Source organism: Ambystoma mexicanum, chromosome 2q (assembly GCF_040938575.1).
Source record: "Ambystoma mexicanum isolate Mex_15411 chromosome 2q, UKY_AmexF1_1, whole genome shotgun sequence".
Classification (NCBI taxonomy): domain Eukaryota; kingdom Metazoa; phylum Chordata; class Amphibia; order Caudata; family Ambystomatidae; genus Ambystoma; species Ambystoma mexicanum.
The window spans coordinates 488,093,730-488,237,908 of record NC_090924.1 but is presented as its reverse complement, the minus strand read 5'-3'; the positions used below and the strand labels follow the sequence as shown (position 1 = coordinate 488,237,908).

Sequence of the window (144,179 nt, the reverse complement as noted above, 5' to 3'; positions counted from 1 at the left end):
AAAGATTTTTTTTTGGGAAAAAATAATATTTTTCTTTTTTTTTTCTCCAAGTGGGCACCCTCCCAGGACATGTGCTGGTGGGGCCCGCCGCACCGCTGGGGCTGCGGGGGCCCCCGTTACGCCAGCGATACAGGCGTGTTATAAATATCCTATCACATCATATCGTAGCATACCCATAATTGCCTTGCTTTGCTTTCATTGCCATGTGCTCATATCAAAAGGCAAGATACATTGTTATTATGGATCCTTATAAAAATCTAATGTACTTCCACCTTTATCAAGTGTTGCTATAACAAGCAAAAAAATCCCAGGCAGTCGCTCCATTTGTAAGTATTGCCCTCCAACAGCCACCTCCTGAAACCATGGCTAGGTATCCATCACACGCCTATATACAGACCATGCATTGCGATAGGTACTCACATGTTATGCTGAGTATGTAAACATATGCCATATCGATAGGAATTTACCAAGCTCCCCATCGTTTATCCAGGTACTTACGCCATGTGCCAGCTACTGCCATCCTGTGAACAGAGAGTACCACCATCTGTCAGGTTACGCCATGAAATGCTCTAGTACTTAGAGCACGCGACATATGTGTCCTCATGAAATGCCAATTCAGTCGCACCACTGGCAGAATAACCTATTAAACACTAAGATGGTAGTATTGCTGTTAGGTAATGCCATCATAACCCCAAATGCTCACACTATTTTAAGGTACCACCATCAAAAGGCCGGTGTCCGGTCAAATGGTCGAAAATAAAAGATCGAATGACCATTTGATCGAAAGTCAAATGGTGGAAAAAAAAGGTCACATTTTTTATTTATTTATTTATATATTTTTTTAGTTTTGTTTGGTAAAAAATAAATAATATAGAAAAAGGGGGCTTGGGGGAGAACCCCCCATAAAAAATAAAAAAAAATGTAAAAAAAAAAATCAACCTTTTTTTCGACTCTCGATCAAATGGCATTCGATCATTTGGTTTTCGACCAAATGACCTACAACCCAAAAGGCCAGGTATCCACACCGCTATCACCTACTGCCATCTAATGCCAAGAGCCCACACCAAGTCAACATGACATAAACGGTAATCCCCCAAAAAAACGAATACGCAAACATCGAGGCCGAAAACACTGACGTTTTTTTCCTACTTTTTTGATTTTTTGTTCATGTTTTAGACACAAATAGATGGGGCGTGGGGGGGCTGGTTTAGGTAATACATGAAGGAGGGGGATTTTAGAGGGGTTGAGGGAGGGTTTCCCACCGCATTAATATGCGAAAAAATATGCAAAACGTGCGGTCTTTCAGCCTCGATTTTTTCCCGTTAGTTCCCGTAGAACCAACATAAACTGACATAATTGGCCACGCTCTGCCATTATTGCCATAATTAACCCAGCTGCTTCCCTCATTGGACACCAGGTGTACACAATGCTGCCAATTGTTGTTATGATGATCTAGTCCCAGACAACGTTTCCATGTGCTGCCATGAGAACACTGAGTATTCGCATGTACATATGGTTCCACCCCAGAGAAGCACAAAGCAGAAATACGTCTTGCTGCTATTAAAGACAGCAAGTGCCCTACATGGACTACAATAGCGGCCCTGATTGCAGAAGCCAATCGACCCCTGAGTGAAACCGAGTCATTGCTACTCAACTGTCAATCACTTATTGGCTTCGGGCCAAAGGGACAGTCGTGCAGAAAATGCCAGTGGATCGACTGAAACATCCGTGGGGGGCGATTGCAGTGGGTGAGGGGAGGGACATCTGTAATGATTCTAATGCTGCAGAACTACAAATGATGCAAACAAAGGGATTAAGCCCACCAAAGAAGCAGAATCCATCCCCGAAGCAGGGAAAATGACCATTTAAAGCAAGGCAGCAAGCAAAGAACTCTATTATTCCTCCATTGGGTAATCACATCAGCGCTATTGCAGAAATTACAAGTAACAAACCCAAAATGCTAGTAAATTACGAGGCACCATGCTCAATGCCCAAAGGACTCAACACGTATGCTGTTGATAACTCGATGCAGATTGAGATAAGTCACTTTCCAGCAAAGGCACCCGTTCCCTTATCAGAAGAGGGAGAGTCCCGCATGTAGACCCCGAAGCAAGAGAACTTATCCATGCGGCTGATGAGCTCTGCAGCCATTGCTACTCCCCATTGTCATCAGCCTTTGATGGAGAAGTGGGCTCGGGGCCGGCCTGATGGGAGTCGGCGGCGAGTAGCAGCTTCCACCTGCCTCTGCGCCCATACACCCAGACATAAAGGGGAAGGGTAAAGAGACCATTTATAGCCCATCATCTTTGCCTTCAAGAAATGGCGCACTTTTACACGAACAACAATGTACGTCAAGTAATGGCGAGCAGGTCCATGCAGATGTGGTTGCTTCATGATTCCCTGAACATGTTGATAAAGGAGGTGAAGGGTCTGAATGCAGCTCTTTTTTTTATTGACAAAGGCGGTGGAAGCCTTTAAGCAGACGAGAGCTGTGATCGTGTCTTCCTTAGCCCCTGACTCTCCCCCAGTTAAAACTACTCCCAGTGTGGCTTCAAGCCAGCATTCTGCTGCTCCAGGAAATGCCCATCCATCTTTGCAGGGGAATGCAGCTAATCATTGTCAAATTAGTGATTTGCCAGCAGCATGCATTCTGATACTTAGAGTAATCGACCAACCACACGATCATCACTCGTTAACAATGTCCTGGCTCGAATCCTTCCTGACAAATAGGGGCCAATCTCTTTCTCTGCCTCCCTTCTCTTCTTCTTCTCACGTGCTTTCCTGTGGTGTCCCTCAAAGCACTGTCAGGTCCCCCATCAGTGGCATAACACAAACTTTGGGTTTGTGTTATGCAAGCCTGCAAGCCTGCAAGCCGTGCTGAGGGGCCCCCATGCTACTCAACAAAGCAGGGGACGTGTGTGATGCTGGAAATGCATTGGAGGGACAGGGCCTTGTTGGACTCCTGGCAATGCAGCTCTTCTTGTTTTTGGTTTGGTGTACAGACACACAGGATACCCTTATGGCATTCATGTGTGGGGGTGCAACACTGTGCCCCTAGTTTATGTTTTTGGGCACCTGTGTGTGGCCCACAGAGCAGGGTATGGGCTGCTGGCAGCTCCATGCTGAATTTGACAGATGCTCTGAATATCCTCCATTTTGGGATACCCAGGCCCTGCCATTGGAATCAGTTGATTCCTGAAAGGAAACAAGATGGCCCCTGTGCCTCTTGCTTTCTATTGCCCGTTGCCTTGTTTTCCCAAAGTCCTGGGAAGCCCTCACTCTGTCCCTTCCGCCTGACTGGCTGTTGGGTGGAAGTTCCATATATGGTGTTGTTGTGAAGTCCAGGCCAGACGGCGTTGAGCCTTCCCAGTGACTGTATGTATGTTGTGGGTACACCCTGTGGGTGGGACCTAGGTGAATGGAGTGTGTGACCAATATGCACTTCATGTTGTGGATGTCTGGTTTCTGATATGAGAGACAAAGACTGAGACAGCCCTGACCAAAACTGGCATGAATGCAGTGTGTAGTGTTGAATGGCTGGGTACTTGTCCCAATCCACATTCCTTGTTGTGAGTGTTTGAGAGAGGAGTATGGCCTGAATACACTGTATGCCTGATTGGCTGACTGACTGCATGAATGCCCTTCTGTATGATGGGTTGCTGAGTGTGACCCAGCAGTGTGGATGAGAGACAGAATAGTATATCTGGGGACCTCTCTCCACTGGAAATTGTTCGGAAGCTGAGTCAACACTTGTAGAGTAACTGGAACTGCTTATCCTCGACGCGCAGCTGGTAGAAGAAGAACTGCTGCTGCATTTGCTTCGACCAGATCCGAAAGCTGTCGAGTTCATCGAGGACTGATCCGAGAGAGGACCTGGTTAGGTGCCCTCTTCCCATGCTCCGAGGGACCATCGAGCACTGCCAATCATCGCTGAAGCTCCCTAGAATTCAGACCCTTGAAAGGCTGCCGACCAGAGACGGGGACCACTGAGGAGAACGAAGTGAAGCACCTGGACATCGACACCGTCGAAGTCCACTGCCGTCAACCAGGGTTCGAAGTATCGCCATAACCGCTGGAGGCCCGTTGAAGCCGTGTTGCCCAGAAGAGGGGACCGCTTGACGCTGTGCCGCCGACGACCATAGCCGCTCGCTCCTTTGCCTAAGACTGTTGAATCGAAGGATTCCCTTGTACTGTCGACCGCTTTATCCCGCCGGAGAAAGTTGAGGACGCCGACGCGCCGAGGAGAATCCACCGGTGGGTTTCCTGCCAACCAAAGACCACAAAGTCTTCGACGACTCGATGCCCTTGTCGGGCCATAGTTCTTCAGAAACTCTTTGCGGTCCTGAACTATCAATCGCCGAGGTGCCCCGCACATCTCATCCTCGCAGGACATCACCGACGAGAACCGACTGGATCGATGCTGTGGTCTCGGCACCCTCGAACTTTTCATTGATGCCGTTGACGCCAAGTTCACCTTCTTCGACGCCATCGATGATCCGTGGCTCCTGCTTTAAAGGGAGTCACTCAAGAAGGATCCATCGACACCTCCTTGAAGAACTCTGCTCTACCAGTTACATTGGGGGGGTAGAAACATTATAGAAGGAAATAAGACTTATAGAACAATATATGGACTGGGCTTGTGTTATATCTTTATTTTACAGGTTGCCCAGGTGGGGAGATCTCCACACAGAACTGTGTCTGGTGATAGGGGCCAGTATTCTGCCAATTGTTCTAACAGACTCCTTTCCTCCTATGCCTATTATTGGTTGCCTTTATTAAGTGGTCTGTGTGACATTTGACCAGAGTATAGTTGATGCACTTTAATGGAATCTGATAATAATTGTGGTACTACTTTAGAACTGTATATATTTACCATTGTTGATTTTCTGAGCACAAAGTGAGTTATTGTCATAGTGTACATAACCTTGAATATTAATTATATAAAGACTGTATTTTAACTAATACAGAGGGCCTCATGACACGGATGGCGGTGAATCATGGCGCTATTAGCGCCATGTTTCATGCCGGTAAAATACCGGCACCGCCTTGGTGGAAATGGGAATTACCGCCCTATTCCAAGGTTGGCGGGGCGGTAATTCCCCCTTCCACCATTGCCCTTCCCCATTCCCATTTTTGCCCCATGTTTGCCCCATTGCGGTACCGTAATTAGCTCCCTGGTCCCTTTGCGGGTTGGTTTTTAACGCCTGCAAAAAGCAGGTGTTAAATTCCCCAACCCGCAAAGGGACCTCGTAGTAAGGCGGTAAGGATTTACCGGTACCGGTAAACCCTTACCGCCATCCGTGTAATGAGGCCCAGTGTGTTAGTTAAAATACAGCTATTAGCGGGCCCGTTATTAGCTCTGAAGTCCCTTAACGGGTCCCTTCTATAACGCCTGGTAAAACCAGGCATTTAGGAAGGGACCCGCTAAGGGACCTCGGAATAGGGTGGTAAGGGATTACCGGCACCGGTGTTCTTACCGGTGCCAGTAATCCCTTATCACCCACCTCGTAATGAGGCCCTATGTCTGCAATCTGCAGCAATATATTGGTATTTATATATGTCTCAGCAGTCTGCGCAAATAAAGCAAAGCAGTCCAGCACTCATGAGTTAGAGCAGTGTTGTGAGGGCACTGGAATGTTACCAGCAAGGACCAAGTTTGAATCCCATGTAGGGGAGCAGAAAAAACCAAGGTGCCTTTCCGTCCTGAAACAAAGGCAATGTCATACACTTTACTTCCTGCCCACTTTGTACTGCATAAACACAAACACATACAAATACTTTTTAAACTTACCTTGGTGGCCGAACTTCATTCAGCACTGCTGCTTCTTCTGGTCTCCAGTCCTGGGCCTGGGTGCCGGGTGCTGCAATGCAGTGAGAAGTGCTGCTTCTTGGGATGGCCAGGCTCTTGTTTGCCTAACAACCCCCTATAGGTGAAAGGGAAAGAAAGGCTTGCTTTCTGCGCTGTCTAAAAAAAGAACAAATGAAAAAGGCTCCCGTAAGAGCTTTGCAGAGCTCGCATCCTTTTCATTTTTTTAAGGCAACATGAGGCTTGTGGCTAAGACTGCTTTCACCACCCCACCTCTGGGTGGGGTTCCACAAGGTCCCCTGCACCACGGAAAATGCGGGGGCCCCAGTTATGCCAATGTCCCCATGTTATTTAACATCTATATACAGCCTCTTGTTTGTCTCATCCACTCTTACAGACTCCAAAGCTACTCCTACGCCACTCCGATTGTGGTTTGTTTAGATCTTAACGAAGCTGAAGTGTCGTTGTGCCGATGTGCCTGTGTGGCGGCCGTGAATGGGTCCAGGAACAGCAATTTGCTCAAGCCCAATGGGGACAAGAGAGAGGTTCTAGTGGTGGGTTACCCTTCTTGCTCCACTCTCTGAACCTCTTCTTTTTGGCCACCCGTGTTGCGTGACTTTCCAACTTTAGCGAAGGTCATCAAGAACCTGGCTGTTATTTTGTCCTCGTCACTCTCCATGGCCTCCCAGGTCAGAGCTGTTTGTAAAGCAGGCCATTTCCAATTAAACATTATACGTAAGGTTCCACCCTTCTTGCCTGAACATACGCAGCCCCTGGTGGTTGCTTCTCTAGTTATGAGCCGCATTGATTATTGTAATGCCCTGTTCCTCACCTAGCCTCTCTACCTTATACACTGGCTGAAACTACTCCGAAACGTGGCTCCCCGGGCTGCCACTAACACTCTGTATGGCTCTCACATCACCCCAGTACTTTGGTCTCTGCACTGGCTGCCTGTTGCCAAGAGGATTGAGTTTAAGTCTCTCTGCTTGGAACACCAGGTTTACCATCACCAGGGGGCTGAGTATCTGCAGGATAAGTTTGCTCTGTATTTCCTGGGGCGTACTCTCCGCTCTGTAGATTCCGACTATCCAGGGTTGGTGGCCGTGCTTTCTCCATTGCTGCTGGCAAATTATGAAACACCCTGTTCCCTGATCTCAGACATACGCGGAACCATTATGATTTCAGGCGGTTATTTATTGAAAACATTCTTATTTAAGGTGATTGAAACATGTCTCTAGCTCTGTCCTGAGTATCCTAGCTCCAAGATGCCATGGGGTGGATGTGCCCTCTACAATTTGCCGTACCATAACAATGAACATCATCTGGTGAGCTTTGTGAACCCCAAAACGCTCTGAGGGCAGTAATGTCATATAATGCAGGCCTATTCAGATGTTCATCATGTGGGCAATGTGGTGTACATGCAGGAGGAGTGTCACTAAACTGCAAAGTGGTACCTTTGGAAGTAACACTTTATTTTGGAATATACTTATGCATTGTGTAAGGCACATTAAGTCCTGCTGTTGAGTTGTTCGAGAAGATGTTACCAGAGGCGAAGGAATCAGCATCATCATTGGTTCTCTAACAGATGTAATTAAAGTAAGTTTGTGTGAGACATCTCTTGCTCAATATATTTCGGCAATTGAATGCAGGTGTTTACCAGCTAAAGACACACCTGTTTATATTAGGGCAAGCCTTAATCAGGATATGCCCTCTACCAATTCAGTCAACTGTTCACTTTTGATACCCAATCCAACTAAACAAGATGCGTAAACTACTGGTGAAGATGATTAAATCTTCTTCACCAGGATTCAGCCGGGCTGCCCTTTCCTCACTACCCATCTCAGAGGAGACTCCATCAATTTACATACATATTGCAGAGACAAGTAATTTTAATAACAGCTAAGAAAAGACAGTGGGATTATTGTAGTGCCGAGCAATAAACAACCCAACTCTGACTAGCAAAAATATGTGAATAGATATGAATATTATATGCTTTCAAGAACCATGGTCTTTAGAACCTATACCAAAAGCAGGATATTTGAATTCTTTTTGCCAGCAATTAAAAGTGGTAGAGGGCCCCGAGGGGTGGTTTTGTAACATGGATTGCCCATCGATTTAGACATAGTCGCCACACCTGTGGGGTGAAATGTAGCCCCGAAATGCTAGAAATCAAGAGGCCAGAGTCCGTAAAAGCCCACAGAAATATAAAGCCAGCACAGAAAGGATGATGTCAGACTTAAGGCTTACTGAACCCAAATTACCAAGGAAAGAAAGTGCCTTTTAAAATCAAAGTGTGAAGATATGTGCAAAGCATTTCAAGAAGGCTAAGACAGACATGTGGCAGACAACACATAAGCAAACAGCAGTGCGTACAGTATCTTCAATGGAATACCAGATTGTGCTCCAAGCAGCTAAATTGAAACAGAGCTCATTGCATGTAAAATGAATAAAAGAATGTCATTTTCATGTTTCCTTCATCCAAATTGACAGCATACAAAGTGAAATGCTTACCAGACCTTCAAAGATTGAGTATGGTGTTCTCATAAAACTGCCTCATACACATGGGCAATCCAGAAGTAATACGCATGTATTTTGAAACTGTGTGAGTTTAAAATGCCATTTTGCTGCTGGGTACATGAATAGTCATTTCTCCCAACATGAAACTAACCTAGACGCCCTTCCCTCTGCTGCCCTGAAGACACATGCCTGGTTGGAATAATCAATCAGAGCCATTACTTAAATAATTAGAAAGAAATACATAGACTTCGATCGAAAACACAGTTAAGAACAGATAGGCCCATGTCTGTTCTTGCAGCAGGAGTGACCTTGGGGTCACATTTCCCATAAAATGTCCATTAAGAGTTGATATCAGGGCCCCACATGCCTTGAAGGAAGAAGCAAACTTAAACACAGACCAGGCTCTGCTTAGTCCCAAGTCCAAGGGGCAATGAGACTGGAGGAGTAAGGGTGGAGGCCGGAGTGAAAGAGGGTGAAACTGGAGTTTGATTAAATGGGAGAAATCCATTTTATCAAATGGAAAGGGCAGCATGCATGTCACAACGGTCATTCCAGACTTTTATTAAAGGTGACAGTCACTCCCTTTTAAACATGCTAAAACAATTTTGGTGTGATAAACATAACTAAAGTTATTAATGAAAATATGATGTGGGCCTAACCTTGATTCTGAGAGATGTGAATGTTGCTATGAGCTTGCAGGTAATAAATAACATGGGGAATGTAAAGAGGCATATTTTTCACTGATATGGCTCCTGAGTAAATGAAGACAAACTGTATCTCTGCATAGGAAGGGCATGCTGACTTCAGACTAGCCTTATCTGATTCCCCTTAAGGTGTAGTTCTCAAAAATATAGGCATGCATGTAAAGATTTGAAAAATTAGGGTACTTGTAAAACATGGCCGAGCCCATCTGTCAAAGTGGGATGATGAAGCGCTCTCCTCCCACAGCTATCCCAAATCACCCCCAATCCCCCTGTCCTATTAGCACCCAGGTAGGAGGTGGGTAGTGAAAACCAGCCAATCCCTTTTGCGAGAATCATGACAAGTTAGTGATGTAATTTGTCCTATAAATAAACCAATTTGCATTCGAACTGGAGTTCTTCCACTAATTCTGAGATCCAACCTGCTGCCAAAATCTGGCAAGAAACATCCCAGCAGAGTCCTAAACCTTGCATTTCGAGACAGGAACAAGGACACTGATTGGGACCACTGGAGGATTCAGAGGAGAGCCTTGAATGACCCCTTGCTGTCCTAGTGGTGCCGTGATGTTCCCTAATGCCCAGTTCAAGGCCTCTCCTGTAAGTAAGACCACCCCAAGGGCCTATATTTTTCCAGCATTGCTTTTGTTATTGCCCCATAGAAAAATATCCTGTTTGTCTGTGTAGATTCCTAGCATATTTAATCAAAGTAAATCAATGAATTCCCCTATAATGATCATGCAATGGGTATTGTTGGCATTCAAAGTCAACAGTCTTTTCCCAGTGGGTTGCTGAACCGGTATAGACATACATATTTGCCAAAAGTATTCATCCCAAAACCCTGTTTCCACTTGAGAGTGCATGGTGCAAAGCAACATTCCCCATTGTTCCCCTTCAGTTTAAATCAGAAGGGGAAGCCTGGTAGTGTGTTTGCATATGCAAGGTGCAAAACAAAATTGCCTCTGTGTACCCATTGTGCTCTGACCCAAACCCCAAAGCCCTGCCTGTTCCTTTTAAGTGTGGGAAACACATTTCCCATTGATTTTCTTTGTTTCACATTGCATCTGTGCTAAAAATCCAAAACACAATTTTTCCACTGTGCTCTGATCAAAACCACAATGCCCTGCATGTTCATTTTAGGTGTGGCAAGCACATTTTCCATTGCTTTTCTTTCTTTCATATTGTCTCTGTGATTAAAACCCCAAATCCAATTTTCCCATTGTGTTCCCGTCGTTGCCACTGGCCTTCCATTCAGAGGAGATAAGTCTAATTGATGTTTGGAGGGTGGGGGTTGCTGAGAGAACAGTATTCTGACCGAAATCTGCAATCATTGTGAGTGTTGAATTATTCTTTTTCTATATTGGTGAGTGGTTTAAAAGGAAATAATTGTGACTGCATATCTCTATGTTGATGCCTGTATGGAAGCCATTTTGTTCTTGTGCTGTAACAGCAATGGTGGCTGATGTTAATCTATTTGTGATATTTGGTTGAAATAAATTAATAAATATATCTATTTTGAATGCACACCGGCCTGGTTCCAAGTCCATTGTGGCTCCGGGTACTTGTTGGTGTTGGGTGCGAGACGGGTTGGAGGTCTTACCACAGTGAACCAAACAAAAACTAAAAGTGCTTTATTGTGAGCCACATTCATTGTGGGGAAAGGAACTCCGTGAGTTGGGTGTGACCACGACGCACCCTCAAATTGTGGTTGTCTCCTTCTATAAAATTGAATTGAGTTTTGATAACAATTGTATTATTTTTTTAATATCATATTTACTTAAAACCTTCCGGGTGGGAAGGGGATGTTTTTCAAATTGACATTTTTGAGAATCCCATCATCGATCATGAGACGAAATGTATCAGCAAAGATGATGTTGTGATCTTGGTCATACTGGGTTCAAATGCACAGAGAGAAAACCTACGATCAATGCAAGGTTTGGTGCATAAAGAGGCTCTACTGTGAAACATCCCAGATGTTGATATCAAAGCCTCCAAATCCCCTTTTCTCTCATCCACCTCACTCTCTACCTGTGAAATCCTTCAAGGCTCTATCCTATCACCATGGCTCTTCAATAGCTACTTTGCCCCTCTGGCCCACCTGTTATGCATCCTCTACACCCTCTGACTTCTCCCTCTTACCTGACTGCCTGACTGCTATTCAGGCATTGTGCTCTGCCAATGATCTCTGCCTTAATGCCAACAAGACAGATATCCTTTTCATGGGGACACCTGCTCCTTATTTATGTCCCACTCTCTGGCCTGACTCCTTGGGTCCCCTCCCCTCACCCACCTGTGAGGCAAAATACCTTGGGATCATCTTTGACTCCTCCCTCTCCACACATAACAGACCTAGCCAAGAAGTCCAACTTTCAGCTGTACCACCTCAGGGGCATTATACCTTCCCTCACCTTCCCCAGAAGCTCAATGTCTCCAGGGCCCTGGTTCTCTCTAGGCTGGACTATTGCAACAACCTCTTCCTCAATCTGCCTCTTTCTTCGCTTGTGTATATGCACCATACACATGTCCAATCAATAAAATAAATAAATAAAAGAAAAATATTCATCACAATCCTTTGAGATTTGCAATGTCCTTTGTGAAATTGGATTTACTTGCCTGTAATGGATGATTCCCAGGTGATAATCTCCCAAAACCAACATATATGTTTAATGATAGGTGTAGTCATTTGGATTTTGTGTTGAATAATCTCAAGGCTTGGTCTTGGGTTAAGGATCTGATGTTTGATACGAGAGTTGGGAGTGATCATAACCCCATGATCCGGTGACCTTCTGCCTTTTATGAGTTGTAATATTGCTCAGCCGGATAGCAGGAGTAGTGAGAACACTGTCTTCAATCACAGAGGGGTCTAATGGGTGAATATTAACTGGAGGCAGATATCTTAGCTATATATAATAACCTACCTCCCTTACTCGGGGCAGTACTTACAGAACAAGTCTTTGAATGCCCATGAATCTGGATGTCCATCATATTTTGACGGCCTCTACAATTCAAGAGGAAAGGTTCATGCTGAAGCTAATGTAATAACAAGGCAGTCAACTCAATTCATTAAACATAGTCTTAGATAGACACCTTGGTGTTTACCAACAAGGACATATAATTAATCATGGTATCTCAAAAAACAGTAAAGCCCCTGCTAGGGGTATGATCCAATATACTTATTTAGGACTGAAGCAAATATTTTGGTTTTCTTTTTATATGCGTTTTCACTGCTATTTTTTTTTTTTTTTTTGATGTCTTAGTTTAGTGATAAACTTTTGCATCATTGTGAATCTTATACAAGAGCGAAGAAAATGTAAGGAGGGCTTTACAATTTTCTTCGCTTGAGATCAAGAATGTTAGTCAGAAAAAGGACAACTGTGAATATGTATTTGTTGTTTGTTCCGCTGAGGATAGTATTCCATCTTTCATCTTTGTCCAATTCTTGTGAAGCCAGATCGAAATGGGAACCAAATTGCATGCGTTGAGCTGCCAGTGCCGGACACTCCATGACTAGGTGGAATATGGTCTCTGGTATGGTTTCAAGTTCGCAAAAACGACAGTAGTTCCTTGCTTTGGGGATCCGGTTTGTTATGGCTAAATAGTAGTTTGTCGGCAGGATATTCAATCTAATTCTCAGAAATATTGATCTAATCACTGGATCGGGAAATAATCGCAGGTATGGTTGTGGTTCATTTAGTTTTCTGTTGTCCTTGTTACAGTATAGCGTCCGCTTATAGGAGTTTTTCTGTTCAATGGTTTTGATCCAGTCATTTTGTAGGAGTTTGACTTTGGCATGTTGGGGACGCTTCGTTAAAAGTTCTTGAGATATTTCTTCTTGTTCCATTTCCTTGGTGATAGATTTTTTCCATTTTGATAGAACTGTGGTATTTAAGGTCGCCGTTTTAGTTTTGAGAATGTTGATTGCCGCTGTCTTATCGTCGGACAGGAGTTTACGATAGATGTCCAGACGTTTCCATCGTACTATGGAGCCGATAGATTGAGTTGCAAGTTCGTACCTTATTCGTGGCATGGGGTACGATTTCGGTAGAGATAGAATCTTACGCCAGAATATGGACTCAAATTTCATCCAGTTTACTTCTTGTGCGTTCAGCATTGTTTCAGCGCCATAAGTTATTATTGGAATGTATTTTTGCCTGTAGTACGCAATTATCGGTTTAAATGAAAACTTTCCAAATTTTCTGTGTAGGATGCAGCCTTGGCGTGCTAATGCTTGCGCCTTCTGTTCAATTTTGTCCAACCATTCTGCTTCTGTATTTGATTGGTTAATCGTGATACCAAGATACTTGAATGTTGTCACGTTTTCCAACTTGTTTCCATTGATATTGAAGGTGGGTTGTTGTTTAGCTTTAGATTGAAATTTCGTCAATTGCATAGATTTTGTTTTAGTGATATTGATTGTTAGATCATTTTGGGTCATGTAGTTGCTCAGAGCTGTGAGTGAAAGTTGCAGGCCAGATGGGGTTTTGTCCATTAAGACAATGTCGTCTGCATATGCCATTATCGATACAGGGGTTGAATTGATTTTTGGGGGGTTTACTTTATTGTTTTCCAGATGTTGTTCAATATCTGATGTATAGAGGTTGTAAAGAGTCGCTGCTAAAGGACATCCTTGCTTTAGTCCGTTAAATGTTGATATTGCTTCAGTGGTCATTCCTTGTTTTGTGAGCCTGACTTTTATTGAAGTGTCTGAGTAAAGTAGTTTGATGGGCTCAAGAATGTTCGAAGGGCAGTTCCATGCCTTAAGCTTCGCCCATAATTTTTGCCGAGGTATCGTGTCAAAGGCCATCTTTAGATCGATGAACACGGCGTATATCATGGTCTTGTTGTTAATCGCTTCATGTTTAATGAGATGGAGAAGAAGGAGATTGATGTTCGTTCCAAGATTAGGACTGAAGCAAATATTTTGGTTTTCTTTTTATATGCATTTTCACTGCTATAAACTTGCAAAGAATATTTCCATAATCATGTCTCAGACCTGTGATTGTCCTGATATATAAAAAGCAATGAGGGAAGACCCAGCAAACTATCATCTATTTTCACTTATAGGTGGGCGGGAAAACAGCTTGCAAAGCTGCTACTCCAGAGGCGGGACACGTGGGTTGAGGACAATTGTGCAGTGTCTGGTTTTCAGGCAGGATTTAGAAGGGAGGTGGGGGGACTATTGATCAGGTCTTTCATTTTAATAGAGTGTGCTTTATGAATGTTATTTGTTGATTGCATTACTGCTTTCAATAGCGTTTCTATATTAGTGGTATGATAAAAATAGGATAAACCTAGATCCATGGGGGCTTGAGGTAATTCGGCAAGATGCTATATGACGTCTGCACTTAGATAAATGTGCAGCAGTGCAATGTAGCCTGGGTGGTGAAACATCCAGTCTTTTCCTGCACTCGAGGGAGTTCTAATGCACTTAACTTGGGGGAAGAACATGTGAGTATTCTGCTATTGCAGACAATTTGATTTTAATTGCTAAACCACTGGATGGCCTCTGTAAGCAATTGTTGACTTTACAGCGTCTTTCTGCCAGACACTCTGTTAAAAATGAGACACACAAGAATCATGGGTGCTTCGTTTCAAAATGGTACTTGGAAAGATCACATTTCAAAGCTCGAGAGAAGACCTCAGAACAGCTCTTTCATTTGCAAGGAAGTACAGGGGCAGATGTGTAAACTCTGCAATTAAAGGTTTTTAGCACCCTCAGAAGGTGCAGCAGACAATCAGATTTCTCCAAATCTGGGCTGAATCTACTGATGCTATCCCGGGTTTGCCGCTAACCAAGTGGTGAGTGGTCGCCGTATGACAGCGCTGCTGTCTTTCTTCCTCTCCTGCCTCCCACCCTAAATTCCAGCCCCTCCACATCCCTCCACCCCTGCATCCTTCCAATCCACCCCCATCCAAATCTTCTTACCTCTTAAGGGCTCCTATGCCTGTACCACATGGCTGAAGCCATGGAAATGGAAAAGGGACTGCAAGTGGGGCACTGCATTCCATTTCCATGGCAACCCTAACTCTCCACGGCCGCTGCTTGCAAACGAAGCAGCGTGGGCAGGTTATTTTTCTATTGCTATTAGTATCTGAAGGGTTTGCCTCAGGTAGCAAATAGCAATAATCCGGCATTATGCAGGCTTCACCTGCCCAGTATCGGCACCATGGTGTGGGTTTAAGGCCCTTGCTTCCTTCAGGCCTGTAACTTGGGCCCTGGGCCATTGCTATATGGTGTAGCCCACAGAACGCAGGACTATTGCTTAATTCCTCTCAGGGTTAATCTGCTGCTACCCATGGGGCTGAGAAATGGGGCACACAAAAGATTGAACACCTAGTTTGCATTGAAAATAAATTCCCACACCAACTTCCTAAACATTAAAACTTCCAATGGGTCCACCAGCAATTGCCCTGCAACTTGAACTTGGCCGGGCTGGCATCAAGTATCTTTCTTGTTTTAAACCTGTTTCACTATGGCTCAAGTTATAGAAATCATAGTAATTCTTAGTTTATTAAAAAGCCTTATTTGTTATTTTCTATATGCCATGTAGTTCTAGTTAGCAGTGGATCTAGCATATTAAGCCTGTATTTTATGGCATTGCTCTGGGGATCTGATATTGTGCCCAGAGAAAACCTTTAACTAGCATATAAACCCATGAAAGAGATTTACCATAATTTGGTAATTGAAGGCATGATCATGAACGACAAACTCTCTCAAGTTCTTATCTGCAATGTACACTTTTGTACCTGCAAGAATAATACATAGAGTTAATAGAACCCGTTAATGACAAGCTGTTGTATTTAACAAATAGGATGAGGGTAAATCCCACTGTGCACTTGAACAGCAAAGTGGTTATCTGGTGCTTCAAGTGGTTGTCCAAGATGGTTTTCTGAAAGAACCAGACACCCTTTATTTATGTTTCCATTATATGCAAATATTATGCCTACATGGCTAAAAGCACTGTTATTTATCAGTGGGATTAGGAATGCCCGGACTTGCTTGATTTGGTATAACAGGAAAGCTATATTTCTAAATCTTGTCTGAAAAGGAAATATTACTGTAAAAGTGGCTGATAGTGCAAATTCACACTTTGTAACTTACAGTTTGATAATCATTATTACATCTAAACTTCTGAAACTGTGTTTATGAGTAATTTTACTTGCTGTTTGATTATCAATCTTTTATGCATTTGGTCCATACATGTTTAATGAATACATGTTTCTGTTCTGCAATACTCATATGTTTATGTAAATAACTTTGTTAGTCTATGTTGCTGAAATAAAGTAATACACGATGACAATGATGATACATTAGTGCTGCTCCTTTAGGCTTTTGTCTTCTTCCCTGATATTCTGTTCCATATATGAATATACATTGCACAATAGAATAATACATGTTTCACATTTTCACTTCTGTTTACATTATTACGGAAACTGCAACTTATCTTTGATCTTTGAATAACATGCCATGTGCCAGTAACTTCAAACGTCCTAAGTCCTATGTCCTAAGCTTATTGCATGAAAAAAACATTCAACATGGCTAGAACAAATTCTCATTTCTGGTTTATCTCCTAAATACTCCTAATAGTTACCTTTCTCAGTGAGTTTACCACCTGCCACATTATAATCCCGAGCTTCACTTGTACTCATTATTTCACACTTCCAAATAGCTACATCTTGTGTCTGTCCCAGTCAATTCCATATTGCTCCAACCATGTCCCACAATTCTTCATGAATTGATATACGTTTGATTCAAGTTTAACTTTGGGTGTGGGAAATAGTTTGTCTCTAATGGATGTAGTTAATATTTACTCTACAGAAGACGGGACTTTGATGGAACACCTGGCAGCTTGCCACTTGGCTAGAGCGCTTAATGACATCGGCACAGAATATATTAAAAAATACACCATATGAGTAGAGTTGGGCAATCCCAGGAGACTCTTCCAACATTTATCCTTAATAATCTTAGGGGTGCAAACGATATTCAGCTTATTACCTCCGCACCATGCATATGTGCAGCTGGCCAGTCAGCTGGCATTCCTCCCTCTTTGCATGCAACATCTGCCTCCCATCCCCAATATATCTGTGGTGCAGAAGAAGTCTTACAGACGCTACAGGCCCCTTGTTTCCCTTTTGTATTTCTCATCTGGTTTGTCTGAGTGTTTGTTTTGTTAGGCCTTACATGACCTGTTCCATTTGCTTCCCTTTTTTCCATTTGAAAAAGCTTCCCCTTTGAGTGGCCGAGAAAAAAGGAAAGGAACAAAGGCACCTTCCTATTTGTTTATGAACTAGATATGTTTTTTGTGTGTGCCTAAGAATCCTTCCCAAGAACTTTCCAAGAACTTTGTGGGTCACCTGCGAATCCATTTGTTTGAGGTGGTCACTTGACTTCATTGTTTTGTCTCATTGTTTTGTCTTATTTGAGTCCTTACAAAAAAGAATTGAAATCATGCATTTAGAGTTGGCATTGAAGTTAGCGGGAGATGTGTCAGGAAGAGGAAGCCCACTTCTTTAAGGAAGAGGATTCTTGCCAAGTCTTGGAAGAGAATGGTGAGTCTGTAGTGCATGTGCTGGTAGATAATGATCTAAGCCACCCTGAGCCACAGCAGGTGTTGCCTGGCATGGGAAAGTCAATGGGAACGTCTCAGGAAGAGGAGAGGAGTCTAGGTGGAACAAGGAGGTTCCTGGTGTCCCACTTCCAAAGGCAGAGGACGAAGGAGTGGCCCAGTACCAGAAAGGGCCATGAGAGTAAGCCAAGCGAGTACAGGAAGGCATTTTGCCAGAGTTGGTGGAAGGGCCTGGAGAGGTCATAGCTAACATGGTAATAACATGCAGAGGTCTAGGATGAGGTGGCACGCCGGAGACGGGTGATAAGAGGTGCAGGTGGTGGTGCTGCTGGAGACTGAAAAGCAACAGGTAGAGGAGATTGATGTTGCCCCACAACAAATGGCTGAGGAGGAGAAGGGACTGAGGCCTCTGCACTTGTGCCTGCACTCGAAGAAGTGGAAAGGATGCACTGGTGTCCCTAGTCAAATTTCAATTGCAACCCATGGCATCCCTACTCAGGACAGTACAGTGCATATGACCTCATCATGTGTTTGGTAGTAGTGTAGCTTTCCAATGGGGAACAATGGGGAACACTCTTAAGAGGTGGAATGCATTCTGAAATGCATCCTATTAAAGGAGGTTGTCCAGTGACGCAGGAAAGTTTGTTCTTTGGGAACCACAGCAATACACATCCACATTTGAGGGTGGCTCGTTATACAGAGCCAACATGTTATCTTTCACTGACCCCTCTTCCATAGCATATTGTAGTGGTGGAGAGAGCAAATAGCAAGTTCCTGCAGGTTCCTCTTGGCAGGGCACACCTGCTGGTCATCCCTGCCAAACAGGTCAAGCGTTGCTGTCCTCTGTACCTACAAAAGCACAGGCTGTGCCAAAGGCACCATCTACAAGCAGAGCCATGCCACCACCACAAATGCAGCAGCATATTGTTGGCTGGAGCATTGTGGGTGCAATGCTAATTAGGTATTGATGGATAGCTGCATCAACGCAGCATGCGGGCACATGCTGTCCACATTGTCAGAAGATCATCAGCATAGGGAGCTGACTCCCGAGCGGTGGTGGATGGTCTGGAGATAGGAAGGGGGCAGACATAGCAGAGTGACTTCCCTTGGCAGGATAGTTCACAGATTTTGTTGGAGAGGCTCTATACTGTGAGATAGATAATTCCACTATGCACTGTCTGAGAGATACTTCCATTGCACGAGAGGGTCACAATGTGAATCCATTGCATACATCTCTTTCCCGGCCAATTGTTTTGTGTAAAGAGATGCACGAGAGGGTCACAATGTGAATCCATTGCATGCATCTCTTTCCCGGCCAATTGTTTTGTGTAAAGAGATCAAATTGCACTTTGCTCCCCTGTCTGCAAATTAGAAAATGAAGAAGACCTAGATTAAATTTATTGGACCAAACTTTGCAGAGTTATTTTTTGGCCTAGCTTAGCAAATGGTTGTGATACTATTATAGTATCCTATCAAGGCACAGATTCAATGAATGACATTCCACCTGTTCTTACATTTTTACACTTTTCATCCACAGCATGCACACCCATGCCAGCTAGGAATGGGTCCTTGGTTTAGTCTTCTGTCATGTATTTAAGCACACACAATGTGCATTTGAAAAGAAGAATACATCAAGCCATTGAATCCATTCTTGACATTAAGTTGGTTGACTGAAGAAAAAAATCAAAAATGTAAGTCTTTGAAGAAGATGCGTGATGATACTCACAACACCATATAAGTGTTGCCCAGGCCAAGTCAGCCACACTGTAGTGTCCAAGAAACTAGCTACCTGGCTAGCAGATTTTCCCTACACACCTCCTCTAGACCACTCAGAAGTGCTCAAACCAACTGCCTCTCCATCCCCCGCTTCACCCTCCAGTGATCAGGTGGGAGCAGTTTCCCAGTGATGGCTGCAAAGCTTTGGAACGCCCTTCCTAACCCACTCAGAGCAGAACCATCCTTCCCGACCTTCAAGGGCGAAACCAAAGCCTGGCTGGTATCCCAAGACCAGCCTCATCACTAGCTCCCACTGCACTGTTGCGCAAACCCACCAGTTGATCTGCTTGATTGTTAATATGTATATTACCTGTATACTTGTATATTTTTCTTCCTGCATCTTTATTGTAAATCTCCTTTATTCCCCTCCCTTGTTCTCTAATTTTATATTCCCTCTAACATGTCTCTAACCTAAATCATGCGCCCGGATGCCCTTGGGCCTGGTGCACTTTACAAATAAATAAACTACAAATACAAAATACAAATAGTAAAGTCTAGGCTTATAGGAAAGGATAGACTAGGAAGCCTATTGGGCATCTTGGTCCAAAGGCTGAGAGGAGTAAAGCCTAAAGAAGAAAAATCAGAGAATAGGTTGTTCCAAGTGGTTGCTGCAAAACAACCAACAGCAACTACAGAAATGTGCATCTCTGGAGAAAAACTTAGCTGGACAGGCTCTGAAACAATTGCTGCAGGGGTATCATAATTGCTACAGCCTGACAAATACCTAGGCAGGGGGGAAGACAATCCTACACAGAAAAACTCCTAGGGAAATAGAAGCTACATGTCTAAAGCACCAAGATCCCATAGGGCAGGAGGGATGATCGACAAGTCTTCCAAAGTCTGAGAATCTTGTAGGAGCACTAGATATTGGGATCATTAGCCAAAGACGAAGACCAAAACAAAGAGAAAGAAGACACTGGGAGCTCAAAGCATCCCTGAACAGGTGAGGGATTTTAAGGGTCCTCTTCTGGGGGTGTTCAGATCAGGAGGTTGTGATTTAGAATAGGGTCTGAGCATTAGACGTAAGGCAAAAGGTCCCTTACTTTATAAACCTCTTTGCCCACTGACTTTAAGTTACTCCTCCACCATCCCCGCCTGGTTTTCAAGAACCATCCCATTTTAGGTTTTTTTTTTCCATTTCCTGGCCTTCCTCCAACCCCTCAATGAAGAATACTAATAAAAGATGTTGAACTGATCCGATGTGTGTGTGTTTCGTAATATTTACCTTGCAATAAACTGTGGATAAATGCACTGTTAGAAAATATTCGACACAACGGATTTTATCGAAGTACTGAGATGTGTCCTACTATGATTATCTCACCAGAAAGATGTTGGCTGTTGCGTTGGTGTTGGCTGGTCTGGCTTCCTCACTCTGAGGTTTGGCACCTTCAGACCTTACATACCGTGTTTGCAAAACGATGCATGCAGGTGGAGGAATAGCTTTTTCTTTCCTTCCTGTCTCTGTAACTGTAGGATTGCCTTCCTCTACCTGCTCCTTCAATAGTGTTGTAGGATGTATTTGGATGGGTCATGATCTTTGTCTTGCTCATCATCATCATCATTATTCTCAGACTCACTGGATGTGTGTGGTGGTGAAGACCCGAAAATTCAATGTTTCCGCTACTTTACACTGAATGTTGTTACTCCTCGCTTAGCATGCTTTTCTACAATGCGTGTTGTCTCTCCCAACTCATCAGTGGCTGCAACCTGTTTCTCAGGGAAATTGAACTGAACCTCCTCCTCGTCCAACCACAATACCTTAGTATGTAGTACTCTCTCTTGCGCAGAAATGGCTACTGAAAGTGCCATTGCTGCTCTCAGTTTATCATGCAGAATGCTAGCGTTTACATGTTTTTTCATTAAAAAATGTTTAATCGAAAAATGTTCCATGGAAAGACTTTTCATTGAATGTATGTTAATGACATGTTTTTTTAATCGGGAGTCTCGCCCCAAGCCCCTTTTTTCCGCCCTTTAAAACACCCCAAATATTCCCAAATATATATTTATTTTTATTGGGTTGGCCCCCTCCAAGCCCCTGTTTTCCAAATGTAACTCTTTACCCCACCCAAACATACATACATTGAATGAAAGATGTTTTCGATGAAAAATGTTTTCAATGAAAGATTTTCGGAAAGACTGTATACCAATGCTAGCATCCCGCTGCACACATCAGCTGCTTTGGCCTTCAGGTTCCTCCAAATGGTACATGGCTGGTCCCCTTTTGCAATGGCGCAGACGGGCTAAAAAACGGTGGTGTGGAAGGTTGCCCAGAGCAATTGCGAGTGGTTTAGATTCATTCGAAACCTTCCACCCATCACTTTTGTGGTCAGTTTGTTTCTCCTTGTGAGAGAGGGTATGCCCAGACGTGGGTCCCTTGCTCGCTGCGCCACAGGGAACCAGGCTGCACCTCACTGAGGAGGTCCAACAAGGCCGAAACATGTCTGGGGTTGCTTGGTTTTCTGTGCAGAGGGGACCTGGCCTAGCAGTTCGGGCTGGGCTGCTACCTTCGGTGGCGGCAGCTGCTGACTGATTTGCACATGGCTGGTCCCCTTTTGCAATGGCGCAGACGGGCTAAAAAACGGTGGTGTGGAAGGTTGCCCAGAGCAATTGCCAGTGGTTTAGATTCATTCGAAACCTTCCACCCATCACTTTTGTGGTCATTTAAGTACTCCAGACATGTTCAGCATCAAGATGGTTATTTCTCCTCCCACTGAAAAGTAATGCCACATGCACATGCCACACAAGGTCATCCCAGGAATTCTCTCCTCCCTGCACCAGTAGCCACTGGATGGTGGCACGTGTGCTGCACACGCATTTACAGCCACTGAATTTAATCTCCTGCCCTCAAACAATTCTTTGATTTTCTCTTCCCAAATGTCATACAGTCGTGTGTTCTTCTTCATCACACACTATGTGTCCCTCACAGCACTACATTAAGGTGCGAGGAATGTCTCATTCGAGAGAAGCATATAGTGCATTGAAGACACAAGAAGTACAGTTCCTAGCAGCACCGGCATGACAAGGCAGCACTTGCCTTTATTACTCCCACATCTCTGATCATCAGCGCATCTCAATGCCTTTCGGTGTGTTTGGGTCTCATTTCTGGACCCACTGCACTTCTCATCTTATGCTCCAACTTTTGGCAACGGATTGCCCTCGGATCTCTTCTTTCCTAATAATTTGTACTTTGTTTTCTCCCCCACACGGTACCTGGACACCGACCTGCCTATGGATGCCTGTCTTCTGATTTTATCGCTGTTTTGTCGAGCACGTTTTCTGACTCCGACTGCCTCCAGGCTGCCTCTGCTTTGCTCATTGGTTCTCTCTGAGCGCACATTGCCAATCAGGTCTGCTTAACATTCTTTTGCCTCTTGTTCTCTATCTAGAGCCTCTGCCATCATTCTGCTCGGTGTTTCCAAATATTCCTGTGATTTGCACTGCCGCCATGTAATTTGTGATTATTTTCCTCTACCTGGTTCCCCTTTTTATGTCCCCCTCAGCCACCACCTCTTGTGCTTCATGCTTCCCCTTTTGCCTTACTCAATCTTGCTGGTTCTCCAATGGCCTCTTGTCTCTCCTTGCTTCAGCCATCACTGAGATTTGTGGATATGGCTTTCCTGTGGATCTATCCCTGAGTGGACATTGTGGGAATGGTCAAGTATTGTGTGCTGCTCTGGAACCCTGCAGCTATTTCATCTTGCGTCCATTTGCTGGTGGGTAGTATAGGGTCTGGGGAAAGCCATGGGGAGGGCTCATTGTGGCATCAGTGGTAATTAATCTGTTCTGTGATTCTTGTTTTCTTTCCCCACAACATGGGTTTGGAGATTGCCGCCTAAGATTTACTGCCACTCCTTGCAATATATCCTGTCCTGATGCAGCTAGATGGCGTTTGCTAGGACATATAAGAGGTGGGACTGGGGGGGCTGGCATCAAGTCCCTTTATCGTTCCTGACACCACTTAGTCCTTTGTCTCATACATCCCAAACATTTGCCACACTCAGTTACAGCCACTCCATGTAATCTCCTACCTTTTACCAGTTCAATGTTTTTCACTCCAAAACTAGTAGGTTGTTGGTTTGTCCCACATATCCACAACTAGCATTTGGCTCATCCACCACAAAAAGCTCTCCTGCTCTGTTGTGGCCACTGCATGTAATGTACTACCTCTTAAGAATTATTTGGTTTTCCCTTTGCAACTTTGACTCATCACAAAAAGATGCCACACTCACTTACAGGCCTCTGAGTGTAATTTTCTGGCTGACTCCAATCAATTCTAGACTCGTCTCATCACTCCCTGGTTACTGGCAAGAAATGTCAAGTCCATGCGTACCATGTCGGTCGATAACTTCGATTATTTGCTAGTCACAAAAAGATGGCCTCTCGTATTTCATCTTTCTACCACTTCCCCAACTAATTTGTATGCTAATTGCCTTCCTTCGCATACACTACATTCTATTTTAATTTTCTATTTTTCCCTCATATAAATCCATTTTTTGATCTACCTTTCTCTCAACTAGATAATGTTTTAAATCTCTACATTTACCTAAACTTAATCCAATGTCAATGTTTACCTCTTTCTCAACTTTTTCAAGCATCCACCTCCCTCTGTCTACATGAGCTATCACAAATTCAAACGGAACATGTCGTATTTATATGACTTCAACCCAAACTCACCTGAACACCTTGCCACATGCCAAAGGAAGTAAGTTCTGAAATGTGTGACTGATCGAAAATTGGGTGATGTAGGCTTTTTGGCCAAATAAGTGCACCTGAGGTTTATTATTAATATAATTTTGTTGAATTTACTTGTAGCTCTCAAAAGGGACAATTTTAAACTGAATAATTAGATTCATATAGTTTCTGGTTAGGGTTTGTCATTTTTTTTAAAGATGTGGGTGTCTGATGGTCAATTAGATCAATTCATGGTTTAGAAATACATTTCAAGAACTGATCTGATTGATGCATTTATGCTGGTTGTGTTTATTAACATTATATTTGATCTAAAATAAAGAAACATTGAATTAAACTGAATTGAATTTTGCAATAACTGATTTCCAATTTACAGCTGAAAAAGCCACAGGATACATTAACATGTTGTAAATAGGGAACCTCTAAAGTAGATGCCAGTTCCATTCATCCACCAAGGGAAACAGATCCCCTTAATTTGTTGAGGCGACACAAGGGATCCACACAGTTGACTATACCACTGAGGGTAGCGCATGATACTGTTTTAGATCCATATATATATTTGTCAAGCATATAATCACCAAGCAACCATAATTCCATATGTGACAGCTCACTGCAATGCATAAAAAAGACTTGCAGGCAAGGTAATGGCACTCACTGTAGAATCAATAAGACTTCAGATTTAACTATGAGACTATTAATTGCTTTCAATTAACTTACTTACAAACTAGACACACCTTTTGAATGTGCGATATATGTGCTTTTCCAGTTAAAATGACGACTTCCAGCACTTTGTACAGGTATATTATGCACTCAAAGACCACACAGTGCTGTGAGTAATTTGTTGAACTAGGGAGTGGTTTCCCTTATACAGAGGAAGGATGTAAGCCCTCTACACCACAATAAGGTACCCGGTGCATCTTGAATCTTTTTCCAGAATGTTCTCAGTGGTGGATTGGTGGCAGCTGCTGCTCCCTCTCCCTGCCTGTTGCTGTAATGTCTTCCCCTATCCATACCGTTTCTTATGGCTCTCTAATGTGGTCAGCAGTTCAGTCTGTGTGCTCTTAACTCTTTCTGGTATACTGCAGGCCCAAAAAACATTCCCCCTTGGCTGTGGATTGGTGTCAATGTTTGTCCCATTGATGTTAGAGAAGGGAGGGTGTGTGCTTCCTTCTGAAAGTCTGGGCTATTAAATTGGTGAGAGGTATGTGTTCATCACAACTGTCCTCGTCGTGGGGTGGAAAGCACGTCAGTGGGGTGGTCTGGTTCTCCCCATAGTCTCCCTGCCCCAAAAACCTGTAGGTGTGTTTCCCATGTCCAATCCAGGTTCTTCCCTCTGTAAATGAGTGGGACTATGGAAGATGTACTTCATATTCTCAGGAAAGTGTGTTAGATGGGACCAGAGTACTCAAGTTTAGGTAATTTCCTCTCTCATCCCCATGACCACAGTAACTAGGGTTTCTTCATATCATTCTTCTTCCAGAATCTGTAGTTGAATCTTCCCCATTCATTCCAGATTTTCTTTCTGACACCAAGGGGAATTTTGAGGGGATTAGCACATAAATGGTGGGTTTCCCAAAATAGCGGAGTGATGTGGTGTGGGAATATCACGCTAGCTAGTTTCAAAGACCTAGGGATGCCGTTCTGATATCGATGTGATGATGACCAAGAGGCTGCTTCGTCACAGTGCTCAATGGTGTGTGGTTTACTGTTAGGATGGATTGTTGAGGTTGATGTGTGCTTGAGGCTTCTTTGCATCGCAGTTGTGGTGTAAAGACATGTGCAAGATGTGGTGTTTGTTTGTGTGGGGGGTTTGTGATTGTGTGCTGCTGGCATTGTTCCCTGGTGTTGGTGTGAGTATTGTTTGTATTTGTGTTTCTGTGATTATATGAACATGGTTTTGTCATGTGTGGTGCTGCTGTGTGACACTGTGTCGAGGTTGATGTGTTCTTAATGTGTGTTGGGGTAGCTGCCATCTTCCAGAGGGTTGTGGAATACCACTACCTCGCCTATGTTGCCTTTCTGAACCTTCCTGGCACGCCTCCAACATGGTTTCTTCGGTGGGGCAGTTTTCTGCTACCCGGCTGCCCCACTTCGCCCTTCATGCTGTGGGAAACTGTTTGGTGGTACTCCTCTGTTTTCCTGGAGCCATCTTCACTATTGATTTCACACCTGGTTGATACGGTGCACTCGTGTAAAGGCTGATTGCTGTTTCGCAACATCTTGGTTTTCGGTGGTCCAGGGTTAACGTCCCTGTGTGAGCAGATCCTCTGAACTAACCTGAATGATTAGATCTTTCATTCACTGGGTTGTTGCACCATTTCTGAGTCGTGTTTTAGAGAACCATCACCTTTAGGCCCTGAGCTGGTGTGTTATTCAATATATGTATTCCCAAGTGTCCCTTTGGTCCTTGGTTGAGGGTCTCTGCAGGTCCCCATCTACCGTGTTTGCCATACACTTGCATTGGCATGAATCCTGACATGCTTTTTTCCCCTGGGACTCAAGGGACCAGAACCTGGGACTGGAACACTTTGTGAGGGTCTCCTCTGGCATCCCCTGGAGTAGGTTGCTACCATAACTGTAGTAATATGGAAAGGCATACCTGACCGTTCCCCATAACACCAGTGTTCCTACAGACTTTCTCCTGCTTCATTCCTATGGGGAATTTTTACCACCACATAAAAACTTTCAAAGTGACTAAAATGGACTTACCTGTATATGGATACTTTTTATGCATCCCCCGTTTTAGGACAAAGAACTGGAATTGTAGCATTTACTTCTCATGTTAAACGTGTTCCTAAAATCTTCCTATTTGACACCTCTCTACTGAAAATGATATGTTAAAATGCACACCAGATGGTTATTAATCCATCTTTTTTTCTAGGAGTGTAGTAAGACTTGGGGTGCTCTGGTATTCCTAGTCTATTCTAAACCTAACTCCAGAGGTCGAAGTGGGCGGGAGCGGACGGGAGCGGAGCTCCCATACTTTTTATTTTTAAGTCTCACAGTTCCTATACTTTTATTTTAAAAAAGAAACCGTTCCGGAATGGTTTAGTTTTAAAATAAAAGTGTAGGAAGAAGTTGAAGCTTGCACTTCAGTGCACTGCACTGTACATTCCCATAAATAGCAGGGGTGTTTGTTTGGGTGTTTTGATTGTGTGTGGGAGGGGGCACAGGGATAGGGTTTATGGGAGTGGGGCAGACCAGTAGAGAACATAGCTCCACTACTTCTTTTCATACACTTCGACCACTGCCTAACTCTCAGTGATTTTCTAGGGTTAGTTTCTAAAAGATTGACTTTCTTGCCTCCCTCTAGCTGCTATATTTTATGCATGAATTGTGTTTGTATCATTCATGTTACAATATCTTAGAGATTTAGGAATTACGGTGTCTGTCTTCTGTGTTGGCATATGAGCTCCTGGCCATGCCTGTATTCATGTATGATTCTTTTTTGTCTAGCGTTCCCTTTCCTCCCACCTCTCAGCCTTTGTGTTGTGCCTGTCCGCAGGTAGGGGGCTAACACATGTAGTTTAGGAGTTGGTTGAATCTTAGTTGAGCATTGCTGTTTTTATTACATACGCTGTGCTACTACTATGTGTTAGGTTTAAACTAAAGTACCTATTTAGCCGAATACAGATTCTATGTGTGATTTTATGATAAAGTTCGTATTTTGCAGTATACCAGTGTAGTTGGAACCCTGTTTCACCTTAGGTCATATGGTTTTACGTCCCTCAACACATGGCTCTGAACAGCTCGACGGGCAAAGAGGGGCAGCCAGCTATTAGAACATAGTCCCATGCAGGGAACAACAGTGAAGGGGACCAAGAACTGCCCCGACAAACAGCAAATGTAGACTAATACTTATGCAATATAACCAGCAGAGGCGGGGTTGGGCATTACCGGTAGGCCCCCTGGGGCAATATTTAGAAGCCTGAGTGAAGCGAGGGGTTTCATGTAGCCCCCTCCCCCATGAGTGTTAAATCGCTATTAGTACCCTGGCACGTCGTACTGTGGTACTGATAACAGTTTTTCTCAAGTTGTGAAATGTAGCTGCAACTGTTTCTCGACTTGAGAAAAAAAGTTTTTAAAAAATGGCTGCCATGGAAGAGCCGAAGGGACTGCACGTACTCCCTTCTCCCTTTCCATGGCAGTCACTCACGGAGAGAGCACTGGGACGCGGCAGGGCTCGGAGCCTTGTAGGGCAGGTAAGGCCCAGGTGAGGGCCAATGAGCTTGCTTTTTACGGCATCATAGACCCTCACTGGCTACTAATGTGCATATCCCTTTTGAAAGATGGCAACTTTCAATCATAAAATGCATGATCAAGGCAGTAATTCAGGAACCTTGCAGTAAAACTGCCCAGAAATGACCCGAGCACACAGATTTCCATCCATCCAATTTGGAGGACGACACAAAGGAAGAGGGCAGCTCAGGAAGGTCGCCTGGCATCCAAAAACGAAAACCGAAGCTAAGGGTAGGTACACAGGACCCAGTCAGTATGGCCAAACCTGGCCCTAAAATGGCAAACTCCTGCATCAGGTAAACCTGCAAAAATAAAGGTAGGGAAAGGGTCTCCCCTACCTATACCCTAAACACTCATGTGCTGACGTAAGCTAGCCCTGCAATCACATACAAGGGCAATCACACAACATTTTTGCCAGGCAGCCATTGACGCTGAGAGTGATCCCCTAGTTGCACAATGGCAATTTCAGGCCCGCCTCTTGGCTCCCCAAAGGAATGGCCCTACATTAAATGGATGACAGCAGCTCTTACAAATGCATTACTAATCAAATGGCATTCAATAAGTTACATTGGGCTGCTAATGCTGTAAATCAACTTGCACGATTGGTGACGCTAAAACTAAATTACAGCGTCCACTAGATTACACTCTAAAAGTGTTGCAGTGGCAGAGGAACTTCAGTAGGTCACAGATCTAACAAACCAAAAGGGGAAAATAGCAAACGGTGTAGGGGCCCTATAAAAGGCAGAGCAGAACCCCCAAGTGTGTAATTCTGCCCTAACAACAACACATTTATTTTAAAAAGTCTGGGCATCCTTCTAATGAAACACCCCTTCCTTTCAACAGTGCTGAATAATAGAAGACGTTAGAAGCCGGTCTGCATGCCTAGCCAGATTCATGAGGCGTGCAGTGTTCACTCTATCCGCTAATTCCTTGATTCTCTGTGTTAGTGAGCGCCAGAGCTGATATCTTAATCTTTCAGGGAACGCACCATGTCCATCAACTGTTTGCTTGGAGCAACTAAGATACCCTTGTGACTTCCAGAGGAGAGGAAAGCACAACCTTATAGAATTAGTATTGCGTCCTTGCTCTGATGCTCATTCCATAGTATGCATCAAGGACCATTGCTAAATTTCTAAGCAACATTACCAAGTCGCACAAACTGAGGCAAGGGTACTGGAAATTTCGGTAAATTCGGTAAATTTATGATTTTAGGCATCTTAGCTTAAAAGATATTTATTATATATATTTCATTTCTATTAACTGCCATTTCATCCATTGACTTCTCCATTGATTTAAAATGTATAGTTCTGTACTTGATCATCCTGCACATTTGAAACGCTTATAGGCGCTATATAAATAAACTATCATATCATGTCATTATTTCTGAAGGGAATACATGTGTTCCACTTGTTGCCATCAATGATTTGAAATGATATGATATGAGTTATCATTTATAACTCCCCTGAACACAAGTGTTCTAGACGTGACGAGACAAAGGTGGGGGGAGACAGAGGGAGGACAAGACAAATGATCTTACTAGGCATTGTGTCATTCAGATCGTGTAAGTGCAACAGCACAAAAGTGCAGGGGGAAGGAAGAGGGTGAAGTGCAATCAGGGCAGCAATACTCTGAGTGGGTGCAGCAAGGGCAGCACAGCTCTGGGTAAACTCAAGTAGTCAGGGGGCTGGAGAGGTTACAGTTACAGCCCCTAAGTGTGCAGTATGCCCGGAAGCAGTGCAGGGAAGACTAATCATGGAGTAGCCTGGTACCCAGTGAGACTCTGGGGGTAGTCAAGAAACCTGTCAGCGCAGCAGGCAGGTAGGTAGGTCAGGAGGGGAGAGAGGGAGAGAGAGAGAGAAATCAGAGGAGAAAATTAAGGTCTTGAGTAGTTTCCGGAACTTCAAGTGGTCCAGCTCAAGTTTGCAAGGGCTAGGAAGGCCATTCCAGAGGGAGGCACCGTGGAAGAAAGAGAGCTACCCCCCACTCTCTGCCTGGAGAAGTGTCTGACCCGCAGAGAGTTGGAGGTAGCTTAGCAAAGGGCTCGTGAAGGAAGATATTTTGGAAGAGAGAGTTGGGTGCAGTGCAGGCCCTAGCTCCAGAAAGTCTTGTGGATGATGAAGAGGGTCTTGAACTTGATCCTTGCAGGCACCCGGGAGCGAGTGGAGATATTTCAGGGCTGGAGAGATATGGTCCCTGGGCTTGAGGCCAAGGATAAGTCTTGCAGTCCTGTTCTCGATTAGTTGCAGAGGGCAGAGATTAGAGGAAGGCAGATTGAGAAAGAGGTTGTTGCAGTAGTTCAGCCTAGAGAGAACCAGGGCTCTGGAGACAGTGAGCTTCTGGGGGAAAGTAAGAAAAGGAGGAATACCTCTGATGAGGTGCAGCTGGTAGTGGGCCTTCTTGGCAAGATCCGTGATGTGAGGAGAGAAGGAGAGAGTGGAATCGAAGATGACACCAATGTTTTTTGCCTCACAGGAAGGTGAAGGAAGAGGGCCCAAGGTGGGCAGCCAGACTGAGGGAAAGCGGGAGAAGAGGTCCCAATTAGAAGGATCTCCATCTTACTGGCATTAAGGCAGAGATCATAGGAGGCGCACCAATCCTGAATTGCGGACAGACAGTCAGGAATAAGCGAGAGAGGAGAGGAGGCTGAGGGGAGTCTGAAAGAGAGCTATCATCCGCATAACACTGATAGTTAGAGGAGAAGGTGGAGATCAGGTGGGCCAGAGGGGCCAAGTAGACATTGAAGAGCCACGCTGAGAGGATAGATCCCTGGAGAACATCACAGGGGGAGAGAGAGGGGGTGGAGAGAAAGGACCCAAGTTGTACCTTGTAGGGTCTGCCCAGGAGGAAGGTAGTCAACCACTCCAGGGCTTTATCCATGATGCCCAGGTTCTCGTGGAGTTGATTGATCCAGATGGCATGTTTGACTGTGTCAAAAGCAGAGGAAAGATCAAGGAGGCTGGAGTCATGATTAGAGAGAAGATCTTCATACTCTGAGATTTGGCAATTTTGGATCTGATGCATTGATATATGTGGATCACTAGTTGTCCCATTCATTCTAATATTGTTTGTAACATGACACCAGCACCTGTAAAGTGGCTTCTAGACACTAGAGACGATTAGTTACACAAATAGAATTTAAGAATCAGGCAAGAATCAGATAATAGTACTATGATATGATATGATATGGCATTTGTAACGCGCCTATACACAAGCTCCCTTTCTCAGGCATGCCCCAAAATAGATTTATTTTTAACACAGTACATGTGAACATCCTAATTAAAAAAGAGTGTTAAAGAAATCTAAAGGAAATAATAGTCATGATAATTGCTCAGCTTCTGAGCCAAGAAATATGTTAGAACCTCTCATCCTCCGGAGAGTGGGTGCAGGGGCAGTGCAGAGTATGTAACTAGCGCTAACCACAAATCAATGTTCATTACAAATCCAGGTCGCACTACAAACTAGATAGAATATCCCTAAGCCAAAAGGTAGGCAATCTAAACTGGAATGGGAGCACCCAAAGAGGACACTGATGGATGAATGGCACTGGGGAAAAAGGGTACACCTCCAGCAGGAGCTAGCAACAGACTGAGGCACACCAAAGCAGGAAGGGGCAAGTCTGAAGCTACCAGTAACTTTCCTGCTGGCAGGTGGTTAGGAAACCAATCATGTCCAAAGACCTTGGACAATGATGGGTTTCCATCCACCATTTTGTTCCTCACTGGTATAAAGATGGAGCTGCTGAGGAGCTAAGGAACACAGCTTGGCGAGGCACATCAAGCAGCGTATCTGCCTTTTGCCATGTGGGTCAGTGGAGACCATATAAGCTTCTTAGGACAACGACTCCTGCCAGCTTTAAGGAGCAGGCACCTTTCAAACACTGTCCAGTGCAAAACATTTGGCACCCAAGGGAGTGGAACATAGAGTAGAACCCTGAGGAAACCAGAGCAGAGCTGCCAGAGCCACTCTGATGTTATAACATTCATCAACCCCACCCAGAACCTCTAGCTTTACTACCTCCGAAAGGCCACTAGAGAATGTTTAGGGATATTGATGCTCAGCTGTTGAAAGATTGAGACATCCAGCATCCTGGGGATGGGTAGATTTTAAATCAAGCACTTCTCACTTGCAGCCTATTCGTAGGGTCGCCAGAACTATGGACCTCATTCTAAGTCAGGCGGTCCGGTAAAATACTGCCGGTATCTGAGGATACCAGCACTTTACCGACCGCCCGACTATGGGCGTGCCAGTTGGGTTACCTCAAGCTAAATGTTGGAGGTAAGTCAGGCGCCCCACCAGCCAAAAAACCCTTGTTACCGGCATTGCCGGTGGCGGTAACGACAACAAACCCCCTCATGGAGTCGTATGTGACTCCATGAATGGGGATCAACACCTCTCCTCTGGCACCCATAATCCGGCAGCAATGCAGCTGGACCAGGTGCCGGAAACAGTATCCCCATTTGCTGGTATCCTGCCGGCTCCACCGCCAGGATACCGGCAGGGTCGGAATGAGGCCCTATCTTTTTTATCCATCCTGCATTAAAATGTCTTTAATGTCTGTATCAGAAGTGCTTATTTTAAAAACCTCACCTTTGGTCTGTCTGGCCCACTGTGGATTTGTATTATTATTATTATTATTATTGTATTTATTGAGCAGGGACCTAGCTTTGAGAAGTAACAGAGCACTTTACTGAGTTATACAACAGTACAGATTATAACTCAGCGCTTTTAAGAGAAAACAACTGAACAGGTATACAGGAGGGATGGGATAAAGAGGGCACACAGAGGATGAGTACAGCTGTACTGGGTGGTAGGGATGAGAGGGGTGGGCAGCATCTAGCGAGTCAGGTGGCGCGAGGGGCAACGTGATGGCTTAGGTGTTGAGGAGAGACACCTTGAAGAGGAGGGTCTTGCATTCTTTTCTGTGGATATGTTTCTTGAGAGTTCTTGGTGGAAATTAGCATTTTCTCGAGGATCTTGAAGGGCAAACCCTGAGGATTGGCTCTTCCCATTATCAGTTTGAGGCCTTTGCATTTCCTTTCCATATGGTTCTTTCAGTGAAATTGGTATACAATTATGTTTCGCTGGTATTCTGAGCTGTGCTCCCTTTTTATTTTACAACACGTGGTGCACTTATTAATAGTGTTCACTATGTAAGTATGGTTTATAAGAATCTAAACATATGGTCAACCTTAACCACTAGTACTCTAGTTCTGATTGATAATGAAAGATACTTAGAAAATAGAAAATCTTAACTCTTTTGACGCTATAGGAACATATTAATGTATTGCTGTTTATTGAGATGGAGGAGGGAACATAACAATTGGACTAGTGAGACATTTCATCTCTCAATGCCTGCATGTCAGATAGCGTTTAATTATAATTGTGAACACTGCTTACCATAACTACATGGTATGTAGAGTTCACAATGAAAATTAAATGCTACCCAACATGATTGCATGTTAGGCAACGTTTAATTGCTATTGGGAGTGCTCACAATTAAAAGTAAACACTGCCTGGCATGTGAGCCTGCCAGGGAGTGGTTACTCACTTTGCATGGCGGAGTGAAAAGGTGCACGGCAAAAGGCGAGTGCACACATGTAGGCTGCCTTTTGACCTGCACATTAGCACCCAGCAATCCAAATTATGAGAATTTGGTGGCAGGGACCTGGCTACACCTGAGAGCAAACATGCCAGGTCCCGAACATCAAATTAAGGATGAGAGAAACATGAGATTTTCATTGTCCGTGTCCATGCTTGAACCTTCCTGGGCACCTGAAATATCATTGATGCTCACCTTTTGGGCATGATAGAGAAGGTGTGACCCTTGTGTTTAAGTTAGCTCACTGTCATCACCTCACCCAACCCCACACCACATCCCTCCAACCCACACCCCCTTGCAAGACTTGAGACTCTTGAGCTTGGGTTCCTGAGCATAGGCTGACTGGCATGTGCTATGACAGGTTCTGGGCAGCGTAAGCTGGGTTTCCAGGGATCATCGCACACATCACAGTCTGCATTTATGCACACCTGGCACCACGAACGAATCAAAAGAGATCTCATTCTGATGTTTCTTTAAAAAATGCAAATAAATCATATGGTTAGTTTTAATATGTTTTATATTGTTATCTAGAGTTCTCTCAATTTATTTAAGAGAATAGAAGTAGTAGATGATCATACATATCCATAGACAACACACTCCTCCTCTTCGTTGTTTTTAAAAGAAAACTATGCCTACCCTTCTGTCCAAGCCCAGCCAACATTACCGATCCCACAAATCTGACAGGCTAACGTTTAGATTCTCGCGCTTTTATTCTGCTTCATCATAACTGGAATGCCCCACCTGTACCTTCTACTATGACGCAATTAAGGAAGCTCTTTCATGCCTCGCTACAAGAATTCTGCCTATGACACGGTGTCCAATCCCATTTTTTTCATCTTCAGGTACACTAATGGAACTCAGATTGCGCAAAATCTTAAATTTATTTTTACGAGGGATACAGTGATTGAAATTAGTTCAGATTAATTGTTTTCTTCAACCTCTTCATTCATTTTCCTTTTTCCGATGTCAGGGGAGCTTGCTGTTTTGGATTGCACGCTACCAGCCTAAGGAATTCTATGCAACACAACAGCGCTGAAGATTTGTGGTGGCCTGGCCCAGATCATGTCCTTGGTCTAGTACAGCTCTCGCTTGGTGAGCTCCACCGAAGCGATGTTGATGTCGTTCAGGATCTGCACTTTGGTGATGAGCGCAAGGTGCTTCAGACGGTGCCGGTACTGCATGACCTTATTATCATCTATGAAGACCTGAAAATGCTCCTGGTCTGAGTAGATTTCAATCTGAAACAAAGAAATAAAAAATGATAATTGTTGCTGATAACCATATCTTACCCCAGAAGAGGCGGTTTAGTCAACCTCAAAGGACACCATGAATGCGCATTCACACGCTCACACACTCATGCACACAGACTTCAAAGAAAGTCAATTAAACATTACCCCTAAACAATTTGATCTTGAGTTTGGTGTGTGATCACCTGTCAATGAACACAACCATTTTAAAATAAGAGAGAAAATCTGCAGACTTCCCATACTCTAAAGAGAGGTAAGAGTAGAGTGACGTGGGCACTCTGTAGTGGTGAATACAATATAAAATCAAGGATGCGCTCCACATGAAATTGGCATATTTTGTGGCATGCGTAAAAACAAAAGCTTGGTGTGCCTACAGAATCAAAACCACCTTATCGATGATGCATAACAAGACCCAAATACATCTTGGGTTGGTTGTGCTCCTGTTCAGATGTTTTGTAAACTAGTGGTTCAGGTAGACATCTGTGTGAGACTTTCAAGACTGATTGACACAGACGCCCTAAAATAATGGATTAGAATCCTCCAAGAGGAATTCTACTGATTGAGAAGGGCTGTTTGAGGTATTTCCAATCCATCACTTTCAGATTTGTGGCACTCTTGTACCCTTGTCTTAGAGACTTAGGAAATGGTGAAAAACATAAAAGTGAGAAGATACTTGAAAGAGAGATAACCTATTTAAGAGAATCAGATATTCATTCTGATCCTGGAAAACATTATTTTAATGTAGGGATCTAGTATTCTACGATTATTCTATCCAGAGCAATGTCCCAGTGGATCTGAATGCAGCCTTGAAATAAAGTATCCTAGAACATATTTCCAGATAGTAGGCATACTAACATGCTGTATCTTGGCTGCTTTGGAACACTTTGTGATATTTCACCATGTTGTAAAACCAACATAATATGCACTATTTAAGACAGCTGTTGTGTGTGAAGGACTTTGAGCTATTTTCTAAAAAAACGGAGTAATGCTTAAGCATGTTGTGTGGCTTTCATGGTCAAACAGATTTAGATTAACATACAAAAGACTATTTCTAATAAATCAAACTATGAAAAACGTGTATTTTGAAGGCAACTTTGTTTGATCTGTCTGCATTTTTTAGGTCTGCTACAGGTAGCTTTAGCTCACTCCCAAGGCTCTTGGATCGGCATCTGGAGGGTCCCTGGTTTAAATCGGTGCACATGATGAAAAAAAGAGTGCACCCTGGTGAATCTTGGGAGCATAGCTCAGGGGCAACGTGCTTGTCTTGGGTCCATGCTTAGAAACCTCAGGGTATTCAGCGCGTTATAACTAACCCATTACAATTACAAAAGCTGTGGTAATGTGACGGCCATTTTCTAGACCTAGTTTACCTGAGTAAGTTGATGAAACATTCGTTTAGTGTTCCTTGTAAGAGCTGTGTTTCTTTCTGTGTTTCTACACACATTTGTTTTTTTCAACTATTGTGCATTGTTTTATTTTTTATTTTTTTATTTAATGTTTTGTAGCCGAAAATCGACTTTTCACATACACATAAAATGAACATATGAATAAACAAAATGAAAAAATAAAAGAATGGCAAAAAATTCAAAAGAAAGAAAAAACACCAGCTACGCTTTACAAAATGCAAAGCCTAGCTCCTTCAAAACTTTTAAAACATCTATAGTTAAGCAAACTTTGTGGCCTGATGTCATTCTCTTGGAGAGAAAATCATAAGATTACCACCTCACATTTCCCACAAAACCAGACAATGAATTGACTCTCAAATCCCATGTACCAGTATAAAAAAATCAAAATATTTTTAAGGGTCTGTGGCTCAGATTCCACACATAAGGGGCACATATTATCTCCATAGGCCTCTTTTTGCTGGATGAACTGAATATCTCTCGTGGGCAGCAAATTAAGGTTGAATCTTAGAAATTCTGAATGCCACCATGCATTAGGAAATCAACTTAAATATGTTGAAAGGTAGCCTCTTGGTTTGTCGAAAAGCAACAATTACACTGCCAATTTAGATCACTTGAATCCAATCATGTTTTCTCAGGGATTCTTTGACACTCATGGGATTTTCAGCGAGTTTGTTTTCAGACCCGTCACACACGCGCAAGAGCCTCAAAGCTTCTTTCTTTAGTTTTACCAAAACCCCTTCACTGGCCGTATTCAGTGATTCTCCTGTATCTTCGTACAATTAGTTCTAGTTCTTCTGAGGCAGCATAATCTGCCCATACAGGGATATAATCCTCCAAACCAAGTAAATTTGTAGGGACTGCAAGCCCAACTTCTATTTTAAGCATGCCATAGGAAGACTTTGGAGCAGATGTAGCACATTTTTCCAAATATTCCCTTTCAGCTTCACCCAATTAATTGAACTCGATAGGGATGTATGTCCAAACCGTATAACAGGGATGGAATTACCTTGCCCACATAGAACTTCACAAGAAGAACTACTGAGAATTTACAGCCATGGTAAAGGATTTTTTTCATCTGACACAACAATTGTAACAATTGAGCTTGCAAATCCAGAACTAATTGAGATATAGATGGAAAGGGCCTCAATTAAATCCCAAATACTTAACTTCATCGACCACAGTAATCTCCTTGCCATTCAAAGTCCAGCTGACAAACGGAGAACTCTTCAATGGTCTCTTAAACTTTATGACTTGTGACTTTGCAGAATTAATCTGGAGATTGTTAAGTGCTGCGTACTTCTCCAAAGCTTGGAATAAACGTTGTAGACCAATTGGAATATAGTCTAGCAAAACTATATCATCAGGCTAGCAATCCAGTCAATTTTTTTGGTGCCAACCTTTGGGCTAGCCAGAGCAGCCGGATCTAATACTTCAGCTAGATCATCTAGGTAGAGGTTGAAGAGACTGGGGGCATTTACTGCTCACTATATTCAATACAATGCCATTTAAGGAGGTTGAGAGTCCCTTTCGAAAACCGACTTGGTGCTTTGATCAGATGCCTTTGCTTTCAGCTCAGGACTCCAACTCTCAGAGCATACCCCTGGCAAAAATGCTGCTGTCCGCATAGTGAAGGGCGATCGGGCGGTAGTTTGATGGACCTGCACGATCGGCCCTCTTATAGATTGGAATTATAATGGCTGAATGCCAGGAGACCGGGAGACACATCTTTTCCACAATCTCTTCAAACCAGGTCAGCATAATCCTAGACCAAAGATAAGTTTCGGATTTAAATGTTTGATTAGTTAAGCCATTCGGATCAGCCACCCTGGAAGAAGAAGATCGAAGAATTAGCTCGCTAATGTCTTCCCTGGTTAGATGGAGCATGCACGGGTAATTGGTCAATGAATCAAAATCCCAAGCAGGTGGCATCCTAAACAAATTAACCAAATAATTATGCCAGGAAGTCTCAGTCACCCCGATACTTTGGAAACTACTTTCAGTGTTCTGCAGATGGTTATTAAGGGACAAAAATTACAAGAGTTGGAATCCGCCAATTCTATCAACATCAATTCCCCATCGTTTTCCTGGTGCAGGAACCGGTGAGATTTGAACACATTTTTATATTCAGTGCGCAGTTTAACTAGTTCTTGCGTAAAACTGACCTACAAAGGAATTTATTTTTCAGGGCCCTGATAGCTCTCCTCAATTCCTTTTCCACAACCATAGTGCGTCATCGAATGAATGGGTGTGATGTGATTCCAAATTCCTATCAATTTGCTTTGGAGTGTTTGAATTCCATACACAATCTTTAAAGTTAGAAAGGTTACACAAAGGTTTCAGCTCAGACTCGGCAAGATTATCAAGAGTAAATTGAAGACTACTAATTAAACTCGCGCCACCCCTTTCAAACTTTAATATTCTATTTCTGCCATTATTGGCACTAAGTGCTCCAGACTTGCATCTTGTTAAATTCAAAATAGTATAAGAGAAGGACCCAATTAGCATGTTATGATCACTCCTACCCTGATCCCAGATATGGAAGTTCTTACATCTCCTAAACCAATCATCAATGAGAAAGAGGTAATCGATGGTGGTACGAGACAAGCCCCTCTTCCACGTCCAAGCTTGAGGAACATCTCCCCAATGTTACCATTCACCATTGAAAGGTCCCAGTCTGTGAAGAAAGAGTGCCATTGCCATCCACTCTAAGAGGGCTCTCTGGTTTGAATACCACCTTGTGTGGTTGAACGAATACATTGAGAATTAAAATCGCCAGTCAAGATTGTCCCAAATAAGCCATACAAGGTTTTGATTCTAAGCAACAGATCAGACAAAGAAGATACAAAATCTGATAGGATGGAATTTCAGGGATTCCAATAAATATTGATGACTACGATTGGCATTTTATCATTTTATTTATGTATTTATTTATTTATTTACAAAGTGCCTTAGGCCTGAAGACAAACTGCTGCTGACTAAAAGCAACATACCAAAAACAGTAGATAGACGCACAAAAGCTAAAACAGCAAGCACATTAAAACCAATAAGACAAAAAGGACAAACAGGGCTAAGACAATGTAAAAACAATAAAATACGCCAGCAAATCAGAAGACGAATTCGCAAGCCAGCATAACCAACAGACTGAAACATATTATGTAAAAAAGAAGGTTTTCAGAGCTTTCTTAAAAAGGGCAAGCGATGACTCTGAGCTCAATTGGAATGGAAGCTTATTCCACAGATATGGAACCATACATGTAGAGAAAATACTTATTTTGTCCTCTGGAACTTTACAAACACATTGTGCCCACTACATTTAAAGCGGCAGAGCTACTTCCTCTGTCAATGACTATTTAAATTAACATGCAAGCTCCATATACACTAGACCGGCTGCACGTGAATCAACATGAAATTGCTTCACAACGAGCATGAAATGTTCTCAGAGAATATAATTAAAATAATAACATGGCAATTTTTAGTGCACAGCAAACCGAAATATCTATGCCACTTAACATTAGGAGTTATAGTTCCCCAACTTGCTTTGCAGGATAAAAGTGGACCCAGCCCTGCACCGCGATCAAAACTTCAAACCAAAGATTACTCTGCAAGTGCTCAGACTACTGAAATGCGTTTACAGCAATCTGTATTTTATTTTTCCATAATTAACACTGACATGTCACAATAATTGCCCCAGTCACTTTATGTATTTTATTACAAATGTTTGGCAAACTCGGTTGCAGAACGACAAAAGTGTGATAACATGCAAATAGTGAAATAAACAAATTATAAAAATACTTACTTTTTTTTTTAAACAGGCCCAATGGACCAAATCCTGGAGGCTGAAATGAAGGCAAGTGAAGGGAGAACAGAAAAGCAGAGAGAGAGACGTAGAGAGATAGAGAAAGGTAAAGAAGAAGTAGGCGAGCAAATAAAAAGGTGCAGGCTATTTATCAAGAAACGGGATTGGTCTGCCTCCTACTTTCTGTAGGAGGATTTCCTTCCATGTGTCAAAATATGGGCTTGGGGCCCCCTGATCCAGATTACTTTCCTTTCCAGGGTGCGTGTTACTTCAAAAAGTGTTCCCTTTTCCCAGATGCCATGATTGCTATAGTAACACAGCTGGGCTATAAGTAGTCTACTGATGTATATCACCTAAACAGGGCCCGGCAACCTCTGGCTCTCCAAGTTATTTGTCCTACACCTATGTGGGCCCCAGTGAGCATAGTCAATGGTGATCATGGGAGTTATAATCCAGATCAGCTGGTGGGCCGCAGGCTGCAGACCTCTAGGCTTATGGGGTAGGCCGTCAGTTCTGTCACTGATCAAATACCTGTCTCGCTCATCTGAGATAGAAGTCCCTTTATTCTGAGTGGAGCACATGAGTATCTCTTGGATGAGGGTTTTCGCAAGTGTTGAGCTACAGTGGCAAATTATGGAACTTTTATACCATGTTTTCATAACTGCCCTGAATGCAAGGAATTTAGCTCTAATGTCTAGGAAGAGCCCCAATTCCTTTGGGACTCCAGTTTGACCATATCACATAAGGCTGTGAGAATCTACCAGATGAGATTACCTCTCCCTAATGAGAGATCCTGAAGGCGGACCCGATGTTATCTCTTCTTCTCTCTACCTTTCTTCAATAAGGCTGTTTTATAACCTTCTTCCACACTGGCACCTTTTCAGCAAGGAGCTAAGGGTGAGGATTTCTTTCCTTAAAACAGAGTTTTGTCTACTTTAATAGAGGGAGCTGGACCTTTCTTTTGATGGTATTGCAATTTCTTCCACAAAACCTCAAATGATACTCTTGATTCTTGAAGGGAAAGTGGGGGGGGGGGCATTTCTATCTCTTTCCACAGGATTTAAAACTAATGTTATTTCTTCTGCTACATGGTGAGATTTCCTTCACAGAAACCCAATGTATCTGATTTCCATGTTTGGCAGATACACATGCGTGGGTCCTCCTAATGGCTAAATGTTGCTTTGGGGAGGAAGTATGCTATTTAGAAGGTATAATTGGGGTAGAGTCAATGTTTAGGTATATTAATGCATGCATGTAAGAGATTAATGTATATTGACATATCTCTGTTAGAACTTATTTGCATGGTGGCAGATTTTCACATTCCTTTTTAACCTCTTGAGGGTATATTTTGTTTTGAGGGTTTCGAGGAGGTTGTTCCAAAATGTCTGACCTAATACTCCATGGGATTTCTCTCCACCTTTCAGTCTTTAGAACCTGGGTGCAGTTAGATTGTTACCCTATACTGATCTTAGCAGCCATCCAGGTACATATTTTTTTTTTATATAAGAGTTCATGTATTTAGGAGATATCTATGCAGGATTAGGAAAGTACTACAGTTAATTTTGTGTGTTATTCCCTTTGCAGCAGACAGTGAGTTGAGCATTTTCAAGCCTGGTGACATATGGTCCCGATGCTTATATCACACAATAAGAGAAGTTGCTTTATTGTGTCGAAGTTTCAGTAGTTTTTTCTTTAGCGCTTGATAGAGACTTTTATAATAATGTAGTTTTATAATAATGTAGGTGAGTGAGGTCAAGGGGTCACCTCCATTTTCTGTGCCATTTCCAAGTAGGAGAGTGGACCTTGAAGTGAAGACTTTAGGCTAAGGATTATAATATTTTCCCTATCCAACGGGGGCGGGGGGTCTATTTAGAAGGAAGCACTACAGGGGTTGGGATCACGACAAAGATAACATATCTCTCAGGGGCGTTGAGGCACTTATTATTAGCTATGGTCCAATCTTGGACACACTGGAGGAGTTTAGTGGATGTGGGTTTGCCCTCTTCCTTTCCAACATTTATACTAATAGTGTGGCAACAGAGTTAGACACAACCCTGAAGATGGGAGTGGAGGTGGGGGAGGGGAGGGTTGCCACATCACTGCACTTTTATATGCTGACAGTATGGTGATATTATTTCACACTCCACTCTGTTTCTATTTTCTATTGTATGCATATCTAGAGTGCTACATCCATCTTGTCGTATCTTGGCATGTGGGAATTAAGCAGAGACAGGTCTGGAAGTAAATTCAATAACAATGCTCCTAAGAAGGATATAACCACGTTTTGATCTGGATGCACAATGTAAGCATATTGGATACAGACCTGATAAGTAGAGGGATCGCCTTCCAGAGTCTAGAAGCCTGACATGAGATTCTTCTACTACCCAGTTGAGGTAGGAGGCAGGTTTCAAAAACGTTGCTAGGTAAAGCACACACTCTGCGTCTTGGAATGGACCATTGAAGAGAGAGGCCACCAAATGGCAGAGGTGCACTATCCAAGGTCAAGTGATGATGGCAGAAGGCAGGAGACATATGGTCATGAGGTCCAAGCGTTTAGATTTTAAACTCTCTGGAGATCATAAATGGCTGCATCTTGGAGGCCCAACTACAGTGCATTGCAAATGTCCAGCCTCAATGATACCAGTCCACTTACAAGGATAATTTTAGCATTTGAAGAAAATAACTTTAAGATTGTATGCAGAAGTCTGAACTGGAAGAAACGGGCTTACTCTACCAAGAAGGTCTGAGCTGACAGTAAAAGTGCGCCATCGACTTTTGGCACATGATTTTCACCAATTGGGCCAGGGTTGAACACTAACCCATACAAGCGGTGCAGCATTCTACTATCGACCTATAAGAATCCCCATTTACAACATTGATCTTGGCCTTTCCACAATTTATTTTTAGGCAATTAATGGGCATCTATCAATTGGTGGTTTACAGACAGGCTTTAAAGTTACATGTTATGTCACCATCACTACCAACAAGTCTACAGTAAAATGGCTCTGCTGGTTGAATGCTCATTGTTTTGATCTGCAGGTTGAAGGTTCAAATCCTGGTTAGGCCAACTCAGCCTTTCATCCTTCTGAGGTCGATGAATGAGTACCAATTTCCGGGTAAGAGTAATTTTTTACATGTATTTATTTATATAGCATTCAATGGACCCATAGGCATTATGGCGCATAACAGACAAACAATAGAAAAAAAAGTACAACATATAACATAAAACATGAAGCACAGTAATACACGATCTAAAAACCAAGGAGAACCCAAATATTCTGAGAACTAAAAAAGAATTCTAAGATAAGAATTATAGGATATCCCACTGATCGTAAACTCAGAGAATAATTTTGCAGTTAGTACCCCCTTTCGGGAAATAGTTGCAAATGCTAAGAAAACGTGGACGAGTACTAGACCCGCAACCCACTATGACACAATCACTGTTAGGAGAGGTACACCATTCGCTCAGGTCAATACGGCAAATGACCTTCAAGTCCAACTGTCTAACAACCCCAGGTCCTGCACGAAGGCGCAACCAGGCTAAAACGTTATTGCACAATGCTTCTCTAGTCTCTACTCCCTCTGCTTTACCAATGTTAGACAGAACAAAGTTTCGTTTGTCCATGATGAAGTCCTGGATATTAGTATTCTTGATGTTTGGCATTTGGGATTTTCTTTATCGCACATCCCGCATGGAGGCCTGCTTAGACGCACCATTTAGCTCTGTAACACGAACATTATGATTTTTAAGATGATTATAATCAGGTGCTGGGGTTCCAGGTGAGGTTTTCTTTAGTTGACCCTTTGGGTCAATGCTGGTACAAATGGTCTGACCATTCGATGCAGGTAAGGTACCGGTAGATGGCTGAGGGGTACCACTCGTAGGGTTAGTTTGGGAGGTGTGATGCAATCTCACCACTGAATAGTTTGCTTGACAGCCACTGCCCGTTTTTTTTGGCTGATTCAACACAACTATATCAGTCTGAGTTGCACTGCTTTCACTATGAGGGCATGTAACCGAGACAAAGTCATTCAGAGTGTCCGTTAGTAAACGAAGAACCTGTAGACTGTGACACTGGTGTAGCTCTTTCAAGATGCTCGCTTAAAGGAGCAGAAATTGGGAAATAATAATATGATCGGTTTGTGTAGCAAGGAACTCAGTGCCCTTTGCTAAAGTTTCAGGCGATGATGAAAATATATGTAATGTAAATATGTCATGAAAATATACGGTCATGTATGTAAATATGTCATATGTAACACGCTTTAGATTAAAGCACTACGTAAAACAATACATTATTATTATTATTATTATCTGAGTGTCATCCTCATATGTATATAATCTAAACCTGAAAAATGTAACTAGGTTTGATACACATTAAAGACCAGAGCGCCGAACCCTGGGGGACACCACATGTCAGTGAGATTACTTGTGATTAAAACGGTTTTAGAGCAGCAGTCTGGGCTCATCGTAAAAGAACATAATCAAGATAATCCAGATTTTGGAAATCCTCCTAGTTTAATATTTTCAAAAACATCCATTGGTTCATGGTATTGAAAGGTGCTCAAATATCTAACACAGTCAGCAACATGGTACCTTCCCCATCAACTACTAAATGGAGATCATGCAACGCATAAATGAGCGCAATCGCTGAACCCATAACTGGGCAACGGCTAGCTATTACTGATGCAGGTGGCTATTGTGTTCTGCACGATCCTGCATTTCCCAGGTACTTTCCTCAGATGGAACAGCTGAGAACAAGGTTGATAAATTGATGGAATATTCAGAACCAAGGAATTCATTTTCAGCAGTGATCTAACAACTGATACTTTTAATTCAACTCTTGTAATTCATGGATCCTTACGCATATTCTAGGGAATCCAAAACCATGGCAATCGTTTTGACACAGCAGCTTCCCATACAAGCCAGTATTTTCCTTGGAACAAATCAGTAAATGTACAAAGTGTTCAAATGGAGACCAGCCTTTTTATATGTCTGCCTCCTAAGTAACAATAGAGTCCACTTGGAAAATGTTTCCCCCATTATGAAGACACAAATGAGGGATAGCCTAACAGGACTAGACTTCCTTCATAGATGTCCTTTGTAATAGCACTTTCTTTTAACATGTGAACTTCAATTCTGAATACTGATCTATCAATGTTTAATATTGTCTGTTGTTCTTACTCTTTTAATATTGAAATATGTGTTTATAGTTCACTTAACCCCATTCATTTTGCCTTGCTTCACCATGAAAAAACACAGCTCTCAACTCAGTCACTGGTTTTGTGCTCTCTTAGGGACCAAATATGTTTGTCACTCAGGATCCACTCACTGATTTTCTGCACAATCCGAAAAATGATATGTTTCTCTCAGAACTCAGTTAGTGTTGTTAGGTTCCCTATAGAAAATTGTATACATGTCTCTACAACCTAGTCACTTTTATTTAGTGCTCGCTCTAAAAAAATAAGTGTTACTCTGAACAACAATCACTGATTTTATGCTCCCTCTTGAGAAATATGTTTCCAATGTCTACCCAAGCTCTAGAACTTGTGGTCCCTCACAAAAAAGCATGTACGTGTCACCCTTCCCCATAAAATATGAACTAATTAAACTAGTTGAATTAAACACATTCTAATTATACATTGGCCCTCATTACAACCCTGGCGCTGAACCATGGCGCTATTAGCACCATGGTTGGTGCCGGTGTTGTAACGAGTCCGCCATGGTGAAATGGGGAAATACCGCCCCATTCCAAGGTTGGCGGGGCGGTATTTCTCCATTTCACCATGGCCCTTCCCCATTCCCATTTTCGCCCCATAGGGCTCAATGGGACTGGGGAAGGCGCTAAGTACGGTACCGCAAATTGCGGTACCGTATTTAGCACCGAGGTCCCTTTGCGGCACCCTACTTTAACGGCTGGTAAAACCAGCCATTAAGGTCAGATCCCGCAAAGGGACCTCGTAATCAGGCCTTAAGGGTTTAACGGCGCCGACACCTTTTACGGCGCCGCTAAACCCTTAACGCCAGGATCGTAATGACCCCAATTGAATCCTTACCAGCAGCATTATAATATATTGCCTCCCCTACACCACCCTTAACACTGAAAGCATCCCCCAGGCCCTCCTAACATCTTCTCCGGGCATATTCATGAACCACAGAAGCCTGTGCATTCTATAGGAACCAGGGAAAAGTTGTTTCAACTTTTTCTTGATCACAACACAAACATTTTTGGAAACATTTAAGAGGATGGGGTGCCTCACAATTTGCACTGGCCGGAGTAATTTGAGCAGGAGTGGTTACCTGGAATGGTTCGTTTGCCTCCAGTGGGAAGGTGTCAGTGTTCTCCTCTTGGCCCCAGCGGCTCGAAAGAAAGGAGTTGCAGATAATTCTAGATTCCGAGAAACGCGGGTTGAAGTGGAAGGCAATCTGATCAATTGAATCTGAGAGGAAATTTATTTCAAACCTAGAAAAAATGTTACAGAAGAAATCAATTTGGCAGCAAAGCAGCTGTGGTCAGTATACTACTGTGTAAAAAAGTGAAAACATTCAGAAGGAAATACTGTGCTCTGCCCAGAGTCATCATGTACTTAACAACTGATGGCCTTAGATCATATTAACCTCACTTCAATCTAGCAATGATATAACACGGGGTCATCTTGTATAGGTAATGCAGGGAAAATGTAATGCACAAATTAAATTTATGCCCCAACGCTACAGCGCTTACATTACTGAAAGAGTTAAACATCCTGCAGTATGATGTGAAATGTCACCATTTATTGCACATCAATGCAGTACTAGTACTCAGACAGCCTAACAACGAAATAACTAATCAAATGTCCTAAAACGAGAATAGAAACAAGCACTTTCTCTAAAAAGCCTGCCTCAATACAAATAGTCTTCTTTCCGTGACCACTACGCCCCCTCCTTCACCCCTCTTCCTGTTTCATGTTCCTTAAGCCCCACACTGTCAGACAGCACGCGCACTGGCGCTTCCTTCTCTTTTCTTTTGCCAGCGCCAATTCCCGCCTATCCCAAGTTCCTTTCGACCCTTCCAGAGCCTGTCCTATTTAAAACCTTGATTCCCTTCAATCTTCATAAAATGTTACCACCAAATGTGTACAATCTTACTATCTCTTAGATTGTAGAATTTCCAAGACCGTTAACCCATATCTGGCAACCTCATAGGATTCGAAACGAACATTACCTCATACAATGCACCCACCTCAGGGTGAACGTTATCCAATCAGAAGGTTGGAGTATGTAGAACATAACCAAAGGTTCAAGCCAGATCCCACACCCCAAAGCACCCCATAAGAATATAAAAGGAACTCCTCAGGTCACCCTTGAATTAATAAAAGCATGAGTACCGAGGGCACTTAATCCTAATTAATGCCTTATTTTGATGTGGACAAAGGATCTTCTTCCACGGCTAATTTCAAGGTATTTTGATAATTATCTGCACAGAGGAGATGTATGGATAGAAGCTAGAGTATGTCTTTCTTCATGCGTACAATGCTGCCAGATCACTGCTGTGCATACAAATTGATGCACTGTCATGATCACACATGTGGGCGTCATGGTAAAAATGTCAGCATACATTACTATGGACCCTTATAGACGCAATTTTCCTTTTTAACATGCAACTGGGTGGGAAGGTAATCTCCTCCAAAATAGCACACAGGCACTAAAACACGCATAGAGTGTGTGTCTTCATATTTTAAAAGCCTCTTTTCCATGTTCCGTGGCCATCATCATTAGAACCTAGTCTCTGGCTTTAGCATAGTCACTTGGTACTGAATTCCTATGTTACGTGCAACCTTTAACCATGTTGCTTTTCAAAGGATTTTTATTAAAGGTTTCGCCTTTCTGAAATAATCTTTGGAAAGATTGATTGGAATTATTGGAGCAGGTGAACAGTTTTCTTTTTTGCACTCATCTTCTGGTCCCCTGTCAATAAGGGTTAAGACAGTACAATGGTGCACACTGGGTAATTCATACTTAAGGCATCTGCCTGCTCTTGTTGGTAGATCTCAATTTTACTTTTAATATGATCGACCCAGGGACACTCTTTGACATCCTTTTCCATTGGCTAGGTGAAGGAGGTATGGCTCGTGACAGGTTCTCATCCTTCCTGGTTAAACCTTTGCAAGCAGTCTGCCTGGGGGTGGCATTGTCAAACCCACTCGCTGTGCCATGTGGAGTGCCTGAGGGGTTGATTCTGTCTCCCATGATGTTGAATCAAAGGAGGGAGGGTCTGTGAGATCTTGTGGCCAAAATGCGTGTCCATATGAATAAGTGTATGGATGACATGCAGTTGTACCTGCATGTATCATACAAAAAAACTGCCCCTAGGAAATTGACACGTGGTTGTCTGCTTATTTTGTAAAACAAAATACTTCACAACTAAATTCCTAAACTTTGCACTTGACAATCCTATGCCCGGGTACTACTCCTTGCTTTTCTTCCACCTCTTAATCGACAGTGTTTATGTTAGACTCTTTTCTCTCTATTTTACCACATGTGAATCTTTTTGGAAAATCTAGTAACTTTCACAATTTTTGTCCTGAAATGTATTGCAGCTTTTGCTTCTAGCTCATGTTGTTGGATCTGAGCCCAGACTTGGGTGATGTCTACTGTTGACACTGGGAATGCCATTTTATTTCTAAAGCTGAAAGCAGCCTTATGGACAGAAGCTAGGCTTGAGTCAGGTCCTTGAATTATGATCATATTGTATCGATACTAATGCAACTTCACTTTTAACCCCCAGACGTGGAATCCATTCAGAGTTGCTTGTTTAGCTTAGAAGACTTTTAGGCCGATTCATGGAATTAATGTGCACTGAAATTTTCAGCGCAAGCGTGCGAAAGCGTGCGAATCGCAGTGCCAGTGTGGAAATCGCAGCGAAACCCGCGCACAGTGATTCATGGAAGTCCGTGCGCGTGTAAATCCCAGGATGTGCGCCAAAATTCTGCGTGGCGCACGCTGGCGCACATGTCTCCAAACAGCATGCGCTATGCGCACAGCGAAATCGCACATAGCGCGGCGCACACAACAAAAGTAGGAGGAACAGGGGGTGTGACACGCGGAATGGGGAACAACTTGTGAAAATGTGGGCATCACGGGGGAAGTACAGGAGGCAAGGGCGCGGAACACCAACATGCACGTTCAAAACACGTATTCATGGAATCAAATGGGGCTAAGGTGTGCGCCAAAAAAGATGCGCTAATCAGGAAACACATACGCCAGCAGGAAGCAGGCGTACGTGGACCCGCGCAGCATAAAAGTGCGTGCAAACAACAAACAAGCACAGACGCCAGGATGAATATACTGTTCCTAGCAGCAGTGGTCGTGGGATACCGCAGGAGGAGGGGGAGGATAGTCAGGCCCAGAATTTTTACACCCAGAACCAGCCTTTTTGGGATGCCTGATGACCAGGTGTATGGGAGGTACAGGTTTCCACCTCACATAATACCCGAACTGGTCAGTGAGTGGGAGGATGACCTCACATCACCCACCCTGTGCTCCCAAGCGCTCAGCCCCCTGCATAAGGTCCTCAATGTACTGCACTTCTTGGCCACTGGATCATTTCAGCAGACAAGTGCCATAGCGGGGGGGGGGGGTGTCACAGGCCACGCAGTCACGCTGGCTACACCAGGTCTTGGCCATCATGACTGCACGCCCATCAGTCCGCAGACACATATACCTGCCCAGAACACCTGCAGAAAGGCAGGCTGTCGTCCAGGATTTTTACGGGGTAGCACACTTCCCCAAAGTCCTATGTGCCATTGATTGCACCCATGTGGCTCTATGTCCCCCCAGGGCATCAGAGCACATCTATAGAAACCGCAAGCACTGGCATTCCATCAACGTGCAGGTAGTATGTGATGCCAAGGGAATCATCACCTCAGTATATGCCAACTATCCAGGGTCCACCCACGACAGTTTTATTTTCAGAATGTCAACCCTAAACCGGGACCTAGAAGCTGGGCGGCATGGCGATACATGGCTGCTCGGTGAGTATAAATGCCAGAGCACATGCATGCATGTCAGATATTGAGCAATGTCACAACCCCACTAATGATACCCATCACCACCACCCCAGGGGACAGTGCCTACCCTCTGAGCACCCACATGATGACGCCAATTCGGAACCCCACCACGCCACCCGAGGTAAGATCCAACACAGCCCACATTGCAACCCGGGGCATAGTGGAGCACACATTCGGAGTGCTCAAGTCACGCTTTCGCTCCCTCGACCGTTCTGGCGGGCAGCCTTTATACGCTCCCCCAGTAGTGTGCAGGATCATAGTGGCAGCATGTGTCCTGCACAACGTTGCAACACGCCGGGGCCTGCCCGTAGACATGGTGGTGCCCCCACATCCCCAACGACATGCACGCCCGCTGCGCATGGGAGGAGAAAAAAGGCACGGGGTGAGGCAGCCCGTATGCAGCTGGTGCTTAAATACTTCACCTAAAATTACACCCCTGTGGAGTGCACACAGCCCTGGCACATACCAGCTGACAATCAATGATTATGACATAAGGGACAGTCAACTTTCACAACCATACCAGCCTGAGATTGGTCACCTGGAAGTGTTACATTGTGTGCATCCCTACCTACACAAACACCACCAATGCTGTGTCATCAAAAGACACACTTCTATGCTGCTAAAATCATTACCCCCTTGCATAATACAACATGACAACAGTGCCATGTCACCCAACCCCTCCCCAGCACCGCCACCCAACACACCATGGCATGTCATGATATGTGAGAGCAAACAAAGCAATCTCCAAAACATGACGCAAGTGTCAAAGTACAGTGTCCCTAATGGAAACTGCCCACACACAATATGCTCCCAGTAATGTAGAACTAACAACACACATGACCAAATACTTACCAACAATACATTGCAGTTACACAACCTCAAACATAGCAAAAACATGACAGTACTAAGTTAAAGTAGTGGTAGTCTTACAACCTGATTATGCCAGCACATCGGCCACTTCCAACTGTACAGTGCTGCTGCCACGCACATGTCTAATTGCACTGCTTACAACATGAACTCCATCTCCAAAGTAGACGGTCGTGAGAAGACATAAGGAATTAACCTGCAAATTAGGAGAAAGACATGGATGCACAAGAACATAGCAATACACCATGCAGTGTACAATACAACAACAATATCCACTAGGAATGTATACACAGTATTGACTACAGACTGCCCACACAGCTCATGGGAGTCCTACGTCACCGTGTAAGTCACTGTCACTTGGGCACACCCTTTGCAAGCCCATGGAAATGGGAAGCAGGAGGGGTGTGTGTCTCATGAACCCAAGCATCTAACCCAAACTCAGGACAAGCCTGCAAGTGCCCAGCCGGAATACAGTGGATGCCCACGGGAGCCACACAAGGCAACACACTGTAAAAAAAAAATCAAAAATCAAAAATCAAAAATGGCCATGTGGGGCCGGGGGGGGAGGCCACCCAGGAGGTCCAAGGACATGGTGTGCACCAACAGCCACCTGTGTGGATGTTGGGAAAAAAAACACCTCCATGGTCTCATGGCCTGCACGGCTATGCCAATGTGGGAGAACTGCTGCTGTCGCTCTCATCACCCTCTGCTGCTGCCACAGGAGAAGGTGGTGCTATGGGAGGGAGCCCATGCAAAGCCCTGGTATGGTCCTCCATGGCAGCAAGCATGCGGGTGTGGAAGGTCTCGTTCAGGAGGATTATAGTGCGGAGATCCCCATGCAGCACCTGACATGATGCCCGGATCTCCTCCCGAGTTGCCTGCATCTCAGCTGAGAGCAAACGTGTGAGCCGCTCCAGCTGATGTTCTGTCCTCAAGTTAGTGGAAGCCTCAAGGGCAACAAGAGTCTCCCTGAGGTGATGGAGTTCTACCCTCAGGGCTTCCCTGTGGCCCTGGGACTCTATTGATATCGATTGGCATAGAGTCTCCAGTGCCGCCAGTCTGTCCCTGCTGGACGCCAACATGTCCTCCCTGTGTGATTGCCAAATGGAGTCTGTTGCCTGATGTAGTTGCTCCATCTGCCTTTCAGGGGGGACAATGGAAGTGGCCACCCTCTCCATTGCTTGAGCCATCATCTCAACTGATGCTGCCTGTTGGCTTGCCATACCGTACATGGATTGTTCCCATACGGTATTGCCTGGTGGCGTATGGCCACCGCGTCGGCGGGCACCACACCTGTTTGGGGCAAGTGATCTGCGCCTTGCTGTGCCGGCACTGCCTGAGGCTGCAGGACTGCATTCCCCCTCTGATCTGCTGGCCAAGGAACAGGATCAGAAGTTGTGGAGTGTGACCCTGCATCCGTAACCGCCAAAGGCGGACTTACCAACACTGACATCCCCATAGAGGGTTCTACCCCTGGTGCAGGTGGGTTGGACAAAACAGAATCCCTGCCAGAAACACTTACCTGTGATGGCACATAGGTCTCATCATCTGAATCAGCACCTGAATAGAGGTCTGGGGAGGTGCACCCAGAGGCACCCCTCGACAGAATGGTCTGCAGCAAGATTGGGTTCTCACCCACCACCATACCACATCCCCCACTGATGCCCGGTCATGCCTGAGATTCCTCCTGGGTTTGCACCATCTCCTCAACCTCAACAGCATCAAGTGCATCATCCCCTGCAAAAACATGAAAGACAAAACATGGAAACAGGCATTAGCACAATAGCACACAAATAGGCCTGACAAGCTACAGAACCAGAACATGATTTACACATGTCCCACATGACTATAGCCCTCCCATGCATGCACTGGCACTGAGTTGGAAGGGGAGGCAAAAGACAGACACTGATGACACCAAGAAGGAAGAGCAACACATTTGCTGCATGCTGGGTAGCACTGCCATCACACATTGGCCTGTGAGAGGCATGTCCAATACACATACATGACACATGCCATCACACAGATGGCATGTACCATAGCCATGGTACATTCCACAAGTACATCCATATGTCGGTGAATGAATACTGTCAGCCATCCATGTGAGATGGACATGATGAGATGAAAAATGCTACATAGTGTGACAAAATAGGCATGTGCCACACACTGCAACACATCCAGTGTACAAAAATACAGTGATTGCAGGCCGATGTACACATCATTGGTTGTGCACTTCAACGTGACAGGAAACAACTATCATGTTCCACATTCAAACAGGCCACAAATCATTCACCTAACAAGGTAACACATGTGGGCCAATGTGGGGTTCATCAATGACAGAAGCATGTCACAAATGTGACAATAGGGCTGAGGAATGCGTAGCAAAAGTGGGAGAATTGAAACAATCAGCCTGAACGAACACTGAAAAATCCAAACAATGTTGCTGCAAGATGACACTCCAAGGGCAACTGCCGCAATGTTGCGCAAAATTACTAATGTGGGCAGTAGGGATACTGTCACACCCAAATCCAAGGCCGCTGAATCTTTTGGATGAAGCACATGGGTGACCCATACCACTCAGGCACACACACAATCACCTGGCACTCAATCAGAGCCTGTCACCCAAACAACATACACATGCATTACACACACATGCATGGGCACTCACCGGACAATGCATCATAATCAGGTACTCCTCCCACACCTTGGATCTGTTCCTCTGTGACGAAGGCCCCAGCAACAGACTCATGTTCAGTGAGTTTGTTGTCCTCTTGTGGAGACCCACCGCCAGTCACCAGAGTAGCGGCACGATTTGAGGCCAGCTTGTTCTTTGCTCTGCGATTCAGGTCATTCCACCGCTTTTAGCAATCATCAGCTGAGCGCCTCACAAATCCAAGGGCACTTATGTGGTTGGCGATGGTCTGCCAGTGTGCCTTACGTTGACCAGGTGTGGTCTTGCACCCTGCAGTCACCAACATTTCGTGGCTATGTGCCGACACATAGCGCACAAGTGCATCAAGTTCTGCGTCATTAAAGCAAGGCTTCTTTGACGTGCCAGAGTGTGTAGCTGTGTCTGGGGTATCAGCCTGTCGTGCCAGAGCACTCTTCTTCCTCTTCTTTAAAGGTGGAGCATAGCCAGAGTGACTTATGCCGCTCTGGTCAGTAGGGGCAGAATCACCGGTGGACTGGGTAGTAGGAGTGTGGGAATGCACAATGACCATAGTTCTTGATGCAGGCATTGGTTGCTGGGTAATGTTGGCAGGGGGAACGTCAGTTTGATGGACTGGGACTGATACTGTCCTGGCTGGGAGAGTCAGAGCTGGGGCGGATGGAGCTGCAGCTGCCCCTGCAGCCTCCCCAACCTGCATACTTGGGGCAGCAGATGACATAGCTGCCCCAGATCCACGTGGATTGGTGACAACAACTTGCACCGCCACACGTGGCCTAGACTTGCTGACCTGGGAGTCAGCCAGGGAGTCATCCTGTGCCAGGTCAGGTGCCACAATGGGCTGGTCCAACAGGGGCTGAGCTTGGATGGTGTCAGCCACTTTTCCCTCAACCATGGGTGGAGCATGGGTGTCCCTGATTGTTCCTCCACACATGGGGGGACTAGGGGTACCCTGCAAATCCCGGCAATGTCCCCTACCACACCCACCACGCCCACCTCTTGAGGGTCGGCCACCTTTGCCTCCCTTACCGCTTGGTCGCCTCCCAACCATGGCACTGATGTTGTGCATATGGGAGTTGCAGTAAACTATTGTCCTGGGCAATTGGGGATCAAAGGGGTAGGATACCAGATGGAATTCGTACCCTAGTGCTCTAACAAGGCTGTCTGTGACCCTTGGGGGAAGATGACAGGTCACGCAACGCACAGCCAGTCCAAAATCAAAAATTAACGTGCACGCAACCCCTTGTAGACCATGTGCATGAAAAAATGAACCCGCACTACGCTGTGGCACCCAGAAACACAAAAATAAGCGTATGCGTAATACACGCAGCCTACAATGACCTCTGAAGATGAACGCGACACACGGGGCAAGCACAGTTGCTAAGTACGTGCTGAACTCACCGTCTGCCTGGAAAAAGAACTTTAAAAATACGTGCGTGTGCGTGTTGGCAACACCCCCACCAAAAGAAGAATTGCACGCTGTCTGAGGAGACAGGACAAAAGGCGAAGTGAGGAAACAAGCCCAACAAAAATTCAGAAAAGAGCTGTCAGAGGTAACAGGGAGTACGAACTAGAAACGCTGTGAAGTAATCGCGTGTGAACCGACAAGAAGTACAGATTTCACCCACTCGCTCTCCATGAAAAGCACATACAAGGAAATGTCATCCTACACGTAGCTTTTAAACCGGCCCACACGTACACGTCATAAACGCGTGTACGTGGGTGCTTTCCTCTAATTACACGCGATGACACTCGGACATGCAGTTTTTCCACGTCTGCTCTGTCATCACGTGCTATGAGGGAAACGCCCGCGCACGTGATGTAACTTAGCGCTTACACGCTAAGGGCCTTTGGTCCAATGGAATCGCGTGCGTGTGCTGATGCACTTACGCGTTAAGGCCCTTTCCTCGAATTACACGCTGATGTACAATTTATTCACGTGCCAAATCACTCCGTATCAAGCTGGCCACGCGAAAAAACACGGAAGACCACGCTCCTGCCCAGAAGGCCGAATTACTGCCCTCCAGAGCCCCGAGCACGCTCCCACCTGCCATCTGCTGCTGCCTGACTGCCTGCTGCCCACGTACCCTGCCATTTGCTGCCTGCACGTCAGCCAGGGTTGTAGTTGCTGTGACCACCCCTGCTGGAACCGAAGACACCCGACTGGGATTCCATCGCTCCACAGCCCAGCCCTAGGACCCAGTTGCCCACCCACTCCTGCCTCTGGGGTTGCCATGTCCGGCACAACACCATCTGGCAGCACTGGCAACCCCCAGCCAGAGAGGCAGAGGGCCACCAGCTTCACTGCCACCGAAGTTGGTGTCCTGGTGGAGCAAGTCCTGGGGCAGTATGATGCCCTCTTTGGAAGTTTGCGCGCTGACAATGAAGGACGGACCAGGATCTGGATGGACATCGTGACTGCCATCAACGCGAAGAGGGTGGCAGTCTGCGACTTACATCATGTCAAGAGGCGCTGGGAGGACTTCAGGTCCAGGACCGTCAACAATGCCCGGCGCCTCGCTAAGGCAGCCGATGCCAAGTGGCGCTGGGGCCAGCTGTCGAACCATCAAATGAGGGACCTGGAACGCATATGCCCAGCGCGCTACGTCCAGATCCTTGAGAGGCAGACCCGTCTGGAGTCAAGCAGTAAGTGTACATGCATCCTGATTGTAAGCTGTGCGTGTGGTGATGTTTCAGTAGTGTGCAGGTTGCACATCTGTTTGTATGGGGTCGAGTATGGGTGGGGGTGTACAGGGCCGTGAGGCTAACACATGCGAGTGCTGTCATGTGTGAGACATGGATGGTGCTTGTGTGTGTAGGCTTGCATGCCAAATGCAGTTGTCTGGGCACACATGTTTGGATGAATGTGTATGTAAGTAGACATGTTCGTGATGTCACGCATGTATGTTGTTTTCAGCTGCATGTATCAGATGTATCAGCACTGTGTACATGTGTATGTGTGTGTATTTGACAAGGGAGCAACAGTGATGCAACATGGATGCATGTGACAGTGGGATGTGGAAGCCTGATTGGCAGATGTGACATGGATGCCCATCTGAACACTGCGACACTTGGCAGAGGTGTACACATGCATTTAAGTGTGGTGGTGTGTGTACATGTGTAGTGCACTCCCTGTGTTGCATGTGATGTCTGGCTCACCATTGCCTGCTCATGCTGTTGTATGTGTATGGATGGTGCTGGCAGTTGCGATATGGCTGTGGTATGGCTCATGTGTGCAAGTTGAAATGACATGTGTGTTGGGGATTGTGATGGCATGTCTGAGGTTTGCCAATGCCACTCATGTACAACTGTCATGTGTGTATGTGTCCATTGTACAGTGCACTGATGCCTGTGTTTTATTTCTCCCTGTCTGCAGCGTCAACTGATGAAGAGGGCAGAGAAGGTGCTGTGGAGCACAGCGGCGGGGATCCCACCACCAGCCGGAGACGCAAGGCCCGGCTCCCCTCCCAGGTTGTGATCTCGTCGGGGAGTGAGGAGTCCGGTGCCGCATCCCAGGCCGCAGCTGGCGGGGGGAGGTCCAAGAGGCGGAGGTTGGAGTTGGACTCCTCGGCAGCAGAAGGGGCAGCTGGGACCCCACAGGGCCCAACAGGGGAAGATGGCACAGAGTCATCCAGGTTGGTGGGGGGTTTGGTGGAGGAGGAGGCCGTGCAAGCAACAGAGACGGGGTCTGGAGGTGGGTATTCCACTGGTGCTAGTGGTGCAGTGCAGGACCAGGGACAGGAGGCAGCACAGGCCGCCACGGAGGTGCCTGTGTGCAATTCTGTCCCTGATCCTGTCCCTGCATCATCTTGCACCAGCAGGGATGCCTACGTCCAGACCTGTTTTCAGGCAGGGGATGAGCTCACGACAACTGGCCTTCCTCTGCCTGCGGACGTGGCTATCTGGGTGCGGGTTGAGCCTGTCCTGACTGGTGTGGCGTTGAGTCAACGGGCCATGGGAGGTGACCTGCAGTCTTTTCATGAGGAGACTGCACGTCATCTCGAATGGCTCGTTGACCGTGTCGGCCTACTGGGACAGGTCACCCAGGCCGGATTCCTCCGTTTGATGGGGCTTGCTACGACCCCCTCCTCAACTGAACCCCCTATGCGCCAGTCGTCCTCCGTGCCATCTTCCCACCCATCAGTCACCTGGGTGCCCTGTGGAGCTGCCTCTGACGGTGCGGCCAGGCTGGTGGAGGAGGCATCCCTGCCACAGTCGGGAGTCGGACGTCCAGCAGGGGTGGCCACATCAACGACTGCACCCCAGCCAGCGGAGGATGTGCAGGCAGCAGGAGGCAGTGCACGGGCAGAGGCACAGCAGCAGCAGCAACGTGGTGGGAGCCATGATGGCTTGGGGCCTTCGACATCGGAGGGGCAGGCATCGGCCGGAGGGCAGGAGGACCCAGGACGGGAAGTGTCTTCCGTGTGGCAGCAGTTGGGCCACGCCATAGATGCAGAGCGGCAGCGGGCGGAAGAGGCACGGCTCACGATGGTCAGGGCGGAGAACTCCATGCGGAGGGCCCTGAGGCGGGCCGAGTGCCTTGAGGCAATCCGCAGGGGGTTGGAGGTGGACACGTCGACGGCCCTGCGGACCCTCGGGGCCATGGAGGAGGACCGCCTCCGGGACATTGAGCAGGAGTTCGATGATGCCCTGGCCCGGGACATCCAGAAGTGAGCCGTCGGACTAGCCCGCTGCCCTTGTAAATAGTTCTGTAGTTAGTGTTGGGTTTCCTTTGGTTTTGCATTTTTTTTGGACCTTTTGGACAATGGGCCACATTTTTGTATATAGTTTTTTTTTTATTAGGTAGTGTTATTAGATAGGTTTCCTTTCTTCTGTTGGGATCATGGACCCTGGATTGTTTATCTGTATATATTTGACTGTTGGATTTTCATTTTTTTTTACAATTTACCCGTGGAGCAATGGCTTTGAATTTTAATTTTCCATTGGATTGACTTTTGTGGACTGTGACTTTGGACACCTTTCCTTTGGATTATGATTTGTGGTTTTGCATTATTTCACGGACATGCTGGTTTTTATTTTTTTAAATTCCCATTTTTGTTTGTTTATTTTTGATTCAATTAATGTTTCTTTTAATACATATGTTTTGTTCAAACTTCAATGTGTAGTATCATCTCATTGGTTTCATGCATATCATGATATGGGTTTTGAGATTCACTGACACCCATTGGGTGTATGTGAGGGACATGTGTTCATTTCCAAACTTGCAATTGGGGTTCTATCATGTTAATGCCATTTCTAAGTGGGTGGATGCAATACTCGGTTGGGTGTTTGGCATTTGGAGGCTGACCATAGGGGCCAGGGATCTAGATTGTGATGACATGTTGGCTGGGGGACATGAGTGGGGGCATGCTGGCAGGTGCCCCACAGTGCTGGGGGGTGGGGGTGCAGGGGGACATGAGTTGGGGGCCTGGTGGAGGGTGCACCACAGTGCTGGGGGTTGGGGGTGCAGGGGGACATGAGTTGGACATGAGTGGGGGCCTGCTGGCAGGTTCCCCACAGTGCTGGGGGGGTGGGGGTGCAGGGGGACATGAGTTGGGGGCCTGGTAGAGGGTGCCCCACAGTGCCGGGGGGTGGGGGTGCAGGGGGACATGAGTTGGGGCCTGGTGGAGGGTGCCCCACAGTGCTGGGGGGTGGGGGTGCAGGGGGACATGAATTGGACATGAGTGGGGGCCTGCTGGCAGGTGCCCCACAGTGCTGGGGGGTGGGGGTGCAGTGGGACATGAGTTGGACATGAGTGGGGGCCTGCTGGCAGGTGCCCCACAGTGCTGGGGGGTGGGGGTGCAGTGGGACATGAGTTGGACATGAGTGGGGGCCTGCTGGCAGGTGCCCCACAGTGCTGGGGGGATGGGGGTGCAGGGGGACATGAGTTGGACATGAGTGGGTGCCTGCTGGCAGGTGCCCCACAGTGCTGGGGTGTGTGGGTGAAGGGGGACATGAGTTGGGGCCTGGTGGAGGGTACCCCACAGTGCTGGGGGGTGGGGTTGCAGGGGGACATGAGTTGGGGGCCTGGTGGAGGGTGCCTCACAGTGCTGGGGGGTGGGGCTGCAGGGGGACATGAGTTGGACATGAGTGGGGGCCTGCTGGCAGGTGCCCCACAGTGCTGTGGGGTGGGGGTGCAGGGGGACATGAGTTGGGGCCTGGTGGAGGGTGCCCCACAGTGCTAGGGGGTGGGGGTGCATGGGGACATGAGTTGGGGCCTGGTGGAGGGTGCCCCACAGTGCTGGGGGTGGGGGTGCAGGGGGACATGAGTTGGACATGAGTGGGGGCCTGCTGGCAGGTGCCCCACAGTGCTGGGGGGTGGGGGTGCAGGGGGACATGAGTTGGGGGCCTGGTGGAGGGTGCCCCACAGTGCTGGGTGGTGGGGGTGCAGGGGGACATGAGTTGGACATGAGTGGGGGCCTGCTGGCAGGTGCCCCCACAGTGCTGGGGGGTGGGTTGCAGGGGGACATGAGTTGGACATAAGTGGGGGCCTGCTGGCAGGTGCCCCACAGTGCTGGGGGGTGGGGGTGCAGGGGGACATGAGTTGGGGCCTGGTGGAGGGTGCCCCACAGTGCTGGGGGATGGGGGTGCAGGGGGACATGAGTTGGGGCCGGTTGGAGGGTGCCCCACAGTGCTGGGGGGTAGAGGTGCAGGGGGACATGAGTTGGGGCCTGGTGGAGGGTGCCCCACAGTGCTGGGGGGTGGGGGTGCAGGGGGTCATGAGTTGGGGCCAGGTGGAGGGTGCCCGACAGTGCTGGGGGTGGGGGTGCAGGGGGACATGAGTTGGGGGCCTGGTGGAGGGTGCCCCACAGTGCTGGGGGGTGGGGGTGCTGGGGGACATGAGTGGGGGTGCAGGGTAGTCCCCCGTGGTTTGGGCTGCTTGCAGGGGCCGTGGAGGTTGTGGAGCGAACACCTGGGAGGACCCACATGGCCAATTCACGTGTAGTACTCCACGGAACCCCTGAAATACACTTACCTGTTGATATCGCATGTGAAACTTCCCGCGCACCCCAAAATACACATACCCAGGACATTCGCGTATGGAACTTCCAGCGCACCCCTGAAATACACGTACCCTGCTGAATTCACGTGTGTAACTTCCAGCGCACCCCTGATATACAGGTACCCTGATGGAATCGCGTGTAGAACTTTCCACGCACCCCTGAAATACATGTACCCTGCTGATATTGCGTGTGAAACTTCCCGCACACCCCAAAATACACGTACCCAGGACATTCGCATGTGGAACTTCCAGCGCACCCCTGAAATACACGTACCCTGCTGAATTCACGTGTGTAGCTGCCAGCGCACCCCTGATATACACGTGCCCTGATGGAATCGCGTGTAGAACTTTCCACGCACCCCTGAAATACACGTACCCTGCTGAATTCACATGTGTAACTTCCTGCGCACCCCGAAATACACGTACCCAGGACATTCGCGTGTGGAACTTCCAGCGCACCCCTGATATACACGTACCCAGCTGAAATCGCGTGTGAAACTTCCCGTGCACCCCTGAAATACACGTCCCCAGGACATTCGCGTGTGGAACTTCCAGCGCACCCCTGAAATACACGTACCCTGCTGAATTCACGTGTGTAACTTCCAGCGCACCCCTGATATACAGGTAACCTGATGGAATCGCATGTAGAACTTTCCGCGCACCCCTGAAATACATGTACCCTGCTGATATCGCGTGTGAAACTTCCCGCACACCCCAAAATACACATACCCAGGACATTCGCATGTGGAACTTCCAGCGCACCCCTGAAATACACGTACCCTGCTGAATTCACGTGTGTAACTACCAGCGCACCCCTGATATACACGTACCCTGATGGAATTGCGTGTAGAACTTTCCGCGCACCCCTGAAATACACGTACCCTGCTGAATTCATGTGTGAAACTTCCCGCGCACCCCTGAAATACACGTACCACGCTCGCACAGGGCCAATCGCGTGTGAAACTTCCCACGCACCCCAGTAATACACGTACCCTGCTGAATTCATGTGTGTAACTTTCCGCGCACCCCGAAATACACGTACCCAGGACATTCACGTGTGGAACTTCCAGCGCACCCCTGATATACACGTACCCAGCTGAAATCGCGTGTGAAACTTCCCGCGCACCCCTGAAATACACGTCCCCAGGACATTCGCGTGTGGAACTTCCAGCGCACCCCTGAAATACACGTACCCTGCTGAATTCACGTGTGTAACTTCCAGCGCACCCCTGATATACAGGTCCACTGATGGAATCGTGTGTAGAACTTTCCGCGCACCCCTGAAATACATGTACCCTGCTGATATCGCGTGTGAAACTTCCCGCACACCCCAAAATACACATACCCAGGACATTCGCATGTGGAACTTCCAGCGCACCCCTGAAATACACGTACCCTGCTGAATTCACGTGTGTAACTGCCAGCGCACCCCTGATATACACGTACCCTGATGGAATCGCGTGTAGAACTTTCTGCACACCCCTGAAATACACGTACCCTGCTGAATTCACGTGTGTAACTTCCCGCGCACCCCGAAATACACGTACCCAGGACATTCGCGTCTGGAACTTCCAGCGCCTCCCTGATATACACGTACCCAGCTGAAATCGCGTGTGAAACTTCCCGCGCACCCCTGAAATACACGTCCCCAGGACATTCGCGTGTGGAACTTCCAGCGCACCCCTGAAATACACGTACCCTGCTGAATTCACGTGTGTAACTTCCAGCGCACCCCTGATATACACGTACCCTGATGGAATTGCGTGTAGAACTTTCCGCACACCCCTGAAATACACGTACCCTGCTGAATTCATGTGTGAAACTTCCCGCGCACCCCTGAAATACACGTACCATGCTCGCACAGGGCCAATCGCGTGTGAAACTTCCCACGCACCCCAGTAATACACGTACCCTGCTGAATTCATGTGTGTAACTTTCCGCGCACCCCGAAATACACATACCCAGGACATTCGCGTGTGGAACTTCCAGTGCACCCCTGATATACACTTACCCTGATGGAATCGCATGTAGAACTTTCCGCGCACCCCAGTAATCCACGTACCCTGCTGAATTCACGTGTGTAACTTTCTGCGCACCCCGAAATACACGTACCCAGGACATTCATGTGTGGAACTTCCCGCGCACCCCTGAAATACACGTACCCTGCTGAATTCATGTGTGAAACTTCCCGCACACCCCTGATGTACACGTACTCTGATGGAATCGCGTGTGGAACTTCCCGCGCACCCCTGAAATACACGTACCCAGCTGAAATAACGTGAGGAACTTCCCGCGCACCCCAGTGATACACGTACCCCGCTTGCCGTGCTGGTACAGGGTTAGCGCAGCCCTTTGCGCTGGATTGGGGATTTTGATGCCTTTTGCCTACGCTAGGAGCGTTCTTGGGGGCGTAACTGGCGCTGCTGCAGGGTCGCTGCGCCACTGTGCGCCACGGCTGGTTTTGGTGGCTGGAATCCATGAATATGCTGTGCGCAGAAATGTATTTTGGCGCACGCGGCTGGCGCAGGGATTCGCACACGCACACTGTGCGCCAGCCGCGTGCGCCACTTGTGCGCTGAATTCTATGAATTACCCCCTTAATATTGATGTTACCCTGCCTTATATCTGACATTAGAGTTAAAGTTGGATTTGTAGTGGTATGGAGTGAGTGTTTAAATTTCAAGAGTTATGGTTGAATGTGTTGTGGTAACTTAACATTGTTATTCCTACTCTTTGTAAACTTTACTTTTAGCTAGATCAACCTTAACTGTTTATTTAAAAACGGTTTTTATATTTTTATATTTATCAGTGTTTTTTTTCGTGGGTAGTATGGCTTATAGCATATCAGTGTATGGCATATGAGTGTATTAGCGTAAGAGTGTATGCCCTATATGTATGTTATATCAATGTACTGTGTATCGCATATAAGTCTATGGCGTATGTCATGTAAGTGTGTGATGCATGTGTTTATGCCATATATGTTTATGTTGTTATGCCCAATGGGTGTATGGTGTATCATTGTATGGCGTATGAATGCATGGCGTATGGTGCATGGCATATGAGTGAATGGTGTAAAGTAGCGCATGAGTGTTTTGTATGTGAACATCTAGAATACTGGTGTTTGGTGTATAAGGGTTAGGTTAACAGCATATCGGTGAATTAATGAATTAATATTTATTTTGAAGAACATAAACTTCAAGAAAGATAACAAAAAAATAAAAAATACATTGTTATATAGCATAGCGAAATAAGCAAAATGCATTCAAGCATAACATTTTTTAAATCAGTGCAGCCACAATCATTCTTATGGGAGTATGGCATATGGGTTTATGGCTTATGCATTTGTAGTATCTGAGTGTCTGACATATAGGAAGTGTATGAGTGTTTGTAGGAAAGTCAGATGAAATGCACACCTTATATGCCCATATATGTGAAAACTGACATTTTAATGAGGTTTGAACTTGATGTGAATAGTTATATGTATAGCATGTGTATGTGAGTATTATATTTCTTACATATATATAATTTACATCTCCTATATGTCCAATATACCTTTGAAGACGGACATCAGAGCCAGTCCTGAGCTTTCATATGTATATCAGTGCACATATACAAAATGGATAGAATATGTACATTCAATGTATATGCCTCCTTTACATTGAAAGCTCTTATTAAAGTGAGTCTTAACTTTGATGTGAATTTTTATATGTGTAGGAGGCATATAGGAGTTTTACATTTTGTACATGTATGTAATTTATATTTTCTATATGTCTCATACAGGTGCTGTTTTCATTGGAGTTTTCATATGTATCATAGAGTACATGTTTACAATGTACATCTTCTACATGTGCGTTTACAGTAAGGGCTTGCTGCATGACAGCTTGTGGCATAAGACCATGTAATGTTCAAATCATGGCCTACCTGAACATTGCATAAGACTGCTTGGCGTACATGTGCATGGCCTTAGTGTTTGTGGCATAAGAGTGCTTGACATAAGAGTGTGCCATAAGCATATGTGCCACATGTTTGAGTGGTTTAAAAGTGCATGCCAAAAGAGTATCTGGTATGTGGAGTAAGAGCATCTGGCATAGCAGTGTGCATCACAAGTCTGTGGCATATGTGTGTATTGTAAGCATGTATCATAAGTGGGTGTGTGACAGCTATCTTTTAAGAGTGCGTCATAAACGTATGTGCTATAAGAGTGTATGTCATAAAACCATATGTCATAAGAGTGTGTGCTGTCAGCATGTGTGGCATAAGAGCAGGTGGTGTAAAATTAAGTGTCATAAGAGTATGTGGCTTAAGAGCATATAGCTTCAAAGCATGTGGCACAAGACCACGTTGCATCAGATAATGAACCATTCCTATTGTGTTGCGTGTGTGTCATGTGTCTTTAGAGTGTGTGTTTTTTTTAAATGTCTGGCATTTGAGTGTGTGGTGTATAAGTAGAATATCAGTGTTTGGTCTACAGTCATAAGAAATGCACATGTCCTATATGCCTCTCACCCATATGAAAATGCACATTAAAGTGAGATTTGACTTAGATTTGAGTTTCTAAATCTATAGGAGGCATTTCGAACATGTATGTAATTTGCATCTCCTATATTATCCATTTGATAACTGACATCAGTCAGTCCTTACTTTTATGTGACTTTTCAAACGTATATTAGTTAACATGTATGAAATGTATATCTACTAGACGTATGTCTAGAGTTTCTATAAAAGATGTACATTTATTATGCACATTTCTTATATGCCTTTGGTATGAATTAAAAAAAACCTCAAATTAAAGTGAGGTTAAATTTTGATGTGAGTTTATGTACAGTAATAAGGCATTGAAGAGTTTTACATTTCTTACACATACACACATTGCCTCCTCTATATGGCTCATAAGCATATGAACATTAATGTCAAAGTCATGCTGACTTTGATGTGAGTGTTCTTTTTTATATTTAAGTACATGTACAAAGTGTACATCTCATACACATATGTGTATAGTTTGTATAAAAGCTCTACATTCATTCTGCACATGTTTTATATGCCCTATTATACTTATGAAAGTACACATTAAAGTGAGGTTTAACTTTGATGTTAGTTTTTATGCATATGAGAGGTTTTCAGGAGTGTCACATTTTTTACATGTACTCTGTTTAAATCTCTTATACTGCTCACATCTAAAAAACAAAGTGACATCAAAGTCAGTCCTAACTTTGATTTGTTTTCATACATATAGTAGTGTGCATATATGAAATATCTAGCTTCTGCACATATCTGTACAGTTTGTATAAAAACATACATTCATTCTGTGCAAATAACTTTAATATCACACATTGGCCTGCTCGATTTTCATATTGTTTTCAGTTTCCTATTCCTGTTTTCAAGTTCCTGTTAAAATGTAGGTTCAGGGAAAAGTTCTTGAAAATTGAAGTTGGCAAGTTTGATATATTTTGGTGGGTTGTTTCCTTTTACCTATGGGGAAAGCATATGTTAAAAGCTGTTAAATAAACAATTACAATTATGTTCTTGTTTATTTTAAACATAAAGACATCCATGAAAAATTCTGAAATTTGCCATTTAGGGATGGCTGTCTTGAAACTTTACTGCAGAAATATTTCAGATTTTTTCATTGAAGAAATCAAAAATTCTTAAGAAATGTAATTTCCTGAACCTCTGCACACAATTTGACCTTATGTTAAGTAAACCATGCACCCACAGACAAGATCAACCCCTGATCGTGCACTATGGAGTCTCCTTAAGTTCATCCTCATAGCTCTTTCAGGGAGAAATCCACCCCGAGCTAATTGAATGCAACCTCTCTCTTGAATCTGTTGCTAGGTTCTTGGCTAAAATTTAAGCTGAATCATTAAGTAGGGAGATGGGATGGTATGAGGCATAGGAGCTTGGAGGTTTTACAGTTTTATGAATTACTATTATATCTGAACTCTGAGGTCCCTGGGTAACTCTCCAAGTTTCCATTTGTCACAAATAGACAGAGTAAATATTGCTAATTTCCCCTCCGATCTTTCCCACAACTTCACCCGGAACAAACGGCAGCTAAGAGCCTTTCTCAGCTGAAGCACAGCTATTGCCCGCTCTATTTCCTCAACTGTTATGTCTTTTTCTCAAGCCAGTACTTACTCATGGGTTTAAAGAGGGAATGCAATGTTCCTAAGATATCCTTCCATATGTACTACTTTGTTGAGATGGATCCATGTGATTACATCAAGTTTTTTTACCGCAGACAATTTCATCCATTTACTTAATGACATTTAACTGCAAATATATGCAGGGGGAGACCCCCACAGTCCTCTCCTCATCCCTCCACCTTTATTGTTACTCTCACCCAACCCCTCACATACATTTGCGGCACAATTAGGCAAAAGAAATTCAACTAAACCATCAGTGGCAAATTCTAATGCGATGGAATCTACCTATACTATTGATATTAGTGACGATATGCAGCTTTTGGCCAAAGGTGGCAATCACTTCAGCAATCTGCTCTCTGGTGTACTGTTTCCACCCCGGGAATAGAGATCTTGCTAATCCACCTAGCACTCATATCTTTTCTGTCACTATACCAGCATTTTACCTGATTTGATCCCTATTCCAAATGTTATACTCCTTGATTCCCAGTAGGCATGTATGGCCGACTTCTTAGCAACTGACCTATATATCTCCATCTATCCTCTTCAGTCCTCTGAGTGACTCAGGATTCCGTAAACTATATAATGTCTCGTCTAGTCCTCCATGGGGCAGTATGATGCCCCCTTTGGAAGTTTGCGCGCCGACAATGAAGGACGGACCAGGATCTGGATGGACATCGTGACTGCCATCAACGCGAAGAGGGTGGCAGTCTGCGACTTACATCATGTCAAGAGGCGCTGGGAGGACTTCAGGTCCAGGACCGTCAACAATGCCCGGCGCCTCGCTAAGGCAGCCGATGCCAAGTGGCGCCGGGGCCAGCTGTCGAACCATCAAATGAGGGACCTGGAACGCATATGCCCAGCGCGCTACATCCAGATCCTTGAGAGGCAGACCCGTCTCTAGTCAAGCAGTAAGTGTACATGCATCCTGATTGTAAGCTGTGCGTGTGGTGATGTTTCAGTAGTGTGCAGGTTGCACATCTGTTTGTATGGGGTCGAGTATGGGTGGGGGTGTACAGGGCCGTGAGGCTAACACATGCGAGTGCTGTCATGTGTGAGACATGGATGGTGCTTGTGTGTGTAGGCTTGCATGCCAAATGCAGTTGTCTGGGCACACATGTTTGGATGAATGTGTATGTAAGTAGACATGTTCGTGATGTCACGCATGTATGTTGTTTTCAGCTGCATGTATCAGATGTATCAGCACTGTGTACATGTGTATGTGTGTGTATTTGACAAGGGAGCAACAGTGATGCAACATGGATGCATGTGACAGTGGGATGTGGAAGCCTGATTGGCAGATGTGACATGGATGCCCATCTGAACACTGCGACACTTGGCAGAGGTGTACACATGCATTTAAGTGTGGTGGTGTGTGTACATGTGTAGTGCACTCCCTGTGTTGCATGTGATGTCTGGCTCACCATTGCCTGCTCATGCTGTTGTATGTGTATGGATGGTGCTGGCAGTTGCGATATGGCTGTGGTATGGCTCATGTGTGCAAGTTGAAATGACATGTGTGTTGGGGATTGTGATGGCATGTCTGAGGTTTGCCAATGCCACTCATGTACAACTGTCATGTGTGTATGTGTCCATTGTACAGTGCACTGATGCCTGTGTTTTATTTCTCCCTGTCTGCAGCGTCAACTGATGAAGAGGGCAGAGAAGGTGCTGTGGAGCACAGCGGCGGGGATCCCACCGCCAGCCGGAGACGCAAGGCCCGGCTCCCCTCCCAGGTTGTGATCTCGTCGGGGAGTGAGGAGTCCGGTGCCGCATCCCAGGCCGCAGCTGGCGGGGGGAGGTCCAAGAGGCGGAGGTTGGAGTTGGACTCCTCGGCAGCAGAAGGGGCAGCTGGGACCCCACAGGGCCCAACAGGGGAATATGGCACAGAGTCATCCAGGTTGGTGGGGGGTTTGGTGGAGGAGGAGGCCGTGCAAGCAACAGAGACGGGGTCTGGAGGTGGGTATTCCACTGGTGCTAGTGGTGCAGTGCAGGACCAGGGACAGGAGGCAGCACAGGCCGCCACGGAGGTGCCTGTGTGCAATCCTGTCCCTGATCCTGTCCCTGCATCATCTTGCACCAGCAGGGATGCCTACGTCCAGACCTGTTTTCAGGCAGGGGATGAGCTCACGACAACTGGCCTTCCTCTGCCTGCGGACGTGGCTATCTGGGTGCGGGTTGAGCCTGTCCTGACTGGTGTGGCGTTGCGTCAACGGGCCATGGGAGGTGACCTGCATTCTTTTCATGAGGAGACTGCACGTCATCTCGAATGGCTCGTTGACCGTGTCGGCCTACTGGGACAGGTCACCCAGGCCGGATTCCTCCGTTTGATGGGGCTTGCTACGACCCCCTCCTCAACTGAACCCCCTATGCGCCAGTCGTCCTCCGTGCCATCTTCCCACCCATCAGTCACCTGGGTGCCCTGTGGAGCTGCCTCTGACGGTGCGGCCAGGCTGGTGGAGGAGGCATCCCTGCCACAGTCGGGAGTCGGACGTCCAGCAGGGGTGGCCACATCAACGACTGCACCCCAGCCAGCGGAGGATGTGCAGGCAGCAGGAGGCAGTGCACGGGCAGAGGCACAGCAGCAGCAGCAACGTGGTGGGAGCCATGATGGCTCGGGGCCTTCGACATCGGAGGGGCAGGCATCGGCCGGAGGGCAGGAGGACCCAGGACGGGAAGTGTCTTCCGTGTGGCAGCAGTTGGGCCACGCCATAGATGCAGAGCGGCAGCGGGCGGAAGAGGCACGGCTCACGATGGTCAGGGCGGAGAACTCCATGCGGAGGGCCCTGAGGCGGGCCGAGTGCCTTGAGGCAATCCGCAGGGGGTTGGAGGTGGACACGTCGACGGCCCTGCGGACCCTCGGGGCCATGGAGGAGGACCGCCTCCGGGACATTGAGCAGGAGTTCGATGATGCCCTGGCCCGGGACATCCAGAAGTGAGCCGTCGGACTAGCCCGCTGCCCTTGTAAATAGTTCTGTAGTTAGTGTTGGGTTTCCTTTGGTTTTGCATTTTTTTTGGACCTTTTGGACAATGGGACATGAGTTGGACATGAGTGGGGGCCTGCTGGCAGGTGCCCCACAGTGCTGGGGGGGTGGGGGTGCAGGGGGACATGAGTTGGGGGCCTGGTGGAGGGTGCCCCACAGTGCTGGGGGGTGGGGGTGCAGGGGGACATGAGTTGGGGCCTGGTGGAGGGTGCCCCACAGTGCTGGGGGGTGGGGGTGCAGGGAGACATGAGTTGGACATGAGTGGGGACCTGCTGGCAGGTGCCCCACAGTGCTGGGGGGTGGGGGTGCAGTGGGACATGAGTTGGACATGAGTGGGGGCCTGCTGGCAGGTGCCCCACAGTGCTGGGGGGATGGGGGTGCAGGGGGACATGAGTTGGACATGAGTGGGTGCCTGCTGGCAGGTGCCCCACAGTGCTGGGGGGTGTGGGTGCAGGGGGACATGAGTTAGGGCCTGGTGGAGGGTGCCCCACAGTGCTGGGGGGTGGGGTTGCAGGGGGACATGAGTTGGGGGCCTGGTGGAGGGTGCCCCACAGTGCTGGGGCGTGGGGTTGCAGGGGGACATGAGTTGGACATGAGTGGGGGCCTGCTGGCAGGTGCCCCACAGTGCTGGGGGGTGGGGGTGCAGGGGGACATGAGTTGGGGCCTGGTGGAGGGTGCCCCACAGTGCTAGGGGGTGGGGGTGCATGGGGACATGAGTTGGGGCCTGGTGGAGGGTGCCCCACAGTGCTGGGGGTGGGGGTGCAGGGGGACATGAGTTGGACATGAGTGGGGGCCTGCTGGCAGGTGCCCCACAGTGCTGGGGGGTGGGGGTGCAGGGGGACATGAGTTGGGGGCCTGGTGGAGGGTGCCCCACAGTGCTGGGTGGTGGGGGTGCAGGGGGACATGAGTTGGACATGAGTGGGGGCCTGCTGGCAGGTGCCCCACAGTGCTGGGGGGTGGGGGTGCAGGGGGACATGAGTTGGACATAAGTGGGGGCCTGCTGGCAGGTGCCCCACAGTGCTGGGGGGTGGGGGTGCAGGGGGACATGAGTTGGGGCCTGGTGGAGGGTGCCCCACAGTGCTGGGGGATGGGGGTGCAGGGGGACATGAGTTGGGGCCGGTTGGAGGGTGCCCCACAGTGCTGGGGGGTGGAGGTGCAGGGGGACATGAGTTGGGGCCTGGTGGAGGGTGCCCCACAGTGCTGGGGGGTGGGGGTGCAGGGGGTCATGAGTTGGGGCCAGGTGGAGGGTGCCCGACAGTGCTGGGGGGTGCGGGTGCAGGGGGACATGAGTTGGGGGCCTGGTGGAGGGTGCCCCACAGTGCTGGGGGTGCTGGGGGACATGAGTGGGGGTGCAGGGTAGTCCCCCGTGGTTTGGGCTGCTTGCAGGGGCCGTGGAGGTTGTGGAGCGAACACCTGGGAGGACCGACATGGCCAATTCACGTGTAGTACTCCACGGAACCCCTGAAATACACTTACCTGTTGATATCGCATGTGAAACTTCCCGCGCACCCCAAAATACACGTACCCAGGACATTCGCGTATGGAACTTCCAGCGCACCCCTGAAATACACGTACCCTGCTGAATTCACGTGTGTAACTTCCAGCGCACCCCTGATATACAGGTACCCTGATGGAATCGCGTGTAGAACTTTCCACGCACCCCTGAAATACATGTACCCTGCTGATATTGCGTGTGAAACTTCCCGCACACCCCAAAATACACGTACCCAGGACATTCGCATGTGGAACTTCCAGCGCACCCCTGAAATACACGTACCCTGCTGAATTCACGTGTGTAACTGCCAGCGCACCCCTGATATACACGTGCCCTGATGGAATCGCGTGTAGAACTTTCCACGCACCCCTGAAATACACGTACCCTGCTGAATTCACATGTTTAACTTCCTGCGCACCCCGAAATACACGTACCCAGGACATTCGCGTGTGGAACTTCCAGCGCACCCCTGATATACACGTACCCAGCTGAAATCGCGTGTGTAACTTCCAGCGCACCCCTGATATACAGGTAACCTGATGGAATCGCATATAGAACTTTCCGCGCACCCCTGAAATACATGTACCCTGCTGATATCGCGTGTGAAACTTCCCGCACACCCCAAAATACACATACCCTGGACATTCGCATGTGGAACTTCCAGCGCACCCCTGAAATACACGTACCCTGCTGAATTCACGTGTGTAACTACCAGCGCACCTCTGATATACACGTACCCTGATGGAATTGCGTGTAGAACTTTCTGCGCACCCCTGAAATACACGTACCCTGCTGAATTCATGTGTGAAACTTCCCGCGCACCCCTGAAATACACGTACCACGCTCGCACAGGGCCAATCGCGTGTGAAACTTCCCTCGCACCCCAGTAATACACGTACCCTGCTGAATTCATGTGTGTAACTTTCCGCGCACCCCGAAATACACGTACCCAGGACATTCACGTGTGGAACTTCCAGCGCACCCCTGATATACACGTACCCAGCTGAAATCGCGTGTGAAACTTCCCGCGCACCCCTGAAATACACGTCCCCAGGACATTCGCATGTGGAACTTCCAGCGCACCCCTGAAATACACGTACCCTGCTGAATTCACGTGTGTAACTTCCAGCGCACCCCTGATATACAGGTACACTGATGGAATCGTGTGTAGAACTTTCCGCGCACCCCTGAAATACATGTACCCTGCTGATATCGCGTGTGAAACTTCCCGCACACCCCAAAATACACATACCCAGGACATTCGCATGTGGAACTTCCAGCGCACCCCTGAAATACACGTACCCTGCTGAATTCACGTGTGTAACCGCCAGCGCACCCCTGATATACACGTACCCTGATGGAATCGCGTGTAGAACTTTCTGCGCACCCCTGAAATACACGTACCCTGCTGAATTCACGTGTGTAACTTCCCGCGCACCCCGAAATACACGTACCCAGGACATTCGCGTCTGGAACTTCCAGCGCACCCCTGATATACACGTACCCAGCTGAAATCGCGTGTGAAACTTCCCGCGCACCCCTGAAATACACGTCCCCAGGACATTCGCGTGTGGAACTTCCAGCGCACCCCTGAAATACACGTACCCTGCTGAATTCACGTGTGTAACTTCCAGCGCACCCCTGATATACACGTACCCTGATGGAATTGCGTGTAGAACTTTCCGCGCACCCCTGAAATACACGTACCCTGCTGAATTCATGTGTGAAACTTCCCGCGCACCCCTGAAATACACGTACCACGCTCGCACAGGGCCAATCGCGTGTGAAACTTCCCACGCACCCCAGTAATACACGTACCCTGCTGAATTCATGTGTGTAACTTTCCGCGCACCCCGGAATACACATACCCAGGACATTCGCGTGTGGAACTTCCAGTGCACCCCTGATATACACTTACCCTGATGGAATCGCATGTAGAACTTTCCGCGCACCCCAGTAATCCACGTACCCTGCTGAATTCACGTGTGTAACTTTCTGCGCACCCCGAAATACACGTACCCAGGACATTCATGTGTGGAACTTCCCGCGCACCCCTGAAATACACGTACCCTGCTGAATTCATGTGTGAAACTTCCTGCGCACCCCTGATGTACACGTACTCTGATGGAATCGCGTGTGGAACTTCCCGCGCACCCCTGAAATACACGTACCCAGCTGAAATAACGTGAGGAACTTCCTGCGCACCCCAGTGATACACGTACCCCGCTTGCCGTGCTGGTACAGGGTTAGCGCAGCCCTTTGCGCTGGATTGGGGATTTTGATGCCTTTTGCCTACGCTAGGAGCGTTCTTGGGGGCGTAACTGGCGCTGCTGCAGGGTCGCTGCGCCACTGTGCGCCACGGCTGGTTTTGGTGGCTGGAATCCATGAATATGCTGTGCACAGAAATGTATTTTGGCGCACGCGGCTGGCGCAGGGATTCGCACACGCACACTGTGCGCCAGCCGCGTGCGCCACTTGTGCGCTGAATTCTATGAATTACCCCCTTAATATTGATGTTACCATGCCTTATATCTGACATTAGAGTTAAAGTTGGATTTGTAGTGGTATGGAGTGAGTGTTTAAATTTCAAGAGTTATGGTTGAATGTGTTGTGGTAACTTAACATTGTTATTCCTACTCTTTGTAAACTTTACTTTTAGCTAGATCAACCTTAACTGTTTATTTAAAAACGGTTTTTATATTTTTATATTTATCAGTGTTTTTTTTCGTGGGTAGTATGGCTTATAGCATATCAGTGTATGGCATATGAGTGTATTAGCGTAAGAGTGTATGCCCTATATGTATGTTATATCAATGTACTGTGTATCGCATATAAGTCTATGGCGTATGTCATGTAAGTGTGTGATGCATGTGTTTATGCCATATATGTTTATGTTGTTATGCCCAATGGGTGTATGGTGTATCATTGTATGGCGTATGAATGCATGGCGTATGGTGCATGGCATATGAGTGAATGGTGTAAAGTAGCGCATGAGTGTTTTGTATGTGAACATCTAGAATACTGGTGTTTGGTGTATAAGGGTTAGGTTAACAGCATATCGGTGAATTAATGAATTAATATTTATTTCGAAGAACATAAACTTCAAGAAAGATAACAAAAAAATAAAAAATACATTGTTATATAGCATAGCGAAATAAGCAAAATGCATTCAAGCATAACATTTTTTAAATCAGTGCAGCCACAATCATTCTTATGGGAGTATGGCATATGGGTTTATGGCTTATGCATTTGTAGTATCTGAGTGTCTGACATATAGGAAGTGTATGAGTGTTTGTAGGAAAGTCAGATGAAATGCACACCTTATATGCCCATATATGTGAAAACTGACATTTTAATGAGGTTTGAACTTGATGTGAATAGTTATATGTATAGCATGTGTATGTGAGTATTATATTTCTTACATATATATAATTTACATCTCCTATATGTCCAATATACCTTTGAAGACGGACATCAGAGCCAGTCCTGAGCTTTCATATGTATATCAGTGCACATATACAAAATGGATAGAATATGTACATTCAATGTATATGCCTCCTTTACATTGAAAGCTCTTATTAAAGTGAGTCTTAACTTTGATGTGAATTTTTATATGTGTAGGAGGCATATAGGAGTTTTACATTTTGTACATGTATGTAATTTATATTTTCTATATGTCTCATACAGGTGCTGTTTTCATTGGAGTTTTCATATGTATCATAGAGTACATGTTTACAATGTACATCTTCTACATGTGCGTTTACAGTAAGGGCTTGCTGCATGACAGCTTGTGGCATAAGACCATGTAATGTTCAAATCATGGCCTACCTGAACATTGCATAAGACTGCTTGGCGTACATGTGCATGGCCTGAGTGTTTGTGGCATAAGAGTGCTTGACATAAGAGTGTGCCATAAGCATATGTGCCACATGTTTGAGTGGTTTAAAAGTGCATGCCAAAAGAGTATCTGGTATGTGGAGTAAGAGCATCTGGCATAGCAGTGTGCATCACAAGTCTGTGGCATATGTGTGTATTGTAAGCATGTATCATAAGTGGGTGTGTGACAGCTATCTTTTAAGAGTGCGTCATAAACGTATGTGCTATAAGAGTGTATGTCATAAAACCATATGTCATAAGCGTGTGTGCTGTCAGCATGTGTGGCATAAGAGCAGGTGGTGTAAAATTAAGTGTCATAAGAGTATGTGGCTTAAGAGCATATAGCTTCAAAGCATGTGGCACAAGACCACGTTGCATCAGATAATGAACCATTCCTATTGTGTTGCGTGTGTGTCATGTGTCTTTAGAGTGTGTGTTTTTTTTAAATGTCTGGCATTTGAGTGTGTGGTGTATAAGTAGAATATCAGTGTTTGGTCTACAGTCATAAGAAATGCACATGTCCTATATGCCTTTCACCCATATGAAAATGCACATTAAAGTGAGATTTGACTTAGATTTGAGTTTCTAAATCTATAGGAGGCATTTCGAACATGTATGTAATTTGCATCTCCTATATTATCCATTTGATAACTGACATCAGTCAGTCCTTACTTTTATGTGACTTTTCAAACGTATATTAGTTAACATGTATGAAATGTATATCTACTAGACGTATGTCTAGAGTTTCTATAAAAGATGTACATTTATTATGCACATTTCTTATATGCCTTTGGTATGAATTAAAAAAAACCTCAAATTAAAGTGAGGTTAAATTTTGATGTGAGTTTATGTACAGTAATAAGGCATTGAAGAGTTTTACATTTCTTACACATACACACATTGCCTCCTCTATATGGCTCATAAGCATATGAACATTAATGTCAAAGTCATGCTGACTTTGATGTGAGTGTTCTTTTTTTATATTTAAGTACATGTACAAAGTGTACATCTCATACACATATGTGTATAGTTTGTATAAAAGCTCTACATTCATTCTGCACATGTTTTATATGCCCTATTATACTTATGAAAGTACACATTAAAGTGAGGTTTAACTTTGATGTTAGTTTTTATGCATATGAGAGGTTTTCAGGAGTGTCACATTTTTTACATGTACTCTGTTTAAATCTCTTATACTGCTCACATCTAAAAAACAAAGTGACATCAAAGTCAGTCCTAACTTTGATTTGTTTTCATACATATAGTAGTGTGCATATATGAAATATCTATCTTCTGCACATATCTGTACAGTTTGTATAAAAACATACATTCATTCTGTGCAAATAACTTTAATATCACACATTGGCCTGCTCGATTTTCATATTGTTTTCAGTTTCCTATTCCTGTTTTCAAGTTCCTGTTAAAATGTAGGTTCAGGGAAAAGTTCTTGAAAATTGAAGTTGGCAAGTTTGATATATTTTGGTGGGTTGTTTCCTTTTACCTATGGGGAAAGCATACGTTAAAAGCTGTTAAATAAACAATTACAATTATGTTCTTGTTTATTTTAAACATAAAGACATCCATGAAAAATTCTGAAATTTGCCATTTAGGGATGGCTGTCTTGAAACTTTACTGCAGAAATATTTCAGATTTTTTCATTGAAGAAATCAAAAATTCTTAAGAAATGTAATTTCCTGAACCTCTGCACACAATTTGACCTTATGTTAAGTAAACCATGCACCCACAGACAAGATCAACCCCTGATCGTGCACTATGGAGTCTCCTTAAGTTCATCCTCATAGCTCTTTCAGGGAGAAATCCACCCCGAGCTAATTGAATGCAACCTCTCTCTTGAATCTGTTGCTAGGTTCTTGGCTAAAATTTAAGCTGAATCATTAAGTAGGGAGATGGGATGGTATGAGGCATAGGAGCTTGGAGGTTTTACAGTTTTATGAATTACTATTATATCTGAACTCTGAGGTCCCTGGGTAACTCTCCAAGTTTCCATTTGTCACAAATAGACAGAGTAAATATTGCTAATTTCCCCTCCGATCTTTCCCACAACTTCACCCGGAACAAACGGCAGCTAAGAGCCTTTCTCAGCTGAAGCACAGCTATTGCCCGCTCTATTTCCTCAACTGTTATGTCTTTTTCTCAAGCCAGTACTTACTCATGGGTTTAAAGAGGGAATGCAATGTTCCTAAGATATCCTTCCATATGTACTACTTTGTTGAGATGGATCCATGTGATTACATCAAGTTTTTTTACCGCAGACAATTTCATCCATTTACTTAATGACATTTAACTGCAAATATATGCAGGGGGAGACCCCCACAGTCCTCTCCTCATCCCTCCACCTTTATTGTTACTCTCACCCAACCCCTCACATACATTTGCGGCACAATTAGGCAAAAGAAATTCAACTAAACCATCGGTGGCAAATTCTAATGCGATGGAATCTACCTATACTATTGATATTAGTGACGATATGCAGCTTTTGGCCAAAGGTGGCAATCACTTCAGCAATCTGCTCTCTGGTGTACTGTTTCCACCCCGGGAATAGAGATCTCGCTAATCCACCTAGCACTCATATCTTTTCTGTCACTATACCAGCATTTTACCTGATTTGATCCCTATTCCAAATGTTATACTCCTTGATTCCCAGTAGGCATGTATGGCCGACTTCTTAGCAACTGACCTATATATCTCCATCTATCCTCTTCAGTCCTCTGAGTGACTCAGGATTCCGTAAACTATATAATGTCTCGTCTAGTCCTCCATCAGCTCCTCTAGTTTCCTCGGACGTCCTTTTTTTAATGACAGTATCAATATCAATATCACCCTCTCCCTAAGGACAGATTTATAAGCCACCTCGTGGGAAAAAAACACTGTTCATCATTTAATTGTTCAAAGGGAAGTATTCTTCCATTTCCGCCTCCACCATCTCTATCACTTCAGGTTTTCTGGGCGGATAAGCATTAAAACACCAGTTTCTGTCTTCCTTATTTTCCCTTCTGGCTGGCCTGAATAACAGGAGGAACTATCACATATACCCCAGAACAGGTATCTTGCTTCTCTCACCCTATCGATCTCTGTGCCAGATACTGTGAGAAACATGAAGGTGCCTCCCTACTAGTCCCTAGGGATCTGTCATCCAGTTGGCCAGGACATGGCCATCGCTTTTGTATCCAGTTCCTGGGGTGGACCAGTGAGGGAGGATCACCTGGATGGGGATACTTGGGGAGTGGGAGTGGGACACCGATGGGTGAGACTCAGTATCCCCCTTATTTCAACACCTTTACCCCCTTCTACTATGTAGGATATTCTGAAACACTGCCCCTCACCCTTTTCCCCCACAGACACTTTCACAAACCAGAGACAACGGACTAACATCCAAGCTATTTACCTAACATGTCCCAATACAAGGGTCAGGTATGGTCAGGCAATTGACCAGAATCACACACACCTGATAGCACTTTCCCTTCCCGACAGGGATAAAAGCTGGAGCCGAAAGCACACTAGAAGCAAGGCAGACTGCACAACGTGAGAGCTAACTCAGTATGCAAGTTGAAATGAAGGAGAAAGACAATGCATACCGAGGGGGTGACAAAGGTAAGAAGTGTCCTTGCCCTTTCTGACCAAGGCCCATGAACCCTCTGCAGAAGGAATCGTAAGACTGTGACCAATAGCCAGCGTGTGTTGCAGCATATGTCAATCGTACACAGAACGTGCCTATGCTGATAAGCTGTACCAAGGGAGGTGCCTTCTACCATGGTACCGGCCTTGACTTCAGAGATTCTGAAAAGCCAAGCTGTTAATCACAGCCGGTGAGCCGAGGGGTGAACCGATAAGAACTGAACTGTGTTGAACGAAAGCCACAAAGAAGCAATTTAAGAGAAGTTGAAAGAATTGTTAGAATAAAGGGGAGACCAACTGCAGAGGGATCCGGCACCACGTGGGTGCTTACTCAAGAGACTCTGGTCAAGCCTGTGTTTGTTGAAACTGCTAATACCAGAAGGCCTCGTGGAGGCCGCAAAGGAACGTTCAAAGTGGTCATACAGGGGTCTAGCAAAATCCTCTGCACAATCAAAAGATTTTGACAGACAGGTGATTGAGAAAGGCACGATTGATAAAGTTGGCAAAGGTGAACCTGACTGAGGGATGCTGACAAAAGAGGCGAAGCCTGAAGTCCCTATGAACAGTGTGTTGACAGAAGTGAACCCAATCGAGTGATGTCCACAGTGAACTGTTTGAAGTGTGAAGCTAAAGGGAAATGGATCCCATATTGTAAGAAGTGAATGGAAAAGGTACAAGGGTACTGAACGAGCGAACAAGAGCCATAGTGAACCCGGCAGATGGAAGCTGAAAATAGAGAAGGGTACACCCAGAAGAGGGGACCACAGGGGTGAGCCAATATCACCCTATCTACCATAAAAAAAGAATCTTTTACGTTTATTATTTTCACGACCATCGAAGGAAAGAGGCTTTTGCACGAAAAGATACTTGACCATCAAGGTTCTTGAAGGTTGAGAGTGGAACTGTCGTCTCGTGCTGGGGAGGATCGAGAAGTATGCTGTGCTCAAAGGTTATGACATGTTCAAAACGTGGGGAAGGGAAACCCTGACTACTTCATCCTGACATATTATTTGTGAGCACTTATTTCTTTCTTATGTATCCTATCCTACACTTGTTAGAATCTAATTGTATGGTGTAAGAGTATATATAGCATTTTACTAAATATGATGGCATTTTATGGTGTTTTGTTGCAAAGGCAGTGGCCAGCAGTAATATGGCACACATATATATATGTATATATATATATATATATATATATATATATATATATATATATATATATATATATATATATATATATATATGTTTGTGTTGCCAATATAACATGTGAATATATTGTTGGTGGCATGAAAGGTACAGAATTTATTAACACAGCCAAGCCCAGCTACAAACTGCAGATGATGAAATATTCACATAGAAACTTAGTGCTGACAGGTCAAACAATGAAGTGCACCATTTTTGTGGATACCTCATGCAAGAAACTACATTAGAATATATATAACTGACTAACTTCATTAACATTTACTAAACACCAATTCTAACTCCCTAACATTATACTGTAGTCTCATGTGGAAAATGAGGTGAAAATACATATTTTGGTAGCATTGCTATAATCCATTTTTAAATGTACACTGGCATTTCTTTTCTCTCTTTCTGTGTTAGTTTGCAGAAAGCAGAGGGGAAGAGGCGGCAGGAAATAAATTGAAACAGTTGCTCAGAGAGCAAGGAGCTCACTATTATAAAACTGAAGGGTGGTGCTGAAAACATGCTTTTTCACCTGATTGGAGGAAAGTGTCTGAAGATATGCCACGTCAAAATGGAAATGATCCGAGTTTTGCTAATGTGCTAATGGCAAAAACGGAGGAGGGAAGTTAGTTGAGACTGGGCTGTGAAGACAGACGGGGTTCTGAGGGTTCATTGAGCGCTGGCTTGAGAAAATTATCTTGCTGTGCTCCCCAAACAAGATTACAGGAGCCTTTCGTGCTGACTGGGCCTGTCTTTGTGAAGTGAGTGTAACAAGGTTGTGTGGGGGACTTCAAAGAAACACTTTTGGTAAGGAGATATGTACAAGTGAGGTCACTGTGTAATGTCACATGGATGACTGAGCTGTAGTATAGTGTAGACAGGATAGGAAATCCATCTTTATTTCGTCATGTTCAGAATGTGGGTAAATTAACCCATGTTTTAAAAGGCTTGTTTGTTCTGTTTCTCTTTCTTTTGAATTCCAGATGAAGATGCAATGTATTCATGGTAAGAACTAATCATTGAACTAATGATTGTGAATTGTACTTGTATATAATATAATGAGAATATATAAAAACAAATGGTTCAGTGTCATTTTTGCATCTGTGAATTTATGTATAAATATACAGGGTAGATTCATTTTGTTCAGTAGTGCATTTGTCAATTTACCACTGCAGATGAAACAACAATCCAAAAGAAGCTAATAATATTCAGTGATAAAGCAGTTTAGTGCGTGGTTGTGTGTCTTCATTGCATGATGATGGGAGGTAATCTGAGATGATATATAGATTACTGGATGTAAATAAGCCATGGATACCGGCCACAACCTATAGGTGGTGCTCTATATAAAATTGTTGGGTTTCTATCACGTGCATAGGTCCAAGGCTCTCTATAGACCACTCGGAGGTACTCTAATAGAAAGGACGTTTTTTTTGTTTTAGGATGGGGTTATAATATAGGGAAGAAAACTATGCTCACCACTAAATACTGCAAACAATATATCACTAGGTTCCCAATACAAGATAACAACGTATGGTGACTAAAATAATATGAGGCCAAACCCAATCTAAATGCAAGGCTGATTTACCACCAAACTACTGCTCATATTTTGACAGTAAGAAAATACCGCCAAACCCCAAATTTACCCCGATAAGACAAAATATCCTACAGATAATGGTGCGTTGGCCGGGAAAGTGGCTGTAGAGCACCCACTGGGCGTGGCAAGTGTGCCTCACACTACCATACATGCATTAAAGGGAACCAATTTCATGAGAGCAGTGTGACAATAGAAGTGAGTTTCAGAATGTCTCAAATGGAGGCCACATTCTGAGAGTTAGTGCAATATCTGGAGGCAAAGTTATATGCACAATAATGCAACAGAATGGCATGACCGCATATATGGTGAAGTGCAGAAAGAACCATTAAAAGGCATCTTTGCAGAAGTTAGCATAATCCAGCTCTGTTGTTTGAGATTATTAAATGCTGCTGATAAACATGTAGAGAAAGATTGCCTGATACGGCTATGCGCCAAGACATGGTTTATTTTAAATAGGTCTCTACGAATGCAAGAAAATTATGCCAATCTGATTAGCAGATTAAGAGTTGAACTGGATGGAGCTAGTGAACAAGAGGAAAAGTTAAGAGCAGAACTGGAGGTATGTCAAAGGGACATGAGGTCAAAATATAAAGATCTCGACACTCAATTGTCTCAAAGAAAGAAACAGTTTGGCGATAGTGAGCAAGAATTAAAACACTTGAAAGCGTTGGTAGATCATATTAGACAAGATAAAGATGAAGTTGTTTTGGAAATGCAGATTTTACAAAAAGAACACTTTGAGAAAGAAAGTGATCTTCAAAATGCTGAACAGGAAATGGTCAAAATGTTTCAAGAAAGAGACAGGAGAGACAAAGAATTCAATGAATGCCAAATGCAAATGAGTGATATGCAAAGTGTGATTAATAAGATGAGTGATGAAAACAATTATTTGCGTAAGGAGGCAGATAGGCTCATTATAAAGTACAAGGATTTGGAACAGCAAATATGCATTTCCAGGTCCCAGGACAAACGGCAGGGCACCACATTCAATGTAGTTGAGGTGAATTCTATTTCTACACAGAGAACTAGTAGCCCAGTAGCTGGGCTGGTGACTGAACTTGGTTGCAGTGCCCTTGGGGGATTTGACACACCCATTGGGGGCTGCCACCAATCACATACACCTGAAACAAGGGTTGAATCACAAAGTAGTGCAATTCCATGCATAGCCGTGAGTAGCCCCATTAAAATAATGAAATCAATCAAGGCTCTGATCAAACCATTTAAAAAAGGAGGGGAGTGCTGTATAGAGGACCACAATATATTTAAAGCCCTCCAGATACCTAAAGAACAATGCAGACAATACTTTCACTTAACTCTGGACTTTCCCACAGCCAGCATCATCAGGGGATTAAATGAACAGCAGAGCATGATGTGGGCAGAGTTTGAAAAAGAGATTAGACGTCATTTTTCTCCATTCCAATCATTACAGGAGGTGAAGAAAGTTGCTTACACAATTACGGCGGGGCCTAATACGTCACCTCATCAATTTTTTCAAGATTTAAAAAGAGCTTTTTCTCGCTTTGATGTATCTTTTGACCCCAATTCCAATGAGTTTAAAACTGCCTACTTCCATGGGCTACAGAAAGATATCATATCACAGTTAGTCCGTGAATTTAATAGTGACAAGTCCCTTGAATGGATTGTACACCAAAGTACAAAATTATATGAAGTACTCTATTGTCAGGGTAGAGAGAGTAATAAAATGAAAGACACTAGACCAAAATCCAAAGAACCCTCGGCAACAGTGATGGAGATCAGGTCAGCTAAAATGTCCCTTGAGTCCGCTCAAAGTCCAGGTAAAAATAATGTGACACCTGAACAAAGGGGTAATCAACAGAGGTTGTCGCCCCCTGCACCGATGTTTCAATCACATGATCCTAGTAATAGGGAGAGCTACATTAGCCCTAGGTGCTTAGGAGACAGACCCCGAGCAGAATATCGGCCTGATATATCAGGTATGAATAATAATCAGAGACAAAGCCAGGATCAAAGGAATAATGGTGCCTACCGGGCATTGGGGACACAGAGCAGATTTGACCCTAACACCATGATATATGGTAATCAGGATAGACCCTGGATCGATTTACTGAAAATGGGAATCAGCATAGGGGACAATACTCACAAAATGAGAGACAGGACTTGAGGCAGATTATGAATTATGCCCCACGTCAATACAATGAATCACCACCATCAGGGGACTACAACCAAAGTATAGGTGCACCCCGCTCTCCTCCACATACGAATCAAGAGTTCAGAAACAATCCCAATAGAAATCATTCTCCTGAGCGATATCAGAATAGATTCAATCAGGGGGAAAACAACCAATATAAACCTAGGCCACAGAGAGAAGATTCTAGAGAGATGGAAAGATTCCAGTGTCTCGAGGCCCAAATGAATATGTTGGCTGAATAAATAGGAAAGCTCTGAACGGCACAAAAACAGTCATCAAAGGAGGGGGCAGAAGGCCATAGCAATGACCGGGTGACTTCTGATAAGTGACTAAAAATGAATGATACCTGTAATTATAAAGAGACAGATTGCCCTGATTTGATTATGTATAATGACTCTGAGATGCCTAATGATTTAAAAACAAAAATACCTGCAGATACACATGAGACAGAAATTGCAAATACATCTAAAAAAGAAGTTCGTTTAACCTGGAGTTAAATCAAACGTTGGAGAGTTGCACAAATGTAAAAGGAAAACATGAGATTCCAAAAGAACAAAGGGACAGATTTAAGAAAGACAACTCATGCATGGGGAATACAATTGAAAAGGGAGTAAGTGGGGATGTTAGATCGCTTTCCCTAGACAATCAAAACACTAACCAAATACAGGCAGAAAGAATAAGTGCTCAAAAGGAGGGTACATATAAATCACCTGAAGAGTTCTTTGAGCCACAGATGTTTGAGGAAGTTAAAAAGATTAATTCCAATTGAAATATCCACAAATGCCCAGAATTAGAAAATGACGAATCATCAAGTAATGTTTCTACGCATATTCAGTTGGAGGATTGTAGTGTGAACTCTGATGATCCCCAGATGGAAGGGCGAACAGTGGCCACACTCCAAAGGACCTCTGAATATGTGGAAATGAGTAAGGTTTCTCAAACGGAAATGGACAAAAGGGAGGGAAAAATGTCTTTCCATTTACCAATGTGCTTAGGCAAACGTGAAAAAGGTCTGAGAAAAGTGAATCCTCAAATTAGTAAGAATTTGCACGTTTTGTGTGTGTTAGAAGAAGTTGAAGACAGGTATTATGCTCCCATTACAGTGGAAGAGAAATGCAATACATTTTCAATGATTGACACCGGCGCACAGGCCACAATTATGTCCAAAGAATTGATAAAAAGTATCAATGAAGGGAGATCTCCACAGAATCAGATCACAGTGAGATAGAGTGAAGGCCCACTGCATAACTTTAACGGTGAGGAGGTACCTATTATAGGTGTTACCGAAGTTGACATAAAGATAGGAAAACACAGAATGAAACAGGAAGTGTTGATAACATCTATTTGTGAAATTCCATTTTTGATGGGGACAGATTGCCTGAAAAGATTGTCTCCTCTCATAGATGGGGTAAATGGAGTACTGTGGTCCTTAACCAAAAAAAACATTAAGACCTAAGAAAATAAAATCACAAAACAGCAGTATAAATGAATGCCACACCGTTGCCAAAACAAATGATGCAGTGGAGGTATATCTCCAGAATAGCTGTGTACCTAGCATCACTGTCATTCTGATGTGTCAGGATAAAATGAAAAAGAAAAACAATCTGTGCAGATTTATTTGGATCATAGGAAGAAATGGCAAACTGAAATAGATGAGCACACATTGCGTTTCTATTTAAAAGAAAAGAAGGGCAAACAGAACAATATTCCTAAAGCTAATACAGAAAAACACACCACCCTGACTACTTCATCCTGACACATTATTTGGGAGCACTTCTTTCTTTTTATGTATCCTATCCCACACTTGTTAGAATCTAGTTGTAAGGCTTGGCAATAGGTTTATTAGTATAGGCCCTTTTTGATTTGACAAGACATCACAAGGACTGCCTTAAAGTGTGTTCCCATATTTGATTTATGTTTAGATTAGGCATTTATCTCACCCACTTTTCCAGTTTAATAAACACCCTTGAACTGTGATCACTTGTGTCTGTCTTTACTGTTGCCACCATGAGTTCCTTAGAGTACAATGAAGTAATCCAGGCTTGAGATTTCTGTGTGGGATCCTGAGTGAAAAGAGAACTCTCTCTCTCCTGGGTGCAGTTTCTTCCAAACATCCCATAGTCCCATGGCCAGGGCAAAAGACAGAATTCCAGTTTGTCTCAGATTCATATTATCTGCTGATGCTGATCTGTCCAGCTTTAGATCCATGAATGTATTAAAGTCGCCAACCACTATCCTTAAATCTGCGCTACACTTTAGCAGTAAGGTTTGAGTTTCCTGCAGCATTTCTTTTTTTTTTTTTTTTGATAACACATTTTATTACATTTTTGTGCAATGATACAACAACTTACTAACTACAACCGTAAAGGTTTGCATACAGGTGGAAGAGCAGCGCGAAAGGACATAATTGAACAAGTTGAAATGTAAGCAACCAGAGGGACACACACGCTATAAGGTATATTGGCAGAGATTACAGCGAGCAGTTGCAAATCCTGGTGTTACTCGGGACGCCCCAAGGGTTGGTATTGTCACATAAAGTTTAACAGGGTTACATGATGGTACACAATAATCATATTACAACAGTGATATAATGTCTGTTCCCATTTTCCCCAGATCTTGTCTGCTTTGCCTGGGCAGCCTCTAGCTTCATAGACTCGGCATTCCATTAGGATGACAGTGTCTACATCAGTTACCCAGTGATCATATTTCGGGGTGTTTTCAGAGCCCCACAACTGCGCAATGTTCCTTTTGGCAATTCCTGTGGCAGTCGAGACAAGTAGTTTTTCAAAGCGTGACAGTTCCACTGTGCTGTCAATGCCCAAGAGGAGGAGTTTAGGGTTTGTCTGGATTATGCAACATAAGACTTTGGAGAGCCTTGCGCTACATTTATGCCAGAAGCGTTGAATACGTGTGCACTGCCAGAGAATGTGATAGAAGGTTCCCTCCTCCAATTATACAGGGCTATTCGGAGATAATAAATCCTATGAAGTATCTTGAGTTGAACCAGTCTGATCCGAGCAGAGGTTGCACATTCTCTAGGATACATTAGAGTCGCAATCCAGTCTTCAGGTTCTATAGGGCCAATATAATTTTCTCATTTTGTCTTCAGAGACAGAAGTTCCTTCGTGGCAAATGAGGAAATAGCGTTGTGCATAGTGGATGTGACTTTTTTAGTTACACTGTCAATAACTATGTTCCTTTCTATGGGCGTGCATTCCGGCATATCTGCCAGCTGGGCTCTGTGCACAGTGATTGCGTGCTGTAACTGTCCGTAGTGATAATGTTCAGACTCAGGGAGGTTGTGTGCTGCCACGAGCTCGGGAAACTGAATCAGTCGATCATTCACGATTATCTGCTGAATTAGCTACAATAAAGGCTTTCAATCGGGGACATCCCGTGCCTCGCAGCTAGTTCAGCTCTTATATGAGGGGTTAACGGGTCTCCGTGCAATATGTCGTTGACTGTTGCCATCTGTGTCGCCCAATACTAGATCTGTATGTTCGGAAGTCCTATTCCTCCCTCCCAAACCAAGTGTTGTAGGGTTTTGAGGGCAATTCTCGGGCGTTTCTCACCCCATAGGAGTGCGTGTTGTGCCATCTATTCTATGAAACTCTGCGGACGGGATGTGAAGAGGGGCGTTTTGGAGGACATATAGAAATCGGGGTAAGGCCAACATCTTGAAGAGTGCCGCCCTGCCTAGCAATGTCATTGGTAGTGTATGCCATTGGGCTGCGTCCTGCTCATATCTTTTAACTAGTGGGTGCAGATTTTGTTTTACGTAGTTATCTAGTCCATTGGTGATTAGGATGACCAGGTATCGAAACTGCGTTTTTTCAACCATATATGGGGATCCTGTCGCCAGTATACAGTCCACACCTTTTACCGGGAACAGCACAGATTTGGACCAGTTTACTTGTAGTCCGCTAAAGGTTCCATATTCTATTAGAATTTGTGTGACCACAGAACAGGATGTCGCTGGGTCGCCCAGATATACCAGGAGATCGTCTGCATATAGGGACACTCTGTCTTCCCAGTTTGGCCCCCATCTGAAGCCAGACCATGTGGTAGAGTTCCTCAAGAGGACTGCCAGTGGTTCTATAATTAGTGCAAACACCATAGCCGATAGCGGGCAGCCCTGTCTGGATCCCTTCCCTAAACTGAAAGTGCGCGATGACATCCTATGCATTATGGCCCATAATGCCTCCCAGTGAACTGAATCGAAAGCTTTTTCGAAGTCTACGGCCAATAGAGCTAGTGATTGCTGCAGGGTTGGTGCTCTCTCCAGCACCAGGTGCAGTCTACGGATATTCATTCTGGTCGACCTTTGGGGCATGAAGCCACATTGATCCGGGTGGATTAATGACGTGATGACTTCTTGTAATCTGTTGGCCAGTATTTTGGCTAGTATTTTGGCTTCACTATTGATGAGGGATATGGGACGATAGGAGGTGCATTCCTCTGGGGGTTTATCTTTTTTGGGAATCACTAAAATGGTGGCTTTGCAGAGATCTGGTGGAAGCTCGCCTTGATTTAGGGAATGCTCAAACACGGCGAGTAAGTGAACTGGAATATCTAGATGATTTAGCTTTTTCCAGATGTCAAGTGGGAAGCCATTCGGGCCTGGAGTTTTGTCTGTCTGGAGTTGCGCAATGGCAGTCGATATTTCATCAGTAGTTATTTTGCTGTCTAAAGTACTGGCTTGCTCTGTGGTGAGAGTTGGAAGGGCCATATCAGCTAGTAAGGCGCTATTTATGGCATCGGCGAGGGGTTTATATAGGTCCTCATAGAATTCAGCAAAGCGGTCCGCAATCTCAGCATCGGTGTGGACAAGGTTAGGGTTCACAGTTCTAATGCACTTCACCTTCTGTTGTCCTTCCTCACACTTTTCTAGCCACACAAGCATTCTGCCCGCTTTGTCTCCTGTTCTGTAAACACGCACCTTCATGGCAGCATGTGCTTTTTGGGCGCAGTCTAGGCTAAGATTGTGCAACTTCTTCTGTGCCAACACCAAGTCTCTATTCGTCTCCGGAGTGTCGCTGGTCATGTGTGCCAGCTCTTTGGACATGACTTCACTTTCGATTTTGTTAATTTTCTCTCGATGCTCCTTCTTCTTGTGGGATGTCCAAGATATGATTGCCCCACGTAGGACCGGCATGTACGCCTCTCATAGTGTACTGGGATTATCAACTGAATCTGCATTAAGTTCAAAGTAGTTGACAGTGGTTGTCTCCAGCAATTCCTGGAATTCCGGGAAGCCCAGGTAATAGCAGTTCAGCCTCCACGAGGGGGGCGGTCGCGGTCTCTCCGTTTCCAGTTCTAGCAACAATGGGGAGTGGTCGGAGATTCCTTGTGGAAGGAAGCATTACTTATTTTATGACTGATTTGGTTTGGCAGGAAGAAGTAGTCTATTCATGACATCGAGGCATGGGCTCCCGAGTGAAAAGAGTATTGTCGAGACTCAGCATGCAGGGCCCTCCATGCGTCACATAGGCCTAGTGCTGACGCAAAGGAAGCCAATTTGGTCGTGATGGAGGGGTTCCTGGCTCTCAGGTGTGTGCGGTCAAGGGTATTATCCATGACCTTGTTAAAGTCTCCCCCAACACCCAGGTATCTGCCGGTCTTGCTGCCAGGATGGGGGAGATTTCATTTAGCAGGTCATTGAGAAGGGTTGGCGGGGAGTATACTGTCATGAGTGCTAGTGTTTGGTTCCAAAGAGTTGCTTGAATATATACAAATCTGCCTCCTCTGTCTTGTATGGTATGGGTGATCACCAGCGGAAGTCTTTTGTGAATTAGGATGAGGACTCCCCTCGCTCCCATGGAGAAGCCAGCGTGTACCGCGGTGCGGTAGTTTGATCTTTGGAAGAATTTGCATTCATTTCCAGCTAAATGCGTTTCGGTCAGAAGGGCTATATCTGAGGAATGTCTATTTAGATGTTGGAGAACCAGTCGCCTCTTGATGCTGGCACCAAGCCCATTCACATTCCAAGCCAGAAGTTTGAGCTTTCTTTGGGACGGGGCGGTCTCAGCTGCCATTGACATTTTGGGATTTACTTTCGCAGGTGTGCGCCCCCTGAGGTCCCATCGCGTTTGCTCCACTCTGCATGCTCATCAGGTCCCTGTATGTTAAACATTGAATAAATACATAGAGTCCAACACCCCCCTCCCCATACTCCATCCCCAACTGAAGCATCTGTCGTCCCAGTGTTAACTTCTCAACAATTTAACTGAATTCTACATCTGGTTGCCCTGAGTATATCCGATTCTAGAGTACCAGTATGCCAGGTGGTGTGGCACAGAAAGAAGCTCAGGGCAGGGAAGCGGAGCTCCGCTTTGCGTAGCTTCGGGTGCTCTTTCCATCCAAGTGGGGGGGCAACCCAGTTTTCTTTTGTTTCTACGTTCGTAACGTGCAGCATAGCACGCATATGCGGCACATTAGCAGTGGTCTGGATGACTGAAGTAGTGTTGTTATTTTTAAGCCTCTGCATTCTGTGGGTTCACAATCTGTTGTTGCAGTTGTGGATCCATATCAGGTGGTCTCTCTGGATGTGGTCTATTCCGTTCTCGTCTCCCCCTTCCCACGGTGCTCCAGTCACCGTCTATGTGCCTTTCAGCCCAACTCCACGCCTCTCTAGGATCCGTGAAGTGCACGGTTGCATTTTTATGAAATATTTTAAGTTGGGCAGGAAAGATTAGTCCGTATTTTACACCCATTGATTGCAGGCGTTTCTTAAGGGGATCAAAAGATCGGCGTGCTTTCTGCACTTCTCTGGTGAAGTCCGGGAAGAAAACAATTCTAGATCCATTGTACGTAACTGTTCCCTTAGATCTCGCTAAATGCAGTACTGTATCTCTATCTCTGTAGTTTAGGAACCTTGTGATGATTGTACATGGCGGTGCCCCTGGTACGATCTTGCCTGTGGGGATGCGGTGGGCTCGCTCAATAGAAAAAAACTTAGAGAAGGACTGTGTATCGTGTATGTCCGCGAGCCAACTCTCAAGAAATAGCTCCATACAATCTCCTTCTGCTTTTTCTGGAAGACCGAGTATGCAGACGTTGTTGCGTCCCGATCTACCCTCACTATCATCTGCTCTTGATTCCAGGAGCTTTATGCGTGCCATCATGCCAGACATCTGACGGTTCACCCCACGAAGATTATCTTCTGTTTCCGAGATCCGCATCTCCGCTTCCCCTGTGCGTGAGGTCAGCTTCTGCAGGTCATGTTTTAGCAAGGATACATCTGCACCTATACTGTCCATCTTTTTCTCCATGGAAGTTCTTGAACTGGCAATGGCACTCATGATGTCTCTGAGGGAGATGTTCTCCTCCATGCAGTCAGTGTCTTGTTGCAGCGGCCTCTCCGGGGAACGAGACATTGGTGTGGACACGTATTGTTCGATCCTGCTTTGCGTGGAGGTCTTCCTGGGTTTCTCTTTCCCCATATCTGGTTTTCTGGTAGGGTGAAGGTCCAGGTTGCTTCTGGAGGGATATGCCAGGTGGAGGGCAGAGGAGCAAGAGTTATAGGAGGGAGGGGGAAATTTCCAGGTATGACCACCTCGTATCTTCAGGGCCGTGAGCCGTGGTATTTGCTGCTTTAGTGTAACAGTGCGTCACAAGGGAAGGAATGTCTCCAGGCCATAGGCCCTCATCTGGATTCATGAGGAGGAGAAGCCCACTGTTATATCTGAGCCTGCCGTAGGTCGAGCAAGCCGCATACTGTGTCGGTATGGGTGGTGCACCCAGGGCAGCTCGTATTGTTGAGTAGTTGCCCTTAGAGCGCGCACTAGGAGGAGGATAGCAGTAGTTCGTGCTGGCCTGGGTCTACAGGACTATCAGCAGCAGTTCGCCACAGGCGGCGGAGGGACCCAGGCGGCGTCTGTGCAGGGCTCGGCCGGCACAGTGTGAAGGTTTCAATTCTCTATAATGCGGCTAGATTGGCATAATGTTGTTCGTTGTAGCTTGGTAACAATTATCTCAGCGGTGGTACCCCTCCGGGCTATAAAGCTGATCTTGGGTTGTACTACGCCTGTGCTGGAGGCCAGATACTTTGGCATAGTACAGTGAGTTCGCCCAGAGTGCAGTAAATGTTTATATGGAGCCTGGGGATGGTGCGCAAGGGAGCCGACTTCAGTCACACGTCCCCCCTGCTCCTTACCGCCAGTTTGGTCCACCACGATCAAGCCAGGGAAGTGGATAGAGTCCGCACACAGGGGATATCAGGCGCTCAGCATCGTGCGGGAGATCCGCGGTGCCGCCGCGGCTCTCCGCGATCCGATGGGATTGTTCCTCCCCGCTTGCCGCAGCCTCCAGTGAGCCACGGGCCCAGCAGCGGTGGAAGGCAGTCACTCTGTGCGGTTGCGGTCGTGGATGGATGACGGAAAGCCCCCGGGCTCCCGCCGGGGCACCCCAGCCCCGTGCCACCACGCACGGGCGCACTGCCAGGTAGGGAGATCCTCCGACCCTGGGGGAAGCGTCCGGCGGGAAGTGGGGAGTCCCCAGTCGGGGTCTGTTCGGCTCCAGTCGAGCAGGAAATGTCGCCGGCGTCAGCACATGCGCGGCCGCTCGTACCTCCACAGCCGTCACAGGCGCTCCCCACCCTCCGGGGTGTCGCGGGTCCACAGGGCGGGCACGTTAGTGGGATACGGTACCCGCCGTGGGTCCGCGATGTGTGGCGGCCAGTTTGTTGGTCATACGGCACCTGGAGCCGCCGCCTGCAAAACTCTCCAAAGTGCGCTTCAGTGCACCGATTTCCTCCGGGAATTGATGTGAAGGTGCCTTGCCGGTTCCCACAGCAGGGAGGCAGTTCAGGTGCACTCTTGCAAACGAAAGAAAGGTAGGATTCTTTCAGGATTTAGCAGGCGGCACGGGAGCACTCCTGCAGCATTTTCAATCATAAAGGTGGAGGAGGTGCACATACAAAAAGGATGGTGATATTCCTGCCCCATATTTCCCTAGTTAACAGAACATACGGTCCCTTGATACCAATATCAATGTTCTCAATTTGCAGAGGGAGTGTTTTACAGATCAGCGATGCCACCTAATATGAGCCTAAAAAAAGCCTGCATGTTCCGTCAGTCTATACTACCCCCTACTCAGAGTATTCCTAATAGCCGCACAACATCAGGGCCCTGTCGAGACAAGTACTGAGTAACATTGCCTTGCTTTATTCTATCACATAGCCAGTTCACATTCCATGGCAAACACATGAGCAGAATTACTTTCCCTTCTTTACTCTTACTGGGTCGCAGTTCCAATATATTTCATTTTGTATAGGTCCCTCTCAGGACATTATGTTTGGGGAATAGGACATCATTCAAAGTGTGTAACTGCCCTATAACAAGAATAACATCCTGTATACCCCTGCACTTCATACTTCCCCCAAACTAGAAACATCTGTCGACCCGTAAAATATCATAAAGAACACAGAAGGTGCAGCGACATGCAGAACACTGGGAGCACTCTGCAGACAAATCCATTATTTTTATATCACCATCTACTGGGTTAACAATGTCATCGCTTTGACTCATTGGGATCTGAGACACTATTAATGCATATGCATTCAGGTGGATCACGCACCCTCCGACTCTGGCTACTGAGCCGTTCTCAAATGGCAGTGTCCTTCTTCCATTCTGGCACAATTCCCAGCTCATCTTGTCCCTATTTCTTCACAGTGCTCCTGGTGAGATTCTTTACTTTCATTCAATTTGATCCAGTTTTAGGCTTCTTTAGTGTTGGTTATAAAACATGTACCTCCTTCCACCATGAACTTGAGAGGTGCTCGGTACATCATGACATATTTAATATGATCAAACACAGCCCTCATCTGACCATATCGAAAGACTGCCATGCCTTCTGTACTGCCTTCATTAAGTCTGGGGTTACAGCAACCCTAGAACCATCATACCTCTTGTGGCAGAGACGGGTTTCTTGCCACCTCCTTTGCTTGATCTCATTCTTGCCCTGCCTCTTCATTATTTCTACCACCTTGATCTTCCCTCCCATTTTCCTTTGCTTGTTCTACTTCTTGTCCCAGGACCGTCCATACTCTCTCCCCCTCATCCTTTTTAACACAAACATTTCTTATTGTCCCAGGGTTGAATCTAAACAAAAAATCTCCTGACTTCCAATCTGCTATTTTCTGCACCGGTACCCTTTTTTCTGGTGATCATTCTTCAGGTTCTTGTAACCTGACTAACATTTCCCACAATGACCTTAACTCATTGTCTATGTCTACTTGTGGACCCTCTGGGTACACCGATGCTACGGGCATGCCAGCGCTTGTGGATGGGTTATATGGAGGTGGAGGTGCAAAAGCTATTGTGTTCCCTCCCCCTAGTTGCTAATCCTGATAATCCAATTGTTGACACTCTCTCTAAATCTGAAGGCTTATAGACTGGGTTTGTATACCCTACTGCAGGTCTTGGCGCTAAGGGATATATGCCCTTACATTGGATCTCTTTTTCACCTTCCTGATCTTCCATATTCTCAAATAATTGCCAGAGATCTAAAATCTCCTTTCTTTTTTGGAATTTATTTTTTTCCTTCAGGTTTTAGCACTAAACATATGAAAATCTTGTCTAGCATGTTTTTGTTCTGGCAGCCCTGCTCTGGCTAGAATCAAGACATCCCCCATTCCTTTGTTTCTACTATCTATTGTTTATTTATTTTGTCACAATACAGTGGCAGAACCGTATGCATGTGTTTTATTGGGGTTTCTTCCCCCATGATATTGCATGCTTCCCTAATGCTTCACTTAGACCCTACTGCTATACTGTGTACGCTTCTGCTTTTTACACAAAAAAACAGATCAACCCACTTTTTCCCACACCCCCTTATACATTTCCACTTTTATTTCACACTCACACACACTGCAACTCATCCACCTTCCTTCCTTTTTTACCACAAAAGACAGCAAGAGAAAATATACAAAAAATGATTTACTAAAATCCAGGCCCATTCCTTATACCGAGCCACTACTGTTTTTCCTTATATCCTCTGTAATAAAACCTTCCATGCATTTTTTAATATGCTGAGGATCCCATTGCTTTTATCATCATAAAAGAATAATGCGTTGTTGGGTGTCCTGACCCACATTTGGACTATTATGCTGCAACATTTTGTGCTGTGGGCTTAGGAAATCCAAGATGGTGGAAAAGCCCACATTTGCGCCAGAATCCAGTAGAACCGTGCAGTTTTGCGCACACCAAAATGGTCCCCTGACCTGCCACCCACCAGTGGGTTCAAAACCCGTTTTTTATTAATGTCAAAAATTGCTAAGATCATGGGCCCGAAACCACCAAACAAAAATCCAACTATGGTTGAGTGTTTTACTTTACTCTACTACAGATCCACATCAATGCCATGTCAAGCAAGGATCATATACTACCAAGTAAAATCCTTTCTTTTTGAAATGTATTAATTCAAGAAAGCTGTCAAAAATAGGGGCAGTACCGGCATTGGACACTGACCGGCGCTGACGCTCTATAAATCCTGACAGGAGAGCTGTTTTGCAGAACTGTGCAGTGAACAAAAGGGGGTCTTATGTGATTAAAAGTTCAAAAGACTGGCCCTTCCTGAGAACTCTTAACACCCCAGAGACCCACACCAGGAGGAAGGATATCACATGGACCTGTTGATTGAGAGGGAGGGAACTTCCCTGCAGCCTGCTGGACCCAACACAATAGACCCTTGAAATTGAATGGGGTATGCTGATTTTGGGTGTGGACTGTAAATAGAGCTCTGCCTGGAAGTAGAGACATGTGATCCCTGACTCCCCCAGTTCCTAAGGGCGGGCCAGGCAGGACTGTGGATTCATATTGCAGCACATATATGTTTAAGTTAAATGCTTCTAAAATCGTGTATTAAGCTCACAGAAATGTACAATTTTGGGATCATGAAAATGAAAAATGCCCTCACGATTTGAGCCCAAATTCCACTTTGTACAGTGTTCTGGGACCGAACCCCGCTATTTATTAATATTTCAGACACTGTGTTTAGGATAGAGACATAGTAATTTCCAGTAATATGCTCAGGGAAGGGGTGCAGGTCTGTGTAAATTTTGAGGAAAAACCAATATGGCGAAAGTCACTAAAAAGCACAAAATGTTGCCATTTGTGAACCCAGGCTCTGAGGGGGATCAGAGTTGGGTGAGAGTGCATCTTAAATTAATCTGTGAAATGTGTATGTAATTTCAATAACGTGTGTATCTGGGAAACCTGTTAGTTATGAAAAATTAATTTTCTAAGTAAAAGCAAAGGGGCGGTTCTTCAATAGACTGTAAGACTCTGACTCACTCTGACACACTATCCCTTCTCAAATCAGGTCACAGAGACTCCTTGACCTATCAAATCATGAGAGGGTTGGGCATGTAGAATGAGCCGACCCACCCACTTTCAAAACACATAAAAAGAGACTGCTTGGACAGGCAAGAGATTCTTTTTTCATTTTCTTGCGGAGCATTTTGCCGGACCACACAACATCTAGAAGGAACATCCAGAACTTAGACTCCAGATAGACTACAGAACTTGAAGCAAAGGCCTAACTCACAAGCTGAGAACTCTTCTCAGCAGGCCTTCAGAATCCAGCAATCCAACCAAACTATCCTAGAGCCTGGTGAGCTGTTGGATTCTTTGCCAAGAACTTTTGCCAGAACCGGTAGCAGACCCAGAAAGAAGTGCCGACAGCAGAACCACAGACCAGACCAGAACCAGAGAGACCAGAACTAGAGAACCACAGACGAGACCACTGTGAACTGCAGAGCAGAGCTGACCCAGAGAGCTGTGACTTCAGAACCACCCACCCGGAGCCCAGTTCAAACCTGCTGACCGGACCCTGAGCGCCTATTTCAAATTCATAGTGTGAGTACTCAGCCAGAACTGTGCAAAACCAATCTCTTAGTTTAAGATAATCTAATTCAAACTATTCTAACCTATTAGAACTGCATCATAAGGAATCATGTGCCCATCCTGTTGATTCAAAACCTTCCACAGCGCATCTGTCATTCTGAAACTTTAATTTCAGTTCTGAAAATCTATCTCCAAAAAATCGTCCGTATCTCTTGAACCGTTGGTGCTTTCATTTTAAAGCTAAGATCCTAACTAAGATTCTAAGCTTTCCAACAAGCCTAGAACCGACTTGCTACTCCTTATAATTCCTCTGTGATTGCGATCGACGCACTCGGAAAAAAGTGCCGCGTATTGACAGTTTGCTTCATTTCAACCACGGGTAAAAATATCTGTCTTTTGCTTCCATTACTGAATCCCGTTTTCAACCTGATAACCATCCCTGAATCATTCATAGGGTTGACCTGAACCGATTTAAAGTATCTCTCACTCACCCTGAACCTCTAGAGGGAATTAAAAGCCTTTTCAGCATATTTTTCACTTCATTGCCACCACATTTAAAAGGATCTTGCCTGCTTTAAAATCATACCTGTTTTCCTCTAAACTCGCTGGGGGGAACTGGACATTTGTATTGCATTTTGTATTTCTGAGAATTGTGTGCTCTCCTTCCATCTCCTTATCATGCATAGGGGGGAGGGAATTGTCAAAGAAAAAGTGATCATATTATCTTTTGTTGAAATCATATCAAGTTTATTTCTGTGCTGCATTCTTCCCTCATTGCTTTCCTTGAAACCATAAAAGTATTTTCTGCTACCTTATCCTTCCTATACTAACACCTCATTGATTGTAAAGAAGTGTGTTAGTGTCAGATTATCTATTGTTGATCAACATTATATTCATAAGGGTGCTATCAAATATTAATTTATTATAAAAGTGTGATATAAATATATTGTTTAATTTTTCCAATAAATCTTTTAAATTGCAAAACAAACCTACTTCTTGGCTCAGTGAGGTCAGGGGGATTCAAAGAGAGGGGTGTTATATAAGGGTTTATCATCCAGAGCATAACTTGTTATAAAAATATATAAATAAGGGATTCCCTTGGGCGTCCCAGACGAGGCACTGACTTAGTGGGATTGCTTGACTGGAGTCACTTGACAGCGTGGTACTACCTTCTCAACCTATTATGGCTGAGGATACCTTACTTCTGAGTCCTTATAAGCTGGGGCTCTCTTTCCTCTCGGTCTTTATACACTGAGGTTCCCTCTTTCCATTATAAAAAGTAGAAAAACAAAAATATGCAACTTTTTAAACATAACCCACCTCCTATTCAATCTATTCCTTAACACATCAACTGAAATCGTATCCAATCTATTCCTTAACACATCACCAAAAATCCTATTCCATAATACGTCACCAAATGTCCTATTCCATCTATTCCATTGACCTCATACATCATCCACATCACCATACTATCATACATTCATACATGCATGTTCCCATGTTGTTATCACTTGCAAGAGTATACTCACATGTGCATGTGTCACTTGAGTTTTCCTCCGTTACGAAGCTGGCCTGTCTTTCTGGAGCCACGCCCCACTTTAGTGAGCAGAGAGGATGTCTTTTAAAATGGCTCCTACTCAAGTCGCTCAGGCCACATGGGTTTTTTTATTTAGGGGACCAATCAATATAGATGGGCGTTGCTTTTTTCTTGGTGACTGGCCTGGGGCTTGACAAAGTAAGGGGCAAAAAAAATAAGATCATGTCAGGAACATCACCACTTGTAAGGGTAGCCCAATTTACAGGGGAACCCCTAATTATATGGTTAACCCTAATCATGCTCGCACCAGAATAAATGCACCCTTCTAGGGCAGCAAGGCCAAGAGTCTTATTTTGCAAGGATAACAAGTTTAATCTTTTAAAGAAAAGATGATGGGGCAAGGAACTCTGCTCCGTGATTGGCATGTTCTGTCCCTCAACCGCTCTAAGCTCCTTCAGACTGGCGCCAGACAGGAGCTTATATACTTCTTGACTTGGTCACTGGATACTGGCATGGCTCCATCCAAAACTGTACATCTTCCCTACAAGTGGTGCTGCAAAGTCTTCCTTTATTCATCATCAGCAATTTCTGGCAGCCATGCTACTTAACATATACCTTACATACCTCATACCTTACATAGGCACATACTGCAGATCTGCAGACTTTTACAATCCTTGAGGCCTAACCCCAGGAAAAACTAACCATTGCTATAGCCAATTTTCATGCATACTACACTCATCATACTCATGATTTTCCATAATTCTGCATGTCGTGCATTGAGCATGTACAATCCCATTTTAGCATACATGGGTTTTTGACACACAGCAAAACAGTTGCTGAGTTACGTGCTGACCTGCCAGAGCTAGCAAACACAATGGCAATGCTTGTAGTCCATTTTTAGCACAGACAGCATTTTTTCACGGGAAGGGAGGGGGAGTATTTTTGACTCATACCGTGTTAAGAACTGCATAGATTTTCACATTTACAAATTTACTTAGCTAATAGTTATTTGCACCTTACATTTAAATACTAACTGTCTTCTGTTAGTGCCCGTCCATGTCTGTGGGTGATTACATTGGCATGAAAAAGCTTTTCTCAGTGTGCCCCTCCCCCCGGTCTCCTTGTAGTGCCAAGAAACAGTTAGAAGAAGTCTTGCCTAATTCTAAAGCGCTTGGGAATGAAGGAAGGCGCTAGCTCCTTCCCAACACTACATTGGTGGTTAGTTTGGCGGATTTTAGCTTGGGGCTTCGTTGGTAATGGGTTTCACGAGCAGGCTTACATCTGCTCTTCTCAGGTGCCACCAATTATATATAGTAGTATAGTAGTTCTTCAACCATATTGAGGGTGGCTTCTTGGAGGATTTTAGTATACAATTATACTATATCGAGTCCTACCAATAATTCTGTCTGACCATCAAATGGGTGACCTTCTACTATCCTGAGGATTTCTGTGGTATCTTGAATGTGAGATGCGATTTCCATGATGTAATGTTTCAGAAAGAAACCTGCACATTTTGCAAGAGGGCCTAGAATTGAACCAGTCCCTGAAAGAATTGGTCATCCAGGTTGATTGATTAGAGTTTTATGCACATTAGGCAGTGTGTAAAATGTAGGTATACTTGAATTAATCGTAACCAGGAATTCAGCTTCTTGTTTAGATAACCATTGGTGATGGTAGGCTTTTTTTTTACTTTCGAGGTAATTTGTATTTGGAGTCTTTCATTTGGGTGTTTGCAATTTCCTCATAAAACGATATATCGCTTAATTGGCAGTTGCATTGTTTAATGTACACGTCTCTGTTTTGTATAACCATCGCGGCTCCTTTGTCTGCTCTTCTCAATATCATTCATTTATTAGAATTTAGTGAATGTATTGCTTGATGTTCTCTTTTTGATGTGTTCTGGAAGCATATTTTATTCTTATGTTTATTTTCTGCCTCTTCTGTTTTCAAAAACAAGAGATTCCGGAGTATGACTAGTAGTGGGTGGATTAAAGGTGGAAGATTTAGGAAACCATTCAAACACATTGGGCCTCATTAGAAGGTTGGAGGTAAACATGCCCTTTTAGAGGCATGATTGCCTCCATACTGCAATCCGGGCCGGGGATCCTCGAATGAGGAATTACCGGGTCATCGCAACCTTGGCTGACCCGGTAATTCCCCGTCCGAGGAACCCGGACCCGGTCCATCCCCATTCCCATTCGAGCCCCCATAGGGCTAAATGGGAATGGGGATGGAGCTAACAACGGGCCCGTTAATGACAGGCCCGTTGTTAGCTCCCTTGTCCCCTCGTGGGACCCGGTAAGGACGCCTGGTTTTTCCAGGCGCCCATTGCGGGTCCTGCGAGGAGACCTCGTAATAGGGCAGAACGGGCTTACCGGCACCAGCACCTTTACCGGTGCCGGTAAACCCATTCCGCCAACCTTATAGTGAGGGCCATTATCTGTAAAATACTGTTTCAAATGTATTTTTAACGAATGACTTCTTGTATTTCTGTTCTAGTTGCAAAACTGTCACATGGGCGAGCAACGACAAAACTAAAGCCCTTTTCTAAAACTGTGATCTAGTTTACTGAAGGAGAGTAACTCGATTCGTTTCTCAATAGGCTGTTCTGCTCCTCGTTTGGTGTGGTTCGTAATCCCAATCCATTTGCCCTCTCTCTAAAAATTTGATTGAGTTGGGCCTCTTCATATGGGGCCTCTATTTCTAGGGACCGGATTGCGCCTATTGTTAAAGCTACCTCTGCCTCCCGTCCATCCTCTATTTGTTTCTTTATGTGTGGTGTCTTCTATTACATTTTAGTCACATGGGCTATGTGAACTGTACGATGTGTTGCCACATCTAACCCGTTTGGTCAGTGGCAATTCATTATTCATGCTTGGGACATAGCCATCTTGTGTGTATTTAAAGGCTTTTTTGTGGGAAAAGTTAGGTAGATCTTTCTTTAAGCACTTTATTCTGTCCCAAGTGGTATATTCTTTAAACTCATACATTTTTTGATGATTTTGTTCAATCTTTTTTTAAAGGAATCTGAAGGCACAAGTTTTATTTGTATTTCTTCCTCTAGTGTGGTTATCTCTGCCGTCAATTTATTGGTTTATTTATTTGGCCGTATCAATGATTAAAATGACCCAATCTCTTCCACATTTGTTTGCAATTTAGCTCCATTGTATTATGACGTTTTTGTTATCCAGGAAGAGACGTGGTTCATTCCTCACAATAAGGCCTTGTGGCAATGTATAATTTCTTAGATATTCAATCATTAAGGTACCATGAACTTATTATAATGTGTTTTTAGTTGAAAAAGCTTATCCCAATTGCTCACATTTGAGAGTTGTGACCAATCACTCTCAGCAATAAAAAGTGTAGATATCGCCAAGAGTTCTGTCACATTTCGATCGTCAAAACTCTTGGTTTTGTCTGCTGCCATATTGACCACAGTATTATTTAAATACTAAAAAATGAATACATTTCAATCTAAGGGGCTAATACATATTCACTCACAGGATGGAAGAGAGGCAAACACGCTCTGATATTCACCTTGTCTTTGCGCTCTTGTTACATCATGAAGTATTTGATTCCTTATGTGCTTGCTATTATCTGAAATTACTTTTCCAGTGTGTTCAATATATTCATGTGCAGGTTATTCCTTGTCTCATATCATGTCCCATTAAACCTACTTTCATTTCTCTTAATACACCTTTCCCTTTTCTCATACCTCGGTCTTTCACTGTATGCATGCAGGTGATATATATTGCACCAACCTAACTAGAAAGAAAGAACGCACTGTGCAGGTATGCAGATGCATTGCCATTCTGCCTTTTTGAATTAGTCCGCCAACCTAACCATCATGAGGCTGAAATTCTATCTACTTTGAAAGGTTGTCAACTTCGTCTAACTCATACTTCCTACCCAAGGTCTTGGTTCCAAGAGGTCATACTTGGGTTCCTCATTGGGAGACAATTATCTCCTTCAAGGCATGTTGTGCATCTACTCAGTGATCTGTCAACATCACCGCCCATATCAGACCACAGTACCTTTCATACACCCTGAACATGGTGAGCCCCTCTTAGATCAAGCATGCATCTGGAGTGTGGCTTAGAGGGACCTCGGGGAATTCACATGGGAATGCCTGTTTTCCTGCCTGTTTTCCCTGAGATGTCGGATGTTGCTAGGCCATAGGATTGTAGTCCTGTTTCAAGGCATGTTTCTTCGAGCCAGCCTGTGTGGGACTAGTTTGCTACCATGGGAGATTTTGTTTCTGCTGCAATGTGATCAGGCCATTACTCTCTCCCCATTCTGTTTGCCGTTGAATCCACTAAATCTATGTCTTTGTGAGTGAACAAGATGCCTTCCTCACTCCTGTCAATCAGAGGTTTGGAAGGGGGAGTTTAAGAGAGGGAGTCTGCTTGTTTGTTTTTCTCTCTCACGCCAACACTACGTGAATAGAATGCTCTTGTAGTGTCACCTGTAAGCTACCTATACTGGAAGTGACAGTTCCGACCCAGCCCCTCTCCCCTGTATCAATAGGTGGACTAGACGTGTTACTTGTTATCTGTGAGAAGGTATTGTCTACCCCATGTAGCTTTCTACAGTGTTTTGCGGCCCAGGAAGAGGCCAGCATTTCCCTTTCTATGACAGTATTTTTGCTCTGGATTAGTGAGAACCTTCGATGCAAACACAGTTAGGTCTTCTTTGTTACTGTGTTTCTCTATCAGGGTCGTGCCTAATGTATGGGCACAGGCTTCCACTTTTTTATACATTCTATTTTGTGTTATTGGGGGTATTTACATATCCCGGGCTTGTCCCTTGGGGCAGAATGGAACATTACAAAAGGGCAGGGTTATATTATGCAGTATGAGGGCTTCATTGTCACAGTTACACGCTTTAGGGCCTAAAAAGAAGAAGGGTCTATAATTAACCAGAGGCGTGTTTACCTGGGTTACATGTTCGGAGGCAAATAGGTGCAGCAATGTGGTTTGTTTTTGTTTGTCTATGTTCGGGATATTCATAGAGAGTTTAGTTACCCGAAGGGCAGTGGTTGAAGTGGGCAGGTTCACTGTTCACTGTTCATTAAGGTTTCACTGTTCCTATACTTTTATTTTGAAAATAAATTGTTCCGTTTAAAAAAGTGCAGGAAGCAGTTGAAACTTGCACTTCAGTGCACTGCACTGAACATTGTCTTAAACAACAGGCGCATTTGTTTGGGGGGGTGTATTGTGCGTGGGAGGGGGCGTGGCGATGGGGTTCGTGGGGAGCGGGGACAGGCCAGCAGGGAACATAGTTCCACTACTTCTTTGCATGCACTTCGACCACTACTGAAGGGTTCTTGGTGCTCTACTTGAAAATAAAACAGTATTGACGAAACCAAGATTTTAACTTTTTATTGCAAGTCAGCTGATGTTTGGTTTTGGGCATAACAGAGTAGGAGGAGATTCCGGACCTTTTGAATCTGATGGGAGAATCAGAAGCAATATAATCAGGCTGGGACAGAATATGCAGTTTAATTAGATTTTAATCCTGTTCTATTTTTTACATTTAGGGAGCAGAATCAAAACCCAGGGATTTTGAAACAATGAAGCAAGTATTTGTTGGCCAGGCACATGAATTGGGCACATCAGGTCAGTCCATGGCTAGTAATACCCGAGGGAATAGTGGATTTGGTTGAGATGTAGCAATGTATTAGCAGAAGAGGCTTAAATTATTCAATGTTTTCAGAGAATTGGACTAACCTCTGAAGTCTTGTTTCTGGGCCGCTGTCGGTCTTCTGCATCTCAAGAAGCCTAGCTTTTGGACTGCAGGTTTATGGGACTGGTCAGTGAGGCACAACATCCTGTTAAGATGATGTACACAGACTTGTATTGGCTGTGGTGCAGGAGGAGATGCTAACTGAACACCATGAAGATAAAGTTGAAATTGTTTGAACCAGGTCAGGCATGCTGACACCTGGAAGACGTCTTTGCATGTCGCATTACAGATAATCAATGTGGGGTGGGACTAGAGCTTGAACAGTGGCACAAAGGTTATTGGAGGGAGGACGGGTCTCATTTTGCTGGGGGGCTCAGCTGGTACCAAACTGTTTGGGGTTTCATCTGAATGTGATCTTTGAATGATAGTTTTGAGTGCTGGTGAAAGCTCAGAGATTTGGCAATCAAGGTTCAGGGAGAAGTCATCAAGGATAAACCAGTCTTCTATCTGAGGATGTGATTTGCCTCCCTTTATCAAGGTGCATTTACGAAACATACACTGTCAGTGGCCAATCAAAATGTGTCTCCCTTTGGGAGTTGAAAGGTTATGGTTTAGCTAAATTCACAGTGTCATTCTTGATTTGTTGAATGTCGCTTGCACATTTTTCATTCCACTCAAAGATTGCTTCTTTCTTCACGAGGGCCATCGCATTCTCTGCCCACGTGGATTGGGTGGTAACAGTGGAGGAATTTTGCAGGACTCTTTTTTCCCTGTTTTTGGAGTGGTAACTGGAAATTCATCATCAACTAACTTAGGATGCAGAGATACCAAAAAGACAGAGCGGTAGTAACGATTTTCATGAATGAATAAATGACAGAAAATCAGGAGAACGTTTAATTGAGAAGGCCAGGAACATTGTAACTGTCTATGAATATGAAAGGTTTGTGCGTATAAGAGTGGTTGCGGAATTGGCATGGTTGGGTATGAATGAAGAATAGATAAAGGAGGTGCTTGGGCTTGGTAATCAGGTGGGTTTGGATGAGTTACAATGTCTAATTAGTTCCTTATAAATCATTAGCTCCGGACTGAAGTGACTGCAGCAAAAAAGCGATCAGCATTTATGTCCACGCCATTGCAAACAGGTTGTGGGTTAATGCAGATAGAACTCATTGTGTTGTGCGTGATGGAGATGTATTTCAACACGAGAGAAGAACAAGTTACTTTCTTACCTGGTAACGTTCTTTCGATGGGATGGTCCGACGACGTATTCCATATCTATGACATGTAATCACCACAGCTGTGCTGCTTCGGAAACTTTTTTCGGCGTCTGCGTCCTGCGTCGATGACGTCGATGTGCCGTCGTCGAGGGCCTCCTCCGACGTCTGACGTCATCCGATGTGATAAGTAGGACGCACGACGCCCGTAGCCTCAGTTGTAGTTTTTTCCCCCAGAACGTGTGACACTAGTCAACTGCCAGTCAGACACAAAGCCTTGCGGAACGTAAGCTGCAATCGCAAAAGAAATTCTGCAGCGGGGAAGGCAGGGCGGGAGCGATATGGAATACGTCGTCGGACCATCCCATCGAAAGAACGTTACCAGGTAAGAAAGTAACTTGTTCTTCGAGGGGATTGGGTCCTCCGACGTATTCCATATCTATGACAGACTCCCAAAGCAGTACCAGAGCAAGGAGGAGGGAAAGAATTTAGAATCAAAATTTAGAATAGCCAATCAAATAGCAGAGCAAAGGACCGCCTTGCCAAAGGCCAGATCCTGTGCTCGGATGGAATCGAGGGAATAGTGACGTACAAAAGTATGTACTGAAGCCCAGGTGGCTGCATCACAGATGTTGCGAACAGGAACACCCCTCTGCAGAGCAGTAGACGCAGCCATACCCCTGGTAGAATGGGCCCGCAAGCCAGCCGGTGGGTCCTTGCCCGCCAAGCGGTAGCACTCCGAGATGGCCAAAATAATCCAGCGAGACAAAGTCTGTTTCGTCACAGCTTGCCCCAAACCCTTTCCAGCGAAACCAATAAAGAGTTGATCGTCCACTCTGACCCGGGACATGCGTGAAACATAAAAGCTTAAAGCTCTCCTAGGATCAAGCCTATGGAGCCTCTCCTCTTCCTTACCAGGATGCGGAGGAGGATAGAATGCCGGAAGAACAATCTTCTGGGCCAAATGAAATTCCGTCACTATCTTCGGAAGAAAAGAAGGACGAACTCTAAGGACAACCCTGTCCTTGTGAAATACAGTGAAGGGAGGCTTAACTGAAAGTGCCTGTAACTCACTCACTCTGCGAGCGGAAGTAACCGCAACTAAAAACACAGTTTTCAGAGTTAACAGCCTCAAAGGGCAAGAATGTAAAGGCTCAAACGGAGCACCCATAAGAAACTTAAGAACAAGGTTTAAATCCCAACCGGGCACCAGGAAAGGCCCTTTCAGAAACTGTGAAATCAAAGGGATTTTAAAGTAAGAACACTCTTCAGACGAGCGCTTAAAGATGGACAGCGCCGCCAGGTAACCTTTAACGGTACCCACTTGCAAGCCCCTGTGGGCCAAAGAAAGCAAAAAGGACAGAACCATGGGGATGTCACATGCAAAAGGATCCACATTCTGAACTCTGCACCAGTCGCAGAACTTACGCCAACGGCAACGGTACAGAGACTTTGTTGCTGGCCTTCGGGCCGAAAGCAACACCTCCATCACGTCCTCAGGGAGGACCCAATCCTTATACCTCAACCTTTCAGAAGCCAAGCGTGAAGGTTGAGGGATCCGACCTCTGGATGGAGAACCTTACCCCCCTCCCGTGAGAGCAGATCGTCTCGGTAGGGAAGACGACGTGGAGGGCAGATGGATAAGTCGAGAAGGTCCGGGTACCACGTCCACCGAGCCCACGCCGGGGCAATGAGGATCATCCGGGAACCGAACTTCCGTAACCTCCACAGCACTTGCGGGATGACGGGGACTGGAGGAAACGCGTACAGCAGCGGGAATGACCACTCCACCACGAACGCGTCTCCTAAGGCTCCTTTTGGAGGAAATTCCCGCGAGCAAAACCTTTCGCACTTCCGGTTGACACTGGAGGCGAAGAGATCCACTTGAGGGGTCCCCCAAAGGGCGAAGATCTCCAGGAGAATCTCCTGAGCCACCTCCCACTCGTGAGAGATTGCGCTCTGCCTGCTCAGAGCGTCCGCCGTCACGTTCTCGTCTCCGGCCAGATGAACTGCCGAGATCGAAACTTCCTGCTGGATGGCCCAGAACTCGAGCTGCATCGCCTCCCTGCACAGAGGAAGTGACCCTGCCCCCCCTTTTTGTTGAGGTAGTGCATGGCCACTGTATTGTCCGTCAGGATCAGGACACTCTTACCTCGCACAGTCGGCAGAAAAGCCTTCAGGGCTAGCCTGATGGCCCTCAACTCCAAAAGATTGATATGGAGTCTGGACTCCGACGGAGACCAACGACCGCTGACTGTCAGCCCGTTGGCATGAGCTCCCCATCCCGTGAGGGATGCATCCGTCACGATCGTCACCTCCGGCCAGGGAAGCCAAAATGGAGCCCCCTTCATCAAGTTGCCTTCGACGGCCCACCACAGAAGATCCCGGGCGACCGAGGGCGGCACCTGAACCGGGTCCGACATCCTGCCGGAGGACTGCGACCATTGCGTCTTGAGTGCCCACTGCAAAGATCTCATCCACAGGCGAGCCTCTGGCACCAGAAGAATGCAGGATGCCATGAGGCCGAGCAACCTCAAGAACTCGAACGCAGGGAGGTCTGGGCATGCTGAAACTTGTGCACCATCTGCTGAATGTGAAGAGCCCTCACCTGGGGAGGAAAACACTGCCCCAGGGAAGTGTCGAGCACTGCTCCGATGTACTGGAGAAGCTGTGTTGGCGTCAAATGGGACTTCTTTAAATTGAGGGAGAAGCCCAGCCTGTGAAGGGAGCGGCAGGTGACGGACAGATGATCCAGGACTTGCTCGGGAGAGCTCCCCCTGATCAACCAATCGTCCAGGTAGGGGTAGACGTGAATCCCCCCTTGCCTGAGATGCGCTGCCACCACCACCATGAGCCTGGTGAAAAACCTCGGGGCGGAGGTCAAACCGAACGGCAGGACCTGAAACTGAAAGTGCGAGTCGCCAACCGCGAACCTCAGGTACTTCTTGTGCTTGGGATGGATCGGCACATGGAAGTAAGCATCCTTGAGGTCGAGTGACACCAACCAGTCCTGAAGCTGAAGGGCCTGGAGGACTTGAGAGAGAGTAACCATCTTGAACCTGTCCTTCCTGAGGAGTTTGTTCAAACCGCGCAAGTCCATGATGGGTCTCAATCCCCCGTCTTTCTTCGAAATCAGAAAATAAGGGGAATACCATCCCTTGTTCCTCTCCGCTACAGGCACCAGTTCTATGGCGCCTTTCTCCAGCAGGGCTTGAATTTCCTGCGCAAGGAGCGGATCCGGACTCTGCAAAGAGAGGTTTCCCGGTGGATTGTCGCGAGGCCTGTGCCGAAAGGGAAGACAGTAGCCGTGGGTTATGATCTCCAGAACCCACACATCTGAAGTAATGGCTTGCCACTCTACAAGATGCTGCGCCAGCCTTCCCCCAACCGGCGAACCATGGGACATGGCCTCACGACTGAGTGGGAGCGGCTGCGGTGTTACCTGAGGGCAAAGAGGCAACTGCCCGAGCGGCCTTGGCACCACGGGTACCCTGTCGTCCACCTCTGGTACCCCTGCGATGGCCTCTTTGACTGCCAGCTCCTCTCGCTCTACTGAAGGATGAGTAATAGCGAAAGGAACCACCCCTCCACTGCTGTCCCCTAGGACGAAATGGCGGAGGTTGGCGAACTGCAGCGCCCAACGACTTCGCTGCAGCTTTTAAGGTCTGCAACCTCTCAAGGCTCTCGTCAGCCTTGCTGCCAAAAAGGTGTTCACCGTCAAAGGGCATGTTGAGGAGCCGGGACTGCACATCAGGAGCAAACCCCGACTTCCGCAACCACGCAAACTTGCGTATCACGGTGCTCGCCGCCATGGACCTGCTGACGCATTCAGCTAAATCCAAACCCGACTGAACGGACTCACACATCCTTACCATCCTGGACCAAAGCAAGGAAACCATCCCGTTCGTCCCCTTCGGGAATATGTTCAGCCGCCAACGCAACACAGTTCCACAGAGTGTGTGTGAAACGAGACAAGGCACAAATGGAGTTGGCCGCCTGAAGCGCCATACCACCAGAAGAAAACACTTTCTTCGCCCAGCCATCAAAACGTTTGTCGTCCCTATCAGGAGGGATGGTAGGGTACGACGCCTGCTTTGCCGGGGCCGTGGCCGCCTGCACCACCAAACTCTCCGGAGTGGGGTGCCTGGTCAAGTAGCAGGGGTCGCTACTGGCTGGACGGTATTTACGCGACAAGGATCTGCCCACCGCCGGGAGACTCTCCGGAGCAGTCCAAGCCGCCGCCACCCTTCTCTGCAAAGCCATATGGAACGGCAGTACCGGGTCAGTTGGGGGACCAACATCAAGGATGTCCGTCAGATCATCCTGCACAAACTCCCCTGGGGGAGCAGACCATCCCAAGTACTCAGCAACCCTAGCCATAAAGCGCCGGTACGAAGAATCGGCATGAGAGCCAGGCTCAGGCCTACAAAACTCCACCTCCAGAGAGGTGTCCAGTCCACTGGCATCATGCAGGGACTGTCTCAAATCGTCAAACTGACTATGGCCCGAGACAATTTCATCTGGAACCAGACTAGGAACCAGGCCATCAGAATCCTCATCCGCCTCTGAAATATAGTCCAGGTGGCGAAAAGAAGGCACCCGAGAGTGCTTGCTCTTAACCAGAGCCTTCCTAGGGGGTTCTCCTGTGCCACGGGGTACCTCCGACACGAAAGGCGTCGATGGCGTTGAGCGAATCGGCGCCGGCGTCGAGAGAACCGGCATCGGCGCCGAGAGGATCGGCGCCGAGGAAACCGGCGTCGACGTCAGACGCAGCGCCTCCAGCATCGGCGGCGTCGACACAGCCCTCGAGGCCGGAGCCCCGAGCATGTCCCTCGACGACCCGAGCGTCGACGGCCTCGACGACTTCCTCGAAGCCGGAGCCTCGAGAAAGCCTGTCGACGCCCTCGACGCCTCAGACGTCGATGTCTTCCTCGAAGACTTCACAGGTGCACACGGTCTCGAACGCGTCAAGGACCGGGACCTGGAACGGGTACGGCGAGAAGGAGTCTCCTTGTCCGGACGGGACCTCTCCCGTGACTCGTGCCGACCACTCATGCGAGCGGTGTCTCTCGACCTCACACGACCGACCCCACTCGGGGGCACGGACGGCGTAGTACCCTGCGACTCAAGAATCGCCAGCATTTTCTTCCCGAAGGAAGCCCATTCCTCCGGCGTCGCACGGCTGGTGGGGTAAGCGACGTGCCGGGCAAAGTCCTCCGAGGAGGACCTGGAAGACGACCGGTGTCGGCGCTTCCGAGAACGCCTCGAAGAGGCTGAGGAGTGGCGAGACCTACTCCTAGAAGGAGACCCACGAGACTTCCGACGATGACGCGGAGAGTCACCCCTCGAATCATCCGTCGAAAGCCCCGCAGACTTCGACTTCCTGGGCTTGGACACCCGACCTACCGACAATTTCTTCTTACGTTCTCGTAAGGCTTTGGACGTGAGCGACTGGCAGTCGATACAGTCATCCGTGTCGTGGGCCTCCCCGAGGCACCAGAGGCAGGCGTCGTGCGAGTCCGTCACCGACATCTTGGACCCACACTCCCCGCACTTCTTGAAACCCGGACGAGGGGTCGAAGACGAAGTAGAAGACATCTTCAAAGGATTTACACAAAACGAACAGGTTCGAAGAACCGAGAAGAACAGAACTCCAAAGAGTCGAGGAACCGAGAATCACGAAGCAACACGTTCGCGGAAAAAACGGAACTGAGGCTACGGGCGTCGTGCGTCCTACTTATCACATCGGATGACGTCGGATTTCGGAGGAGGCCCTCGACGACGGCTCATCGACGTCATCGACGCAGGAGCCGAAAAAAGTTTCCGAAGCAGCACAGCTGTGGTGATTACATGTCATAGATATGGAATACGTCGGAGGACCCAATCCCCTCGAATGTATGGGCAAGGGCTGGATCATCATTTGTGATATCATCTTTGATGTCTTAGGTGTTAGTCATAGCAGTGCACAGTGGTGGCGCGAGTTATGGTTGTTAGCTTACCAAAACTGCTGAATTTCTGAGGTTTTTCGGTTTTACTTGTAACCACATTTTCTCATTAAATTTCATAGGTTTTTATTAGGGCAACTTAACCATAACAACCTTTTAACAAAGTTTTTTCATTGAATTTCATAGGTTTTTATTAGTGCAACCTAACCATAACGTCCCTTTAACACCAGTTTTTTCAGTGAATGTTATAGGTTTGTATTAGTGCAATTTAATCATAATGTCCCTTAACAAAGTTTTTTCAGTGAATTGTATAGGTTTTTATTAGTGCAACTTAACCATAACGTCCCTTTAACAACATTTTTTCATTGAATTTCATAGGTTTTTATTAGTGCAACTTAACCATAAAGTCCCTTTAACAATGTTTTTTTCGGTGAATTTTATAGGTTTTGTATTGATGCAACTTAACTATAACATCTCTTTTCAGAGAATTCCATGGGTTTTTACCAGGGTATGCTATTTTCCTTCAACTTACTAATATCACACATACCTCAATATAGCAATGTTTTTGTCCAATTTACAATGTGTTACCTTAAAACTCTGCCATTTCCCACCTTCTAGCATCAGTTTGAACACTTCTATACTTTCTCCACTGTTTTTGCTTCCGTTGATGTCCGTGAACATCTGACGTCATTGCAGACCTTCCAGACAATGCCACGTCACCATGCACTTGCCCTTGGGTCCTTACTTTGAGGACAGTTTGGAACTGCATTTTCTACTGATCTAGAAACTTTCAAGCTCAATCTGCTACAAAACACTCAGAAATATTGTTCTTTTCTTAGCAAGTAGTAGGCTGTTTTGCTCCACATCATCTTCCTAAACCAAACATCTTCCCCTGCCCACCTGCCCCTCCATATTAGACCTTGGTGCCTCTTCCCTCGTTTCCCTCCTCACCTTGCATTTTAACCTCACCTGCAAACATTTTTTTTTTAAACCAACAAAAGAAAGTTTCCTTTAGGAATCACCTTTCACAGTTAAAAAATAGAACTAAAAAAGACTCCATCTACTTTACATTGGTCAGTAAAGTACATAGATTAAATACGTTTATCCAACATTTCTATGAGCATTTAGTGTTATGCTAATGGAAATAATGTGATGGTGTTCCCCCGTTCCAGGTTGAAGTTCACTGCGGTTCAAAGGGGTGCAGATCATGAGTGCTACCAGATTCAGTTTGACAGTTAGTCAGACAGCGAAGAAGTTTGTGATTGGAGGCACCATTCAAGACGAGTCGTCTGTTACAGCATCTAGAGTTGTGACTTGATGAGAACACCACGGTCGGGTCAACTGGTGATAGAGTTTTGCAGAAAAGATGCTAGTGATTCGAAGGGTGGTTTGACACAGAGTTCAGCAAATTGCAGCTTGTGAGGGTCACCAGATTCTGTTGGAAGGTCAGTTAGATGGTGAAAAGGCTGGTGACTGAATACGCAGTTCAAGACTAGCAATATGAAGCAGCATTGAGGATCACGGTTCAGTGAGGCCACCAGCATCGGTGCGACTGGCAATGAAGGTCAGCAGTGAAGATACTGGTGGTTTGAAGGGCAGCTCAAAGTGGCATTCAGCGAAGTGCGGAATATGAGGGCCAACAGGGTCAGTTCTACCGGTCAGTTCAACTTCAAAGAGGCTGCTGAATAGATGCACAGTTCGAATCGGGTTGCTCCGGTGACAGCATCTGAAGGTTGCGGTTCGAAGGATGCCCAAGGATTTAGTCAACCGTACATGAAGATCGGCAAGATGTTGGCATTTCAAAGAGGCGGTTTGAAGGCGGCGGGTGCAACAATGAGTTTCAAGTTCAAGCCAAAGCAACAATACGCTCAACTGGTGCAGTGGAGTGGCAATATCAGCACCATAGGATCCTGTTGATGTCACTGTGTCTAATGGGCTCGAATCACAGTTTGAATTGGTTTGACAGTGAAAACACTGGGATCCTGGTTGCCTTGACTCTCAGGTTGATGTGAATCCCAATCCAGGGATTCAAGGAGCAGATTAGTCCTTTTTTCTGGCTCCCAGACATTGGGTAGGCTGGCACACAGCTACAAGTGTCCTTCAACATAATAAAGTCTTGGGTACCGTAGTGGCTGGCAGAGAGATAGGTCTTGTCCTAACAGCAGTTCACAACCAATGAACCCTGGGGATGGTTAATGGACAACGCTTCCCTTGCTTTGGACACTCAGTCTTCACCTCACTGGTGGAGGACTTTGGAAAGATCAACCCTTCCAACATAGGTCCACTGAATTCTTCCTTAAGTGTTTCTCCAACAGTGAATAAAAGAAGGAGTGGGTGGCACTTTATTTTAAAGGCAACTGTCTACATGTGATTGGACAAAAGGAAGCCTACTTTGAGTTTCCAATCCCCGCTCTTAGACCAAGTTTTATCACTTCTGATATCACTTCAAAAATGCTTTGTGCTACATGACGTTGAAGGAACACAAGGAAAACATAAAGACAGGGAGAAACACAATGGTTAAACCTTCCTCCAGCTGTAAAGAGCTAATTGTGCCTATACTAATGCCACCCTCATTCCTCTCAATAGACTCAAAGGACCCTTTGGTGTGCATCACCCTGCTGTGAGGCTATTCCTTTTGTGAGTGGGTGTGCCCTTCAAGTCCTGTTCCCAGGACAGCTTCATGTGGGTTGGCTGTCTCCCCCATGGCTACTGTCTTACTGGCAGCAGATAACACAACCTGGCTGGGGGGAATACACATACTCCTTTCACAGCTGAGCTGGCTTCACAAGACTGACACACATGTGAAATGAAATTGCAGTGGCTTGGATAATTATGAGAGATGCTAGCTACCATACCTCAAACTCGTATATGACTTTTATTGAAAGTTTACCATGCCACTAGAAGATCATTCTCATAGTTATGTGGTTTGGAACAGTGGATGCAAATCTTAAATCCAGCGCCTGTGCTGCAGAGAGTTAGCTTTCAATGCAGCTGTAAAATGGGCACCCGTGGTCCCTGAACCCGCTCTGTGCCAATGGAGAGCAGACGCTGCAGATCAGGATACTGATAAAGCACGGCACAGATGTACACTATGCTTTTGGGATGGAGCACATGAAATGGGACCCTGGTCAGTGGATTTCCATGCCTGAGAGGGAACTACCTGTATCATCTTATTCATTTATGAAAAGTAAAAAAGCCAGGGATTCTACACTCTTGCCAGATGCAGATCTGTCACATTATTCTTCAAAGAGCATGAAACACACAGAAAGTAATGCATGAAATGGTAGCTTGCTTCTATGCCTCCAGCAGGATGGGTTCCATATTTTATTTTGGGCACAGAGAACAGCTTAGAGGAGGACGTACAAAAACACCATATGGGAAGAGTTCCTTCTGTGCTCCAGAAGAGCCACAGCATATGTTGTCCAAGGATCTTTAAGGGTCAAAGGTTAACTGTAAGTGGAGGCTGTTCATCTTCTCTGGTCCAAAAGTGAGTAGGCCGCCGTGGCAAATCTTAAGTTTAGGAAGTCGCAAGTTTAGGAAGCAAAGGAAGAGGATGAAGAGGACTTAACTGGGGACAGGCAAAACAGATTTGAAGTCCTGGCGCATCGGGACGTGTTTCACCTGTGGGCCGTGAGGTATTGTGATGGTCAGGGGTTAAGACCAATAAGCTGTGGTGGGAGGGTTCAGATCTTCATTAGTGAGTTATCAGACAGGAAATACTTGGATTTGTTAGAGATCAGCATTATTACTATATATGGTGAGGAAACCAAGGATGGGTTTCATTTGAAATTGAATCTGCCTCCAAGTAAAACCATGTTTTGCCAGCCACGTAATGTTCAGGGTGTGTATTCACACCTACCTCTCCTGATGGAAGAGGATGCATATCTGCTTGTGAGTGGCAGAATATATTTGTATCCATAACTGAGCTGATTGAGATGAGTCAGAAACCCAAATTCGCCCCCATCACACCAACATGACTTTTCTACATCAGAAGTAGGGCTGTTCCCAGTTGGGGGAGTTCACCCTTGGATAGTTCATGATGTTTGCTGTAATGTTTGTCAAACTTCATGAAGTTGAGAAGCTTTTTTCAGGCACCTTAAAATGCCTGCAAATAAGTATGCCGCATATTCGATTGTAAGCGTGATAAATGGTGCTCTGGAGGTGCAGCATGTCATCCTGTATGCAAATAGATGCAACTCAGAAAGAAACTCCACTAACTTATACCCGTCGAACCAAGAAAGGGGGTGTGGTAAGATATTCCCACAAAACACTATTTGATTAATGTATTTTTTTCACACAAATGAATCCTTTCAGGTCAATACATGGTGACAGAGATGTGCATGCCATGCACTGCAGACAGCAGTATAGAGAATACACAACTTCTACTTCCTGTGTGTGGGATGATAGACCACAGCTTCCTGATTGGAAGAGCTGAATGCATCCCTCCGACTGTGTGAGATCCTCACGTTTTGTCTGTCCCAGAACCCAGAACCCAGAACCCAGAACCCAGAACACAGAACACAGAACCCAGAACACAGAACCCAGAACACAGAACCCAGAACACAGAACACAGAACCCAGAACACAGAACACAGAACACAGAACACAGAACCCAGAACACAGAACCCAGAACACAGAACACAGAACACAGAACACAGAACCCAGAACACAGAACACAGAACACAGAACACAGAACACAGAACACAGAACATTGCTAATAACATATATCAGAACTAATTCATTTTTGGTGAACATTTATGACTGTTTTTGGGAGGGATGCAAATTTGGTTATGCACGCGTTGTTTTCTAAATGCAGATTAGCAGAAATGTATTTATTTTTATGCATTTATTTATATTTATATAGCGCGCAAACAGCCCAAGGGCATTGAGGCGCTGTTACGTACAAGAGCTTAGGTACAAGGGCACCGGAATAGTAACATTCAATGGCACATTCTGAGTACTACTACAAGGCACAATACTGATATTAAGACTGGTACAATTGGTCATAACATTCCTGCATATGCAATGGGTCAAATGGGAGGTATTCAAACTGGTGCGACGCACCTTATGTAAAGAGGGTGGTTTTTATGGCTTTGCGGAAGGCGCTGAGGGAGGCCTCACCTCGGATAGTGGGAGGTAGGGTGTTCCAGTGAGTGGGTGCGAATACGCCTCAGCAAACGTGTGTTCTGTTTTAAATGTACTTAAGCCATTAATGACGTTGACAAATGTGGTTATCTAGGTTTCATTTGCAACCAAATGTAAATGTGTGCAATGTCATTTGCCACACAGGAATTAGCAGGGGATATTTTAAATGAATGGTACCGAATGAGCAATTTCTTTTACTGTTGGTATATTTGTAAAAAAAAAATTGAAACTTAGCAACCTTGCGCAGCTATGAAGTCTCGAACTTCACACAATTACACCATCAGGAAAAGACACAAGAAGTGGTATCTTTGCAATGGGCCCTAGATGTGATGTCTGTTTCACTGACCGACCAACGAATATTTTAACGTAACAACCAATGTTCAGGTGTGATTTCTTAGGATTTTCTAGTCTTTTTTTGTTTGGCTTTTTTATGTCCGGTGCCTAGCAGTTCTTAATCACATTCTAATCTTCTCCATGAGGGAGGGATGTGTGTGCGCGAGTGTGTGTGCCCAAGTGTGTGTGTGTGTGTGTGTATCTGGGAGGGTGGATGTGGGCGGTCAATATTGGGTACAGGAAGATGTAGCCTTTGCATGGGATCCATTGTGAAAGTACAACGGCAGAGGAATTATTTCAATTTGCTCCCTCTTCACCTTTGAGGTGTATTGCGATCCGGGGCGGAATGAAGCACTGCAACCGTGCATTCCAACCACACATGTTCCTCAGGGAAGAAGAAAGAGTCTTGTATTTGTATATTTATCGTGCGGACCAGACAGGAGACTCTATATCTGGATGCAGGTGTTATGAAGTTAAACGGAACGACACAATCAACCGGCAAAACAGGAAAGTTAAAGTTTTTTCCAAAAAACACACAGCACGGGCCAACCACTGCAAAATGCCAATTGCCCCTGGACCGACAGCGTGTATTAGGGATTACCCAAAAGTTGCTGTGTGTGGATTTGACATACCTTGCTGGTTTAGATCAGTTTATCAGTTTGCTGAAATGAAGTAAAGCCTGACCAGGCTTGCACTTAAAAGGCCAATAGAGGATTTTAAACTGTATCCTCTGCTGGAGCGGGAACCAATGTAGCTGAGGATGAAAACATGTAATGGGAGAGGCTTTGGGAAGTTGAAAAATGGGGAGTGCTGCTGCATTTTGAATCTTTTGAAGCCCGGACATTTTATAAATCCTAATACCAGCATATAATGTGTTGCTGTAATCAACGTACGAGTTTATTAAAGTACCGGTAACCTGTTGCCAGTATTCTTTGGGGATAAAAGGGGAAAAGGTGGCTTTGGTGACTTCATTAATCTGTGTTGCAAAAGATAAGTACTGGTCCCATATAATCCCCCGGTTTCTCACTTTTGAAGCATATGAAGCAGGAAACCCACAGAGAAGAGGAGGGCTAAGAATACAGTGGGGGTTTGTATTTGTATTTGTATTTATTTGTTTATATAGCGCTTTACACCAAAGCGCTGCACAATTGAACTTAATACATGAAACAAACAATATAATGGTAGAAACAAATTACAATATGAATCAGTCAGCAAAACAGTAAGAACAGCAATTAACTGAAGGTATTCGGGAAAGTAGTGGAGTGAGACTGTGTGGGAGGGTGCGAGGTGAGGAGGAGAAGGAGGTGGGAAGGGGAAAAGATGAGAGTGGGGAGGGAGGCGAGGGAGGGTTATTGAACAGCAATGTCAGGCACAGCAATAGGACCTCCGTTTTACTCCGATTAAGCTGTAAACCATTATTGGACAGTAACTCGTGAACCTTGGCTGAACCTTCTACAAAGGTTGGAAATTTGCCAAAAGGGCCTGAAACACTGACAAAGATTTGCATATCATCTGCATCTACATAAGTGATATTTTAACTGAAACCGTTGAAAAATCTTCATCAAAGGTTACAGATGCAAATTGAACAATGCAGGTGATAAAGGTGAACCCTGGGGAACACCACAGCCTAGCTCGAACGGTTCTTGCTCACTCCAAGCTCGGTTCATACCATCGCGTGTGCTCCTGAGCCAGATTCCATGACTTTTAAGAGCATACTTGAGTTGCTTTTTAGGACCATCAAAAAAGAAAAGAGGGCTGCTTAGTACCAGTCTGACCCATCACACTGTATATTCTTGAGCAGGTGCCTAGTTTGTCAGTGGCAATAATAACAAAGTGTGCTCTGGGGAAAAAAAGCAAATAGTAATTTCTGACATGCAGGTGCACACTTTGCTATTATTGAACGGGTTGCAAGGACACTCTGTTATTGAGGGCATTCCTGCGTTTGTGGCTGCTGCATATTCGGCGGCAGGCATTTCCTATTTTGATTGGGTGTGTGCTTCTCTGAAACCAAAAACATCCCTGGTCCCTTTCTAATTGCTGTCATCACAATTGAATGTGCACAGGCAAAATGCCCCCGAGCGTCATGCAGTATGTTCATCATGCAAGAAGTGGTAGACATGTTACGTGCCCCAAAGGGAACCCTTTGACATGTTATTGTACGGTTTCAGTCACAAGGGGAGCGTGAACCTTTCAGACGATAACATGTGCCTGCCCAATTGTCCTCAGAAAGAACGACATCGGAGGCCATTTAGCCATGATGTTATCACTGAAAGTTATGCCCCTGTGTCTTTGACTCCAATGACGCCACAGGGAATTCTATGTGCATTACCACCAAACTTGTTTACTCTTACTGAAACCAAGTGGTGGTAAAACACTGTCAATCCTCATTCCTGGAGATCCTGGAGTCCTAGGAAACCCTGGGGATTTTCTTGCCCATTTAACAACATGTGCACTAATTCTGCCATGGTAAATGCATGATATTAGGAGGTAGGTTGAAGAATTTACCACCAGTAATATGTTGGTGGTAAATTCTCCACTTCACCTCCAAGTGCAGAATGTAGCAGTGCAGTAAAGCGCGTGGGTATGTTATTAGGATTTTATTAGGATTTGTACCATGCAGCACTGCCATTTGCATGGTCTCCAGGTGCTCTGGCAAATTTGGAAGAACGTGGGTGGATGGGTTTAGTTGGCATAGATTGGAAGTACCCTGAGCTCTGAGAGAGTGACAGAATTCTAGGTGTGATGTGAGGGTATTGTGCCCAGAGGGCGAATGTCATACACATGAGTTGTGTTGCCTGGTGGTGGGTGTGTCAGTTGGTGTTTGCGTTGTAGAGTTGTGGAGTTTAGAATCTGGGGAGATGGTCTTTCAAACGTCATGTGAGAGTGACTTGTGTGAGTTTGCATGCGATGAGTGAGGTGGGGAAAATCGAGAATTAGTTGTACGGTAATAACTTCACCTCCAAAAATAACATTTGTGCTAATGGAATTAACGCCAAAAATTGACCTCACTGCTGAACTTACAATGAGGCCCATATGTCAGTTGCAACCATAACTGAGCCATGGTGCTGCCTTGAAGTGACGTGAGTGGGGTCACGACATGCAAGGGAGGCATCCTGCAAAACCATCAAAGTCGAGGGTTGCTCCTTTTGTATGCCAACACAGTCTCATAGAGGCAGCTACTGCCATCTCAGGAATGTCCCAGCCTAAAATGTCAGGTGTATTCATAATTTGCAAGTACAGACTAAAGTGTGTATGTGCTACCATCATATGCCAAGGGAAGGTTCACAGGGTTTATCAACCTAGTTCTATGATGGTCCCCCTCCTATCTAACAGACAGGCAACATCTCCTTCAGATGGACACCAGCTAATGTCACCACTAATGTCCATCCTGTCCCCAGTGGCTTTCAACCTCTACATGGGATCACTGTGGGGTTTCATTATCTGAAATTGAAACCTATAAGACTGAATTCATCTATCATCTCAAAATTCAGAACTAGTTCTTCCAAATTAAACTTGATAGTTTCTCTCCTCAGCTCACAATCAGCCAAGCAAGGCCTAAGATGTATCATTGACACAACTTTCCTTCAAGAAATATAATGCAGAGAAGACTGAACCCACTCTCTGGAATATTAACCCTTTAGTTATTCCACAGACTTGAGACCTCTAATCCAGGCCTTTGTCCTTTTCCACATGGACAGGGCCAACACTCTCCTCACCAGAACCCCAAACTCCTTCCTGACCTCACTGAAAGCTGTGAGGCACACGACAGCCCTTCTCACCAGAGCACGGTAGACAAATGAGCACCTCAACCATGGCCGCAGAGAGCTACGATGGTTACCCTTCTAAATTTGCGTTCCTTCAAAATGGGCTGCATCTCATACAAGGCAATGGCAAAGAGAGTTCCATCCTGCATGACCAAAAAACCCCTCAGCGCTGAAAGAATCCCTTGCACCAGCAGCTTTAAAATGCCAAGACCAAATTGAAAGAGGTACTAGACGGAAAGAAAACATAAAAGACACCTTAACCTGCTATGCACCTGGACTGTAGAATAAAATAGCAACACACATTCGTTTTGTCCCATGTCTCGCGCTCTTCGGGAAGGAACTGAGGACTTTGAGGAATAGGTCATTGCCAACGACAGCCTAGCAGCTCTTCTTCCCAAGTTCCACCCCTCAGCTCCCCTGGATCTGCTGTTCTTTCGATATTCATCCCATATTTGCACAGTGCTTAATGCCTTGCTTGCTAGGTGTGCACTGTATGCATACCTGCATTCACGCATGCATACACATGCCCATATTGCGGGAATAGTCTTAATACGAGCAGATGTATGGGACAACCTCAATGTCCAGCCCCTGCCATTATATGTTAAGGGCAACATCAGAAGTTTCAATAAGGTTAGTAATGCAAATGAATGGCTTAGATGCCTCGTATAGTCAACATGCATGAAGCCACAGGTATGAAGGTGCCTCACTCCTATTCTAGGATCTGCCCCAAACACCCCAGTACTGCTAACTAACACAAATGAATGCCTCATGTACCTCGTACAGTCAGAATATGGAAGGTACATCACATGTCGAGTTGTTGGCCCTCAGGTCTGACTTGACAAACACATAGAAGCTCTTACCTGCAAAGTGGGGAACTAGTAGCAACACTGTAATTCACAGGCTCCTGGCACCAAGGCCTCATAGGGTCGTGTGTGGTACGTTCTCAGCCGTGTTCTGTAGCCGCATGGCTAGCTATCACTCTCTGCTCACTCCTTTTTTTGCTCACCCCGCCATAGTGTCCCTGGGGCAGGACTGCATCCGCCCGCAGACTCTTAGTGTGCCAGTCCGGTAACAACGGTGCCGGTAGGCTTACCGGCACCGTTGTTACCGGACCGGCACACTTGTAATGAGGCCCACTGTCTATTGAGCAACAAATACAGGCTACGGTGAGAGAAAGGGCAAGAGTAAACAATGATGTGGAACATAGGTAAAATGCATGGATCATAGAAGGCCAAGACATTAGTAGATTATTAAGCCTTACTCTCTCAATCATTTTGCTAGCTATGAATTATGGTGGATAATGGTCCTGCATGCAAGAAACTGAGCCACATTAAATATGAAGTGATAGATGTCTGTGGTTTTCCACCGCTTCGTCAGCATACTAGTTGATGTCTAGTTTATGGCAACTTGGAGATAGAAGATGTCTGTGAGCTCTTGCAACAAAGATGTGTGTTTGTGTGTGTAATCCGTATTGCAAGGGTTACAATCCCAGTGAGGCAGCTTAGTGGGTTGAGCACAGGGTACAAATATCTATCTGGAGCCTACAGTTTATTGCCTCAAAGCTCAGGGGAATGGCAATGCTTGACCAACGCACTGAGAGGCGATCTAACTAATATTAGTAACCGGTTGATTATATAATGCTTTATCACCACTTAAATTAAAGATGTTGCAATTATTCAACTCGATGATATTCTTTTTCTATCATCCTCAGAAGAATATAAGCCTGAGATAACCTGCTGGATGTGAAACCTGACCTTCCAGTCACATACAGATCCCTGCAGAAGATATTCTAATCTGCTGAGCTATCTTCCCAGTTGTCATGTTTAATGTAAATGGAAACTGCCAGTGTGTATTCAGCAGTGAATATCTGAACCATGTATACAGTTATAGGAAATAATAATCTAGAGACTAGGTCCAGGAGGAGGTACGGTCCCACAGCAGCCGTGGACAGGCTAGATGGATCTGCTAAACCTTGCATTCCAAATATATTATTTTATATATGAATTAATGACATACAGATAAAGAAGAACTAAATATAGAGCTGTAGTGAAAGTGGTGGTAATGAAAGCAAGGAACTGGGCAGATTATCTAGGTAGGCATCAGGGCGATAGAAATGTGAACTGCAGGAGACCCCTGCACCATTCCACACACAGTTTAGATGTTGCCCTTTTCTTTCTCTGCAGCGCAACACTCAGGTTGGACGTGTTCTACCCACTGTCCTCCATAATATCCCTTGTTCTTTTCAATGAGTGTTTGCAGTGTGTGAACACATGCGAATGGCTTGACTGTGGAGCTGGGTAGAGGCTGTACATTGGCCCACAGAGATCTTCACCCAGATGAAGTGCCAATTCCGCCTCAGATTTTTGTATGTATGCATGATTTTGGCATTGCACAACTGTTTTTATTTTGTGAAAGTGAGACTGTGAGCGCCAATGTGCAAATAGATTGCAAAATAAGGCCAGTCTGTCTGGTGAAAGTAGAAAAGCGAAATTAGGGTCTTACACCTTTCTTTTTTCCTAGTGACGCCATAATACTAAAAGGTTACGGCAGGAATATATCCCATAGATGCATATTGATCGGGCCGTGAGAGGGTCAGTGGCAATACTGATTTGCTTTAACTCTGGCAATCCATCTAAGGACCAATAACCAATATCGTAGAGCAAGCCTACTCCCACCCCAGCTTCGGCTAACATTACGCACGCATAACACCATCTGTACACACCTCCACAGCCATCACTCTAGATCAGACAGTTTGCCTTTTTTAAATTCATTGCCCCATCCAATTTTTTTTTCATTAATTGTTTTATTAGGTTTATTGGCAAAAAACAAACCATTAACCCAATTACATCAACAGCAATAGAGCGAGAAAATAAGAAGTGGAGAAAACAGGGAACATTACATCATTACATTACTATAAGTAAAACATGATACATAAAAACACAGTTATAAAAGAAAAACACTAATTGCTTAAAAAAATATCAGTTACTTACATTGCTTATAAATGATAAAAGAAAAAGGTAAAAGGACAATTCATTTATATTTCATCCAAATATTATTAAATATTCCTCAAATGACTGAGGGTAAGAATTTACAGTCATACTTTTTGTAAACTATCAGATATTGCCAGATACATTTTCAACATTTTCTGCCAAACATAACAGGTTGCATAATTCAAATTCTTGTTGCCACCTGAAAATTTACAGGACCAGAATTGTTCTTTTTGTATATTCCAAACATCTGTTACAAAATTATGATGACCTCTAACATATATGTCCCTCAGATAAGAGCATGAGGTAAGTAGGTGTAGTATAGATTAAATTTTGTTATGACAAATTTGACATAGGCTAGCCTCATGGGGTACATTAGTCCAAGCACCTGGACGGTCCTAGGTAGGTAATTGGTCAAAATGTACTCTCATTATAAAACAGCATGTTTTTGAGTTTTGAACTTGATATAAATATTTAAATGGAGCTCCAATAGTGAAACCTTGCTTGACATAATCGCTATAAGACCATTTTCTGTATAAATGCTCAATATTCCTTATACGTTCCCAGATTTTGGCTTTACTTTTGATTTCTTTAGTGTCCAAGCCAACATAAGCAGGATTTTGTGTCATAAATCCAATGTCTGTATGGAATTTTACAATGTCTTGCAGCCAGCATTCCATCGTTTTGTGTGAACCCTCTGTGCTCAGCAATAAATCAGATGTAAAATAAAGGGATTCTGGATTCTTACTCTGGTCTATCATCTGGACGAGGCAAAGGCTACAGCATATTTTCCATAACGTGGTAATGGAAGTAACTACCAGTACCAAACATATAGCTTCCACAGGGGCCGATGGTAACAGTGCATTAGAATCTCTAAACCATATAAAGAACTCAAGACAATGGTTGCTTTATATTTTTTAATCAAACCTTCCATTGAGTAACCTCCACTGTTAGATATAAATTATCTGATGGCATAGCATTTCCTGCTCACCTTTGTCTTGATGTCATTGACCAAAAGCTTGGAGTCAAATAAATTATATATAGGCCTTCCCAGATACATATAGTTTTTGACAATTTCAATCATCGTGCCATCTAGTATCCATGTACAGTTTTTATATTTGTTGTTTCTGCCATTTATGATCATAACCTTTGTTTTCCTAGATTCAATTTTAATTAATTACTCTTGCAAGATTCATATAATGTCGTCAAACTATGCTGAAGTCTGACGGGAGTGTGGTCAAAAAGGACCGTAACGTCAGCATAGGAGAGCCACCGATTATTTGCTGTCCAATTTTGGGAGTATTATTTTTACATTAACACAGATCATCGCCTAGGTCCGCCATATATATATTGAAAAGAACAGGGGCCAAAGAGCACCCCTGTTTCAGGCCATGATTAGTGTGGGTGGAATCACTCAACTGTCCATTCATGTAACCTCTAATTTGAGATGATGTATCAGTATGTAGGGTGTTTACAACACGCAGAGTCGTCAAATCTAGCTCCCAACATTGTAGTTTCCTCCACAGTCTTTGTCTATTTACAGTGTCAAAGGCTTTGGAGTAATTCACATAGGATATAAATAAAGCTTCCTTTTTATAGCTATAAACTCACTGGATTAATTAGCTCATACACCACAGATTAGTCTATGTGTTCCCGCCTTTACGGAAATCTCAACTTGTAGCCAGTTTTTAATTTTTCTTAATAAGAAGTGACAAAATATTTTGTCCAAGGAATAAATCATTGCAAGTAGCTGATAGTTTTCTTGTGATTCTCAAGGGCCCTTTTTATAGGTGGGGACCAAAATGGAGCTCCTCCAACTTAGAAGGATATGGCCTGTTTTCATTATTTAGTTAAAATGTTTTTCACATATTACCACCCATCCATGTGGGATCTGTTTAAAAACAATATTAGCAACCTGGTGCAGGCCTGTGGCTCTCAAAGATTTAAAAATTATAATGAATTCTTCAAAATCTAATGATGGGATGGAAAACTCCTCACTGTTGTGGGTAGGGACCATTTTGAGCTCTCTTTCCTTATTTAGACTATTTGTCGTACACATATTCATGACATAGCGTATCCACTAGTCTACAGATATTGGGTTAATTTAGTTTTTTTCTTTTAAATCTTTTGTGTGTCTGAGCTATGTAGGGCATTATTTATAATTTACCACTGCACTGTGACCATAGAGATGTTACGTTGCGTAATCCCATTTCTATAGGCAGTTCTGAGTTTTACTATTGCATTCCAGGTTGCAGTGGTTGTAAGGTCCAATTTTTAACATTACGTATATTGGACATCACCTTTTTTTTTCCTATGGGCAATAATGACATCAAACAGCTTACCAAGTTCCTTTTCAGCATGTGGGCTTCTAATTGCGTTCTCAGTCATAGTTCCCAATATGTAGTCCATTTTTTCATAATATGCGTCAAGATGTAGTTCCTCCATCTCTATAATTAAGTTTGTGACCTCCTCATTTAATTTTTCTATTAGCAGCAGCATTGGCTGTATATGAGCTGACAATTTGATCTTTAAGCCTTTTAGCGGTATAGTCAATGGTAATTTTGATGGCTACATGATCACTAGGAGTATTGCCATCAAGCTCACACTTACCAATGTTGCTGAATAGATTATTCTGGACAAGTACATAATCAATCAATGATGTAAACGTTTCATTGGACCATGCATGTTGTCTAGGTTGGCCTGATGTCCCCTCAATGTACTATTGTCTAAAATCATAGCTAGTAATAAACTCCTCCCATTGATACGCTTTATCATTTTTACTTATACAATAACAGTCATCCTTTTGCCTATTTGAGGCTTTTGTTGGGTAGCTCTGGAAATTCAGATCGCCACAACGGCAATTGACCCTTGTGGGTTGGACTGCGGCCATTCATTAGTTAGATATTCCACATGAATTATAATCTTGGCGCTTTCTTCACACCCCAGGCAGTGATAAATATTAACTATGAGAGTTTGTTGCACTTGACCTTCAATACCAGCTGTAAGAATTCCAGCCATAGCAAATAAATGTACGCGGCCTGGTTTAAACTCTATCAAGCTCAGTGAGCTTCTAGTACCTATCAGCAGCCCCCCATAGGTCTACTAGTCTGATTACGTCTTGCCAGCCTCTGAATACTGAAATACCCACCCAAGCTGATTTCATTGGTAAGCCAGGTTTCTTCCACAATAAAGATGTCAGCCTCCATCAGTATATTGTGAACTGTGGTTTCTTAATACATTAATTGAAACCCCTGGAGTTCCAGACAACAATTGATAGCATATCCACAGCCATATCTCTTGATCAAACCAGCTGGTTCACCCTTCTCCTCTCTGGACAAGTATTATTTCTACGGGTGGGGCAACAAAATCTCCCAGTGCAGTAGCTAGATGTCCTATAATGGCTTCTAGTTCTTTGATTGTGTGTCTTTCCTTTTTTCCTGCAAGACCATTAATTGGCAGAATGGTATTAGTAGTTAGATTTTCCTGTACTCATGTAAAATCAAAGCCTAGTTTAAAAAAACTCCATCCTATTTGCCATCACCAATTCTAAAATGATGGGTGAAGCAAAATGCACGTCCAGCCAATTGGCTTCAGACAGAGTGGCCAGTGTTTCTACAAGATCTAGGTCTTTAGACCTGATCAAGTGCAAGTGAGTTATACTATGAAGAATTTGTAAAATGCATTTATGATTTAGAAATGGACTAAAGACTGTTGCAAACTGTTCAGATACTCTGATCTTTTTACTGGTGTCGCGATGAGCAGTCTCCATATTCTTGATCTTTTCCCTCAACGAGAAGACAATCGGTAGTCTGTATTTCCTCAGCTGTCGGACCATATTCATCTTCAACCATGGACATGTTACTTACATCTTTTGCTATTAGTGCTTTTACATATGTGTGTTTAATCCAGTTATGCAATGTTTCCGGCTGATTACCTACAACTGGGGGGGTTGTTTGTAGGCCTCGCTGTCAGTGGCTCAAACTGGTTAGATGTGGCACTGTTTACTAAACCAATATTGGTTTTGTCCTTCTCAAGTGACTATGCTGATTCAGCATTCACTTTGTTCGTGTTAGATTTCCCAAGCGAGGCTTGATCTTTTTCCCTCCTTATTACTGTTTGACGCCTATTCCGTATTACTTTTTTTGATTGACCGCAATTTTTTAAGGCTCTTTGATTTAGGCTATTATCATTACAGGAAGTGATTACAGGAAGTAATATATAGAATGACCCGCAGATCGCTCTTCTCCTAATTGTTAATTGTATATAATTAATCAAATATTCGAGAGAAATGTTTTTTTCATGAGTCCATAAATCGATGCTCTTTATTCACACCCGTCAGCCGACACGTGTTTCGACTAAAGCGTTGTTCTCAAGGCTGACAAAATCAAAATAATATCGATCACATGAAATAGATACATTTCAGTAAGAGAATTATACATAAAACCAATTCATGAAAAATTCATCAACAATAGTGAATTGAAAAATAATAATCCATAAATAGAAAGATAAATAATGGGATTCACATACCCAAATTATGAAGGTCGACATGTTCAATGTGGTAAAGGAGCAGGGAAAGATAGAATGGCAATATATTATTATGTGCATTGTCACTATTGATATGTCAGATGTCACGTTAATCATGCATTGCTCATTCTCGTGCAGCAGCCCAAAAGTCACCATTTCTCCTCATCTTCCCAGATTAGATATGTATAGTAAATGTGAATAACTATTTAATTAGTATATAATCAATATGGTATTGGATTAGTATAAATGTGATTTCTCACCTATCTTCTGCTGATTGTGTTTTGGAGAATATCCAAACAGCTTTAACTTTCCAAACTGTGTCCTGATACAATTGTATCCATAACGTATGTGTTGCTCTAATATGGCCTGTAGGCATGAGAGCAAAACCATTATATAACTCCATATCGATATTCAGTTGAGAATCATTTCATATGAACAGCCCATATTCATTTATGCTTACCCTCCAGATGCCAGTGTGGTTTAAGCTCACGAGTGATATGTATGCTTCAAATTCATGTAATATGTTGTTCCCGTTATCTTTTATCCATAGCAGTTTACCTGTTTATTTAATGCAAATCTGCCTATTAGTATATGTATATTTAAACTTTTCTTATCAAGATTTTGTTAGAAATTATACCCTTACCTTATATGTGGGTTAAATCCTATGGGCGGTACTTGTAAAGAAGTCAAAAACGCGTCCCGAGGGCACGGCGACTTATATACTGTGTTAATAATTGTGCGTGATCTAGTATCATCACGCATGCGTCAGTAGCCGGTCACTGTATTAATACGCATGCTCCATGAGGAGAATAGTGTTTTCAAGTTGCACATGTGTTTATTATAGTATAGGTAGTGTTTCTTATGCGTACATCCGCACATCTCATATTCAATTAAATATATGCGAATACGTGGATCGTACTCTGTTATAGTCCCTGATATATATCTATATATATATATCTATACACAGGAAATATATGAAATATGTTTCACAATTAAATATATGGGAATACGTGGATCGTATTCTATTATGATCACTGATTCATATCTATACAAAGAAAATATATGAAATATGTTGATAAGTGAGGATGGTCACATAATAAAAAGTGATTTTAATTAAATGAGTATGTGTTCATAATGGGGTCTGCTGCCCGGAATGAGCAATGCATGATACGTGATTGTTAATTTGTACATTAGTGTACTACACATTGAAAAATATTAATAATGATTTGAGAGTTGATACATCTGCCTTCAACCAAACTAACCATCTAGACAGAGTGATCGTTATGATCATAGGAAGACATGCATCTCATGGTCTGAGTTGAGACCTAACTCTGTACATCGAAAACGGCATATACATTAAGCTTCCATTTGTCGAAGTTTGAGGGTGATATCTCCCCCTCTTGCATTCAATCTTGCTTTCTTTAATCCAATGAAACATATATCTAGCTTGTCTTCTGTTTGGTGTTTAGTTTGCCAATGAATGGCAAGAGGCAGCCTTGGATCTTGGCTGCTCAAACTTGAAAGATGCTCTTGTATCCTGAATCGTAATTGTCTAATAGTGGACCCTATGCATACACTACATATCTTGTTCTCCAATTGATGAAATCTTTAATTTGTGTTGTATATCCATTTATAGTGGTGTATTGGTTTACACTGTCTTCTGCGTATCTACACATTGAACAGGTTCCACTTTTGTGGAAACCTGTTGTAGGGGTCAGCCATGTTGAGCTCACATTTTGTGCCTCATTTCTAATCTGTACAAATGACGGGCTGGTTTTGTTCCGAATTGTCATTGATCTTGTGAAAACGAATCTCAGTTTATCCGTTAAATAAGGTCTGATGTCTTTATCAAGTAGTAAAATGTCCCAATGCCACAATAATAACTTGTATAAACATTTAGTATCTTTTGAATACTTAGTAATGACATCAATGGTTGGATGAATTTTGGTTTCATGCTTTTACAGGAAGTGATATTGATGTCAAATCCATCTTAATGGCCTCATATTCACCATCTTGTTCACAAGTTACTGTGTTGTCAATTATGATATTCGGAGAGGCTGATGCCACTGCCACGGGTTCATATTCCTGTTCTCCTGTGTCAGCCTGATATAACTCCCCCGTCTGAGACTGCAGGTTAGGTGCCAAAAATAATTCCTCCGACTAGGCCATCAGAATGACATCTGGCAACTTTATGATGCCTGTCTTTAAAACCTGCTGTTCCTTATATAGATTATTACAAAGAGTAAACAGCACCTTCACTATTATCAACACTTCTGAGTCAGGCTGGTCCTCCTCCTCCGATGAGTCAGAGGAACTAATGGAATCATTATATTACTGGGACAAGGCTGATATGCTTCTTGCAATACTTCTTGGTCTGGAGATTTTGATAGGTTCATTTTATTGGTGGGTGTAAGTCCAATAACATTTCCCACACTGAGTTAATTGCTGGTGTCACTTGGTATATTTACTTGAACAAAGGTACCTAATGAGTCTCTCTGTATATTTAGACACATGTTCAGTAATGAATTGTTGTATACTGTGGCAGACGTCGACATCAATTTGTTGATAGGTGCTTGTGGGCTCTCCGATAGTGCTATGATTGGCGCTTCAGCAGCTAAATTCACATTAGTTGTGGGATTGACTGGTTTAAGAAAAGTAGTTAGACCTCTGCTTGCTTCCACTGTGGCCGCTATACTATATGCGGTCGCATTAGCATGCAACTTGCGTGGATACGTTTTTTGAAGTTTCTACTTGTGTTGGTGGCTCGGGGCTTTCCTGCATTGTTTATGCTTCTCAAATGATAGGTTTTGCATGTTGCCAGCATGGTTAAATATTCAGGGAGTGCAGTTTTATTGTCACTCACCTCCCAGCGTCCACCTATCACTGATACTCTATAACCAGCTACCTAGAATCAGAATACCCACTAGAAGGAAGTCAAAAAGAAAGCAAAGATAGGCTCTCCCTCCGCAGCCATCGTATCCTAGTGCGTGGTGCTGATTGCACTCGCTGCACTTAGACAGCAGGTAATTGGGCACAAATCTGATGAAGGATTGTCTACTAGCACCCGCTGGTACACAGATTACTTCAACTGTATCATTCAATAGCCCTCATTGCGTTGGCTCTCAACCAGCTCAAAGGGTTAAACTCTGCAGTTATTGGTCATGAGCTCCTCAGAGACTCTGCATCTTCCTTACAGCCTGAATCATGTAATGGGGCAGTGATGTAAAACAGGTAGCACTGCAACCTATGTAACAAGCCCTTAATGGAAACCAGGCAAACCAGGCCTAATCGGCAATCTAACTAACTGGCTGATACAGGGACATGCAATGCTAAGGCTGGAGCACTTAATCAGAAAAGATTGCCGGCTCCCAAGTGCCTCACTCCACTCACCTCTTACCAATATGCAGGAAAACAGAGACAGTCTCTCCAGTATTTCTGGGCGGACTCTCCAATTTCACCAATCTCGCAGGCCCTGGACCAAGCCGATGTTGATCACCGGCAGATTGCTGCTATACAGCACGGCGCAACTCTCCGCTTTCAGTCTGCTTTTGCCAAGGATCAGGATTCAAAGAAAGGACCTTGCATTATTGTGTGTGCTCTCGTGAACCCCCTCCAGTTTCCAGTACTCGCTGGCTGTTTCTAACAATGAGTGTATGCAGTGGGTGAACATATGCAAATGGCTTGGCTGTGGAGATGGGTAGAATCTCTACGTTGGCCCACAGAGATCTTCATCCAGATGAAGTGCTCATTCCATCCTAGATTTTTGAATGTATGTATGAGTTTGGCATTGCACAACTGTTTTTATTCTGTGAAAGTGAGACTGTGAGCGCCAATGTGCAAATAGATGACGAAATAAGGCCATTCTGTCTGGTGAAAGTAGACAAGCAAAATAAGGGTCTTCTAGCTTTCTTTTTACCTAGTGACACCTTACTACTACAAGGTCATGACAGAGCTGTATCCCATAGATGTTGCATATTGGAGGGACTGTGAGAGGGTCAGTGGCAACCCTGATTTGCTTTAACTCTGGCAATCCATTTAAGGACCATTAACCAATCTCGTAGAGCAAGCCTACTCCCAACCCAGCCTCGGGTAACTTTACGCACTTATAACACCATCAGTACATGCCCCTGCAGTCACCATGCTAGATCAGACCTTTGCTTTTTGTATATTCATTGCCCTATCCCATCTGTTAGTCAATCCTCACATTTCATCCTTTTGCCAGACTAATTTTTGCATACGTGTTTTCTTATTTTGTTTCTTTTTTCTCCCATGTTTTTGTACAATCCTTTTCCACTTATTATATTTTTGTATTATTCACCTTATCATTCCTTCTATGCTTACACCAAAATGATACCTCCCCACCCACTGCTTTCCTTGCCACTGCTCAATATTCACCCCTTCTCTCCTCACAGCCTTAGATGACTCTCCACATTTTAACACATGTGTTAGGATGAATTCTCAGAAATGTGCCAATTCCCTCTACCTTAGAGACCCGCACCAACTTTGCTGGATTTTGAGGTTTTGATTTTTTTAACCTGGGGAGAGTGAGACTCTTATTTCCCACTCGCTCATGTATTTTAATGTGATTTTTAACTCTGTGTTTATTTTGGTTGTGGAATCTGACAAACTCCATAGGCATCATATTTCACATTGTGTCGCACAGCACCTTCAGTGCAGCGACACAGGGAAGTCTTCCAGATTTCCCCAAGGTTTAAATACCTTCTCTTGGATAAACTAGTGTTTCCAAGAGCAGTCAAGTGAAATTGACTTTACTTACTTTTGTAACTTTTTAGATCCAGCATACACTATCTTACAATAGGGTGCTGGAGGGGTTACTTAGCATCCCCTTTGTTTAGCTTCTCATGTAACAATTTTATGTTACCCTTTCATCATTGAATGTCTGGTGTCAGTGGTTTTACTTTTTGCTACCATTGTGTGTTTTTACGGCAGGCTGTGTTCGCAACCACAGTAAAGCAGCCATGGATGCCATTTGTGTCAAAATGCCCGTTTTCTTTTTTCGCCATTTCTTTGCGGAAAGGCCCTTCTTGAGATTTACTCTGTCTGTTAAACCAGGTTTGGCCCCTTTGTTCATTTTGTCTTTGGCAGGATTCACGAGTGAAGCCGGCCTCTGACTCCAGGGTGTCTGGCGGGGGCAGGAAGCGAGGGAGGTGCCCGAAACTTCCTGTGCTTAGTCTCCTAGGAGATAGGAATGCACTCTTAGGTGATTGGCTGGCTGGTTGTCCGGCAAGGAGAGCCACCCTGCTGGGTGACTGACAGCTAGGCTGGAATGAATGGGAGCAAGCTGCATAAAAGGTGGGGCTTTTTATCTTGGAAGGCAGAGTCGCCCACTGGATGAAGGAATCCGAAGAAGAACTTGAAGAAGGGATTTTGTATCGACAGAGAAGCTCCTGCAAGGACGACTTCTCCCTTTGAGTTGGTGGGATCAATCAACTCCAAAGTAAGCCACCTGGACATCCTCTCAACGCTGGTCGAGTCTCCACTGCAGTCACTGCTGGAACCGGATAGCCAGGAATAGGAACAGCAGTTGGTGTGCGTTGCTTATAAGCTGGCCAAGAGCTCCAGGAAGATCCTCCAGACTCCCAGGAAGTAGGACTGACCGGGCCTGAGCCCCCTCAACAGAGTGCAGGACCCCAGAAGCAAGGAAAGTCCATTTCAACAGCCAGGAACCGCGGTGGTGCTACTTACGGTAGACGTGAGGAGCTGAAACACCGAACAGCCACTTGTTTGAAGATTGCCGGTTGCGAGCGGTGAACATCCCATTGCAGTGCAGGAGTCCCCAGACGTCCTCCCTCTTGTCCCCATGACTGAGTTCTAGGAACAGCGAGATCTGCAGAACTGCACAGGTGAGGAAGTCATCTGCTGCACTTTTTTTTTCAATCTAAAGGTACTGTACAGTCTAAGAGAACTTACCTCTTGTTGTGTAATCACTTGTCCTCATTGGAGACTTGCTTGGTTGCATCTGTAGAGTTGCTGCCAGCTTCTTTACCTCACAAGCCTAATCATCTTGTGGCCCTACTTTAATTGCTTCTAATCTACCAAGCCTTTTAACACATTATGAAAAATGTTCTACTTACCTGCAAGAAGTGTTTCAGTTCACCTGACTTTTGCTAACTTAACATTGGCTGGCCTAGCTCCCTGACTGACTTCTCTCCTCTGTTTATGTGTTTTCTGCCTTCCTTCCAGGAACGGGTTAACTAACTTTGCATTGGGGGTTATTTAACGTACACACCTGACTGAGAATAACAGAGGGATTAGAAAAAGCAAATATCCACACATTTGTTTGACACTTCTCCTAAGAACATTCTAAATGCAAACAATGATATATTAATGTCAACAGCACCCTAGCTATTGAAGTCACCTGCGGGTGTAGGTAGTGCTTGTATGCCATCCCAAATGGGTATTTGCTGATTTAGAAAGTTATGAGTGTGTATTTTTGAAGTGTATTTGTGTGGTGTTTTACAGTGCTCCCTTCTGAAGCCTTACATTAACTGACTGGTAAATAAATTAATAATTGTTTCATCATGAAACCTTGTAAGTGTTTACTTGAATTCTTGTCACTGTGAACCTCTGTGTAACTCTCCTACAGCTCACATTGACCCCTCTTGAGATAAGCCTGGCTACACATCCACACTACCAACCTGTGTAGTCCAGACTTTTACCAAAGGTTGGGATGCTATTGCCAGGAAGTCAGGGTTGTTGTATTGCACCCAAAGGGTACTGCATACAATCTTGCCTAACGACATGTGGCCTAGCATTTGCTCTATCCCTTTCCACATGAAGTAGATCAGGCTGCATTTTCCACCATGTTTTATGATGGTTGCATTCTTGGGCTCTTAGCTGATCGCCACCCCCACACTCAAGGCAGGAGACAGCTGTACCATTCCACATGCAGTTTATATTTTGCTCTTTCATTTCACTTCAGCTCGACACTAAGGTAAGACATGTTCTTCTCACTGTCCTCCGTCATTTCTCTGTTCCTTTTCAATGAGTGCATGCACTGCATTTACATATGTGAATGTCTGGACTGTGAAGTGCCAATTCGATCATAGATGTTTGTACGTGAGCACTTTCAAATGTTTCTTGTACTGTTTATTCATATAATTTCCCTTTCGAATCACGATATGAGAAACCAACCAAACCCAAACTTAACCAATAGCACAGGCCTGGCACTGCTCTGTATATATGATAGAACTGCTTCCATATGGGTTGGAATGGAATCAAAAACCCTTGTCTTTGCAACGCTTATTTGGACAGTGATGACTGGTGCATACTTCACTAGACCTCAGCCCTAGAAAATGAGAGGCATCCAAGCCACGTTTACTTCCAGCAAATAGGAAGCTACTCCTAACAGAAAGAAATGTGTAGTAAAAATACACCCAATGAATAACAGCAAACAATGGACAGATAGGAGCCTGCCCCCTGCTTTCACACCCACAGCCCCATGCATATGTTCAGATCAGTGGGGCCAGCAGAGTAATGCCAACAAAAAGGCACTTTAATAGAATATTACTACTTTTTCTCTAAAGGGGGAATTTGAGGTAAAAAAGCAGCTTTTAATTTGCATAGCATAGTGAAGTATGGATTACGAAATGATGCATGTTTTAAAGTAAAAATACAGTTTTAATCACCTGCAAAAGAACCCGATTGGGAATAGGAAGTACTTTTTGTTGCTCCCTTAAGGATAATTTTAGTTGTGATATGGTATGATATGATATGGCATTTATAATGCGCCTATACACACGTTCCGGCTTCAAAATTTAAGGAGTATGATTCTGAGGGGATAACACTTAATTAAGGACTTGGTTTACTACATGAAAATTAAATTGCAATTTATTCTGACATCTCTCTGAAAATTAAACTACCCATATGTTACTAAAGTACTTTGCAGAAAGGTTCAATGTACTCCCGCTTTAGAAACTTGAGCCCTCCTGGGTCACGCAACTTTGTTATCTCACTCGACCTCTGGGTTCAGTGCTCGTTTAGTGTTTTTTTCAAGCCCATAATGTGTTTCTTTTTTGTTTTTACCATCCTCGCACATGCTTGTGCTGAAAATAGTCTTTACCTGACAAAGCAGCCAGACTAATCCTAGAACTAAACACTTGTGAACACAGCACACCCCCCCTGAATGCCCTGCACTGGTTTCCCCTTGAAAAAAAGAGTGCAATGTAAATCCTTGTTCATGATCTTCAAAGTGCTTTATGATTGGATGGCGGGGTATCTCTGGCCCTCATCAAAAGACACATTCACTCCAGAACCTGAAGATTTTCGCCGGCTAACAAACCTACAACAAGCGTCTTAGATAACGATCAATCATTGCAGGTGGTGTCGGCCTCTGGAACCTCATGCCACCTGATATTCAATAAGAGGAAAGCCTTCCAAGGTTCAGGAGGACATTCAAAACTCACTTCTTCTCCTGAATGGCCTTGAGCTCCTTCTGACTTCCTACATCTCTCATACAGCCTCGATGGCACGACAGCTCGAAGTGAAGTGCGGTCCCGGGCCCTCTAATGACGGCCAACTGGCTTGCAGACCATCTGCTCTTGTTTAGCTTTCTTTCAAGGACCTTCTGCACTCTTAGCATAGCATTGCCTGTTTTACTGTGCCGCTAAGTAAGCAATCTTCCTTGATCCTTCCCTTTGGCACTTACGCTGATCAGAGGGTAGCAAGACCCGCAAATGATCATCTCAATGCTAACCTCCTTTGTCTTGTGGTAAGACCTGTCCCTTCCTGCTTGGTCGCTGCAAAGTAACTATGCTTCCCAGTTGGCACTGTACAAATCAACCATGAATAAATAAATACTTAAATACCATGCATATGAAGGTGTTATTGGGACATCTGATGCCACATTTAGCAAACCATCACATCGCCTGCACATATGAGGCCTATCCCTTACTAAATAGGTTTCCAAACTTGTTTATGCTGAGAATTCTTTGCCTGCCTCTTGAGTTAAAATACTGTTGGCAGGCCCAACAAAATGCCTGAACTGCTTCTATTTTGTATTATACACAATGATGGTCTTCCTATTTGAATGAGCCACACGCCCCCTCCAGACATCATCAGCACAGGGAGGGCCAACTCCACACTTTGAAGACCACTGCATTAGTACATGGTGACTACCCCACGCATAAGATAACAGTATTTCGGAATGTGCGGTTATACACAACAAAAGTGATCCAAACACTTTTTACTATGCCAATATTTGTGTTTCTAAGTGGTGTTCATGACCATACTGTGCACACAGCAGTTCCAGTGCACATGTGCACGCAGTCACAGTAGTGCTTTATAGTGCTTTGCATCTTGTAGGCTAGTAGGGCACCGTGTTGGAAAAAATTCTATAACTTCGACCCCTTCACGGAAAGACTAGCTGTATCAGGCCTATCAAAAGCCAATCTAGGATCTCATTACAAGTCCGGCGGTAGCCGTGCCCAGTAAATCCAGCAGGCTGCCGCCAGACTTGTGAATTCTTCCGGCGCCTGGCTACACAGAAACATTGGGGGATTACGACCCCAGTGTTACTGGAAGTCCGGCGTCTCAAAATCGTTAATCCCCATTCCCATTTGCCAGAGGCACTGGCACCGTGTATAATGGTGCTGGTGCTTCCGTGAAGGTCAACCTCACGGGAGAAGGTCACCACAACATTCGCGACCCCTCCTGCATTCCACCTTCCAAACTGTACATCATAAACGCCCACCTGATCTGGTAAGCATGCTACACACCTCCCTCCCATTGACCTACAACAAACTCTTTGAATGTTTCTGCCATTTTGATGGGCCTAACAGGCCTGCAGAAGTTGCAAGCTCTAACACTATCCACTTGCTCGCTCACATCTTCACCAACAACTCCCTCACCAAAAACTCCTGCACCTTGTACTTCTCTCTCATCCACCCTTACAACTCTGTTCATATTCCAAATCCCCTGAGCGGTCGAGAATGTTGAGGTGACGGCTGTGGAGAAAGGAGAGTGACTGCGCTGATGGACGCGGTGCTGCTGGTGGCCATAACAGAACACTGAAAACAGACATACCCAAACTATGTCCCTGTCTCGGCTCCGTTGCTACAGTTTTGTTTTATTTTAAGAAATAATGATGTTAATCGTGTATTCTAATAGAGACTATATTTATCCCCGAGGACAGAGGTGTGAATAATGAAACAATTCTACGTGTTTCAAAGTCCAATCACAGTAAATCCAGATGCCTTCTATTGAATACCCTTTCAGCATAAAACATGACCTTGAGCATCAATAGTTGTTTTCAGAGAAAGAATCAGGAACTAATTGAAAAATATTTTGAAAGTGGAGTTAACAGCAAGATTTGCATCACCTGAGCCTTTATGATGACATTGGGGGACAGGTTGGGTTGGTAGGAGGAGTTTATGCTGCACTTCAGGAAACATTATCACTTTAGAAATTAGGTAAAAGGTCAATAAAGGCTCCAGTGGAACTCTTCAAAATGAGGCTCAAACACAATCTCCTACCCCTGGAAGGAGCCACCACAACTACCTCTCCTTCCTGTCGGAACTGACCACCAAAACCACCTCCCCTCCATTCAACCATTAAGACTACTCTCTGTAAATCAGGGTCTCGACGTTATTCAGTGGTTGTTATGTCCTCCAGTCCCCGCCCTGGTTTATGTTGATGGATTGATATGATTGACTTAGTGCAGTACCCAATGGCCTCGAGGTGTGCGGCCTGGTGCTGCCTGAGTTTATCCAAAGGTTTTAAATTGTAACTTGAACAACGATAACAAATCAGTAGAAAAGAATGAAAGAGGGAGGGAATTCCAGTTTTAGCTTCATGGACACTGCTGCTACTTAAATGGTTCTGCAAAAGAATTGGGTCATGACTACACGTTTTGTGGTAGTGATAAAACACCCGGTAATTTCAGCTACCGTGTATTTAACCACTCTGCCAAATTATTAGTTTCCGTTTGGAAGCTCATTTTTCGGGCTCATTTTATGTGGTGGGTTTTACCACCACACAAAAACAGTAAAGCATGCAGTATTAACCGGGTACGGTATTACTGCCTACAGTAATTACAGACCTCACTCAGGGCGATTTTCAACCAGGTCTTAAGTACCGAAAGGTCGTTAAAAGGGTTAACAACCTTTTCAGTACTTAAGACCTATTCTGAAGGTGTCGCATTCCTCCGAAGACGTGCCACTTTCGAAATACATGTGGCGGTTGCTAGGATGGGTTGGAAACCAACCTATCAACCGCCACATTGGTTACATGGCTTTTTAGAAGGGTATTCTTGTGGTACTCCTCCAGTTTTATATTTGTTGTAAAATCGCACACATATACAGTACCATTGTGGTGCTATTATACCGGAGGAGTGCCACAGGAAGCTTTCTTTAGTGTATATTTAAGTGTTCATATACACCCGTGAGGTGTATATGAACACTTTCATATACACCAAAGCAAGCAGCTTCAACGTTGCATTCTGAAACGTTAGAGCTGCTTGCTACGGTGTAAATGAATGAACACTTTCATTTACACGGGTGTATATGAACACTTTCGTATACGCCAAAGTAAGCAGCTTCAACGTTGAAGCTGCTTACTTTGGTGTATAGGAAAGTGTTCATATACACCCTTTGTTCTCGGCAGCATTTTTGTAAAATAACGAACATGTCATTATTTTACAAAAATACTGCCGAGATTTAAGGATTGCGTGTGTTATAACTAAAACAGGCACAATCCTGAAGGTGCAGTGTTACCCTGAGGGCCCGATTCATAACTTGGCGTAGTGAACGTGCTAAAGAGTACGATTCACTGCGCCGAATGAGGACGCCCAGAATCCATCAGTATTCTAAAGTGGGTCTGAGCATCCTCCTAGTGCACGACAGTTTTTGGCTTAACAGGCACAATACTGAAATCTTGGCAGCATTTTTGTAAAATAACAACATATTCATTATTTTACAAAACTCTTCTTATGGCACTCCTCCAGAATAACAGCACCAAAATGGTACCGTATATTTGCGCCACTTTAGTGCACATATAAAACTAGAGGAGTGCCACAAGAATACCAGTATAAAGAGGCAGGTAACAAATGTGGCGGTTGTTAGGTTGATTTCCAACCCATCCCAGCAACTAACACATGTATTCTGAAAGCGGCGCATTCCTACCAACTTCGGAAGAATGCGCCACCTTCAGAATAGGTCTTAAGTACCGAAAAGGTTAACGCTTTTAACAACCTTTTCGATACTTAACACCAGTTGAGAATCTGGCCCTGCGTCCTACGGGACTTCAAAATGGTGAATAACTTTGTGATCTACATGACTTGTAATCATGCAGAACTACTGGGGTTTTATGTCATTTCAACAAAATAATGACTTCATTTTAATTTGCTTTGTGTACATTACTTAAAATTTTACTTTGATTTATTTTTGGGGGTCACGCTCATGCCCCCCTTCCCCTTCACTAACACCCTCAGTCCCAAATCCCTTTCCTCCTCCCTCTTAGCCCTTAACCCACAAATGCATACAAGAATTCGAAGTAATTCGAAGTAATATACACATTACAAAAATGTAAATACAGAGAGTGCATACATTCAAATGCTAAACATGCAATTGTTAAAAGTCATTCTACTACGGACATATATCTAATGCAACAAGATCTTGCAACCAAAACATGATCACATTTGCTCACCCAAAAATCCTGTGTTCTAGCTCTTACCCTTTCATCATCCATTATTATCCATTCACTCCAATAATACTTTTTTGTCCAGGCACCTTACCCAAGGGCTGCCTCTATTACCTTTTGCTGCCCACTCTTTTAGTGGTTTCGGATTGAAACGACAGCCTGCTCTTCAATAAATATAGGCATTCGAAAGGAAATCTATATCAATGTATACGAAAAAGGTTTCTTACGCGTTCTCAGTTGAGTTGGTTTCACCCTTTATAATGAGGCTCCAGCCAGGACACATCCCATCCGGACAGTAAACCTCAAACTGTGAATACAGAAAACATATGCGTTAAAGACCAGAGTTTGCTACGCCACATCATTGGCGTACTTGTACATAGTTGTAGGTTGATGGTTGACAATTTTTAAGCACTTGTGATATATACTTGAATATGGAGCTCGCAGGAAGATAATCCATTTGTTCACACAGGTGGTTGTATGACAAGGCGGCCACTGAAGCGACTGGCAGTAGATGACACCAGATTGCTCCTTCAGCAAAATGTGCCACCTTAGGCTCTCCATATGTTTTGGACTACAACAACCATCAGCCCGAACCAGCAGAGTCATTGTTGAGGGATAAAGGGAGCTGTAGTCCAGTGCATCTGGAGAGCTGCAGATTGCAGAACCCTGCTCTATGGTGTCAAAAATACATTTGCCAAACCTGGGTGAACGAATTTGGGGATTTGCTGAACCATACGAAGTTTGGGTGGTTTAACGTCCCACAAAATGTTCAAATTGGTGATTCATCCAAAGAATTGAAGGTCAGCGAGGGTGAGAAAATAAGGGGCAAACTGCCTAAATACTCCACAGGGTGCCATAGCATGCCCCACTGCCCCACTGGGGCCTGGCAAGCCCCTGCATAATATTGGGCATGGTCAATTCAGGTTCCAGTGATGTTGTCGAGAGAGGTAGCAGGGCTGGAATTTACCCCCAAAATTGTTCTGCAAATGTTTACCAGTAGCCAGATGTTTGGATCTGTGAACCATGAAAATGCGAAGATTCCTTTTAGGGAAGTACATCCAGCATTAATGTTCTCCGGCCTTCTTCGTTAAAGACCATGTGCGGGGTCAAGAAGTCAAACTGGGGCTAAGTGTACACTTGACCTCTTTTCGCGATGGTCGCTTTATGCTCATGGCCATGCGGTAGAAGTTGTGCCATTAGCTGTAGCCCGGAGTCATTCACTTTAATGTAACAGAAGATAAAATGGGAGTGCAATGTTAGAAAGTCATTTAAATAAATACCTTTCAAAGGATCTCCATACTGTACCCGTTCATTTTCATAGTCAGTATTTTGTTCTGCTTGCAATTTGTTTTTTTTTTAGAAACAGCTGAGGTCGTGCAGAGCATCTGATGCACAGCATGTCTGATTATATGTGTATTGCATGAATCGTTACAAAAGGCAGGTGAACAGTCATGGAATGTGCATATATGTGTATTCCTGATGATTATAGTATTAGGTTTATGGGACTGCAAAAATGGTTGCTAGATCACGGTTTTTAATCCGTTTTCTTTAAACACTAATGTCATGGGCGGTATCCCGTCGCTAATTGCGCCGGGAAACCGCCCAATACAATTTGCATTACCGCAACCCAGTGGGGGAGCGGTAAATCCTCATTCCCGGTGCTATTACCGCCAGTGGTAGTTGCGCCGGCAGTAATATCACTGAAAACATCGGAAAACGGACAGTAACTGGATAGTTTTACCCAACTCATGATTGGGCCAAACCCTTAAATGCGTTGGTAATAGTGTTACTGCCGCATTTAAGGGCTGAAGCCGAACTTGTGATGGGGCCCTAAGGATTACAAGATCAATCTTGGTGGTTACAGGGTTATGGTCATTTGGAATTGTATCTTGGATTATTCAGCAGTCTGATTCTTGCAGCCACACCATCGTTTTTCGGTACAATTAGACCAATGTAGAAGGCACCAAGCATACATTTTGGCAATTATCAAACCGTGGAAGTGTGTGGGGCCGAGTTATGCGGTTAAATCAAGGCTCTGGGTTAAATGAAAGTTCTGGTTTGGGGTTGAGTGTTGAGGTGCAAGTAACCAAAAGTTAATGTTGCTGTTAATTAAGTAGAGATCCTGAACCAATAAGTTTCAAGAACCTTTAACAGCTCCCAACGCACTATTTCGTTTGTGAATTTTGTTTGGCTGTAGATAGGAGTGGACAGAAAAATGCTCACGCCACATGTTGCGTTTGATGAAGTGGTGGTGTATTGTTGAAGGCGGTGTATTACGGCACTGAGGATGTTTGAGCACTTTGTCTGTTTAGATGTTCATGGTGTTTGTTGATCCCTGCTTTTGGCTATGTGTGTGTGTGTTTTAAGACCCTTCGCGAATCGTGCCTTTTTACACTTACACGTACTCTCTGGGTATTAAGCGCGTTTTCCTAGGGACCCCCCCCCCCGCAGCGCAGTAAGAGACATACATGGAGATAGGTAGAAAGATACATAGAGGAGAGCGGTAGTGGTAGAACTAGTGTGTGTGTAGTCTCTAGTAAGCAGAGTGCACGGTTAAATAGGAGAGAGGGCTAGAGAAGGGGGGAGGGTAAGACAAAGGGAGATAGAAAGTAGAGAAATACGGACAGAATGTGTGAGAGACAGAGGGAGACTGAGACATCATAGAGGGGGAAGAAGGACAGAGAGAGAGAGAGAGGGGGGGGTGGGGGGAAGGTAGATGGGGCGAGAGAGAGGGTGAGGGAAAGAGGGAGAGAGGAAGAGAGGGAGGGGGAGAGGGAGAAGGGCAGAGAGTGGGAGAGTAAAAGGTGGTAGGCGGACGTGGAACGGAAATAATGAACACACCTTGAATGGGGCGACTCTGAATAGCCCGGAAGTGCATGATGGAGAGGTTATGACACTTGGTTAAAGCTGGCAGTAGAAGAAGCATGGTGTTTAGTTGTGTTAAGAGGGCTTGCTGCAGTGAAAGACACGGTGTCCAAGGTTTCTTCACACTACGATGCTCGGCATAAAAGCACAGCACACAAAGCTTCACATTAGCGGAGCAGTGACGTTTTTAAGGCTTTTCTGAATCGTGTGTCTCTGCAATTGTAATCTCCATCGTATTTCCCAATGGCAGTATTTCCTTGAAATGCCCCCATCAGTAAATACCTCCAACACTGTAAACTGGCTGTTGGTAAAAGCGTTACTATTAGCAAATGATTGCCATAGGTGTCCCTAGGTTGTGGCAAACGGGGAAATTCCCCCCACCCCACTTAATTGCTCCTTTGCCCCCTCCCCTCTCTCTGGCAAAGAAGACTTTAATGCGTGTTAAAGGTGCTCCTTCAACCAGCAGACAATCGCGCATCTGCATGTGTCTGATTTACCCAGCCTGTGTTTCCTTCTGACCTGATGCAGAGTATAGACGGGCCATTAAGGTGGGGGCCATCTGTGTTGAAAGCAGGCTCCCCACATGCAGGGCACACTACTGCTTTCTAAATGCGCAGCCTATACAATTCCAAAGAAACAATTCCAAAACAAATTCCAAAGTGAAAGTAAACTTA

General features: G+C 44.9%; 1 protein-coding gene across 1 annotated transcript; it reads right to left on the bottom strand.

Moving 5' to 3' along the window:
• Positions 1-34,411: 34,411 nt before the first annotated feature.
• Positions 34,412-140,942, bottom strand: GRIFIN (galectin-related inter-fiber protein). Its single transcript, XM_069646721.1, has 3 exons — positions 140,868-140,942; positions 46,639-46,801; positions 34,412-35,129 (listed from the first exon to the last, which is right to left on the bottom strand). The coding sequence occupies exons 1-3, from the start codon at positions 140,921-140,923 to the stop codon at positions 34,965-34,967; spliced, it is 384 nt and encodes a 127-aa protein (XP_069502822.1). The 5' UTR covers positions 140,924-140,942; the 3' UTR covers positions 34,412-34,964.
• Positions 140,943-144,179: the final 3,237 nt, after the last annotated feature.

What these genes read in the sequence shown, in the direction of transcription:
- GRIFIN (XM_069646721.1), bottom strand. Translation starts at nt 140,923, where the DNA reads ATGTGTCCTGGCTGGAGCCTCATTATAAAGGGTGAAACCAACTCAACT. An exon ending in ACCAACTCAACTGAGAACGC is followed by an intron (nt 46,802 to 140,867) that starts GTAAGAAACCTT and finishes CATTTTTTCTAG; the next exon opens with GTTTGAAATAAATTTCCTCT. An exon ending in AGGCAAACGAACCATTCCAG is followed by an intron (nt 35,130 to 46,638) that starts GTAACCACTCCT and finishes TCTTTGTTTCAG; the next exon opens with ATTGAAATCTACTCAGACCA.